Source organism: Saccostrea echinata, unplaced genomic scaffold, assembly GCF_033153115.1.
Source record: "Saccostrea echinata isolate AGI-Se365-2 ecotype Australia unplaced genomic scaffold, CSIRO_AGI_Sech_v1 ptg000033l, whole genome shotgun sequence".
NCBI lineage: Eukaryota > Metazoa > Mollusca > Bivalvia > Ostreida > Ostreidae > Saccostrea > Saccostrea echinata.
Window position 1 is genome coordinate 30,643,672 of NW_026889782.1, and position 139,500 is coordinate 30,783,171.

General features: G+C 33.3%; 3 protein-coding genes across 3 annotated transcripts; all 3 read left to right on the plus strand.

Annotated features, from left to right (window-relative positions):
• The first annotated feature begins 6,375 nt into the window (after positions 1 to 6,375).
• Positions 6,376 to 10,735, plus strand: LOC133198847 (riboflavin kinase-like). Its single transcript, XM_061334808.1, has 4 exons — positions 6,376 to 6,499; positions 7,248 to 7,399; positions 7,791 to 7,893; positions 9,317 to 10,735. Exons 1-4 carry the CDS (start codon positions 6,415 to 6,417, stop codon positions 9,502 to 9,504), a joined length of 528 nt encoding a protein of 175 aa, XP_061190792.1. The 5' UTR covers positions 6,376 to 6,414; the 3' UTR covers positions 9,505 to 10,735.
• Positions 10,736 to 19,923: 9,188 nt separating this feature from the next.
• LOC133198404 (uncharacterized) lies at positions 19,924 to 71,534 on the plus strand. The gene is given in 9 exon segments (XM_061334498.1): positions 19,924 to 20,548; positions 20,660 to 20,722; positions 21,978 to 22,025; positions 23,642 to 24,258; positions 24,260 to 27,929; positions 28,151 to 28,548; positions 66,492 to 67,134; positions 67,256 to 67,356; positions 71,439 to 71,534. Coding segments are annotated over 9 exon segments (6,252 nt in total). The 5' UTR covers positions 19,924 to 19,932.
• Positions 71,535 to 80,516: 8,982 nt separating this feature from the next.
• LOC133199120 (uncharacterized) lies at positions 80,517 to 83,440 on the plus strand. The gene is made up of 4 exons (XM_061334994.1): positions 80,517 to 81,006; positions 81,717 to 81,781; positions 82,392 to 82,481; positions 83,253 to 83,440. The coding sequence occupies exons 1-4, from the start codon at positions 80,604 to 80,606 to the stop codon at positions 83,409 to 83,411; spliced, it is 717 nt and encodes a 238-aa protein (XP_061190978.1). The 5' UTR covers positions 80,517 to 80,603; the 3' UTR covers positions 83,412 to 83,440.
• The last annotated feature ends 56,060 nt before the right edge of the window (positions 83,441 to 139,500 follow it).

Here is a 139,500-nt window from a genome sequence, read left to right on the forward strand (position 1 = left end):
TCTGTACTGGACTACCCAAAAGTAACATTCTCTAATCAAACATCAGTCTGTACTGGACTATCCAAAAGTAACATTCTTTAATCAAACATCAGTCTGTACTGGACTATCCAAAAGTATCATCCTCTAATCAAACATCAGTCTGTACTGGACTATCCAAAATTAACATCCTCTAATCAAACATCAATCTGTACTGGACTATCCAAAATTAACATCCTCTAATCAAACATCAGTCTGTACTGGACTATCCAAAATTAACATCCTCTAATCAAACATCAGTCTGTACTGGTCTGTCCAAAAGTAACATTCTCTAATCAAACATCAGTCTGTACTGGTCTGTCCAAAAGTATCATTCTCTAATCAAACATCAGTCTGTACTGGACTACCCAAAAGTAACATTCTCTAATCAAACATCAGTCTGTACTGGACTGTCCAAAAGTAACCTCCTTTAATCAAACATCAATCTGTACAGGTCTGTCCAAAAGCAACTTCCTCTAATCAAACACCAATCTATACTGGACTGTCTAAAAGTATCATCCTCTAATCAAACATCAGTCTGTACTGGAATATCTAAAAGTAGCATCCTCTAATCAAACATCAGTCTGTACTGGAATATCTAAAAGTAGCATCCTCTAATCAAACATCAATCTGTACTGGACTATCCAAAATTAACATCCTCTAATCAAACATCAATCTGTACTGGACTATCCAAAATTAACATCCTCTAATCAAACATCAATCTGTACTGGACTATCCAAAATTAACATCCTCTAATCAAACATCAGTCTGTACTGGTCTGTCCAAAAGTAACATTCTCTAATCAAACATCAGTCTGTACTGGTCTGTCCAAAAGTATCATTCTCTAATCAAACATCAGTCTGTACTGGACTGTCCAAAAGTAACATTCTCTAATCAAACATCAGTCTGTACTGGACTATCCAAAAGTAGCATCCTCTAATCAAACATCAGTCTGTACAGGTCTGTCCAAAAGTAACATTCTCTTATCAAACATCAATCTGTACTTGACTACCCAAAAGTAAAATCCTCTAATCAAACATCAGTCTGTACTGGACTATCCAAAAGTAATATTCAGGGCTCTACATTACTTATTTCCCTACTTGTCCATTCAGACAAGTGACCAAGACATTTACTTGTCCAGACTTCAACTTCACTTGTCCAAAAATTTTTCAATAAAGATTAATACTGTCAACTTGAAAACTAAAATAAAATCCATTACACATGACATGTGCTTAATTGATTCATGATGTTATTGATAAATACAAAAAACACATATTAAAACAAAATTTCATCTAGACTTTCTGTCCTGACAGCAACATACAGTGTTCCAATTTGTGACTAAAATGGTCGCATTTGCGACAATTAATTTTGCAACCAAAATTCAAACTAACTTGCATTTTCGCGACTGAGAAAATTTGGGCTGGCGGCGTCCATTTTTAAGATCGCCATCAAGATTTACTTTTATCAAGATTTTCTACTAAGAAAATGTTTGAAGACATATAATTTTATGAACTTTATATTAAAGCATCGCAAGGAGTTGGATCATGTAATGGTACGACAGCATGTTGTAATAGTGACTTCTTATACAAGTTTGACATATATACGTCCCTGATAGAAATGGCATCTAAACGTCGTTAACTTTCTAGAACCCGACCTTGTTATTGAAACATTTGGTCAATTGCTTGCATATCACAACTAATTAAGAGTGTTTTGGTGGCATAAATCAATGATGAAGTTCTAAGTCTGATAAAATGCAAGGGTCAAGATTAATACATGTCCAACTGAAGGGTACTAGTAATAGTTTGGTCCAGTCTATTTTTTGTGTGTGTGTCAAGGTAGCCCGACTGGCTGCAAACTGTATATTTTTTTTAATTTTTAGCTCACCTGAGCTGAAAGCTCAAGTGAGCTTTTCTGATCACCCATTGTCCGTCGTCCATCCGTCCGTCCGACCGTCTAACTGTCCGTCCGTCCATCTATAAACTTTTCACATTTTCAACTTCTCAGGAACCACTTGGCCAATTTTAACCAAACTTCGTACAAAGTATCCCTTGGCAAAGGGGAGTTTAAAATGTTAAAATAAAGGGCCAAGTGTCCTTACAAGGGGGATAATCAAGAAAAGACAAAAATAGGGTTGGGTCATTAAAACATCTTCTCAAGAATCACTGGGCCAAAAAAGCTGAAACTTATGTGGAAGCATCCTGGGATAGTGTAGATTCTAAATTGTTAAAATCATGACCCCTGGGGGTTGGGCAGGGCCACAATAGGGAATCCAAGTTTTACATTGAAATATATAAGAAAAATCTTTAAAAATCTTCTCAAGAACCACTGGGCCAGAAAAGCTAAAACTTATGTGGAAGCATCCTGGGATAGTGTAGATTGTAAATTGTTCAAATCAGGACCCGCAGGGGTAGGGCGGGGCCACAATAGGGAATCCCAAGTTTTACATTGAATTATATAGGAAAAATCTTTTTAAAAAACTTCTTCTCAAGAACCACTGGGCCAGAAAAGCTGAAACTTATGTGGAAGCATCCTCAAGAAGAGTAGATTGTAAATTGTTCAAATCAGGGCCCCCGGGGGTAGGGCGGGGCCACAATAGGGAATCCAAGTTTTACATTGAAATATGTAAGAAAAATCTTTAAAATCTTCTTCTCAAGAACAACTGGGCCAGAAAAAATGAAACTTATGTGGAAGCATCCTCAAGTAGTGTAGATTCAAATCAGAACCCCCGGGGGTAGGGTGGGGCCCCATTAGGGAATTCAAGTTTTATATTGAAATATTACTAGGAAAAAATCTTTAAAAATCTTCTTCTCAAGAACCACTGGACCAGAAAAGCTGAATCTTATGTATCATCCTGGGGTAGTGTAGATTGTAAATTGTTCAAATCATGATCCCCAGGGTAGGGCGGGGCCACAATAGCTATTACCAGGGGGAAATCTGGTAAAGAACAGCACGGCCAAAGTTACTTAGGTGAGCAATGTGGCCCATGGGCCTCTTGTTTTTTTTTTTTTTTAAAAATCCATTCCTTTATGTATATAAATTGTAACATCAATAACTTTTTTTTCTTTTTGGAGATTTTTTTTAACATCATAAACTGTAAAATGATGCAGAAAATACTTGCAGAAGCTATTGATGCAAAAAAAAATTATACAGCTTAGGCCATCTTTAAAAAATTGTTTGCTTGCTCTCTCCCGAACAACTGGCTAAAAATGGCTCAAAACTTTTATTTACATTCAAAGACACAATATATTTTTTTCTTTTTATTCCTCTTACCTCATCAGCAATGCTGCAATTTTCTGGTAAAAAGATTTTCCTACCTACCTACCAATCCAATTTTTTTGTCTGAGTCGGGAGAGGGCAAACAAACATTATTTAAAGATGGCCTTACACATGTTACATTCATTATAAGCATGTAAAATGCATGTGAATATAAATTGATGACAAAAATATTAAAATATTAAAAATATATGAACTTTCTATTATTTACATGAGATAAAACTTGGGATGGTATGACTGCTGAATTTTGAAATTTGTACTTCTAATAGATGCAAAATTTAAAGAGCTTTAACATGTTTATAAAATATGGAGAAAAAATGGTTGATTTTGCTGTTTAAAGCTTTTAAGGACCAGGTTTACGATATTGATGTTTGAAATCATGTAGTAAGCTAAATATTACGCAAGTATCCCTTGGCACTTACATTTTGCCTTCACTCTGACTTTTCCCGCGAGAAAAATTGCATGCTTTGGTCATTTCTGGATGACGATCCCGACAATCTAAAAATTATCTCAGAATTTTATGTGTATTAAGAACTCGGTTATCCAGACTTATATCATATATACAGAAATAATAAGTTCAGAGACAAAAGAAAAGAAACATTTATATATGTATTATGTAGGATTAAATTTGATTAATTAATTTTCTGTCCAAGTTGTTGATACCAGCAGGGACCTATATACTAGGTCCCCATTGGCGGATCCAAAGGGGGATGGGGATTTCGGGCGTTGGAACCCCTTTAATTTTTGCCGAGTGGAAAGAGAGAAAAAGAGAGAGGATAAAACGTTTGCTGGATTAGATATTTGTAGGTCTAACTCACGTTTTAAATATAAATGTTGTTCAAAACAATTCGAACGGTTGGTCATATTCCGACTTGCTATTAGATAGAGTCTCACAAATTTTCCTTTCCCCCATTTACCTTCTATTTACCTACTATTCCTCTCTTTCAGCTTTTTTATTTATGAGCGAATAGAGTGAAATAATCTACTTACTTCAATACATGTGTATGATAAGTAACATGCTAGGTTCATGCGCGGACCTAGAGGGAGGTCGGGACCCCCCCCCCCCCCGGAGTTTGCAAAGTTATTAAATGTATATACTACACCAACTAAATGTGACCATACACGGACCTCCCTCGAAAACGCGGATCTGTGCAAAGTTGGTATGAAAAGTTATAGGTGTGAAACTTCAGAAATCAACGACTCCTCCCCCCCCACCCCCCACCCCCCACCCGATATAGGTTAACTTTTTTTTTTTTTTTTTTTTTTTTGCTTGTCAAGAATTTTCTAGGTTGTGCTTGTCAAGAATTTTCTAGGTTATTGGAATTTTTTTGGGCTGGGTCGGACCCCCTCCTGGAAAATATTCCTGGATCCGCGCCTGAGGTTTAATTTGATATCGGATTCCGACGATCTTTGGGTATATACGTACCATTTTCGGATTATTTTTTGAAGGAACTAAATTCAGTCAATAAAGCGAATATGTATAAGGCCACAGTAAATTGCATGTAAGTCTTTGTTTTACATTGGTTTTCAAAAACCTACCAAAGAAAAAAAGTTTCTCAAATTGTAAAAAAAAATGCTATTTTTTCTTTGGAAATACTGCAAATCCATTCAATCCATTCAATTTTAAGACTTCAGTTGTTTTTGGAATGAGGTTGTTTTTTTTTATTCAGACCGGGGGGGTGTACTTTTTCACCCTAAAACAAAAAAAGATATTATTTACCACGACCTAAGAATTTTCCGTGTGTGTGAATCTAAGTTTGAGAGTGTGCTTGTGGGGGAGGGGGGCTAGAGGGTCACCACCCCCCTTTCAAGATCCGCCCCTGGGTCCTTGATACCAGGATAAGCCGCTTATCTCCAATGGGGTCCTATCTTAAATAAGATAACAATGCAATGTTTCATTATTAAAATACTATAAAAAATGTTTGGCTCTTTAATTTTAGCACTGCATTGCTTAAACATCAAATTAGATTTAAGTATGACAAGACTGATAGTATATATATATATATATATCCAAAAAATGAAAAGAAATATCACAGTGTCCGGTAATTAATATGAAAATTAAAAATAACAAGGCAACAATGTTAGTAAAACGTAAGCGCTTTCATTATACTTCTTCAGACGTTTTACGTCTGAAGAAGTATAATGAAAGCGCTTACGTTTTACTAACATTGTTGCCTTGTTATTTTTAATTTTCATATATATATATATATATATATATATATATATATATATATATATATATATATATATATATATATATATATATATATATATATATATATATATATATATATATATATATATATATAATAAAATATATTTTATAAATTAGTAGTGAAACATATCACTTTCATGTTCTAAAATGCCCTTTTGTAAGATAAAACTCTTAGCTTGTTTCTTAAAAGTACCCTTTCCTTTAATACATTTAATAGAAGCTAGTAAAAGATTTCATTTCTTAATGACATGATAATAAAAAGTGTCTGCTTGACATGCTTTCACATGAGGTATCAAAAAAAATCTTCATTTAGAGGATGTTCTGATGTTGCGTGAAGACACAGCTGATCTTAGAGTAAGATTTTCACCTAGATAAGATGGTGCACAGCCATGGTAGATGTTATGTGTACATGGTTTAATCTGAATTGTCATACCCGGTATTCCGTATTTAAAAAATTTAGTGAACTAAGCATTCTTGTAGTTTATGTAATTTTAATATACATGTATATCTTACCATTTTTGTTTTGACATATTTGTAAACTTGCTTTTTCAAACTGTTTGTCAAACCTTTATATCATACACAGCAGGTATAATCTAAATGACATTGTACAAGAGCAGAACACAATATAGCATTTTACTTCTTTTATCCAAAAACGAACTTGTATGTATAAAAAACGCAACCTGTTGTAAACTTTTTGTACAATGGACTCAATAATAAATTCTCCACTTAAGAATTGATCAATAAAAACTCCTAGATATTCACCTTGAATTGTTTGTACATGCTGGGTAGGTGTAGAAAGCTTATCCTGTGCTATTTATTTTTGCATCGAGCTCGGCATTCACTAAATACCGTTTGTCATTTATTCAATGAGGACATACACGAGATTTCTAGGAAGAGCAATACATTCCGTTATGTCAATGAAACTCCCCCATTTTGCGGAGGGAGAAGTCGTGAAAGGGTTTGGTAGGGGCAGCAAGGAGCTAGGGATACCGACAGGTTGGTTTAACAGGTGCTATAATCGGAAACATACATAAACATGTTTTTGTATTACGTAAACACAATTTTTTGTCTTATAAAATGAATACGTGTAACAATAAAATTGCATGCTTTGTTCTGTTTTGTTTGTTTGTTTTTTTTTAAATTTTTGTATTGAATAGTAACTGTATTTTAAGAATAGGTAAGGGACAAAGAGAGACAACTTTGTATCACATTTAATGACCTGTCTTTATCAGTTCCTGGTAATGGCAGTCCCTGGAATATTACCTGTGTTTTATATTTAAAAAAAAAAGTTAAGTAACGTAAAGGTAGAGGTGAAACGGACTGTTTGTTTGACGTTTGTAGGAGACAAAATGAAACAGTTGCCAATCTGAATTTTAACTCTATTTGAACTTCATGAAGAGATTAACATGTCCATGCAGACTCATGCATGACAATCACAGATCAATAATTTGTGATAATTAACAGTACTTAGTGTTTTGTTTTGTTTTTAATCAATATATAGGCTTGATTTCAAATATTTTTAGACGAAGAGTTTAGATATTGTATTTTAAATTGTTGAATGTAGAAGAGGAAGTTAAAGAGTTTAAACTATGACCCACCTCCCTCCCTCCCCCGAGCCCCCTTAAAGATTGTCCATTAGTAATTGACATGTCAGTGTTTGAGAAAATGAGGTGACCCATACATAAGAACTCTAATGCAAATGTTGTGGTAAATTCTATTTTTTTTTATTTTCCACTTTTTTCAGCAAACTTCCCAGAGAGTGTAGTAGAAGAACTGCCCCCGGGGATGCCCCTCGGTGTGTACTATGGTTGGGGTAATGTTGATGATGGTGAAGTCTACAAAATGGTGTTATCAGTAGGATGGAATCTATACTACAAAAACACCAAAAAATCAATGGTAAAAAAACACACTAAGAATCTATACTACATAAACACCAAAAAAATCAATGGTAAAAAAACACACTAAAAATCTATACTACATAAACACCAAAAATTCAATGCTAAGAAAACACACTAAGAATCTATACTACATAAACACCCAAAAAATCAATGGTGAGAAAAACACACTAAGAATCTATACTACATAAACACCAAAAATTCAGTGGTAGGAATCCTGCTGAGCTAGGGAAATGATAATCTATTGTTTGAATCATATAACAAAATATTTTAATTTTTATAATTATTTTTCTTCCATTGCCAATGTTAATGATGATCAACTGGTATTAAATAACAATTTACATGGCTTGTAAAACTAGTGTTTTCCAAGAAAAACAAAATTTCCATTTAAGGAGACTTACCTGATGCACACTTTTAATGAAGATTTCTATGGGTCAAAGTTGAAGGTCATCATGCTCGGATATATACGACCGATGAAGGACTTTTCATCACTAGGTGAGTAGTGTCCCTTTGTTTTCATGCTATTTAGTAAACGTCTCCTTTTCACTATGTTGGGTATTTTGAACAAAAAAAATGCTTTCTTTAGTTGTTAGTATTGGAATTAATGTTGCAGCTATTGCAGAAAAAAAAATACAAAACCTGCCGAAGGCAGTTATATAATTTTTTTTTTCTGTAATAGCTGCTACCATGATAACAAAGAAAAACATAAGGCCAAAAAAAAATATGTGTGTTTCCGGTAACCAGACCGACCCTAGTTTTTCACGCCGACCCTACCACTTTATATTGCAAATCCGGATTATGTACCAAAACTGCAGTCTTCAAAACACACACAGTTAAAAAGACGCTTGTAATAGTTGAATAAAAAAATGTCTTTTCAAGCGTCTAAAAGATTTCACATGTGTAGATATTTAACAACATGGCGGGCATCGCAAGTCATGTTGTCCTGGCCAGGGATTTAAACTAAAGAAATGTCCTCATTCACCTGAAGTGAATGCAATCAACAGCTCTCCTGGACACTGGATTGTGAGTAAAATACAGTTTACTTAATGAAACACTCAAATATTATGTGATGTTAAAAAAAAAAGTCAAGTAAAAAAAAAAGTCATTGCCTACCTACCTACCTACCCTAATTTTATGAGCATGTTACCAGAAACACACATTTTTTTTTTTGGCCTTATATTGTTCATATTTATATCAATAATCATATAAAGTAAAATTAAGTATTTTTTTTACATGTTATTTTGGATTATTTTTCCTATGATATATAGGTATTTTTTTTTACATGTTATTTTGGGTTATTTTTCCTATGATATATAGGTATTTTTTTTACATGTTATTTTGGATTATTTTTCTTATGATATATAGGTATTTTTTTTTACATTTTTTTTACAACTCCTCCTTGGGTTGTATGGACTTTAAAGGGGGGGGGGGGTGTACACAAGTACCTGTGATTTGTATGTGGAACATGTAAAACAAATTTCTCACAAATTTTTATTATTGTTTTAAAATACCCATTTTAAAACTATTTTATGCAAGAATAATTTTTTTTTAAGAGCTGGAAGACTTGTGTAATTATACAAAAATAAAGTTTTCTTGAGTAAAACAATGTCCACAACTACCCGTAATTTATATGTGAAACAAAATTCTCACCAATCTTGAGTATTAGTGTATATCATTCAATAATACAAATAAACACTGGAGTAATATTTTCATGTGCAAAGAGTCGTGTGTAATTACATGAAAATAAAGTTCTCATGATTAAATATGACTTAGAGTAGCACATCAATTTTTTTTTGGGGGGGGGGGGGGGTAGTGATTCAGACTTATTTAGAACAAAGAGATTTCAGTAACAAGATCTGTACCTTGGTGGTTATTTTAAAACATCTGTATTAATTAATACAATCTGTTATAATTCTAGATGAGTTGATACAGGCCATAGAAAATGACATCTACATCGCTAAAGAGAAACTAGACCAGCCTGACAACCTCATGTATAAAACAAACAATTTCTTCTCGCCATCTGGTGGCACAGAAAATGGAGGTGTGGGAACAAGTTTAACATGTGAACCAGTTAAAGATGATGGTCCTAGCCAATCAAATACTTGATGATGGATTTTAATTTAGGGAACAACATATATTTTTTTAAAAGGCTGAGAGAGGGATGAAGAAAGAGTGTATAAGAGTTGATTTTTTTATCATTAGTGCATGTAGATGTTAATGTATACATATTCAAATTAATTGTTTTGCCTGTAAAAAAGATTATATGATAATCTTATATATCTTTATAGACCTTATTTATTTACTGGTAAGTAATTGTCCATGAAAATGAAACCTAGGAATGAAGTTGTGACTGATACACACATTATTGATTCAGCTATCTGGTAAATACTGTAAACCAACTTTTATTCATGTGGGAATGTTACAGTTGAACCTGGGTATCTCAAACACTGATATCTCGAATAATACCATGGATATGGCTAAGAGATTTGGAAGTCCCAACATCTTTTTCCTGAAGTATTTTATCCTGAATATCTCGAATCTTGGAATATCTCAAATTATTTTCTTTGCCTCTTGAGACTGAGTTAACGAGGTTTGACTGTATATAGACATACATGACCTTGCCTTACTCACAAATGTTCTCGCTGCAACTGTTTTTTTTTTTTTGTTTTTGTTTTTGTTGTGTATTATGTTGAATATTTTTTTTACTGTTGTAAGAATTAGTCACTGAAATAAGAATCCAAACTGATAAATCGTGAATATAAAAGTTGTCACAAATGATAGCGGGTTTATAGTAGATCTTTTTTTTAATCTGCAGATCATTCCTTAGAAGGCAAGGAATTTGTATCTGTTATGTATATGTATTAAAGATCTATGTGCATGACCTAGATTAAGATAATATTTGAATGAAATTGTGTGTGGAATTCTCATGAAAATGTAGCATTTACTAAATCACTATTACTTTTGCTTGAAGATACGATATTAAGTATACAAGAGTGTTGAAGTTATTTTGTGAAATCTCCCATTTTTCAGGTATATTTTTTTAAATTATGTAGCTTTGTGATTATATTAATTGTTGGCAATATGCAGAGGAATTCATGGAAATATTTATAAATAATTGACAGGGACTAAGCCTTCATATATAATCTCAAATCAGGAATTTTTTTGGCAGAGATTCCAGGAATCTGTGTTACATATCATTTCTTTATGATTTGTGGTTTTCTAAGTTGTCAAACTTTTCATTGAGTCTTGTAAACAAAATGAACCCACAATCCAAAAGTCAATCATAGAACTTCATTATATATACATTATACTTGTGCATCAACTGCTGCATAATTTTTATGCCCCCGGATCGAAAGATCCCGGGGTATATTGTTTTTGTCCTGTCTGTCTGTTTGTCTGTATATCTGTTTGTCTGTTTGTCCGTTTGTCCGTTTGTCTGTCTGTCTGTTGTCAACTTTAACCTTGCCCATAACTTTTGATTGGTTGGAGCTATGACTTTCATATTTCACATGTGTATTCCTTGTGACAAGACCTTTCATTGGGTACCATCATATTTGACCTTTTGACCTTGACCTTGGAGTTTGACCCACTTTTGCAAAATTTTATGAGACTTTTACCTTGGCCATAACTTCTGAACAGTTGGTGCTTGGGGTTTCAAACTTCACATGTGTATTCTTTGTGACAAGGCCTTCCTCTGGATACCAACAACTTTGACCTTTTGACCCTGACCTTGGAGTTTGACCTACTTTTGAAAAACTTTAACCTTGGCCATAACTTTTGAACAGTCGGTGCTTAGGGTTTCAAACTTCACATGTGTATTCTTTGTGACAAGACCTTCCTCTGGATATCAACCACTTTGACCCTTTGACCTTGACCTAGGAGTTTGACCTACTTTTTAAAAAACTTTAACCTTGGCCATAACTTTTGAATGGTTGGAGCTAGGGCTTTCATACTTCACATATGTAATCCTTGTGACAAGACCTTCCCTTGGATACCAACCACCACTTTGACCTTTTGACCATGACCTAGGAGTCTGACCTACTTTTGAAAAACTTTAACCTTGGCCATAACTTTTGAATGGTTGATGCTAGGGCTTTCATACTTCACATATGTAATCCTTGTGACAAGACCTTCCTTTAGATACCAACCACGTTGACCCTTTGACCTTAACCTAGGAGTTTGACCTACTTTTGAAAAACTTTAACCTTGGCCATAACTTTTGAATGGTTGGTGCTAGGGCTTTCATACTTCACATATGTAATCCTTGTGACAAGATCTTCCTTTGGATACCAACCACTTTGACCTTGACCTTGACGTTTGACTTTTATTTAAAAAACTTTAAATTCGCCATAACTTTTGAACAGTTGTATCTAGGTCTTTCAAATTTCACAGGTGTATACCTCGAGACAAGACTTTCTTTGGGTATCAACATTTTTTATCTTTTGGCCTGGATTTTGACTTGCATTTGAAGAAACTTTAACCTTCGCCATAAGCTGCCATATGGGGACATCAGTGTTTCACAAACACATCTTGTTTTTTTTAAAATACAACAATACAGAACTCAGTTTTTATCTTAGGTTTTCCATTGACACTTGTTAAGATCACCCCATCCCATTATAATAAGGTACCACTCATTATAGGCTCTGCTATACATTTTTTCCCTACTATAGTGGAAATCAACAGAATATGTTCATTTCCACATTTATGTTGTGTTTTGCTTATTGATTCAAAGAGCATATACTGCAAAAATTTATTGATTTTACATGCATTTTATTACAACTTAAATTAATTTAATCATTGAAATTCTTTTTTTATTCTTTAAAAAAAAAAACACATAAAGGGAGCTCTTTGTGTTTTTGAAGTATTTTGTAGTAAATTTATTCCATTATCATGATTATAGTTGTAAATGACAGGGTATCAGCTTGTGACTATGATGATGCATTAGTAGAAATACATTATGTAGTCTCAGACAGGTTAATCATATATTCTAGCAGTCCACTTTATTGAACAATTAATTTCAAATGTTTGAAGGAAAATTTGCATGCATTTACCCGTATATTTTTCCTTCTTTAAAAATATTCAAGTAAAGCTTGAAGAATATTTATGTCTCTTGAAAGGAAACTGAAATGTATTTAATATAATGTTTGTTATTGTATTTTTCTCTGAGTTACTGTTTGATCTTATGAATTAATAACGAGGATATATAAACAGAAAAAAAAATACACTGGCTGAGAATTAAAGGTATGTGTTGTTGTCTCTTTGTCTACTGACTGTTTCAGCAAAGCAAACAAAGGACAATATGCTGAATCTTGATGCACTCTATTTGCAGTGTATAATAATTCATTTGCAGAGTGTTTGGGGTTGAAAATCAAAATGTAGTCTATGGTTTATTTGTGTCATTATTGGAAGACATTTTTGTTGAGGAGGCAGAGTGTAATTGTAATATTTTAATGTAATTATTTTATACAGAATGTAGTTTTATTCTTCAAACACCACACATAATTGAGGACATTTAAATGATCATAGGGGAGGATTGACTTTTTTACTGTATTACTCCCCTTTGCATAATTACTGGAAATGTTTTGTATTTAACGTGTACGATATTTGCGGAAATTGATTTTTGAACAAGTTAGCGTAGTTTTGATTTATTGCATGTCTTAATGTTCTTGTTTATGTGTATACATCCCTAAGAACAAGGTACAGTTTTAAAAACAAATGTGGCCCGTATTTTTTCTAAAATATGGAAGTGATGTAAGAAATCAAAACTCATCCTTTCGGAATTATTAAAATTCTAATCAGGAAGAACGTACAAATCGTTTGTACAAATCATATGACCTCTTAAATGCCAACTGTGTCGTCATGAACTTGTGCGTTTCCCGTTTTTTCTTAAAAAGTTGCAGAAGACACCAATTTTCAGTGGAATTTTTTTTTTTCAGATAAAATAGATCACATGCATCGCTCACAAAGAGTTTGAGAAATGTGATTTTCAAAGGATTTTACACAATATATCTTAAAGTAGGCGACGGCTGTGGACACTTTCTTAAGGGAAATGATCCTTAAATTAGTCATTTTGAGGATTTTCTGTTTAAAACATAGAAATGTACCAAATTAATTGCTTCACATTTCCAGAATGGTCCTCTTTAATGCCATATTCTTTCATGATTTATATTTCACATTCATATTCTCAATTCATATTTTATTAAGTGAATTTCATAACTCTTTGAAAACATTAAATTTTAAGAGCACAATAAAGCCCAAACGGTACCTTCTTCTAAAAATTTAATATAATATTGTCCTCGTTAGGGTGTTCCCAAGGAAATCTTTATTTCACCACATGATGAATGAAACATAGATATAACAATTAGTGATCATGCTCAAAATCCATTAAAACAATACAAACTGGGAGCAGAGCAATCACGGACCTCAAAAGAGAACAGAGGTGGGATCAGGTGTCATAGGGAAGTAAGCACCTTCTGCCGACTGGTCACAACCGGTGTGTGCTCTCCGTCATGATCCTGCAAACAAAAAATTCGTAGACAATTCAGTGTGTAAATAATGGCCTAACAATTAGTATGAAAAGCATCAGTCAGCAATCGTCTTAATGATAGATTGACAACATCATTGTATCGACCACAGAACTTGCGAAATGTTATCGAGACTATTGATATCCTTGTTCCATCAAGTTGTTTGTCAGTAGCTTGCCTCGTTTTAGAATTGTTCGTACGTCGAGCATGCTCTTACCTGTTGAATCAACTGTGAGACATACACGCAGTATGCAGGTGATAAGGTATATTGCTATAAATATATAAGGAAAGTTGACGATAGAAAAGTTGAAGTGTCATCACGTTTATCATAAAATTTTGTTGTAAGGTTACCATTAACGTCTTTTTATATTAAAATATCCAAATATGAAAAAGCTATGTCACACTCTGTGGCATCTTTCATTTCAAGTTCACTGGGATATAACAGTCCTCATATGAATGGAAGTAAGTATTGTTTATTGATAATATGTCGCCGATATATCTACATGTCGAGTTAAAGGACACAGCAAGTTTCTTCTTCTCATAAGTTTTTTTTTTTTTTTTTTTTTTTTTTTTTTTAAATTCTGCTCCATTTGAATATGAAAATAGGTCTGCTACTAAAGGGGCGCAATGGGTTTTCATGGCAGATTGTTGGAAGACCTGTTGGAAGATATCAAAAAACTACGTAGTTATTCTCAATCAGAAACTCCAGCATCTTTTTAATATCAACTTCGGAGTACTTGTGTGTACAAACAGAATGTTTTTTAACAAAATAATTTTGCAAATGGTCATGACAAGGTAAGTAGATTAACGAGACATTAAACAACAAACAAACAAAAAACAAAAATCTTTTAATATCAGCTTATTTGTCGGTAGCCTGAATTTGATCCTACGCAGAACATGCTCTTGCGTATGAAATCAACTGGGAGAAATAACCACCATGTGCAGATGATAATGGTTTATTGCTTGATAAATAAGGGAAATTATTGATAAAAAGTAGTCAGGTTTATGAAAAAGTTAAGTTGTTAGTTTGTTACCAATGTCTCTCTTAAGTAAAACATCAAATTATTTAGCAGATGTATCAAACTCTGGGGTGTCTTTTAGCTCAATTTGCAATTTTACTATGCCTGACAGTTAATTAGCCAATTTTTAATCCAACATCTCGGAGTTTACTTCCAAAAACCTTCCAAATTTCAGATGAGTTTTATCTTAAATGTAAAGTTTATACTTGTGAAAACAGAATTGTTTTGATTTTTGGTCTGGAGAAAGATCATTCCGAAGTTACTCAAGCCTCGAATCTTTTATACTCTAAATGATGCGTGTCATTTTTTTTGTGGGCAATAATGCGTGCTTGGTACTGTTTCAAGTTTTCCCTGTTTACAAGATCATCGTGTTTACACAAAAGGTTTTAAATATATATATATATATATATATATATATATATATATATATATATATATATATATATATATATATATATATATATATATATATATATATATATATATATATATATATATATATAATGCATCTCTTTACCACACACCTAGACATCTACATATATACACTATAATCATTTAACATACATGCATTATGTTGTTTTATCATGTACTGACCGAAATATGGAATTTTACTCTGCTCCCCGTTGTATTGTTTTAATATGGGTTTTTGTCTCCCAGTTGATTCGATAGGCAAGAGCAAGAGGTTTGTGTTTGCTCTGTTCCCGATTTGAATTGCTTTAATTGACTTCGGGCTGGAATACTGTTCGATATCTCCATATTTCATTCAATGGAGTCCCCCGCGTGGCGCAGTGGTTACAGCGTCTGCTTTAGAGTCGCCGAGTAATTAGGAGCTGATCCTGAGGTCGCGGGTTCGAATCAACTGCGGGACTTGGAGACCAGTCCTTCGGATGAGACTGTATAAACCGAGGTCCCGTGGCGCAGTAGCTGTTGGCACGAAAAAGATCCCCCACTTCTCAACGTTTTTCAGTGCCGAACATAGGTTAAAATTTGCAGCCCTCCACCGGCAAGTGGTGCCGTTTCCATATGAGTGAAAAATTCTCGAGATGGACGTTAAACAACATGAAAACAAACAAACAAACATTCAATGGACTTTTGAGATTGCTTACAGTTCGTTATCTCCATAATTCATATTTGTTACGGTTTACTTCACTGTTTATTTAAAAAATCGAAAACGACCAATACCCGACCTCACAGTTCGAAACTCACCGATCATAGAAGGCAAGAAACTGAAAAGAACTAGAGAAGCCAAGAATGAGAGGTTTAACATCACCTAAATGTGTTGATAACTATACGCTTATTGAAAAATTATGAGCGCTGTTGAACATATCAATTTTGTATGAAAGAGAGTGACAAAAAAGGTCAAATTTTATGAAAAGTTTATGATGATATGCCCTTTTGAGCTAAATATCAATTATGTAATGTTTTTGTTCCTTTGTGTAAATATTTAATTGTTATTTAAAAGATATACAGAATTTTAGTAATAATGAAAGGCCCTAAACCTGAAGCCTGACGAACTCCCTAAATGTATCAGGTGTCTTGACACCTATCGATGGTGAGGCAAGCCTTAATACTTGGAGCCTATTGCCCTAGCAGGTGCCCTAACTATGGAGCCTGATGCCCTAACAGGTGCACTAATTTTGGTGTCTAATGCCCTAACAGCTAGGTGTCCTGAATATGGAGCCTAATGTCCTAACAGCGACCCCAACTATGGAGCTTAAAGCCCTATTAGGTGCCCTAAATATGGCCAACAGATGCCCTGATTATGGAGCCTAATGCCCTAACAGGTGCCCCAACTATGAAGCCTAATGCCCTAACAGGTGCCCTGAATATGGAGTCATATGTCCTAATAAGGAGAGAAAGCTAATAAACAAATAAATATCTTGTACTTGATTTGTAAACTATGCAAGGAAACCGTTACGCACTTGTTGAAACAAATTCTGGTGTTGCGTTTGTATCAGATCTATAAAGATCTAGAGATCCGTATTTAAAATACAGAATTAACAATATTTTGTGACGCAGGGACATTGTGATTGATCACTTATTAGGGACCGATTCCAAGAAATATCGCTCGAATAAACCCGAAAAACGTCACATTTATATTAATGAGTAGGGATAAGTACTTGTACGCACAACCAGTGAGGCTCTTAGATAGAAAGTGAAAAGGCAAGACATTCAGAGACATCTATTATGGAAAAGAGGAATTAATCCCGATTGATCAAGTTATGAAAAAATAATTAAAAGCTCGTTATGTTTTAGAAGTTAGGTAGTTGGTGGTGGTTTTGGTGGTTATTCATGGTTCAATTGCCTCGAGTTTTACTCATGATTGTAAATTTGTCATAAGCCTACAAAAAAGCTAACTGAACGGACATGAACATGGGAGACAAAACCACACCTCTTCTATCTTTTTTCCTTTTCCTGGTAATAAGTTCAATACGAATAGACCCTTTATTGTTCAACAAATCAACTGCTACTAGTGGTAGGAACATTCCTACAGTTCCGAAGACTCTTAAAGTTCATGCTTGCAGTGCCTGAAACCTTAAAGGCTTTGGATTCAATGCGTACTTTCCGAACTTCTCCTGCTACCTATTTTTATGTTTAACGGTCTTTGCTCACTGCACTCTAAATTAACACGCCCGTCTTTCAGTATTTCAGTACTGTCATTTGTTATTGTGTATATTTAAGGAATAACTGTCTTATTTTTTGGATTCATGATGTGATCAATCGAGTGGCTTGCGTGATAATTTGCATAAACGCCGAAGGCATTTATGCATGAAATTATCACGCAAGCCAATCGATTGATCATCGTCATGAATCCAAAAAATCTGACAGTTATTCCTTATATTTACATGCTCCTGATTTGCAAATTCCCGTACTAATAGCCCAGCTTCTGTCTCTATGTGTCCCGCCCCGCACGTGATTTTTTTTAACCGCGCCTATCGATGAACCAGTAGATTTATGTAGAAATAAAGTATTTTTACAATTTGTAATTTTATCTCGGACAAAGACATTGGAAATGTAAATATATTAGTTTCAGCTAAGATATCGATCTAGCAGTGAATCATTTGAATTCATTGTCAACTTGAGATTTTATTGGCAGGCGTAGTGCTCTTTAAATCAATCTGTTACGCTTCAAGAATCAAGAGCACATAACCAGTGATATGTAATCCATAGGTAAATTTTCGAGAGATCTTTCAGTCATTGAGAAAAGTGCAGCTGTGACTAAATTCCAGATTAAAATGGAATGAAAACAAGGAAACATAGATTAGCAACCGATAAAGAAGCGTGATCTATTCAAAAACCGAAAGCAGGATATCAAATCGGACTGGTTTACTTTCGGTTTGATAAAAGAGACTGAAATAAGGTATGTGCTCTGATTAATTTTTTTATAGTGCTTAACAAAATGATGACACTCTAAATCTCAATTTCATTTTGAGGAGAGTGGGATGATATTTACTTGAATTCGGAAGGTGTAGAAAAAAATATCTGAGTGACCTAAAATCTGGGCGCAGCTGACCAGCAGTAGTTTTATAAACTTAAAACAATTGTCAGACAGGTTCTTTTATCGCTGCAGAACTGTGGCTCGCTTGTCTGAAAAAAAAAATGTAGAAAGCTTAAGACGACTAGAGAGTTGTTGTGCCTGCATGTGTTAAATGTAAAATATTGCGCAAAACAAGTGCTACCTTTCTCGATTTATTTCTCCGTATATTTAGACTGCCATCTGAAAATATTACTCTCCGTGTGTCCTTATAAATAGTTAGACTAATTCAACTGTATCTAGGGACAAGTCTAGCTTAACGATAGAAGGCATTCTAAGTATAATGTCTATAATCTATTTGTGACCGTGTTATTAGAAAATGAAAAAAACCCAGCTGTGTTAAGGTTTCGATTATTTATTAGATTCCACAAAAATCTAAGATAGTTTTATATAAATAAGTTATATCATACAAAATAATCAATTTTATATTATACATCTACTGTTCTTGTTCTTACTCCATATAAAATGAATACCTTAAACATGTTAAAAGTGTCCGTTTTCGTGAGAAGGCACTACTTCCACAATCTGAGGATTGCTCCCTATAAGCTACAGGGAGCTCCTCTGAGCTACTCCATGGGACTACTGCCTCATTAATATTCATTAACATATCTTAAATCAATTGAAATGCTCAGATAGCGGAGCATTAAAGGAATCTCGATTCTGTGACGTAATGTTATTAGCAAGATAACTTAGACGTCAAAAGATTTCAATATCCGGTGTCAAAATCATACTGGAATTTTAGCAAAATGACTAGCACGATAATTCTTTTAAATATTGTGGAATTATTTTCTTTTTTACACATATTATTTTCCTCGATATTGATCGATGCATTAATAAAACATCAAGCAAAATTTTACGTGTGTTTGTGTTTATTTGAATGCCTCTGTGTTGTCTACAGTATGTCTGAATATCTGGTTTAATAAATCTCCCTAGATTGTTTCGGTGTAATAAAACATTTATGGACTGGGTACTCTAGAAATAGCAAATTTATGGTTTATGGCAGAAAATAGTTTCTTCCTTGATCGGGGAACCTTAAATGTGCTATTTCCAGAGTACCCATTCCATAACTGTAAACTGTTTGCCCATCGAGTTAGGACAAAAAAAAACAAGCCAATTTTTTTTAATTAAACTATTATCCAGACTAGATATTCTAAATTAAATAGGAAAAAAAAACATGAAATATAAAAGCATTAGTGAATTATTGTCAATAGAAAACTTGTATGTAAGCTTTGACTTCCACGGGATAACAATGATGCATTTTAGAGACACAAAGCCTACAAATACCCTTTGGCAATTGAAAAAAAAAAAAAAAATTCTGTAACTCGGAAGATCTTGAGTGTAAACAAAAAGTTAACAAGATTTTACATGTAGTGGTTCTCATTGTATTCTTAATTATTTTTTGTAAAATATTAGATTTATAAGTAATTATTTTTCAGAGAATAACTACATTAATATCATGGCGACATTCTCTTACCCGTCTACAGAGGAGACAACAAATGCCTGTAGAGTGTGTCGACTTGTTCTGGGTCCATGTACAGATCAACTTCGTGATGTTTTACGTCATCATGTACCATCGTCAACATTCCCGCAAGTCATTTCACGAGAGATAAGCAATCTTCCCCGTCTGACAGCACCACAAATGAATCTTATTTTACCAAGAGGCAGTAGTTATATAGGAAACTATAGTGATATGGACATTCCTTTATTGTACACACTGCTTAGAAACATTTGTAGTATACCACAACATAAGAACGGTTGGGGAAATGATCCATGTCCTACCGATAGATCTCTCTCAGCCAACATTGAAAGGATTAGAATGGCAAGAAATCAGTGTGCTCATTCTTCTAGTCCTGTCCTTTCCAATGCTGGATTCAACACAGTCTGGTCAACTGTCAGATCAGCAGTAGTTGATCTTGATTCTTTCCTTAACAATGGAAACCAGTATGAAAGAGAGGTAGATGTTTTGAGGCATGAGACAATGGATCCTGGCCGTGATCGTCACTATATAGAGGAACTGAGAAAACAGGCTGAAGAAGATGTAGCCACTAGAGAAAGAGTTCATGGCCTTGAGTGTAAATTTTATAACTAAAATGGAAATAAAACAAGAAATTTTAACTCAGGATTTTTTTTCGTGTTATTGTTATAACTGCTTAGATTCTTAAAAGTTACTTTATTTTTTCTAGGTAAAGTCGAAGAGGTTGTTAAAGATCAAAATGTGAAAGAAAATAAGATGAAGCAAATTGCTGGCAAGTATTACTAGTACCTAAGGAATTATAATATTAAAGCACCGCCACCCCACCCCCACTCCCGCCGCTTAGTAAAAGCCCAAAAGAAACCTAAATTCAAATACTTAAAAAGGAAAGCTAGTTGTGAAATATAAAACCAAAAGAATGATAAGGGAGAAAAATACTTTACATGAGTAAAGAATCACAGAAATTAAGTCTTATTTTGTCTACAAAGAAAAGTGAACAGTTGAAGCTGTAATGATTTTAAAAATCTAATTTGCAGCGAAGCCGTGCGACAAGGAGAGTTTGCTTCTGTGTATAGCAAGCCACTGCTTTTGTAAGAACTTGACATATATTCACAAGGGTACTAGAAGTAGCAGTTCATGTAGTCAGTTTTTTTTTTCTAAATATGTTGTGCCACATTTTATCCATAGTCTACACTTACTTAGTAAATAGTAAATAGTTTTTAAAGCATAAATCGCAATCAATCCTCCCTAATTCCTTATATAACGTTTCAGTACGCTTATAAAACGTTGTAATAACAGATGTATGCATATAATATATTTATTATTATGCTATCCGTATATATGTAACATCATGTCTGAATAGATTGTCGGACGACTTCGCTGCAAATTAGAAGAAATTCTAGTTGTACGGGTCTGTATTTTTTTCAAAATCCAGTTCCATGCATTTTAAACGATCTTAAAGAATTACAAAAGCAAAACAAAATCCATTAAGTTTCTTTGGTTTTGAATAGAGACTACGTGATTCACTCACTGTGAAACATACTCTGTGGTATTCTTTATTTCAAGTTCACTAGCATATATTGATTCGATATATGACTGAACCTAACTATTGTTAATTGATTATACGTCGTCGATACATCTAAATTTCAAGCTGACGGCTACATCAAGTTTTTTCTTCTCATGAAGAAGTTTTTGAATAAATTCTACTTCACAGGAATATAAAATGATATTTATTAAATATTTATTAAATGTTGCTTACTCAAGTAGTTGTTGGCAAAGCTTAATAACCCCGCAACTTGTTGTATAATCATCTTTACTCAAACACAAACCATGGGGCATCATTTATTAATGGATATTAGTAAGCATCATAAGAGCTGTCGTTAACCACCCTTTCCAATTTACACATAAAAAGTTTCATAAATCAGAAGAATATAGCGAAGTTTCTTGTAAATTAACATTGTGATAGGCTTTTATGAAATTTCCGTGTAATTTTTAGGCATTATGAATGAAATATGTTCTTTCTTTTTTAGATGAAGTATTAAAGCTTAAAGATGTATCTATTCCTTCAAATGTGAAAGGTATGTTTGTTTGGAGGATTCATTTGTACCGGAAAATAGGAGAATGTTTAACTGGAAGAGATAGAAATGTGCTTAGAAAAATAATACTGTTACAATTTATAAAATTTATTAATGTAAATATTATGATTTTTTTAAAGGAAAACAAGAATCATTGGTAAACATGTACGAATCATTATATTCTTTCAGCGTATTTCAAATTATTTTGTGTAGGACTGTTAGATAGGATCATTTGAAAAAATAAGAGAAGATATATATATCCAAAAAATATACTCAAAGAAAATTATCAGATAGCTAAATTAGCTAAAAGATAGTTCCCTAATATATCATCAGCAGCAGATCTCATTTTAAAGTATAACTATAAGCCCTTTATTGATCAAACATGCATGGATGATCTAAGGACGCACACTACTGGACTTGCTTCGGATTCTGGATCTGGCCTTCATTTTCCAGATGAGTAACCAGGTTAAAGTTTTTGGAGCAGGTCTATAAGGCCTATCTGAATGGATGATGCATCAAGGGATGAACACTATAAAACTTGCTTCAGATGCTGAAATTGACTTATATTTTCTGGATGAGTGACTTGTTTCAAGTTGTTAGATAAGTCAATTCCCAAGTAACTGAAAGCCCTCCAAGACCAAAATTGCATAAATGTTGCATCTAGGGATGTACAGTACTAGATTATTAGTTTAGTGTGGGACTTTGCCTTACTTAAAGACAACATTTGTTGAGGTGAGCTCTGTAATCTCTGATTACCTATGTTTGATGTTAGGGTCTTTCTTTGTAATATGCAGAGAAACTCTTACTTCTAATAGGTATGTTCCCACCTTAAAACCATCAAACGTGTATTTTCTGTTTCTGTTCAAGGTCGTCTATTGTTTATTCTTAAAAAAATTAAGTTACCATATATTTATTACAGCCGTCCTATGTCATACAGTATTTTCAGAATGCTGTCTGTTTATTTGCCTGTCTAATTTAATTTTGGCCAATTGCCCGGGTGAAGCAGTTTTTATAGTCATGGACTAAGAAGGTCATCCTTTTGGACTTGATGTCCGTTTTTTTGCGGATGAGACCATATATCCTTTGTGGCTGTAGATGCTTGCATAATGCTCAATGCTCACAGATGTTGAGTTTAATTTGTATTCTTCTACCGGCAATTGGTGGCGTCCTAATATGAGTAGAAATTTCTCGGATACAAAGCAAAGAAAAAAAACACGAAACAAATAAACATACTGTCCAAACATACAGAACTTTCAAAAACTGGCACTTAATATTGACTATGTTTGCAAAAATGTATTCAAGCCTTGTTGTGAAATTTAAGTTATTATTTGTAGTATTTGCATTCAGTAAATGTGTTTTATTTTCAAAAAGCACATTCTCAAGGAAGTTTAGTTTTTTTACACAACGGATCACATTTCCTTATCACATTTAACTTTAAAAAATGCAAATTGCCGAAAAGCTTTGTTTAAAAAGTGGATTTACATGGAACAGGTTGCTGTTTTATGAAATGTAAGATTCATATTTGATTCAACACTGTCTTGATTTTCAACTTTCAAAATGAAGCACAAAAATTATAGGTAAATTATCACTGAAAAAATGCAGTGTCTCTTATTTTTTAGCTCTTCATGAGATTGATGTCATACACTGGAGAAAAGATGACACAGTTTTCCTTGAATCTCACAACTTCCCTTCTATGCTAGTAAAGGTGAAGAAAAATTCACATGTGACGTTTATTGGTGTCCCGGGGTCTGGAAAAACAGCCACAGCTCGTCATATCGCCCTGATGTTACAACTGGAAGGGTATGAGATTGTACCCATCAAAGACATCAGAAAGATAGAGGACTACTGTGATCCCAGGAATCCACAGGTTTTTGTCATTGATGATGTGGTAGGTGTATTTGGACTTCAAGAAACAAAACTAAACCTTTTGTCTGATTACCAGAAAAGAATCATCAAGCCTACTATGCCGAAATCAAAAACTCTCATGACATGTAGAGAGGCAGTGTATAGAAAAACAATTGAGTCAAGTTCATTTTTTACAAATGAAACCAACCTTGTTATGTTACATAGTGAAGCTAATGCTTTAACTGATACTGACAAAATTAATATACTTAATATGTACAAGATAGAAGTAGACCTGTTGTCTCCTGCGAATTTGACATCTGCATCAAAAATGTTTCCCTATCTTTGTAAACTATATTCAACAGAGAAGAAATTCCAGTTGTATGGGTCTGTATTTTTTTCAAAATCCAGTTCCATGCATTTTGAAAGAACTTGAAGAATTAAAAAAACAAAACAAAATCCATTATGTTTCTTTGGTTTTATGCATGATGAACGAGAACAAAATGTCGGAGAAAATCCTAGTAGAATCAGAAAACGAGGAAGTTAATAAAAAATTCAATGAAATGAAACATTGTGTTCTGCAGAAATGCAAAGTTTGCAGACAAACTGATAATTTTAAATTTGTCGATGCATTGTCAGAAATGGAGGGGACTTTCACAAAACTCTGTGAAGCTCAGTATAGATTTGCTCACGATTCTATGTTTGAAATCGTTGCATATCATTTTGGATGTCAGTTTCCAGAACTCATTTTACACTTTATGAGTAGTAGTTATATTGCAAATTCTGTAAAACTTCGTAAATCTCAAACGAAAAAATTAAGCAATATGCCTCAACAAGCGAGTGACAATATTGAATTCAATGGTAAATGTGTGGAAGTGGAAACGAATGTTGTACACGGTGGTGAAAGTATACTAAAGGAAGAGAGTGTCGTATTTAGTGGTGAAAATAGTCTCTACAGAGACATAGAAAATATGGAACTATATGATGTTTTTATGAATAATGTTTTAAAACAACCTAAGGTGTGTCAGGCTTTTATTGAGGTATTGATGTCAAAGTCTTACACAGAGTTAAAATCTCTATTTCTGTCAGAACAGAAAGACGTGTCTAAGGTAATGAGAAAAAGAGAACGTGTGATAAAGGAGAGTGAGAAGAGGGATAAGAGGAGCTGGGAAAGTGGTAGACAGGAGGTAGTGTTGAATGAGAGAGGAACAACGGACAGTGTCAGGGTTATCAGTTGGGTTGTTTATTATGGACATAATCAGATTCTTAAGTATATTTCAGAACAAATTCAATTACACGGAGAAACTCTCTGTGAACTATTTCCTAGGAATTGTTCTAACACTGATATGAAGTATACAAAAGGAATGGGGAATATCACTCAACAAACTTCTGAACAGTATCGCCTACTACTACTGGGTTGTTACAGTGGTGATCTAGAGACTGTTAGAATATTACTGAAAAATGTAAATGAAAATTTAATCGACATTCAACAAAATGTAGATGACCATTTCATGTGGTATGACACACCACTGACAGCTGCATGTGAGGGTGGACATAAGAGTGTTGTAAAGGAGCTGCTAAAAGCTGGTGCTGATGTTAATTTACAAAGTTGGGAAGATACGCCATTAACAGCAGCATGTATTGGTGGACATATAGGTGTAGTGAAAGAGCTGCTAGAGGCGGGGGCAAATATTAATGTACATGTCGATATTGATACACCATTGACAGAAGCATGCAGTTATGGACATATATGCATAGTGAAGGAGCTGCTCGAAGCAGGCGCTGTAGTCAACCTTCATGGTAGGGATAATTCACCACTGGTAGCAGCATGTGAGAGTGGATATAAGAGTGTAGTTAAGAAGCTTCTAGAGGCGGGGGCTAATGTAAATATACACGATAAGGATAATACTCCATTGACGGCTGCATGTGAAGGAGGACATATGAATATAGTGAAGGAACTGTTACAGGCGGGAGCCGCTGTTAATCTGCATGGTAATCATGATACACCACTGACAGCAGCAAGTAGGGTTGGATATATGGGTATAGTGAAAAAGCTGTTGGAGGCTGGGGCAGATGTCAATCTTCAAGGTTACTATCAAACACCATTGATAGCAGCATGCATGGAAGGACACATGAGTGTATTGAAGGAACTGCTAGATGCAGGATGTAATGTCAATCTACAAGGTGATGATTCTACACCACTGACTGCAGCATGTAAAAAAGGCCTTATAAAAGTAGTGAAGGCGCTGCTTGAAGCAGGGGCTGATGTCAATCTACAATGTCACCGTAAAACACCATTGACAGAAGCATGTGAGGGTGGATATCTCACTATAGTGATAGAGCTGCTAAAAGCAGGAGCTAATGTTAATCTACAAGATCAATACAATACACCATTGACAGCAGCAAGTGAGAAGGGGCATTTGAGTATTGTAAAGCAGCTGATAGAGTCGGGGGCTCATGTAAATCCAAAATATCATTGGAATACACCGCTGACTACAGCATGTGGTGGTGGGCATATGAGTGTAGTGAAGATGTTGCTCGACGCAGGAGCTGATGTCAATCCACAAGGAGTCTTTAATACACCAATGACAGCAGCATGTAGGGGTGGACATATGAGTATCGTGAAGACGTTGTTAATGGCGGGGGCTAATATCAATCAAGTTAAATGTAGAACACCACTGTCAGCAGCATGTGAGGGTGAGCGTAATGATTTAGAGAAAGGGTCACCAGAAGCAATGAAATATATCTATCCACAATGTGATAAGCCATTGACAGTGGCATGTAAGGGTGGACATCTAAGTATAGTGAAGGGGCTGCTTGAGGCAGGGGCTAATGTAAATCCACTAGATAAAAACACAACACCTCTGACAGCAGCATGTGAAGGTGGGCATAAGAGTGTAGTGAATGAGCTACTTAAGGCGGGAGCAGTTATCGATCCTCAAGACCAGAATAATAATACCCCACTAACTGCAGCATGTCAAGGTGGACACATAGATGTAATAAAGGACTTGCTAAAGGCAGGGGCTAAAATCAATGCATTAGGCAAATTCAATACACCACTGATAGAAGCCTGTCAAAATGGACATTTAAATGTTGTCAAGGAGCTTTTGGAAGCTGGAGCTGCTATGAATTTAAAATGTGAATATAATACACCACTGACAGCAGCATGTAAAAGTGGACATACGTTGATTGTTAAAGAGCTGTTAGAGGCAGGGACTTATGTCAATCAACGAGGTAAAGATGATACGCCGCTGACAACAGCATGTAAAGGTGGGCATCTGGGTGTAGTAAGGAAGTTGCTAGAGTCGGGAGCTGATGTAAATCTGCCAGTTTACTGTAATACACCATTGACTGCAGCTTGTGAGAAAGGACAGATGCTCGTAGTGAAGGAGCTACTTGAGGTAGGGGCTGATATCAATCAAAGAGATAAATGTAATACACCTCTTACGATAGCATGTAAAAGTGGACACCTGTGCGTAATATAGATGTTAATAGCGTCGGGGGCTGATGTAAATCTGCAAGGATACTGCAATACACCATTGACTGCAGCATGTGAGAGTGGGCATCTATGTGTAGCAAGAGAGCTGCTAGAGGCTGGAGCTAATGTCAATCTACAAGGACGTTTCGATACCCCTTTAATAGCTTCTTGTACTGCTGGACATTTAAGTATATTAATGGAAGTCCTTGATGCAGGGACTGATGTCAATCAACAAGATATATGTAAGACACCTCTTACAACAGCATGTAATAAGGGACATGTAATTATAGTGAGGAAGCTTCTTGAGGCGGGTGCTGATGTTAATCTAGGAGACGAATATAATACACCACTGACGGCAGCGTGTGAGGGTGGACATACAAGTGTAGTGAAAGAGTTGCTAAAGGCAGGGGCTGATGTTCACAAAAAAGATTGTGAAGGAAGAACTCCTCTTTATGTAGCAATTTTAAATCATACTAAGTCTGATGTAGCTGTAGTATTAATTCTCAAAGAGTACGGTGCAGACTCAACAATCTGTAATGATGAGGGTCTTTCATCACTTTATATTGCATTATTAAAAAACAAGGTCGGTGTTGTAAATCAATTATTACATTCTGAAAGAGAAAATAGGTTAAATAGATTAAAGTTACATTTTTTTAACTGTTTGGTTAACATAAAACAAGGCAATGTGATGACAAACAGTAAAGATGATGTGGTGTTGACAGAGAAACGAGTTTGGCGTATCGAGGAGTTTGAAGATTATATGAGACAATCCTACAAAATGATTGTAATGTTTTGAAACATTTATTAGGGTTGGGTCTGGATGTTAATCAGCGGATTCAGCTGTATAGTGGTTGTTATTGGGAGTCTGATGTGAGACCTTTGCTGTTTGTGCTGATCGATGAAGAAGATGTGAAGGACAGAGAAGAGAGGTTGAGGATCTTACTCGAGGCGGGAGTAGATGTCAACATCAGGGTGTTGTACAGAAAATATACTTCTGAGTTAGACAGTGAGAGTGTGTTTGATGAGTTTAGTGATGAGGATGACGGTGATGAACATTTAGATATAAGATACATGTTAGACAGCGAAGGCATAACTGCTCTAGAGAGGACACGAAGATTGGTGAGGAAGGTCAGAAACAGCAAATACAGAGGGAGAAGAATGAAAGTATCTGAGTACAAGAGAGTGTTGAGTGAATTAAAAAAGCATGTGAGACGATATTCTGTCTGAATAATATACTAGTATAGCGTTCAAAAATTATAGCAATAATAGACCTCCATATAATTGCATCATATTGTGTACTTTTAAATAACAAACTGGATGACATTTATTTCTCACTATATCATATTCTATAACATTATGTATGTCTTTATATATATATTGTTAATTTTTAAAAAATAATATATTGATTGTTTATAATAAAAATTATAGCTGATAATTTGACTTTACCGAATCGTCATAGTAAAATCAAATCATGAAGTCATATACGAGGGTTGTTCCATGATATATATGGAGATAACGAACAGTATTCAAGTTCACAAGCCCATTAAACAATACAAATTACATGTAGGAGCAGAGCAAACACGGACCTCCAAAATATCAGAGGTGGGATCAGGTGCCATGGAGGAGTGAACAAATTTTTTATATTTATCTTATAAATTTAAAAATTAACATGCACAAAAATTTACATTTTTTTTTAAAGAATTAAATTCTTTTAATAGACGATGAACCTCTTTGCACGCAGTGTTAAACGGCAGTCTCCTTATCTGACAAATACAAATACAAATATCTTATCTGACGTCCAGCTCCTAACATATCAATTTTGTTGGTCTGCTAAACGCCTTTTCTGTTGATTAACTAGTCCAGCCTCCTTTTCAGGTATAATTCAGTGTTTTAGACATGTGTTTGTGTAGTTCCATTTATTTCTAACTCTTTCCCAGTGTGGACAGGAGGCGTACCCCGCTCAATACAGTAGTACATGATGCATGTAATTTAGTGCACCCAACGTCGGCAATTTTGACAATATCTAACGTAAAGTGTTAATGCACTTAACGTCATATTTTGTCATTCATGATGTCAAATAGATGAATTTTTACAAATTAGTACTCCAGGTCATGATCATTTTATAGATGTAAATTTTGTCACATTATACTTCCGCATAACCTGCTATGTTTAAAAGTAAGTGTTTTGCTGCCAACCGATATTTACACCCTTTAAATGATTTTCCCACATGCAATTGACATAAAAACTTATAGTATTGTGTCAAAATAGCGAAAATTTCATTTCCTAGAATGTGTCAAAAATGAATAATTTGGTCTGGTAGTTTGTAAATTATTCAAAAAGATGGCATTTTTTTCTTGGACAATCTTCAAATATTATACTATTTTAATTATATAGACAGGTAGGAATGTTGTATTTTGGATGCCAGAGCGAGTATGCTATATGTCAATCTCAGATTACAATTTAGGCAAAGTACATGCAAAACACAACACTTTTCTCATTATTTTTCTGACTGTTGTATAAATAGAACATATTTTTTAATTAAATTCCTAGTCCCAAACACGTTTTCAGTTTTTGAATTCCATTTTTTAACATCCTTTAATTAAGTGGTATTTGAAAAAGCGTTCTCATGACTCCGTTTAATCAGTTTTTGTATCAATGTCTATTTGAATAGTGAGATACATGTAATAATGTAGGAATTTTTAAGCATAAATATGCTTGTTAATAATGTCACTGTTTTGGAAATTTTTCAATTATTTTATTATATGTGTACATTATATGATCCCTTGTTATAGCCTCAGTAGATTGTAAAAGTTAATATATTATACTAAATGTTTTAACTCTATAACTGTATGTATTAATATGTGTCAACTGGAACTGCACGATGTTGTTAATGTAATAATTTTTTTTTTTAAATATTATGTGCATGTAAATATATCATTATTTATATAGAGGAAAATAATAAAACATGATTTTAAACACGTTTATTATGATATTGGCGATTGTTGGTCGTGGCATTTTAAAAGCAGCAAGGGGTCGCCAAGCATAAAGGGCGACCCCAAATAACAACAAGCAGCAGCAGCAGCAGCAGCAAACAACATGAAAGCATATACATATACTATTAATAAGCATAAACATGGCCGTTCCGGTTATACCGCGAACGGTAATTAACTTTACAATTATATTTTATGTATTTTACATAAACTTTACATGTATGTAGAGTTATCGTTCCGGGTTAACCACGAACGTTACTCAACATATTTTAGCAAGCAAAGCAATGCATGAGTTTGTTGAAAGCAGTACACATTTTGCACAGTAACTGAGTTTGTTTTAAGCAAGCAAAGCAGACCAGTTCATGAATTTGTTGAAAGGAGCACACATTTTCAAAGTAAATAAGTTTGTTTTAAGCAGCAGCAGCACAATGAATTATAGCATCAGTTGAATGGCTCGGCGCAAACAAAAACATGAGATTACAACGGAAAAAACAAAACACCCATTTCAATGGAATGTCATGCTGGAATTCTTCACGGAATGATAACACAATTAAAAGTCACAGCATACAGTCAGGCCAATGGAATGCCATGCTGGAATTCTTCACGCAAGGCTGAATACAATTTAAAGTCACCGCATACAAAGTCAAGCCAATGGAATGCCACGACGGAAAACTTCAGGTGAAGTGAATCCTCTAGTCAAAACCTGAAATGATAGAGAAAACCCAACAGCAGACAAAACTTCTTAAATTTTTTGATTAACTCATGATACAAAATTTTACCTTTACTCTTACCTTTGGGAATGGGATGGGTTGGGATTTAAGAAAAACTGTGATTGAAAGTATATTTTTTTTAAAATTCTGTCTGCTACAAAATTCGTGTACCTTTCGTTTTTGGATCCAGGTCAAAGAGGAGGAATTTGAGATATTCCGATCCCGATCTAATTAATTCTAGCTAACCCAACACAAATAGCAGAAACTAAGTTTCCTCATAAAATAAGCGCATCTATTCTTTAAATTAATAGATGCTATTACTTGGTTCCTTTGTTGTGTTGTATGCTATAAAACATATCTACACGTTAATTTACGTATCTTTTCTTTAAGAATAAATTAATGAATAACATAAAGTCAGTAAAGGGAAAAACTCAATTTTGAGATACCGAATTTGATTACGGAATGTTCCGTCTTTTTTTATCAATACATAGGACTCACGGCGGGAGTGACCGGTAAACAAGGTATGCTTACCCCTCCTACACACCTGATATCAACTCTGAAACTGGAAATTCCAGGGGTCCGTGTTTTATACCCTCTTTACAGATTTGCATTACTTATATTTTTTTTTCAGATAAATCACTGTTCATTGTCATCACCTTTTTCAGTGTAAAATTCTTTTATCAAAATCATTTTAAGAGGGCTGGGGGGTTGTGGCCATTTTCAGACTATATTGATCTCCTTTAGAAGAAGAGCTCCATAAATGATCAAATTCTAAAACTAAAATGTATTAAAAAAAAAAAAACTACCAAATGATAGTTGACAGCTGAAGATATCATATCTAAAAAATTAAGTCATATGTGATGGTTAATTTGTTGACCCCCAGCCTCCTGAACACCGTATTCCTTTGTTTATCATCAGACATCTTCAAAACATTAACTACTGCCTTTTGAGTATATGATTTTGATGTATTCATCATTATCCTTAAAAATAGATTATTAGAATCAAAATAACTCAAAAATAATAGTAAATCGAAATTGTCTAAGTGAGTGTTAAATGTTGCTTTTCGGTGTTTCTTTCTCCCATTTAAACTTGTCCTAGCTCCATGTGGAGAACAATGTTACAAGTTGCCACTTACGAATGGTTTAGTGAGTCGTCAGCTCCTGCGACAGGATGTGCATTCTTTATTATTTGCTGTAAACAGTCATAAACCCACCACAAAATCTTTTTGATTCAAAATGCATTTTATATTCGATCCACAAACCCTTATTATCGAACATAGTGTGCCCTATTATATTTTTCAGTTATTGTTATACTTTTTGTTGACAATGGTGTTTTAAACTGGTTTTTATCTCAGATACCTTAATTGGAAGAATAACATTCCATCTCCATATATTTCATTCCGTGGGTCACTGTCTTTTGTAACGCTACACCTAATAATTATAGGCTTATACTTGGCCCGGCTTCTCGGTACTTCAAAATGCGTTGATGATATTTGGTAGTATCTCTATTTCTACATATAGGCATTTGTATTATCAACTCGATTGGAAACTTATAACTTCTTCGCAATTGTTGTTATGTACATATGTCTAAGGAATTGTGTTTTTGAGTTTCACATTCTCTGCTTAGTTACGGATCCACATATATTCTCAATATTTAATTCAAAGGAAATCGGTGTTGAGCAAGACAGCCCTGCAATTTGTTACAGAGATATCAGGGTTTCTATTCTACTACCTGTTCCCCGATAATTTTTCTCCCTGTACCTCACAACTATTAAAGACTTTTCACTGGTAATATCACTTTTTTTTTTTTACAAACCTTAACTTTTTTCTGACAGATACAAATTTCTCAGTAGTTTCCTATACTACGCGTTTTCTGACTTTTTAGTCCCTCCTTTTGAGAAAAAATATTCGTTCTCAAATCTGAAAAAAAGAGAACAAGGCATGGCACTTAATCGAATGACAGACGGATGGGATGTTCTGGATTTTGGTCGTAGTTGGTAGAGATAATTGAAATTCATTTAAAATACTGTTGCATAATTTGCAAAATTCGCTAGAATTCGGTTTAATATATTTATTTCTCTTTTTTGTATTTTACATTATCATGCCGGATGGAAAATATTTTAGGTACTCTTCTTAAACTCCTCATCAATTGTCCAATGGTGTTTCATATTTTCAATACCATCGTTTTCACTTTGCCTCAACAGCGTGGCATAACAAAAAAATGTAATATATGCTCCATGGAAATGATTCAACTAAAGAGAATTCAACTGCTATCTGTTCATGCTACAGTGTGATTAGGACATTGAACTAACTAACTATTGCGCTTTTAACAGTTATGGCTCCTTTTTTCTGTCAAAAAAATCCTCTGGTATCATTTGAAAAATGAAGTAGACTTATGTTGCCAGATGTAAAATGCAAGGCTACTGCTTTGAGTTAGAAAATACAGTAATAAAAACCCTTAAATAAAACAACAATGTATAAATATTCAGTATAAAAGCATTAGTTATTGGATAATACAATCTAAATAGCTATATAGTATCAACTTCCACTTCTTAAATCAATATTAATATTGCTATTAATAACAAAATATTCCTTACTAAAAAAGTTAACAGAACAACACTACCCCGGGTTTAATAATTTCTTTGAGTAAATAATATACTAGTTGAAAAGCATCTCTTATGCCTTAAACGTGCTGCTGGACAAACACCACCAAATGTTTTCCCATAGACTTCCATACAAATTCCAATCACTGTCACTTATTTATATATTCAATTTTCAAAAAATCAGTCACTGTGCAGCATAGTACAACACCTCTTCTTCAAACTTCCACCACGAAAAATATACCGTGCCGCGGCACTTTTCCTTTGAATTTTGGCCTGTTTACAACTGGTATAGATCCGCACTGAATGAAAGTGTCCAGCAAAATATCACCCCTCATCTCAAGTCTTCCTTTATAAGTCCTATATCTTTTTACACATTCTGTTATGTCACATATCATTTTTATCACTTATATTTCACTGTCAAATTCCACCACAAAGATTTTCTGTTAATGACCAATCAGGACTCCTGTCAGCTTTTCTTCTCCGCACAACTTTGGGTGTCCAAGATGGCGGCCCCCTGTACCTAGGCAATTCTGGTGTTTTTCCTGCTAGAATCCCACTGTCCGGTCGGGAAAATAATTATTCCACATATTCGCACGAAACCTTACCCGATGTTTTGCATTATATACATATAACCCGGGATATTTCTTTAAACCATGTTTTCCTCACGATTCTAGCAGCACTTTCCAAGTATTGTAGAACGCAATCTTTCGATATCTACAAATCTTATGTTTTAAGGTATCCAGCTTAGTGTTGTTCTTTTGCATTATTGTTGTCACGAATGACAGAGGATAGGCCGATCGGGATACGTAAGTAACTGACTGTCTTCAATAGAAGATTAAATCGATGAAAATAAATAAGCATACCTGTTTAACAAACTTTAACTTCACATGAATCACACACAATATTCACGGTATTTGCTTCTAAACCCCCCTTTACGTATCTTTTTACATGCCGTCTTAGCCAAATTCTCGTTACACAACATGATCAATTCTCAAGTTACTTGTTGAACAGTTATGACGTCATCCGTCGGAGATTTTAATTGAAGTGACAAATACAGCTTTACAAATGAAAAACATTTTATTTTTGTTAATATTTGCAAGCTTCTATTCATTTTCAAGAGTTAATTTATAACATTAATAACAATATTAAGAAATCTTGTGTTCTAAAATTGACGTCATCTCGCCTACTATGACGTCATATTGTATCACTGATTTAGTCAAGTCAAAATATCTTGGTGCTTCCTTAACACACCTGCGTATAAGAAAATATATTACAGATTTCACATCTAAAACAGTTAGATAATATATTAACCACTTGTGCTGTCACATTTCTTATTTTTGCTGTAGACGTTAAACAACAAAATATTTTTCATTCGATTATTTTTGCTTATTTATGTATCTTGTAATATATGTATTCATATATAGTTGTCTTTCTTTGTAAAAATCAAATGAGATTTAGTGGAAATATTTTGTGTGAGGAGTTACTTCCCTTATTCTTTCGTACAAATTAGAATGCTATCAAATGACGGGTATCAGTTTCTGAAATACCCCTCACATTTAAAAAAAAAAAAAAAAAAAAAAAAAAAACTTTAAGTTTATTGTCATTGTGTATAGGTCGTAAACAGGATATCAAATGAAAGGTATCAGTTTATCTGTCTTTTTTGTATTATAAAAAAATTACAAAGCATTAAAACTTTAGATGTCAACACAAAAATTTAGAAGATTTAGAAGAAAAACAAGTGGGACATATTAAAGAAAATCATTTACATACAAAACAACTGTTTTAATGTAGTACCTGAAAAATGATATTTATTTATCAGATGTAATTTGGTAACCATACTGACCGTTAAAATGGTTTGTTTTTTGTTTGTATGTTGTTTAACGTCCCTCTCGGGAATTTTTCTCTCATATGGAGACGCCACCAATTGCCGGTGGAGAGCTGCAAATTTTGTTCTATACTCGGCACTTACGGCCATTGAGCAGTGAGAGATCTTTTTTGTGCCAGTACCTACTGCAACACGGGACCTCGGTTAATACTGTCTCATCCGAATGACCGATATCCACATCCGACTGTTGGATTCGAACCCGCGACGTAAGGATCAACTCCTTACTTTGACTCTAGAGCAGATGCTCTAACCACTGCGCCATGTGGGCGACTAAAATGGTTTGTAATGTAATGTACTAGTTTTGATTATTGTTATTATTTGTAATATGGTAAGAGAAATATAAGAAAGAAGGGCATCGCAAAGCGGAGCACCCCTTCACGAAGAGCATACATGTACCTATAATAAAAAAGAATGCATTCGATATTGATTCCGATGCAAATTTCGTCAATTCTTTTCGTACAGGATATAACCCACAAACACACACACACACACATGATTACGTTACTATATTCCCTCTAACTCCATTTCCAGGGGATAATCAGGTAAAGCTTCATAACCATTTTCGTCAATGGTTACACTGTTCATTACAAAGATATCAAATGCATATACAGCTTCTTTTTTTTTTTTAAATCTAATTATTTTAGAATTATGTCTTTATAATTCCTAGTGACATTCAAGAAACACACACTAAAAGAAATACACCTTATTTCTAAAAGGAAAAAAATGCTTGCTTATTCAAACTGTAAAAAAGCTATCATATGACAAGGTGGCCCTTATTCTAAGAATGTTTCACATCCTTGATGAAAAAGAAAATGCTATAGACACGAAACGCTATAGAATAAAAAACTTCCACAGAATAAAAAAAAAGATGAATAGATTAACAATCTTTTTTATCTATCTCACGAGCTGCAGAATGTTTGTTGTGGACATTAAAAGAAACTAACATTCGATATCGAATACCAGTAGAAACTTTCAATATTTATACCATGTAACAATGACGGAATTCAAGCAAGAACTTAGGTCAAAATTATTTGTCAGTAGACTGTGGTCATTTTTGATTCAGTATAGATTTATTTCTCAAAACAGATTTTACAAAAATATATGTTATTGTAAAAAAAATTTTGAGGATAAATACTGACACTGAAACGACATTTTAACTTAGATTATCATTTGCTGATTTACTGACTACAATTGTTGAAAGATTGTTAATTTTAATGTAGTATCGGGGCAATTATGATAAAAATCTCAGATATGTTTTGCAAGCTTCATGTTTCGTGCTTGCAAGTGTAAATGATAGAATCCTCGCAATTTATCTAAGTATACAAAGGAGTTTAAGGAAATTTTTAAAAAACAAATCCAATAGGATATGCAAAGAAAGGACTAAGGTACACAGTTACGAAATATGATTCGAAATAAATCAATATCCAATTTCTACACATTATAATAATTTAGAAACACTTCTGAATTTTCTTACATTAGAGCGCTCGCTTGTTGACCGCGTGGTCGTAGGTTCGCGCCCAGGCGGAGAAAAATCTGAGCCGATTTAAATATGAGACATTGAAAGGTATAATGAAATTTTGGAGATAAAGAACAATATTCAAGCTCAGAAGTTCAAAAAAAATACATATCAGACAAAACAAACACGGACTTCTAAAACATCAGAGATGGAATCAGGTGCCATGGAGAAGTGATCATTCGCTGCCAACCGGTCACAGCCGCCGTGTGCTCCTCGACATGATTGAGGAGCACTAATTGCATTTTCTGGCAAGGTCATTGTATCGACCATTGGACTTCAAACAAGAATGAGGATATTATTGTTTCATCAACTTATTGTCAATAGATTGCATCGTTTTAGAAATTGTTGGTACGTAGATCATGCTCTTGCGGATAGAGTTACCTGCAGGGAGACGTAATCTCCATATGCAGGCGATAATGGTATATTGCTACATAAATGAGGGAAGATGACGATAGATACATGTAAGTTAAAGTCATAACCTTTATCATTAGGTCCTGTGATATCTTTTATCTTAAGTTCACTGGGATAGATCGAGTCGACATATGAATGGAAGTAACAATTGTTAATTGATAGTGCGTCTTTATAAATATAATTGTCGAGTTGAAGGCCACTGCAAGTATTATCTTCTCATGTAATTTTTTTTAAGGAAATATTGCTTCGTGTCAATGCAAAAATAGGTCTTCTAATCAGTACCATTGGAAATTTTGACAGATTGTTGGAAGCCTTGATCTCCAAAATCTACAAAGATATTGTCAATCAGAAACTCAAGCATCTTTCTAATATCAGTTTCCTAGTACTTGTGAGTACAATCAATGTTTTTTAAAGAAAAACTTTTTCCAAATGTTTAATGACAAGGGAAGTAAAGAACAAAGTTTACTAAGGGCCTTTTTGGCCCTTTGCATTTCTGAAAAATAGAAACTGTTCAGTTTTAGTTGAATTTTTTTTTCCTTTTTACCCTTAATGCCTTTATATCTATTAAAAATTGTGTAATTTTCTCGCTAGTCCGTGTATCATGACATCAAAAATAGTCTCATTTTCTTCAAATCCCAAAAAGATTTCTTTAAAAAATGGCCAAAATGTAAGATATTTGTCAATATTTAACATACAACTAACCTCCCATCCAAAATGTGAAATTTTATAATGAAAAAACTATTTCAGGAAATTGTAAGCCTTGTAAGCCGCGCAGCTAGGTTAAGGACTCCCATATATACGTCAGCCTATGCAGAGGTTCGGTAAAGCTATTATGACGTCACGTTAAAACAATACAAATGAATCTCGATGAATAAATACTATATGTTCTTCTTTAAAATACACTAAATACTTTCGTTTATCATAAATATTATAAAGATAAATGGATGTGCAACTTATCTTGCCATAATATCACTAAGCGTATGTAGAATGAAAGCCAGCTTGATCTCGCTGTACTTACTGAGATGACGTCATTTCTTAGTTTGACACGCAGTTTCTCTGTACTTGAGGCGTGGATCAAGCTTTTATCGTGGCTTGTAAAAATAAAAATAAATACGAAACACGCATAGTTGGACCAAAAGAGAGACATATTCTGAAATATATTAATCCACATTTTATTGTCAAACTAAATTGATAATGTGTAGCTTTTATATAAAGCCGTAGGGAGCACATTTGTACAGTAACGTGCTAGAATGAGAGATTCAGCCCCTCGAAAATATCAAAAGTTCAACGATATCCGCTTCACTATAAATTCTGAATCTTTAAATACGTGTAGCTATTATTCCAAGTATTCTGAAAAGTGCTGGGAGCTGGTTGTGCATTGTTGATTTATTCCGTAATGTAACATTATTCCAATGCGAATTACATTTTTGACTGGAGTTTCTAGAAAGACGGCTAAATTTTAAACAATTCCCGAGCATGAGGAAGTTGCTCCCAGCACTTTTCGTGTTAAGGAATTTGTCTCAAAGAAAACAGAATAAATTTTATAGCGGAAAAATGCCCGTATATCGTTGAACTTTTACGATCTTTGTAGTAGTGCATATATGTTCTAATTTTAAAACTGTCACGTGACAAACAGCTGATGTAAGCGATGTCGCTTTGGCCGAACTCAGCAGAGACCCGATATATACAAGTGCAAACACCACAAATCACATTTACCAAAACTAATGCTGTTAAAAAAAATATTAAAATTGTATTCCTTTTCTCTGAATATATTAAGGCGTATATTTCATGGGCGTCCTTAACCTAGCTGCGCGCTTTTTATTTTTTTTTTTTTAATTTTTTTTTTTTTTTTTTGATCGAGGAATAGCTCATATCTTAATTCTTTGCTACAGGTACTCAAAAACACCCATTTTCCTCAAATTTAAAAACATCTCTATTAAAAAAAAGTTTTTAAAATCTTTACATTCAGAGTAACTTTTTTAAGGAAGTGAAAGCACTAAGTCTCTACATAATATTGATGTTTGAAATGGGACATTGGAACATAGCCAGATAATTGGTATATGGGATAGGCCATTTTGTGAATCAAGTAAACCTAGCTCTTTACGAGATAATGGGTAGGCCATTTTGTGAATAAAGTAAACCTAACTGGCTCTTTACGAGTTTCATTTTTATTGAAAAAGCAGCTGTTCAAGATGTCAAAGAGTCTGGAAGGGAATTGTTGTATTATTTGAAATATTTGACAGAAAACATATTAGTTATTAAACCCTTTCAGCAGAATAGCCATTTCTTAATTAATTTCAGTGGCATTAATATACAGAACATGGCGTTTTACAGAAATCTATTCCTCTTGATTAAAAAGTTATTTTTATATTTTTACTTACACCCATCTTTTATTTAATTATGATAGAATTAATTAATACTAAATTGAGATATAATTGTTAATGCAATGATTGTATAACACTTTTAATACACGGCAACTCATTTGGTACAAAGTGATTAAAAAAATACAGTATCTTCTAAAAATTTCAGTAGGATGACAAGAGATATAAATCAGTAATGTGTCAAGTTTGACTCATCAAATATTGTTAGTATGTATATTTTAACTCAGTAGGATTAAGATTTATACATATTTTGATTGACTTTAAAAAATTCATAAAAAATTAAAATAAAGTAAAATATTCTTTGAATTGGCTATTAAATAATTTAATTCTGGTTGAAACTCTGTATTTGATTGGATAAAAAATTTACTTTATATCGTATAAATTTGGTTGCCTACGTCACAATGATTTGCGTCAAAAACGTATCGATCCGTCTGACGTTAAATTCAAATTTTGTACAAATTTAAGTTATTTTTTTATGGGTAATCATCTTTTTTCTTATACTAAATGTATGAAAATTAAATTATAAGGAATGAATTTAATAGCTACCCAATTTATACGGTATAAACTGGGTTGGAACAGTTTACGCTTTATTATAAACCGCTTCGCGGTTTATCAAGCGTAAACTGCCCCAATCCAGTTTATACCATATAAAATGGGTAGCTATTAAATTCATTCCACAAATATTTTTGTAACAAGTAATATCGTTTTTTAAAGGGGGAGTCCGACCAAAAATTTGAAAGTTTTCCTACCCAACCACCCTTGTCCGAAATCTGAAAAGAAAACTTCGACAAGGGAAAAAAAAAATCCAAACTCGAAAATCCTAATCCTAACATACAACTAACCTCCCATCCAAAATGTGAAATTTTATAATGAAAAAACTATTTCAGGAAATTGTAAGCCTTGTAAGCCGCGCAGCTAGGTTAAGGACTCCCATATATACGTCAGCCTATGCAGAGGTTCGGTAAAGCTATTATGACGTCACGTTAAAACAATACAAATGAATCTCGATGAATAAATACTATATGTTCTTCTTTAAAATACACTAAATACTTTCGTTTATCATAAATATTATAAAGATAAATGGATGTGCAACTTATCTTGCCATAATATCACTAAGCGTATGTAGAATGAAAGCCAGCTTGATCTCGCTGTACTTACTGAGATGACGTCATTTCTTAGTTTGACACGCAGTTTCTCTGTACTTGAGGCGTGGATCAAGCTTTTATCGTGGCTTGTAAAAATAAAAATAAATACGAAACACGCATAGTTGGACCAAAAGAGAGACATATTCTGAAATATATTAATCCACATTTTATTGTCAAACTAAATTGATAATGTGTAGCTTTTATATAAAGCCGTAGGGAGCACATTTGTACAGTAACGTGCTAGAATGAGAGATTCAGCCCCTCGAAAATATCAAAAGTTCAACGATATCCGCTTCACTATAAATTCTGAATCTTTAAATACGTGTAGCTATTATTCCAAGTATTCTGAAAAGTGCTGGGAGCTGGTTGTGCATTGTTGATTTATTCCGTAATGTAACATTATTCCAATGCGAATTACATTTTTGACTGGAGTTTCTAGAAAGACGGCTAAATTTTAAACAATTCCCGAGCATGAGGAAGTTGCTCCCAGCACTTTTCGTGTTAAGGAATTTGTCTCAAAGAAAACAGAATAAATTTTATAGCGGAAAAATGCCCGTATATCGTTGAACTTTTACGATCTTTGTAGTAGTGCATATATGTTCTAATTTTAAAACTGTCACGTGACAAACAGCTGATGTAAGCGATGTCGCTTTGGCCGAACTCAGCAGAGACCCGATATATACAAGTGCAAACACCACAAATCACATTTACCAAAACTAATGCTGTTAAAAAAAATATTAAAATTGTATTCCTTTTCTCTGAATATATTAAGGCGTATATTTCATGGGCGTCCTTAACCTAGCTGCGCGCTTTTTATTTTTTTTTTTTTTTAATTTTTTTTTTTTTTTTTTTTTTGATCGAGGAATAGCTCATATCTTAATTCTTTGCTACAGGTACTCAAAAACACCCATTTTCCTCAAATTTAAAAACATCTCTATTAAAAAAAAGTTTTTAAAATCTTTACATTCAGAGTAACTTTTTTAAGGAAGTGAAAGCACTAAGTCTCTACATAATATTGATGTTTGAAATGGGACATTGGAACATAGCCAGATAATTGGTATATGGGATAGGCCATTTTGTGAATCAAGTAAACCTAGCTCTTTACGAGATAATGGGTAGGCCATTTTGTGAATAAAGTAAACCTAACTGGCTCTTTACGAGTTTCATTTTTATTGAAAAAGCAGCTGTTCAAGATGTCAAAGAGTCTGGAAGGGAATTGTTGTATTATTTGAAATATTTGACAGAAAACATATTAGTTATTAAACCCTTTCAGCAGAATAGCCATTTCTTAATTAATTTCAGTGGCATTAATATACAGAACATGGCGTTTTACAGAAATCTATTCCTCTTGATTAAAAAGTTATTTTTATATTTTTACTTACACCCATCTTTTATTTAATTATGATAGAATTAATTAATACTAAATTGAGATATAATTGTTAATGCAATGATTGTATAACACTTTTAATACACGGCAACTCATTTGGTACAAAGTGATTAAAAAAATACAGTATCTTCTAAAAATTTCAGTAGGATGACAAGAGATATAAATCAGTAATGTGTCAAGTTTGACTCATCAAATATTGTTAGTATGTATATTTTAACTCAGTAGGATTAAGATTTATACATATTTTGATTGACTTTAAAAAATTCATAAAAAATTAAAATAAAGTAAAATATTCTTTGAATTGGCTATTAAATAATTTAATTCTGGTTGAAACTCTGTATTTGATTGGATAAAAAATTTACTTTATATCGTATAAATTTGGTTGCCTACGTCACAATGATTTGCGTCAAAAACGTATCGATCCGTCTGACGTTAAATTCAAATTTTGTACAAATTTAAGTTATTTTTTTATGGGTAATCATCTTTTTTCTTATACTAAATGTATGAAAATTAAATTATAAGGAATGAATTTAATAGCTACCCAATTTATACGGTATAAACTGGGTTGGAACAGTTTACGCTTTATTATAAACCGCTTCGCGGTTTATCAAGCGTAAACTGCCCCAATCCAGTTTATACCATATAAAATGGGTAGCTATTAAATTCATTCCACAAATATTTTTGTAACAAGTAATATCGTTTTTTAAAGGGGGAGTCCGACCAAAAATTTGAAAGTTTTCCTACCCAACCACCCTTGTCCGAAATCTGAAAAGAAAACTTCGACAAGGGAAAAAAAAAATCCAAACTCGAAAATCCTAATTTGACGGTGGGTGCATGTGAGGATTTCATTTACACATTGACTTATCTACAGATTTTCCCCTTTGTTTATCATGACAAGGAACACACAGGTTGGCAGGAGATGCTTACTCTTCCATAGCACCTGGTCGAATCTCTGATGTTTTTTAGAGGTCCGTGTTTTGTTTGCTCCCGATTTGTATTGTTTAAATGGACTTTGAGTTTGACTGCTGTTCGTAATCTCCATATATCAAAACGACATTTTATTAATGATTACCCCATTAGCTCGATTAGACTATAAGACTATACTACAACAAAAAGTTGGGTGTGCAACCTCTTTCAATGAGCACCTTCAACAGTAAAAAGTTATATCTGGTAAAAAAATGTCAGGAGGTCAGTTTCTCTCCTTGATACTTTGTGGTTACCAACTTAATTTTGAATATTTAGGGGAGTACAACACGTGCTATCATCGTCAAATATGTGTTATACTATTTTTCTGAGCTCTCATACTTGTAAAATTAAATATGTCGTGCTTATTGAGTACATCTGTGTAAAAGATTATCTTCATACCCTATATTGTATGAATTTCTGTAACTCTAGGTATTAAAAATTAATCTTTTATTCAATATGACTATTTGTAGTTTTAGTATCCCATTTTTAATTTATTGTAAAATTATAAGCATTTTTTTTTCATGTTAAATGAAGCTGAACGTACGTAAACAATTATATTTCACATTTCATGTTCTAGTAAGTAAAGCTTTATAACTATTTTAATAAATTGTCACAATCTATATTACCAGGGCATTAAATGCATAAAAAAAAAGCTTCTTTAAAAGAAAACTGAAATACTGGAAATTTATGTCTTTTTTATTTATAAATTAGATATCCCCTAATAACAATTAAGACAGATTGAATAAAAATGCACTGTATTTTATTATGAAAGAGTTCTATGTCAATGTTTGTTTGTTTATCGTTTATCGTCCCTCTCGAAAATTTTTCACTCATATGGAGACGCCACCAATTGCCGGTGGAGAGCTACAAATTTTGACCTATACTCGGCACTTAGGGCCATTGAGCAATAAGGGATCTTTTTTGTGCCAGCACCTACTGCGACACGGGACCTCGGTTTATACGGTTTGATCCGAAGGACCGATCTCCACGTCCCACAGTGGGATTCGAACCGCGATGTAAGGATCAACTCCTTACTCCGCGACTCTAGAGCAAACGCTCTAACCACTGCACCACGCGGGCGACCTATGTCTATTTTGTAAACAAGCTATCATGTGACAAGGTATCCTTCTACTTGGGGTGCGTTTCTTCCTTGATGAATAAGCGAATTTTGTATTTATACACATTGAAGGATATCAAATAAAAGGTTTATTTTAATATTATAAAATAAAAGTTTTTAAATAGTTTTACAATCTTTTTATCTATCTCACCAGGTTAAGACTATGTGTGGTGGGAAAACAGAAGATACTATCAAACGGTATCATAAACTAGAAGACATTTAAATGTCTATATCAAATGACAATGAAGGACTTCATGCATGAATTTTGTCAAATTTATTTAATTCAGTAGACATTGAAATAACTTCAGCTCCCAGTATCATTCTTATTTCCCAAGCCCTTACATTTTACAAAAAATACTTTCTGCATTAAGCACAAACAAATGACAAAATAAGACTGATATGAACTTGAACTTTTAACCTCTGAAGGACAGATGATACCAAAAAAAAAAAAAAAAAAAACGGACGCCGGATTGGAAAACATTTTTGAGTGTTTGTGGTTTAACGTTCCTTTCGAGAATTTTTCACTCGTTAGAGATTCCACTTGCCGGTGGAGGGCTGCAAATTTATACCTATGCTCGGCACTAAGGGACATTGGGCAGTGAGTGACGTTTTTCGTGCCAACACCTACTGGGAAACGGGACCTCGGTTTATACGGTCTCATCCGAAGGTCCGGTCTCCACGTCCCACGTGGGTTCGAACCCGCAACGTAAGGATCATCTCCTTATCTGGCGACTCAGCAGACATTCTAACCACTGCGCCATGCATTAAATAAATAAGTTGTTATTTAAGTTGGTTCTAGTGAAAATGGCTTTGTTAGGCTTGGTGCCAACATTTAATGGTGGTGAAAAATCGAGTCTCAACTGAACTCGAACTTATAATTAGGGCATCGGTGTTACCATGCTCGCGCTTTTATCACTGAGCTATTGAGCCCTATATATTGAAAAACTTTTACATACCTATTAACACGGTGAACAGAAAGTTCTGGGGGTAATTTATCGTTTAGAGGAACGGATTGTTTCCAATTCCATTATATCAAGCATTAGTAATGCATTGCAACTACATACCATTTGATTGTATTTTCATTATTCTGCCATACATATACATCAAAATGAGGCAATCAAAAAAGAATTCTAAGTTTCTTAGATATGCTACATGAAATAATTGGATATAACGAACAGTATTCAAGCTCAAAAGTCCATTCATACAATACAAATCAGGAGTAGAGCAAACACGGACCTCCAAACAACAGAGGTGGGATCAGGTGCCATGGAGTAGTGAGTTTCCCCTGCCGACTGGTCTCATCCGCCTCATGATCTGGAAATAAAGAAAAATACGTCGACAATTCATTAAGTAAAAAATGGTCTAAAATTAGTATGAAAAACGTCAGTCAGCATTTTATATAACGGTAAATTGTATTTGCTGACAAGTTCATTTATAACGAATAAAATGACCTGTGATTTATTATTAATATTCTATCGCTCTTGTTTTGGATTAAGCGAAAGTCTTTCGTCGTTTTACAGTCGCAGATTAAGTAAGGTTTAAAACTTAAATTGCTAATTTGAATAGGAATGTCCTTCAGAAATCGATGTCCAACGTTTAGGTTTGTTGGTTTGGAGAGTGTATTTGGTGATATAGCAGCCCTTTTTAATTGAGTATTCATCTTTTTTAAAGTTATACTGTTGGTCTTTGCTACCTTCGTGTTCAATATTTACTTCAGAAATGCACCGACCAAAATGTGACCTATTTACTAAAAGTTTTGGCTCAGAGAAGGGGGAACCTTTCCTGGCTGCCGCCCGTGTGGTAAAGTGCTTAGACTGTTTACTCTAGAATCGCAAACCAGAACCGGTTACGTTAGCCTTAATTAAAAAAGGTAAGGCGTTCGCTTCGTGATCGTGAGGACCGGATTCAATTCTCGTTCGCAGCGTCAACCTTTAGAGGTAAACATAGGTCGTTACTGTTCTTTCGACAAGCGCCCGGTATTAGATGTCGCAGAACCAAGGTTCCATGTCACGATAGGCCTTGACCCGATAAAGAATCCTCACTGCTGAGTGCTGAGATTTAAATTTGAAGCCCATCACCGGCATACGGTGACGTCTCATATGAGTGAAAAAACCTCGAATGGGACGTTAAACAACAATCAATCAATCTACAGTAAATAGCGAAATAAGGCGTTGATCCCAGTTCGGGACGTGGAGGCCCGTCCTTCGGATGAGACCGTATAAACCAAGTTCCCGTGTCGCAGCGGTTGTTGTCACGAAAAAAAAAATCCTCACTGCTCAAAGGCAAAAGTTCTGGGTACAGCTCTAATTTTGCGGCCTACAAATGGCAAGTGATAGTGTCAAAATATGAGTGAAAAAATCTTGAAGGGACGTTAAACAAAATACAAACATACAACACTCACTGCTCCACTGTACCCCAAAACATGGCTAGAGTCCTTGTTCTCGCATTATGAGCTCGAGCTAAAGTGTACCTCATTGCCAAAGGACCAAAAGTCCAAAAGGACCAAAACCACTACTGGCAATCAATGGCGGGTCAACAGTAGGAAATTTTCTCTAAAAAAGAAAATAATAAACCTTCTGCAAATTCGGCATGTTCGTCTAAGCACATTACAACGCATACCTATGTGGTTTTTCATTAAAAACAACGCTGTCCGTCGTTGATTGATTCCTGAACTCAATATATTTAAGTCCAATTTTAAAGAATTGTAAGGAAAATTCATTGCAAGAGTATTTTCAAAATCTTTTATAGAAAAACTTTAATTGTACTAAATGTATTTGGTTTTTTTTCTGTAAAGTGCTATGTAAAATGAATTTGAAACGAAAATATCACTAAAACTAAAGCACTGTGAAAGGACACCTTGAGAGTGATCATGCAATGTGCATTTGACCGACAGACCCACCTCAATTGTTGGAGCTTTATACAGAAATTTTCTTTGTTGTAATGTTACAACTAAAAAGAAAGGGGAAAATAAGTCATCGTCTTGAGTGATGAAGATTGGAATACATGTGATGTTATGGATGTAAAACATTGTAAATCCGTATAATCACTAGGGTTTGAATATTTTCTTAGCATAGAACGATCGAACAGATCAAATGAGCAAGTATCAGGATAATCAAACCGGTTGGTACATATCAAAACTAACATGAAAACAAAATAGCAATACTAGTTAATTCAATTCTAAGAAAGAAAAATTCCTATTTCGAGATAATTCACTTTCAAAACTAACAAGAAAACAAAATAGCAATACTAATTAACTCATTTCTGAGTAAAAAAAAATTGCTGTTTCAAGATATTTCACTTGTATATAGCCTATCTAAATGAACCGGGAAGGATTATTTCTTAAGTCTTTTAAAACTATCTCTATGAAGGACATAATAACTGGGGAGCTATGAGTCCCTTTGATTTCTACGATACATTTCATTATTTTTTATTATGTAACTAGTTACTAATTCTATACCCAATTCTTAATTATAAAGTGCATTAAAATCATGAATGCATATTCTGTATAATGTTAGTTCTGAGTCATTAAATTCTGATTGCTCCAGATTTCACTGATTCCTGTTGGACACCTTAATGTCTTTGTTGTACTGAATTTGTTTTTTTTTCCTTGGAAAAAGTATTAAATATAGAACAGGGAATTCCAATTCTTTAACCCCAAAAATATGCTTTATCAACTGGTTATTTCAGGTAAATATGTCCTTATTTTGTTATGACTCACTGATCGAGAACCGTCCGTGGTGAAGCTATACTTGTTCATTACAGACATCACATGAATGTGAGGTCAGCATAATCACAGAATCCTCATTGGATACCGTATTCTTTAGACTAATATAAGTATACTTTCATTCATATCATAAAATCAATAGTTTCCGTATATCAATTTTTTACAACTACACAGTTTTCCCGTTTATAAACTTGAATGAGGCCATCAATAAAAATGACAATCAAAATTGTATTCACTCAGTCATTATATCTGGTACATTGAATTCTATTAATTTTTTTTCTTGAAAATACAGATTATCGTAATTATTTTTAAGTTAAGGTCTATCATTTTTCTTAAATGCATTTTAGGTTTAAAGATTTATCTGCAAAAGATAATTTATCTGTTGAGCGGATGATTATGAATAAAATGTCCAAATCTGTTGTTTTTATGACAAATATTAAAGTGTTAAAAAATATTTCAAAAACTGCCTACATACCTATTTACACACCTTGAAAAATGTGGGTCAGTGTACATCAAAATAAAAAAATTATATTGGTCTGAAAATATTTAATAGAGGTTGATATGTGTGTTGTAAAAGTGAATTTAAAACGAAAAATATGTGGCTTCAATCAGAATATTATCAAAGAGATGATGCAATGTGATTGGATATCATACTTTTTAGAGCTTTAGTCAGACAATCTACTTGTTATAATGGAAGGAGGAAAATAATTGTAGTCATACCTTAAAAAATAAAAAAAAGACTTGAATGTCTAATGTGACGGATATGAAATGTAGAAATTCGATGCAATTGTACGCGCACGTTTATCTCTTAGCATAGAGCAAACAGATCAAATTAATAAGCGACAGGTTAATTAATGAAAAAGCTTTCTACAAATCAAATTTAACATGGAAATTGAAAAGGTTAGCTTATATTAATTCTGAGTGAGGAAAAGAATGATGTATATAAATAATTCACTTAAATATACCCCCACCCCATTTAATGAACTGAAAAAAAAAACATTTCTTATTTACAAGTTTTCAAAATCTGTAAAGACTATAATAATCTAAGGAGGACCGAATAGTCTTTAGAATTTCTACAATCCATTCTGTTTTCAAAATATTATTTAACCAGTATGTTTATTGAAGGCAAAGTGCATTAAATCATGAATAATCTTTTCTACAATGTTAAGTATGAGTCATTAAATACACTGAATGTCTTCGTAGTAGTTTTACAAATAGAACAGATAATCTCAATTATTTAACTCAAAAAATACGCTTGTTCAGCTTTCTATTTCAGGTGAATTCGTCCCTATTTTTTTTTATACCTCAGTGATCGAGGACCGTCCGAGGTGAATCTATACATGTCCATTACAAACTTTTTCAGGAATGTGAAGTATGAAAGCCTAACACCAACTGTTAAAAAGTTATAACCAAGGTTAAAGTTGGGTAAATTCTTGCAAAATGTGGTCAAACTTTTGTTTGTCATATTTGTCATACATTCAAGTTCAAGAGGTCAAATTTGTTGGTACCCAAAGAAAGGCCTTGTCACAAAAACACACATGTGAAATATGAGAGCTATGGCTCCAACCATTCAAAAGTTATAGACAATGTTAAAGTTTTTACGGACAAACAGATAAACACACAAACAGAGAGACAGGCAGACAGACAGACAGACGGACGGACAGGGCAAAAACAATATACCTCTGGGCATAAAAGTAAAAAAAAAAATAAAATATGACAACAAACACCACCGCTGGACTGACAGATAAATTTTCATTGTTCGATCTACTCACGTGCAACATCTGTAATATTGTTCACGTTTTAGTGTAATATCATGGCAACTATGATTTCAAGTCACAGACGTCTTTCTGTGGGCGTCACGTTCCTTTGCAGCATATATCGGAGAATCCTCTTTTTTTATGTCAGGGTACAACGGAGTTAAGGAATTTTACATATATATATATATATATATATAATCGAACCTGATATGTATATGGTCAAGCAAAAATAATACAGAATAAATGTCCCCCAAATTATATGAAGAAAAAGTATTTTATATATAATTCTTAAGTCCTTATACGTGTTATTCCCTTAGATTTTTCGAAAATATATAACTATTTACTCTACCATCTGTTTCAGTCCATATTTGTCATACATTCTCTCTCGGTAGATTTTACTTACTCAGTGTTTTCCCTGGTTCATGTTTGATTTAATATGACATATACATATAACACAAGAAGTACACACTTGTTAAAATGTCATGAAGGAAAAGCATACCGTTGTTTACTTCATTGTTTATATTGAAAATGCCTTTATAGACAAGAAATTTGACATGAATATATTTTACATACTGACGGATATGTTTAGATGAGTATCAATGAACAAAAGAGTTTTAAGAGTTATGATTTCTTTCAATTTCTAACAATAAATCGTTCTTATTTGCATGTATTTTAAATAGCCTATAAGATCCGTTTAATTATTTATAAAAATAATTACGTCTGACTATTTCACAGTTATTTCTCCAGTATCGATTTTTATGAGAAAAAAAATCGATACATTTATTTGACTCTGATGTACTTATCCATGTTGCATTAAACTCAGCATATTTTTTTCACCGCCAAAGCAAATCGAATCGGCAAATTTAGCCTTAATCAGAGATGAGTATACATAAATATTTTATTCCATTCTATTTATTCTCGTTCTAAAATGTTTTTTTTTTTCAAGTTTCTAAAAATATTATTTTAAAATTTAAAAATTCAAGTTTGTTAAATATTTGCGTAAAAATATACATTTGCCAAAACAAAACCAATATCAATCAAGATTTTATTCAGTTTGATAGTGATGATGCAACATTTCTGCACACACATAAATAGCTGATATGATATGATTATTTTTTTTCGATACAATTAAAATCCGATTGATCAAATTTGCAAGCAATATCAAAAACCTTTGTACTTGTACAAAGTAAAGTCAACATGGGGAAACAATTTAGCTTAGCTTATTATATCCATTTTTCTTAACAGGAAATATTACTATTTCTAGATAAATCATTTGAACACGATCCATCCTTAGAAATCAAACATAATATCTAGAAAGCTCCTTTGAAATTCTAAATGACTTTTATTTTCAAGTAATCATTTATACATATGTTCTTATGAAGTCAACGTATCTTAAAATCGTAAATACACAATTGTTTTAAGCTCTGTTCACAGATTTGTTTGTTTGTTTGTTTTGTTTTGTTTTGTTTTTTGTTTTTGTTTTTTGTTTTGTTTTTGTTTTGTTTTTGTTTTTTTTTTTTTTTTTTTGTTTTTTGTTTTTTTTTGTTCATTTTAAGAGATCGATCTCTGGTCGTTAACTTCAGCTTTATCATTTGCACAATGCTTAGTATAAAGATGTTAATTAATGCTTAAATCAACTGAAAGTGTTTGTTGCAATAAATTTGCTTTTTCTTTTGAAAAGTGTCAAATATAGGAAAGGGAATACCAGTTTTTCACCACCAAAACATTGGCTGTTACAGGTAAATACACCCCTTTTGTGTGTTTTGCGTCACTGACCAAGAACAACTTTCATACACAAAGAAGCTAAACCTGTCGATTGCAGACATTATCTGAAGTGATGTTTTATTCTTAGGATCTACATTTACATCTAAAATCTGAAGACGAATGTAAGTACACATATTTTTATTTTTGCTGTAATTAAAACCCAGACTTTTCTATGTCTGCACATTCCTTAGAGAAGGAAGGATGGTTGGGTAGGGGGAGGGACATAAAATTGTTGAAAAGGGTTGGTATTGCTTGAAGACCTTCGCTGTCATTTGGTATTAACGTCCTTACTAGTATACGATACTGATCATGACTTTTTGATCTTTTTATTTACCACGACAAATATGTTAAACCTGGCGTGGTAAAAAGATTGTTAAAGTATTTTTTTCCCATTCTTTCATCATGAAGAATTTTTTTCTTATATTTCGTATTGCCTCATGAATATGAACCAGTTAAAAAACAACAGAAACTATTATGAGCTTTTGACTGACATTAGTAACATATACATGTACTTAACAGTAAAATATATATAACAGTGAAATAGTAAAGATCAGCATTATATACAAAAAGTTACATCACTATACCGCACATCAAACGAAAAGTCAGATAACTTTTAATTTTAAAGATACGTACATTACACATACACGTTCAGTATAAATACACAAAGATTACTGGAGCAGGCCCGTGCAACAGTGATAGCGAACGTATGTTTTATGCTGATTTAATTATTAAACGTTTTAAACATATATTTTATTAGTTGTACATTTGTAAATTCAAGACATGCATTACTCTGTATGTCAATCAATATTGACAAAGACAGATAATTTATAAATAAAATAATGTTATTCAATAAGATAAATTATTAAGTAAAAAAAATAAAATAAACGAATTGAAATAAAATAAGCAATCAGTTATAACCCACCCTTGTACACCTGAAATGAGTAGCATGAATAGTATCCAAGTTCCCTTAATCCTGTTGGCCAAATCGTTACCTCCAAATTTCTGAAATAAAACACAGATATGATACAGCTTCATTTCATGCTGTGAAGACGTGCTTATTAAATATACTTTTTAATTTTCACTGTGAACTGCCTACTACCTTTTAATCGTTAAGTATCTTATTCTTTTTATCGACAAAATATATTTCAAAATGTTTGTGATTTATCTGATTTATCTGAAATTAATCATCTAATATTATTAATATTAGTATTTCACTATAGTATATACAATGATTTCGTACCAGGCACTCCATTTCATTAAGAGTTATACTTTTCATATTTTGTTAAATGTACTTATCATGTCTATATATTTTGAATTGATGAGTGGACTTCGTTGAACAGTTATTATTAATAATAAAAAACTATTCAATAGATGTTTTAAGAGGATATTTGATTAATAAATTATTTGTCTTAACTGGCACAAAGATTGAGTTTTAATTCAGTTGTGACATAGTCATAAAATTATGCATTTATACATGAAATATGGACATAACATACAGTATTCAAAATCACAGTCAATTTAAATAAAATATATCGGGAGCAAAGCAAACAAGGACCTCAAAAAACATAAAATGGGGGATAAGGTGCCATGAAGGAGTAAACATCCCCTGTCGACCTGTCACACCTGCCTTGTCCTTCTTGTCATGATCGGGTAAACGGAAAAATTCAACTGAAAATTCGTTGTGTAGAAAATGGCCTAAAAATTAATGCGACAAATTTCGGTCACATTTGATTATCATGATAATTAAAATAGCATCAAACTATCAATGTTACACAACCAAAATCAATGCTGCTCCAAGTGCTTATCATGAATTTAAACTGTTATAAGTTTGATTGACAATTAAAATTTCAAGTTTAAGAGTGGTGCTGCACATCTAAAACATTTTATCATATTAAAAGGTTCAAACTTTAGGGATTTCCAAAATATTTGAATATCTGAAGCAATTGAGTATTTTTTTTTCCTAACGAACTCAACCTGAAAAAGATCTAGGAGAGAGGACATGTATAATTCCATAGAAATAGGGAAATAACGGACAGTATTCAACCTCATAACTGTATTCTAACAATACAAATCAGGAGCAGAGCAAACACGAACCTCTAAAAAATCAGTTGAGATCAGATGCCATGAAAGAATGAGCATCCCCTGCCGACAGGTCACACCAGCCGTGTGCTCCTTGTCATTCGTAAGGAAAAATTCGAAAACATTTGGTTGTGTGTATATTAGTATGAAAAGCTTCATCTGCATTTGACTTAATGAAAGATTGTATATGCTGACAAGGTCAATGTACCGACCATAGAACTTGCGAAATGTTTACATAAGTGAAATATTTTCTATAAATGTAAAGCAAGCAAAATCTGTCCCATCACATACCTTTGAATCAAAAACAGTGCTGGGTTCTCTTTAATAAATTATTGCACTTAGTATATTTAGATAAGCATTAAGGATTTGTATCGAATATTGTTTTATGAATATTTCTTAACTTTTTTAAACTGTTAATCAGGCATTTAAAAAGAGCACAAGACAAACATAGACACCCTCGTCTCCTGCGTTTTCTTGTAAGGATTAAAGTGCAATTTTTCAAATTTCATGTGTGAAAGATTAAATCTGTTACCTTACAAAGTTACAGTAAACACTAAAGAGAATGCATTGTGCTATATCGTCTCAAACCTAGGTCCGAAATTTACACATATATTTAGTTTTCTCTTCCATGTCAGAATAGGCAAGGGTAATAATTTGGGGTGTAGTTTGCGGCGATGATTCATCTGCTAAACCAAGTCAAAATATGCACTTTTAATGACATTCCAAGAGGTGCTCAGAATATCGAGGTTAAATGAATGATTTCAAAATGATTAAAAATATCTTTTTTCAGAAAAGAAACAAAAGCACCTTTTTGGATTTATAAGAGTTTTCTATTTGTGTATTTAAACTAGATTTAAAACCAAATGTCACCAAAATCGGAACATTTTAAAAGGGCAACCTGTGAGTGATGATGCAATGTGCATTAGACCGATTAACCTGTTTCATTTGTTAAAGCTTTATCAGAGAGTGTATCTGTTATCATGTTACGACTAAAAGGCAAGAGGAAAATAAATTGTATGGATGAAGGTTTTATGTTTTCATACATTGAGAAAGAAAGCACGCCTGCATATCTGGTGTGGTGATAGGAAATATTATTAATTGATAAAATATGAAACTAAAACAGCAGTGTGGGACCTGGTGATATGGAGGAGTAAGCCTTGTGCTCATTGTCATCATCATCAATGAAAAAAAAATTCGTAGACAATTCAATGCGAAAATAATGGCTTAACAATTTGTATGAAAAACGTCAGTCAACATTCGACTTAATGATAGATTGTATTTGCTGACAATGTTGAATTAAACGAGACTCTATATTCTCGTTTCATCAACTTGTTTGTCAATAGCTTGCCTTGTTTTAGAAATTGTTCGTACGTAGAGCAGGCTCTTGCTTATCGAATCAACTGAGAGACATACATCCCATGTGCAGGTGATATGGGGTATATTGCTACATAAGGAAGGGGAGTTGACGAATGAAAAGTTGAAGTCATCACATTTATCATAAGGTTTAATTGTTAGGTTACCATTAATGTCATTTACTAGTAAACTATCCAGATATGAAATAGATGTGTCGAACTCTGTGGCATCTTTTATTTTAAAAAGACACCGTGACGGTAAAAGAGGAAAATTGAAAAAAGTCGATTTTTTACATGACATATTCAAATTTTGTGTCATTCTTGAAGATATCAGGTTTCAGAAAATTACAGGTTTCAAAACATAAAACAATCTACTTTTATGGTAAAAAATAAAAGTAATTTTTTTTTTGCCCCAGCACAAATATATTGCTTCACTTCATAAAAATCCTTACAAACAAAGATACATAGCGGGTTCCAGTAAATGATCAAACAAGCCTCTTCCTTTACTCCTCACTAAGATATTAACAGTGGTGAAGGAGAAACTTCAAGAGTACTGTGCAACAATATATTCGAGAAGTGGTGTAAATCAGATGTGGATACTTAAAAATTCCAAGGAACTTTTGGAAAATTTGAAATCACAAGATTTTACCAAAATCAACAGCTTAAAAACTCACGACTTTTCTACTTTATACACAACCATTCCCCAGTCCAGGCTTATTGATATAACTGACAGCTGCTTTTTCAATAAAAATGGAACTCGTAAATATACTTACCTTGTCATTGGTCATTTGCAAAATTATTTTGTTAAAAAACATTCTGATTGTACACACAAGTACTCTGAAGGTAACATTAAAAAGATGCTTGAGTTTCTGATTGACAATATCTATGTGGTTTTTGGAGACCAGGTCTTCCAACAATTTATTGGAATTCCCATGGGTACCAATTGTGCTCCGTTATTAGCAGACCTTTTTTTGTATTCATATGAAGCAGAATTTGTCCAAAATCTTGTACGTGAAAAGAATAAAACACTTGCTTTGGCCTTCAACTCGACATTTAGATATATCGACGATGTATTGTCAATTAACAATGGCTTTTTCCATTCTTATGTCGATACGATATATCCTGGTGAGCTTGAGATAAAAGATACCACAGAGTCGGACACATCTGTTTCATATTTGGATATTTTACTTGAAAAAGATGTTAATGATAATGTAACAACCAAGCTTTATGATAAACGTGATGACTTTAACTTTTCAATCGTCAACTTCCCTTACTTATGCAGCAATATACCTTCATCACCTGCATACGGGGTATATATCTCTCAGTTGATTCGATACGCAAGAGCATGCTCTACGTATGTACAATATCTAAAACGAGGTAAATTATTGACAAACAAGTTAATGAAACAAAAAAATCAGCTGTCTCATTTAAAGTCATCATTTCGTAAGTTCTATGGTCGATACAATGACCTTGTCAGCAAATACAATTTATCATTGAGTCAAATGCTGACTGACGTTTTTCATACTAATTGTTAGGCCATTATTTACACACTGAATTGTCGACGGATTTTCCGTTATTTCCCGCTCATGACAAGGAGCACACGGCGGGTGTGACCGGTCGGCATGGGATGCTCACTCCTCCATGGTACCTGATCCCACCTCTGATGTTTAGAAGTCCGTGTTTGCTCTGCTCCTATTTTGTATTGTTTAATGGACACTTGAGCTTGAATACTGTTCGTTATCTCCATATATTTCATTCTTCCTCTTTATTGTAAGCATGCCTAGAAAAACTGAAGAATTTATCATGGTGTCAATTCCATAGATATAAATGTCGGATGACCAAGAATTTTGATACAATCTGCAACAAAGATGATCAGAAGTTATTCCTTACTTTTGCTTGCCCCAATCAAGTTTCACGCTAAAAATAAAAGACGCGTGACCTAGACATTGTTGACACTGACGATAACAACTAAGCGATAGATAGAACCTTTTTTTCTGGCACTTACATTTTGCAGTTCTTTTTTGGCTTTATAATCCAGTTGAGTTGTCAAAATTTTGCTTTATTCATATTTCACATAAATCTTTTGTTTTATGACACAATTATCTTAAACGAAACGCATGAATTTGACTCATTATGGAACTTTAAGCTTGCTGGGATATATCAAGTAGACGTATGTTTGGAAGTAACTTTGTTGATTGATAATACGATGTCGATATATCTAAATATCGGGTTGAGGGCCAACTCAAGTGATTTCTTCTTCTCATGTACAAGTTTTCAAATAAATGCTGCTTCATATGAATACAAAACAGGTATGTTATTAACGGTGCAATTGGTACTCATAGGAAATCCTGAAGACCTGGTCTCCAAAATCCACAAATTCATTGTCAATCAGAAAGTCAATGAAATATATGCAGATACCGAACAATATTCAGTCTCGAAAGTCCATTCATACAATACAAATCAGGAGTAGACCAAAAACGAAACATCAAAAGTGAGATCAGGTGCCATGGAAAGAGTGAGCATCCCCTGCCGACCGGTCACACCCGCCGTGTGCTCCTTGTCATGATCGAAAAATAACGGGAAAATCTGTAGACAAATCGGCGTGTAAACAATGGCCTAACAATTAGTATGAAAAATGTCAGTCAGCATTTGATTTAATGCTAGATTGTATTTGCTGACAAGGTCATTGTATCGACCATAGAACTTAAAAAATGATTACTTTAAATAAGACTCTTGATATTCTTGTTTCATAAACTTTTTTTCAACAACTGACCTCGTTTAGAAATTGTTTTTACGTAGAACATGCTCTTGCGTATCGAATCAATTAAGAGATATAAACCCTGTATGCAGGTGATAAGGTATATTGCTGCATAAGTAAGGGAAGTTAAAGTCATCAAGTTTACCATAAAGCTTTGGTGCTAGGTTATGATTAATGTCTTTTTCTAGTAAAATTTTATGTTTATGCCTCACTGACGGAGAATCCATTGTGAATTCCTACCCGTTTATTTGAAACATTATACATGTATGAATATGATGTCGATATTGATTCACCGAATCCTCATTGAATACAGGGTAAATTCATGCATATTTTTTACAATGAATTACAATTTTTTTTCTTGTAGAATTAGTATATCTGGAACAAAGATAGCTAATTTTAACTATCCACTCCAAATATGCTAATTATCTTAGATATTATACGCAAATACGGACCCATATTGTTACGCTCCACTGATCTAGATTTATCAAAACTGAAGCTATACCTGTCCATTGCAGACATTATATGAGTGGGATGTCGTCATAAAGACAAAATCCTCATGCATTGCATACTTTATTAAAAAGACAAATGTAAGTACACTTTTCAATATACTATATAGTATGCAAATTAAATAATGAAAATTAAAGGCATTATTCAGTATAATATATAATTATGAAAGGAAGACAGGAATTAAAAAAAACCTATCTTTGCTTTCTACTCGATATTTACAATACAAATTGCCAAGTGATGATTTAAGATCAATATTTTGCCAGTTGTACGTGTCACAATATCCGAATACCGGTAGTTGATTACAGGAGAGCAATGCAGCAATGTGCCTTTTTTATTGAAATCGTTATATGTTGCTTACGAGTGACCGGACAGCTGGAAAAGAAAACAAGCAGTGGTAACATTTGTCTATAATTATGCAAGGGGAAGTTTGTAAAAAAAAAAAAAAAAAACAAAGTTGAGTGCAAAACCTCTGGTTTACTGAAATCTGAACTCGATATTTCAACATAAAATGCAATTTATACAAAGAAACACATTAACGTGAGGACTGTTCTGTCCCACTTAAAACCTGAACTCGATCATTAAGCTTTATAAGTCTTACAAAAATGACATTTAGGTAAGTGAACCTGATGGTTGTTATTCACATTGTTTAAAATATAATACTTGGTTATGACTGGTATATATATTATGAAAGTCTTAGACAATGGCCTTTTAAGTCTGTTTGTATTGAATTGAATCTTCATTAAGTTATGTTTCATCTGAAACTCTCTATTGGTATATGCTCTTTTACATTTTTATTCAAGTGAAATAAAGATTAAACTAGAGATAAAATTACTTCAATGTTTTGAAACACTGAAAATATTAAACGCACATATTGCATGCTTTCTCGATTTTCAACATGCATCGACGGACATGCATCCACATTCTAAATAATATTCCTGTGAATAGATTCAACTGGGGATTGAAATCGAATACAGAATTGCTAATCGGTTACCTTCAAGACGTTTCGACTAAATCACTTGTTAATTGTTTCAAAATAAATATTGTCCTGAAATGTTTTTGACATGTTAACTCCATTCATATAGACATAAAAGCAAATAAACAAGCAAACAAACATAAAACATCCAAACAATCAGATTTGATTTGAAATACATTTTCAGGTCGACGTTTGGCTTATGGCTAATCCAACACTCAAATCACAATTTGCATCTCATGATTACACTGCTGCAGTCAATATATCCTCAAAATCACATTTCCAGATTTGATTAGAATTTGATCTTCTATATTTTGTCAGAGAAAAAGTTCATTTTCTGGTCAAAGTTTGGCTAATATTGTCTTTAACTCTGACTATTCTCTATTTCCATGTCCAAATACATGTATCACTGATTTTGTGTATCTTTTGGTTCACTAGCTTTTGATTCTGTTATATTTTCTCTCTATCGGAGGAAAACGTGTATGCCTTTACACCGCAAACTATATACAGATTTGAAGCATCACATACTTGTATAAATACTTGATTCCCCAAAATCTAGCTGTAACTGTCCATTCTTTAGACAAGGGCCTTTCGTTATTTTGCATCTGGAAACACAATGGATATTCAACAGATTTATTTGCACCCCTAGCTTACCTATGACTGTTCCTTTTGTAAACAATGAACTTGTCATTGTATATGAATCATTTCCTAATATCTTGTACAAGGAAATCAGGAACAATATCTTGTACAAGGAAACTGTTCAAAAAAGGAAAGAGATATCAAATTGTCCATTCTGTTAGAGAAAGAACTAATCTAGGGCCTTCGATTAGTTCTTTCTCTCACAGAGTGGTCACTTTTCGACCTTTCTCCTTTACATTAACAAACTCCCAGGAGGCATAATAATAAAGAGTAATAAATTGTTTCTAAGCAGCTCTGGTTCGCCTGTTTTTAAGCTACTCAAAAAAAGTTTAAATGGCTCATTAAAATCTAGAGTGAAGACGTGTGCATAAGACCGAGGAATCTACTTCTATCATTGGAGATTTATTTTCAAAAAAATGCGTCTTTTTTATTTGAAATGTCATTTACTGGGACAAAAAGATTTTTTTTAAAAATGTAGTTTGGATCGCTTTATTTGCATAAAAGCAGAGAGAAGAAAATGCACCTGTATACATTTGAAACAGGCTTGGGGCGAATTACATTGTAAAGTAATGCATTACATTACCATAACTTCAAGAATTTGGGCATTAAATTACCATTAACATTACTCTAATTTCTTAAAGTAATACATTACTTTACCATTACTTTAGTAAAGTAATGCATTACCATTACCATTGCTTTTGGGGATTTTCCAAAAAATAAAAAGGAATACAAAACTTTGCAACTATTTTCCTAACCATCCACTCTACCCCTTCAAAACTAAACATGATGAATGATAATTCAAATAATTGTTTCAAGTACTTGTATTTTAATTACACTGTAAATAACATATATTGTTTAATTATTTATAGGACGTTTAAACTTTTCAATTGTCAATAAGATAAAAATGCATAATGTGTTCTTTCTGTGTAACTACCGATCGCAAGTGATTTAAGGCTAGGTATAGGCGTTTCTATGCAAATGAGCTAATAAGAATGCAAAAGAGGTATATTTATTATACAGAGAAAGCTTAAATTTATTTTCTTATACATACTTAGTTCCCAAGGCATGTTATAGCTAATGCACATTGTGACGTCATATTATGACGTCATTGTTCTTTAGTACTCAAAGTAATAAAACACATCAACAAACGGCTTTTGCGCAAGGGCATACCCTATTTATTTTTAAGTAAATAATGCATAATACAGCGAAGAATATTCTAAAGATTAATAATAATGCTGCACAAATCCTACGCACTTTCTCGTTTGATAAAAGTTTGAGTAAACTTACGCTGGACTGTGAATTTTCACCCCGTTTCAACTCAAAACTTTACATAAAGTAACTAAATAATTGATCTGTCGGCATTTGTGCAGCAATATCACAAATCCTTGGAATATTCTGCTTCTAATTAGACCCTGTTTCTATAAAAATAAATTGGGTATGCCCTTGCGCCGAAGCTTTTTTGTTGATGTTCTTTATTACTTTGTGTAGTAGAGAGCAATGACGTCATAATATGACGTCATAATGTGTACTGGCTATGACTTGTCGCGGGTACCAAGTTTGCATTAGAAAATAAGTTTTAACCTTTTCTGTATAATAAGTACAGCCCTTATGCGTTTTAATTAGTTCAGTTTTATAGAAAGGTCTATACTTAGCCTTAACTTACTTGCGATGCCATTAAGCAACATTTAGGGCACTTTTTTCCCTCCCCAAACTATGAAAATTAATAAGACAGATTGTTTGGATCGTAAAAAAAACATATGCATTGACAAACTGTAAGTCTTGGACAGTACTAGTATGTACATTTTGCTCTGCTTAAAGTAGAATGTCTGTCTTCTATTCCTTTTGAAACATGTACAATGGATTTGTAATGGTCAGCACAACTCAATTATTAGTTATAAACACAATCAGGAGAAAGGGACTAGCTTTTGGAGCACTAGTACTTCTCAAAACAATACATTCTTTTCATTGCTACATAATCCAACAGTGTTTTGATGACACTCTATTCAACAGGTGGCAATTTTCAGTTTGCACATTAATTAGTGAACTCCATACTGGGATTATTTTTAAAGGATTTGAAAAACACTTTTGAATATTCTTTGAAATTAGATTATTATCTAAAATAAGTTTCAATAATTCAGTGTATGGTAACTGTACTTTCAAAAGAATAAAAAGTGTATTTAAATAGATAAACTCAGAGAGTTTATTTAAATTGTTTATCTTCGTAAATTTATTTCTATCATTTCAAAGAGAATATATTTCAACTTAACAATAATTTCCATCTCCATTTTTAATTTTTTTAAAATAGGCGTTTACAAAATTATGTTTTGTAATGCTATGCCAGCATTACCCTGGATTTTAGAAAGTAATGCATTACATTACCATTACATGTAATGCAATTTTTTGGGCATTTCACATTACTAGCATTAATTCCAGTTCAAGTAATGCATTGCAATGAATTACCATTACATTTATCATAAACCCAAGCCTGATATGAAATGACTGGTGTGAAAGATTAGACCTGGTAGAATTAGCAAAAAATAAATTATTATTAGAATATATAGTAATAGAATTCTTACATTGGAAAAAAAGGTAAACATTTTAGGTAAAATCTCTTTTTAGTCCTATGCCAATTTTGATGTCATAAGAAAATAAGTGAACCTTAAAATAATTTACTTTACATTTTCAAGGAAACGTTGTACAATTAGCAATAAAACCATTCAATTAAGATACAAAGAGCAAGAGCCACTTAGGGCCTTTTTTGGCCCTGAGAAATTCTGAAAAATCGAAACTGCTCAGTATTGGTTGAAAATGCAGTATTTATAACTTGGAACCTTGGTGACCGTGTATCTATTGAACATGACGTAATTCTTTCTCTAGTCAATGCATTATGACGTCATAAAATGCGTCATTTTTCCCATATCCTGTAAATTCCTTTGAAAATGGCAAAAAGTTGAGGTATTTTTTCAATATTTCATATAGAGCTCAACCTTTGATCCAAAATATGCAATTACATAATGAAAGATCTGTTTCTGAAGATCACAAAATATGTTTTAATTTTTGGATCGTGGGTTGTGCTCATATTTTAATTCTTTGCTGAAGGTAGTCAAATAAGCATGTTTTCTGCAAAATTCAAGAACTTTGCATTTTCTCAAAGCCTGATTTCCAATACCTTGATTCTCAAAAAGAAATTTTGTAATAGGAAATGAAATCACTAAGTCTCTACTTTATTTTGATATATGAAATGGGACAGAGGGTGATAGTCAATTAATTGATATAAGGGCAGGGCCATTTTATGCATATAGTGAACCTAGCCCTTTAAAGATAAAAATTAAGAAAAAGAAGCAAAGTCCTAGCAAAGTGTGTTTTTTTTAAATTTCTTTCCAAAATAACTCACATTTTTTTACTGTTTATGCATAGAAATAAAGAATACATGGATATGCTTATTGCAGGGTTATATTTTTTCTAACTGAAATTTTAGACACATTTAAGCTATATTCCAGTACTTTTATAAAGCCAGTTGCACCTGCTTTGCAAACATGGTAGGAAAGTATCTTAGGTGATGCTTGAAATATGAATTTGGATTCTTATGAATATACGCAGCACCTTTTTAAATATTCGGTGAAAGGTTAATATCCCTTTTTATAAGCTGATCAAATTATATAACAATATCAAAGCATTCAAATTAGTTTCACCCCAATGTACATCCACCAAATTTTATGATAAACCATGCAAAAACAATTAAACAAATTGTGTGATCCGATAAAATCCGGCTATGCTATAATGCTTTCCACAGTTCTTGATCACTGGTACTGAAACTGTAATCTCTGAAATATTTTCTATACTTTATTGTTTAAATATATATGATTTCATTTTATTTAGATAATTCAACTTTGTTTTACGCTATTTTCTTTTTTACATATTCTTTGAAATTGAGACTTTCATAGAAAATGTACCTAAGTACCATCTAAAGTAAAACACGGTTACGATATCCATGCTTATTTTTAATTTAAGTTTATAGCAAGGTGATATTTTCATTCCCTGTAGTTTTAAAATAATTCATGAAGCCAATGGATCTAACACATAACTTTACTAAGGATTCAAAATTATTAGTTCCTGACACTTTGCTACAAGCGTATTCTCTGTAAATTTAACAGAGTGGATGTCATATTTTGAAATGTTTATCACCTGTGTAGCACATTTGCTTGCTGTTTTACTGCCAGTTAGAATGAATATTGTGTTTTGTATGTATTCATTTGAAGTTTCTCTTTGTTCAACCAACTGTTAATAATTAGGGGTGGCAATTTATAATCGATTAACCGATTACTCGCTCGGACCGGTGGTAATGTTTGAAGTGAAAATTAGTGTTTAAACACCATGTCGTTACCCAGACTGTCCTGTAATTCTTTAGTGATAATTTAAATCACCGTTAAGCACGTTTATCATTTGAAGTTCTCTGTCGAATAAATTACTAAACAAACATTGTAAATTAAGTTATGTAGTTTAAAATTATTTTTAGTTTTGATGACAATGCAGAATGAACTTATGTGACATTTGCCCTGGAAAATTATCAATGAATCTTCAGTCATATTTTGTGGTTTTCTTAATTCTTTGTAGGCAGTTGAAACTGAAATAGAATAAATATGGCTACATAAGGAAAAAACAATACATCAAGAAAACGCGTATTTTGATACGGTTAACTGGTTAATTGGTTGGAACGTGTTGTAGTTAACTTATTAGCATGTATTGGATTGCCATCCTAATTTATAATCAATTTGCAAACATCAAGCTCGCAAATGCAGTATAAAATCATCTACAAAGCCGAGTACTAAGAAGAACGAAAGAATGTCATAAAATAAATTCCCCGCTTCTGTAAAATAAAACCAGAGGCCTAGACATCACCCTTGTAAAACACTTCATTGCACATAACATACAGATGATTAGACAATTATGATTAGATGATTGTGGCGGCCCTGAGCTCTCAAAACTCAACGCTGAGGAAAAAAATACTATATTGTTTCTGAGCCACATCACTCGAGATATCCAAATCCACTTTTTCGAACCTTAGATTGATTGCAATTGAGGGTTCTAACTTTTTATTTCTTAAAAAACCTCACGCAGTCGTGACATGTGTAAGTATAATGAAATCAAAGCAGGAGTCCGTGATCGTGAGATCGTGAGTTCAAACAGTAGCGAAATATTAAAACTGCAAAGAGCAGAATGTCGATACGTTTTGAAAACAATAACAGGTTACTCACTGATGTAGTTTGCTAATTTTAGTTCCAAACTTACCTTATTTTTTTTAAAGAGGCATATTGATTTCCTGTGTCGTTTTTACATCAGATACCATTTTCAATGAAAAGGTAACATTTTTCATAATGTGTGGTAATAATTTGTGTGAAACGATTCCAAAGTATTGTTCGAAAGATGTTTAATTTCTATGGCTTAGATTTTGGTAGATAATTGATCAGGAGGGGTTTTTTTTTTATCTTGAGAGAAAAAATAAACTTAATTTTTTCCCATACTTTAAGGGTATATCTTAATTGTGTAGAAAATAAAGAATATTTATGACATTTAATATGAAATCTTGCGAAAAGTAATGTAGATGCCCATAGTCAGGTTTTTATAAATCGTCAAGGAAAGGTCAAGAACGTATAAATGACTGGTGTCTGAGAGATTAAAATACTTAAGATTTTTCAATGTGGTTCCCAATATTTGCTCGAATACACCTGTAACTACGGAACATTCCGTCTGCTTCATCAATACACAAAGCTCACGGCGGGTGTGACCGGTCAACAGGGGATGCTTACTCCTCTTAGACACTCGACCCCACCTTGTTTATGCCTTGTTCAAAGATTGGTATTGGTTTTAGTTTTTATGACATCGTTCGCTGTTCAGTATCTTCAGCTTTTACATTTTCATTTTTTTCCCAAGTAAACTTTATTTTAAGAATTCAATTCTCCGATTTTAGTACTAGATCTTTCCTTGCAAGCATATTTAAATGAAATAGATTCATTTTCATTGATTTATGAGTTGAACATTAACCCTGTGCTCACATTATAATACTTATTGTCTTCCTTTTATATTATCAAATATTGAAAAATATACATTACTTAAAAAGTCACAAATATCAAAACGATTCTCTTATAATTAAAGAGTTTACAGAAGCAAAAAATAAAAGATTATAATAAATAAGTCTTATAGTGCACAATAGAAAAACAATTAATCAAAGGTTTAATGTTGGTAAAGAGGTCAACAGTTTTGCACAAAAAATACACAAACAGTCTAGAATGCCTCAAAAACGGTTCTCCTTTTTAGAAATTTATACAAAGCCTCACCATTCTGTTGATGTGTCCATGGGCATTTAGTTTCGTAATTTTATGAATTAACACGTAACTTGGAATATCTTAAATTTGAATTTAAAAAAAAACAGGACTCTTGTGATAAATCCATTTCTTAAATGCTTAAACTCTCTCTGTAATTATATTTCAGAGAAGCAGTACTGAAAGACTGAAAGTTATGGCAACCTCCTCTTATTCATCTACAGAGGAAACGACAAATGCCTGTAGAGCTTATCGACCTCTCCTGGATCCATGTACTGATGAACTACGGGATGTTTTACGTCACCATGTACCACCGTCAATATTCCCACACGTCATTGTTCAAAAAAGAAGTAATCTACCCCGTCTGACAGCACCTCAAATAAATCTCATTTTACCCAGAGGTAACAGTTATACCGGAAACTATAGTGATATGGATATTTCTTTATTGTACATACTGCTTAGAAACATTTGTAGCATACCACCACGCAGTAACGGCTGGGGAAATGATCCAGATCCTACTGACAGATCTCTCTCTGCCAGCATTGAGAGGATTCGTATTGCCAGAAATCAGTGTGTTCATTCTTCTAGTCCCGCCCTCTCCAATGTTGATTTCAACAAAATCTGGTCCACTGTCAGATCAGCAGTTGTGGAGCTTGATTCTTTTCTCAACAACGGAAACCAGTATGAAAAAGAGGTGGATTTTTTAAGACATGAGACAATGGACCATGTCCGTGACCTTCATTTCATTGAAGAACTGAGAAAGCAGGCTGAAGAGGATGAAGCAACTAGAAAAATTGTTCATGGCCTGAAGCGTAAATTTGATTACTATACACTGTATTTGACAAAAAGATTTCAATTATTACTATTAAATACTTTTCTGTAATTATTGCTCAGAAAAACTGCTGTAGAAATTCATATTGTTATTTTTTCCAGGTAAAGTCGAAGAGATTGATTCAGACCAAATTGAGAATAAAAATAACATATTGAAAATTGATGGTAAGCATCACATTAAGATCCTAGCAGATAATAGTACAGTGAGAAATACAAAAAAAAAACACATATACAATCAGAAAAACAAAAGAGAAAAATAAGGAAGAGTCAAAGCAAGGATTATTTATATTGCACCACGGATATTGCTAAGAACAAAAAGATAAAGCGGTCTCTATTCTGTCTGCCGACATCAATAAATCATGAACGTCATCAAAAGATTTTTAGAACAGTGGCTAAGTGCTTCAGTAATAGCTTGAAAATATGAATATATATTTAATTGCTGTGGTAAAATTTAGAAATTTATTTCAAAATTAAAGATTATCTCCCTCGTGTATAGCTCTGATCCTTCGACGTATTTGGCTCCAGTCTCTTGCACCCCCTTTTTCAGCTCTTCAAAGTTTTTTTTAAATAAAATTTTCGGATTTCAAACGTTTTGGCATGAGCATCACTGAAGAAACATAATTTGTCGAAATGCGCATCTGGTGCATCAAAATTGGTACCGTATAAGATTTACATTTTGACCCCTGGGTCGAGGTTTCTGCTGGTAGACTGATAGTCCCTGAGGGTTTCTACAGCCCAGTAGCTAAGTACTTCGATACTAGCTTGAGAATGCGGATATATATATAAATCATTGCTGTGATAAAATTTAGAAACTGTTTCAAAATTAAGGATTATATCCATCATGCATAGCTCTGATCCTTCGACGTATTTGGCTCAAGTCTTATGCACCCCCTTTTTCAGCTCTTCAAAATATTTCGAATTTCCAACGTTTCGGCATGAGCATCACTGAAGAGACACAATTTGCGGAAATGCGCATCTGGTGCATCAAGCTGATACCGTATAAGATTTACATCAGAAAAAACAAATAAAACTTGTAAAGGAAAATTAAAAAATGTGCCTTAAGAATGTAAAATATACTTATATTATATCGTTGTCTCGTCTTCTACAATCTACATGATGTGTATTGCATAAAAGTCTATTTTTCTACAAAAGTCTGTTTTTATAGCTCTTGGGGCTGTTTTAAGGACACACCCATGATAATTGATTAATCATTAATCAATGAATGCTGCAAAATACTGACATTAAAGATCTTATTTTACAATTATGGACTCTTTCGGTGGTGAATATTGTTTGTTTTTCATCAGAAAAATATCAATGTTCACGAGGCGAATAACAAACCATATTCACCACCAAAAGTGTCATTAATTCTTTTCTTATATAGTCAGGGTTTGAATAAATAAGACTTTGAAGGCTGCATGACAATACCATTTTCATTAACGAAGTTCTGTAGCAGAAAAATTAAAAAACTCCAGATTACAACTACAATTCCTTTTTTTTCCTTTCCCTGTGTGTAAAACATCGAAATGTTGGGATAATAATCCTGCTATAGACTTGCCAAACATTTTTCCAGCTCTGATACACAACTGACTCCGGTCGTTGTTTCCAACGTTGTTTGAGGTATTGATTATGACGTTACAATGCCGCACCACGCACACTGACCCTCCGGTGAAAACGGCTTCAAATCCAGTGAATATGTAGTATTATTAACTGTTTGCGCTTTTATGTTTTATATAGGAACTATTTATAGTCTATAATTATTATCAAATATCTTGCTACATGTCAGTCCTGTCATTCAAAATAAATAAATAAATAAATAAATAAATAAATAAATAAAATCATACAAAATGTTATTCACAATCATGATCAGCTGGTCCAATTATCACTACCCCTAACCCACCCCCTCCCCGGTAATTAACAATTAAAATCATAGGAAAAATTGAGAGATGGTTGGTAAATATCTTGGAATAGAATATTATTATAGAAATCAAGAAAAAGCATTAAATATATATCTTTTGAAAGTCCTGTCACTGAATACTGTGCCTTTCTTTTTCTCCCAGATGAAGTGTCAAAGCTGAAATGTGGTGTTATTCCTTTAAATGTGAAAGATGAGCTTTTTAAAAGATCTGTTGGTTGCTACATCATGCAGAAATTACTTATCTTCAAATTTGTGTTATATTTGTCTATCAAAACAGCACAATTTTTAATGTGATTTAACAGTTTCGTCACATCAAATTGACAACCTTAATTTTAAAATTTCTATGGAATAAGGAAATGGTTAATGTTTTGGATGGCAGTCGAATACAAAATTGCTAATCGGTTAATCGCAACACGTTCTGGTTAATCGTATCAGAATACACATTTTGTTCATTTTTCCAAATAGCTCTATTCATATACTCCAGAATACTAAAAAACGTTAGAAGTTCGAAACATTCTTTTTATCTTGATCAGGAAACTACATGTACATATATTTTATTTCAATTTCAATAGACAAGAAAAAATTTAAGAAAAACATGAAACGTGCATGCCTGTAAAATCAGACATTGATAATTTATCAGAGCAGATGTCATACAAGTTCATTCTGTATTGTCACCATAATAAAAACGATGTCTGAACTTTCACTTAATTTACATTGTTTATCTAATTATATAATTTCATGGATAACGGCGAAAGATAAAGCTGCTAATTCACAGTACTCGACGGTGATTAATATCATTTAAGAAGTACAGGTCAAGCGGGTGTAACGACATGGTGTTTTCAAAAAGAGTAATTAATACCCCAGAAACTGACCAAATACCCTGCGATCTCAATCTGGAGAGCCATAATTACCTCCAAATTAGCTTAATTAGATATGTGAGAATGCTAAATTATCAAATTGTATGCAGAAGTTTCTTTTTTAGATATGAATTTAAAGAAAATGCTTTCAAATTTACCTATATTTTATTATATCCAACTAACCGATTACAGATTTTACAACCGATTACCATCGTTCCGACCGATTAATCGGTTAACCGGTTACAAATTGCCATCCCAAGTTTATGTATTTTCTAATCTAGTTAACTATAATTATGTTACCTTTAAAATGATTGTCTCTAAATATGTACCATGTTAAAGTTCAAGTTCAGAATTATGTCTCTGATCAAAATGAATGCCTCCTCTGCCTCTCCTACCAATTCACTTTTGCTGAGGTTAATGTAAACAATTTATATATCTATTTTAGATTTAAAATCTAGTTGTTTTTTTTTTTTAAAATACTCGTATTATACTGTATATTGAGTAAATTAAACTATCGGTAACAGATTGTCTTCTGCGGCTGCAAATACAGTGAATACCTAAAAGAAGATATTATGTAAATTAAAATTTTTATTTAGCATTCCTGTAAAATACAAGTCTTGCATAAAAAATGGAAATACCGAACAGTATTCAAGCTCAAAATTCTATTCAAAAATACAAATCAGGAGAAGAGCAAACACGGACCTCTAAAACATCAGAGGTGGGATCAGGTGCCATGGAGGAGTCACCATCCCCTGCCACCTGTCACAGTAGCCCTGTGCTCCTTGTAATGATCTGATAATATATATATATATATATATATATATATATATATATATATATATATATATATATATATATATATATATATATATATATATATATATATATATATATATATAAGCATTATATGCATTTGAATTCGTTCCTGTTCTACAATTCCATTGCCCAGCATAAGGATTTCGGTAATTGGTTGCTTTTTTTAATTACGTGAAATAACTGAAGCTGAAATGTTAAACACTTTAATCAACATTTAGGTTGCAGTAAAACTATATGCTCTCAGTTACCTCTCTCACTTTCCCTTAGATAAAACTTCCATGATGGACCTAGAGGGCATCAGTAATACATGTAATTATTTGTCCTGTCTGAACTTTTCTTATTACAAATACAATACTATAGTAAGTGAATTTAACTTTTTCGATAATCTTATAATATTCACCCATATCACAAATAAGCATGAATCTCAAAGGAAGCATTTCAATGTATGTGTATATATGTGACTGGTGTCGGGAGGGGGGTCTTTAGATTATTGAATGAAATTTCCATACCAAATAAACAGATAGACTGTTTTACAAAAATTCGGAGCAGGCACTTGCTGCTCTACTCTAGTACACAATATTAAATCAGTCAGGCCTGTCATGATATCATATAAAATTCCCTAAGGGTTTGGAAAATTGAAGTTAATTGAAAAACTATACGATGAGATGATTTACGAGTCTTGAAATTTCATCCTTAGGTGGACTTTGGATTGATTCAGAATATGGTTGCCAGATTTCCTTTGGAAAATGCACTCTGCAATCTGTGTATTGCATCAGCCAGGAGAAAAGCATAGAAATGGAAATTCGGTCAAAGATAGGACGTTATTTAAATAAAGAAAGAATAACGGGAGACAAAAGAAAATTTTATGCCTTTAACAGAGAAAGAAAGATGCGAGAAGCTTCACTCTTTTTTATATTTAGAAGATATAATGTTATGTTAACCTTAATATTAAGTTTTTCCAGCTTGCATGGTATTTAGATAGAAACACCGTTTGTAATGTAAAAATTATACATTCATAATTCTAAAATTTTATGTCATTAATTATTTTTCCTATGTTTCATTTTTAAATCAGGAAGAAGTAAAATTGTATTTCTTTTTCTTGATATTTTATTCTATTACAAGTAATTACCGTTTGAACGGATTTTGGAGGTTTTAACAAAAGTATTAAGATTAGCAAATCACCATTTTGAAAGTTTTTAGTGATACTAGCAAAAAAGTAAAATGCAAAGCGTCCGTGTAGTACATGTACGTTTCAAGTTATTCTTGGCTTGAAAGATAAGATACATGTATCAGAGACGTAAAATTTTGAGAAGAAAATTATCAAGTGGAAAATTGGTGGTAATAGAGTGTGTATAGGTTTGATTAAAATGCAGGGGGCCATCAAATCTGCAAAATAAATGAAAAGTAACCGTTAAACTTAACTCTAACTGTGAATAACATATTATATGCAATTTTAAAAAAATGTAGCAAAATGTGTAGATATTTACTTTGTAACATTGATTTCTGTTTGGTTTGAATAAAAAGTACCGAATTAAAAAAAAATATCTAAGATTTTGAGAGAAAATTAATACTTTATTTCTTAGTTTTGAAATTATGTCAACGGGATGAAAATATTGTAAATTAGTTTGAATGCTTAGCTCTGAATTTTAAATTGTAACTACATAATCTCGATATAATTGCATAGTTTGTCAGATACTGAGGAAATTAACTCCGAAAATTTTTAGTTAAGATTGGGAGCGGATTCTTGTAGATGTCCCTCTATCATCAAGATGTAATGTTTGTTGACTTTGCTTTTTATAAAACATACTGCGATATGGATATTCTTTGAGGGTAAATTAATCTCGTAGAGTGTTGCTAGCATCAAGATTTTAAGTCTGTATTTCCTTTTTTAAATATTTCTTTTTGTCTACCCAAAAGAATCTTCCTCAAGATCTTGTTTGTATTTCCAGTGAAAATGTATACTTTATCATTGATATTCTTGGGGGGGGGGGGGATTAACCCCATAGATCAAAACTTGCCATTATCAAGTTTTAATATTGTTCGTGCTTTGAATAATATACTTTATTATTGATATTCTTTGAGATGAAATTTACCCCAGAGAGTCTTTTTGTCATCAATTGTAATATATGCTTTTTCTGTAAAAAGTAAGTTCTGTATCAAATTATTTTAAGAGAGGAAATTTACCCTGTAAAGTTCTATTGTTTTAAATATGTACGTAATGTTTGTTGTTTTTTTCTTTGAATAATATAAACTGTATCAGTGATATTCTTTGGGAGGGGGGGGGATTTAACCCGTAAAGTCTTGCTATCATGAAGTTGCAATGTTTGTTCATGCTTTCGATATAATATATGGTGTATCTTTGATAGAAATTTACTCGGTAGATAATTGCTTCTTTTAAAGTGCAATGTTTGCTTTTTCTACGTATAATATAAACTGTATCAATAATATTTTTTTGAAAGGAAATTTACCCCATGTATTTTTGTTACCGCCAAGATATTGAAAAACATATATTCGTTATCAGTGATTTTTTTTAGAGGTATATATCCTGTAGATTTTTGATACCGCCAAGATATTGTGAAGCATAAATTCTGTATCAGTGGTATATATACTTTTGGGGGAAACTTACCCCGTAAAGTCTTGCTACCTAAAAGATAGGTGTTTTGCTTTTAATTACTGTATATAAACTATATCAATATCATCTTTGAGAGGAAATTTACCCTGTAGAGTTCTGCGATTTTCAAAGTGTAATGTTCCCTTTTTCTACGTATAAGAAATATTTTTTGAGAGGAAATTTCCCCTGTAGATTTTTGTTACCGCCTAGATATTGTGAAGCATGAATTCTGTATCAGTGATATCAATATTCTTTGAGGGGAAATTTACCCCGTAAAGTCTTGCTATTTAAAAGATGTGTGTTTTTGCTTTGAAATACTGTGTATAAAGTGCATCAATGTCATTTATGAGAGAAAAATTACCCTGTAGATTGTTGCCATCTTCACGACGGTTGCTAATCATAAATACTGTAATAGTAATTTTCTTTGGGGGTAAATTTACCCCGTAAGGTCTTGTATCATCAAGATGGTTGCTTTTGCTTTCAAACACTGTATATAAACTGAATCAATGTCATTTTTGAGAGGAAATTTACCCTGTAGAGTTCTGTGATTTTCAAATTGTAATGTTCCCTTTTCATAAGAGTAGTGAATACTTTATCAGTGATATTCTTTTGAGGGAAATTTTTCCCGTAAAGTCTTGCTATCTAAAAGATGGGTGTTTTTGCTTTGAAATACTGTGCATAAACTGTATCATTGTCATATACGAGAGAAAAATTACCCTGTAGATTGTTGCCATCTTCACGATGTTTGCATATTATAAATACTGTATTCGTGATTTTCTTTGGGGGGAAATTTACCCCGTAAAGTCTTGTATCATCAAGATGGTTCCTTTTGCTTTCAAACACTGTATGTAAACTGAATCAATGTCATTTTTGGGAGAAAATTTACCCTGTAGAGTTCTGCGATTTTCAAAGTGTAATGTTCGCTTTTTATAACAGTAGTGAATACTGTTTCAGTGATATTCCTTTGAGGGAAATTTACCCCGTAAAGTCTTGCTATCTAAAAGATGGGTGTTTTTGCTTTGAAATACTGTGTTTAAACTGTATCGTTATTTATGAAAGAGAAAAATTACCTTGTAGATTGTGCAATCTTCTCGATGTTTGCATATCATAAATATTGTATTAGTAATTTTCTTTGGGGGAAAATTTACCCCGTAAATTCTTGTAATCATCAAGATGGTTGCTTTTGCTTTCAAACACTGTATATAAACTGAATCAATGTCATTTCTGAGAGGAAATTTACCCTGCAGAGTTCTGCGATTTTCAAAGTGTAATGATCACTTTTTATAAGAGTAGTGAATACTGTATCAGTGATATTCTTTGGGGGAGATCTAACCCGTAAAGTCTTGCTATCTAAAAGATGGGTGTTTTGCTTTGAAATACTGTGTATAAACTGTATCAATGTCATTAATGAGAGAAAAATTACCCTGTAGATTGTTGCCATCTTCACGATGTTTGCATATTATAAATATTGTATTCGTGATTTTCTTTGGGGAGGGGGGGGGGGGGAATTTACCCCGTAAAGTCTTCTATCATCAAGATGGTTGCTTTTGCTTTCAAACACTGTATATAAGCTGAATCAATGTCATTTTTGAGAGGAAATTTACCCTGTAGGTTTTTGCCATCTTTAAGATGTGAATCAGTACTTTCCTTTCGGGGGAAATTTACCCCGTAAAGTCTTGCTAAATTGTGAGTGAAGTCTATGTAAAAATCTTCTTCAAATCAAGGATTTATAGGTTAGTTGAGAAAAAATACTAAACATACTGTCATCTTATAAAGAAATGTAATAATGGCATACGAAATTACGTGAGCATGAAGGATCTAAATAAATTTCAATTAGATTAGGCTCACACACACATTTTTTGCCACTTATTTATCCCACAATAGTTTGATTTTACCAAGTTCCCAAACTGGTGTCAAATATGTATAATTGAGAGGTTCCGATATAGACTTTCACGGAATGTTTTTAACTAACATGTATGGTTTTATAATGCATGGTTAAAATCGACAGACATTTTAAAATTAATCACAGTGGCTTCAACGTTATTGTTGAAAAACCAATCGCGTAGAATCGTTCGTGTAACGTGCGTGATCGTCCGTGTAACGTGCGAGATCGTGCATGTATCAGACTCAATCGTTTGCGGTTTTAATCGTGCGTGATCGTGCGTTATGAAACGTGAAAATTTCGTTTTGTAAGTTTTTATCGGAATGTTATTTGTTATACAAGCATTTCGCTTGTCTGTTTTTTTTTTCAATCCAAATAAAATAAATGAAGTGCAATTTACATAATTGAAAGCAGAACAAACTAAATATCGCTTGGAAATAAGAAATATAGTAAGTCATATAATATTGTGTTCTCGTCAAATAGCGTTATTTTTTGTGATAAACCGTACTTAGATGTTCAAGGATTTTTCCTGATGTTAATTATGTTTACTGCTAATTATGATCAAGATATTTTTAAAATCAATAGATCAAAAATAGATATTTTTACAAATAAATAAATAAAGAATTCTCAATGCTTATAAATAAATATATAAATAAACAATCCTCAATGCTTACATAAATATTTAGTCGGCGAATGTACATGTACACACATGATTGTCGGGGTTTCGTTTATCAGTGTTTATCTCTGGAGCTTACTCTTAATTAATTTTATAATTTCTGCAAACAAATAAATTGTAACATAATTCTTGATTTAAGAGATTCACAAATGGAAACATTGCATATTATGAAATCCAATTTAATCAAAACTCATGGTCCAACTGCATGTACTTCCTCTGATAAAACGAAAAAAAAAAATCAGTTTTCTTAAATCGGAGAATTACGTAAATAATTATTTGTAATCTAAAATAATTAGTAAGTCTTACATGTATTTAGTTCCAGAAATATACATTTCTATTTTTATTCATTTTTCAAAGTCGATGAAATAATATCAATAATTATTGAAAATCTAAAATAAGTATTAAGCCTCATTTCCTTTTGAAAATATCCTTTCCTAAAGAATTTGAACTATTTTGCGTGAAGAATCGTGCGTTTGCGTTAACAATCGTGTAAGATCGTGTAACGTGTAGAATCGTGTGCGTGAAGTATCGTTCGTGTAACAGATTTTATCGTGCGTTAATCGGCGCAATCGTTCGTGTAACGTGATCGTTCGTGTAAGTTGTCAACAATACCGTTGCAGCCACTGTACATTGTTTTTCTACATAACGTTCTGCTTTATTTTTTGCTTCACGTCCCTTCGAGAATAGTAAGTGGAAGTAGTTTAGACGAAAATTTAGCGATTTATCTTTAAATTATAGTATTTAATTTTTAGCGAGAATCAATTTTAACGATTTTAAAGTGCCTACTAAAGAAGCTATTACAAATAAAACACAAATTGTTTTTAGCGATCTCAACACCCTCGCTAATAATGCCAAAATTAAATCCTCGCTAAAAATTCTGCATATACGGTAGTTTATTCCTGTTGGATCGCCACGAAATGCCGGTTGAATGCTGTAATTGACACTTCTGGCCTTTAAGAAGGTTGTGCCAACAACTATACTGCGATCTTGATTTATATCGTCTCATTCGAAGTTACCGTTCACCACGTCCCGCAATTAATTGATTCGAGCCCAATCAGCTCTTTAATTAATCTGCCACTTTTACGACATTGACAAAAGTATGAACCATAACAATTAAAAGAATAAATAGAATAAAATTCACCAATTATTCTAATTTTATTATGAATTCTTAGCAGAATATAATTTTATCTTTAAAACTAACTGATTTTTACTCCAGTGAAAGATGAGTATATTCCATGAATGATGACGCTTGACCTTTCATCTGTTATGTAGACAACATCGCCTTTTTCAACATGAATTGTTGTGGAGTTGCCACAGATTACTAGTTTAAGTGGTTTCTTACCATCATGGCTACAAATCAAATGGAAGTTCTTCAATTTTCCATTTACAAATAAAAAGGGATGGCAGCGACCTTTGTTGAAGTTATACTGTGCTTCATAAGAGAAAATGTATATTCCTCCTGCGGGTGCTGTGAATTTTCCAGTTGCTGCATTGTAGCCATTCCTTACATTTGTTACAACCTTATCGTAGACCCAGACTACTCCTTTAGCATAAGTTTTTGTTGAACCCATATAAGCATGGAATGCGACAGGATCTTAAATGGAAAAAAACATAAGCTATAAACATTTTTTGATCGATTAGCTGCAATAATGCAGCCCTCTCCCCTTTTTTTAGGGGGGGGGGTTACAAATCCTTAGAATCGCCGTGATGATGCAAGTGCGGGAGTGATTCGCTCCCGCACTGATTTCTGCTCAAATTATCAGTAAATGACTATTTTATTTACATTTCTTACCTGAACTCCAAAACTGTAGATATGTAAGACATAAATCGATCCAAAAATAGAGAGAACAGTCCATGTATCGTTTATTTTATCACAACTGGAGTTTATTCGCCATGTTGATTTTATTTTAGAATTCGGGATCTAGGGAAGGGATCTATTTAGGATTTCCTTATTCTAAGCATAAATATCGCTATTTACGAAAAGAATATCACCTGCAATGGTTTCATTTATCAATGTTTAGTGATATTGTACAACATAATCATTCATCAACACCGACTTTTGCTTTATCAAGTTATTCTAAATTTTCCAGCGAAAGTCTCAGTACATCACAAGAGAACTGTCATGGCTAGCGAGGAGAATGACTGTTAAACATACAGATTTATTTTACCTAGTCTTCGCCTTTAAAGGGCTATGTTGTTGAGAGTGAATAAAAATTTCTTCTTACTAGAAGTAAGTTGAATGTAAAAAAAAATTATTTAGCCTGCAGTCGCCCTTACTTAAAAAAGATATTTGCACCATTGTGGAGATGCTGTGGAATTGTAGCCCCCAGAAAATATCAGATTTAAAAAAAAACATAACTACATTATAGCAGCTAGTGATCGATGTTTACTTCAAAATATACTTCAGAAGGTGTTATTTGGAAAGATATTGACAAATATTTTGAAGTGGTTTTTGTTTCTTAAACTGCACCAAAAGTTAATAAAATCGATGAATAGAGCTTCCAAAAAAATGCTCGTAGTAGAAATAAGTAATCGTTATTTTATCTTCGAGTTAAGAAAGACTGTTGCACAAATATTTATTTTCTTATTAGGCTAATACATGTATTTTGTTATAAATGAATTCATTGACAAAGTTCAACTCGAATAAATTTATTATTATATGAATGTAGGGTATCTCATGAAGTACGTATGGAAATACCATTATTTATAAAATTAAAGAAGGATAACAATTGGTATCAGTGTGCCGAGGAAAGCCATGCATGTCTAATGAATGAGGTAATTATTGTTTTAACACAACTTACTGTTATTGCTGCTGCATTGACCATCTACAATCAACCTCACAGACTTCTGCAAGCTTTCAATCTGGTCATCAAACAATTTCCTTGTCAGATTTCTACAATCTCCTTTTACAACAACCACTTGCAATATCAGCAATGAAGCAAAGGTGAACTCAGAATGCTTTATCTGCCAAATGATATGTCAAATATATAAACGCATTTTCTTGAAACTAAATTCTGATGAAATGATCGCAATAAATCTGTACGCAAAATTTGTACATCTTAAGTGGATCATCGTATTTTTGTAATGCATAAATATTTTCTTACCATTTTACTCCGTCCGGTTGTCCAACTGTAAAATTTTGTTGAAATCTGTGCGTGTTGTTTTTACAAATATATATATATATATATATATATATATATATATATATATATATATATATATATATATATATATATATATATATATATATATATATATATATATATATATATATATATATATATATATATGTATATATATATATATATATACACAGTTACAATATGTTACCAGCTTGATAAGATTAGATAACATGAAAAATATAGGTCTTCACGAGATTTTGAAATTTAAGTTAGAAGGACATTTATTTGAAACATACATATTCACACACTATGGTATTCTGAAATCTGTATGACACACCTGTTACCTAATGATCAGAGATATAACGCTACATATAAATACTGACAAAAATCAATTTTCTAGCATAAGTTTTTAGTTTTTAAATATTGAGTGTAAAGTTGTACTATCAATTTAGAAAACCTTTGATTCTCTAATACGAAATGTGAAGATGACGAACAGTGATCGATAAACAATACAAATATGTGAAGAGGGCATAAAACATGGACCACTGGATTTCCAGAGGTGAGATCAGGTGCCTACACAGGTAAAATTGCAACGTATGTTCAACATATGTTTCGAGTAATTAAAATATGTTGAACATATGAATTTTCGACAGTATGTTGAACATATATTTAAAACATATATTGAACATACATGTATGTTTGAAATATATGTTGAACATATAGCAGACTCAAAACATATATTGAACATATTTTTGTGGTAACTATATGTTTAACGTTTGTTGAACATATTTTAAACATATGGTTGTTTCAAACATATGTTCAACATATGTTTTGAGTTTCACATAAAATTCATACTGAACATTATGTAATAACCAATAGCCTTTTCACTTTTATTTCATTTAATATTAAATTAATGTTATCATTATTTGTATTAATTTTATTTTAATTTAACGAGATAAAACATGTATAAAAATATGTTAATTAATTTAATGTTAATCAGTGAACCAGCAATAATTTAAAAATAAGGTATTCAATGTATAACAGCCATTTTTTTTACCTAGTAAATGAATGGTCCGATTTTTAAATCATGGTAGCATTTTGAAGGTGTTATCAAACAAAAATACTTCACCAAATGAATTTAAGTACTGCTCAATATAAGAGTCAGGCAGGTCCCATGCAGGGATAACACACATTAATTTTTGAATCTGTTTATTTCTTCTCAGTTGTCATTCATATTAAAGCTCTTTAAATATTTGAATAAGAAAAAGTTCATTTCTTTTGTATATTTGTGTTATTTACATCCAAAGTACATTGATGGATTTGGTTGAATTCCTATATAATATCACTAAAATTCATCCTTTTTGTATCAATGAAATACAGAAAAACATTCTAAGATATAGTTTTCCATGATAAAAATATTTTCACCTTGGCATATGCTTTTATATAAAATTGTTGATTTTCTGTGTTTTCTTCATGTTAACAAATATACAACTTCCAAAGTTAAGCCCCTTCCTCCCATTTTAACCATAAGAGTTATCTCCCATTTCCCATAATGCAGCAGGGCATCAGTAATGGCAGCCTCCATTGGAAAATGTTCCATCAGTGTTTATACTTCAAGTTGTTTTTCTTTTTCACCTCTGCATCCATCAGAAATAAATTTGATAAGATTAAAAGACTGCAAGAGAGGCATCGTATCACATCTGTTGAAAAATGGGATTCGATCTGGCGTGAAAGGAGGGGCTGATGTGTTCAGTGAAGCAGACCTAATATGCAAGCGCGTGGGACTCTTCACTATTGAGGAAGCATTTACGGTATGTCCCTATCACAGAGACTTTCTTGGTGTACATTGGCGTCCCAAGACATCTTTTCAGTATCCTGACCACCAGGGAAATGCCAAGCCATATCGGAGTTTCAACTCTCTTATGTCTAAGCGGATGGTTTCCGAGTTTGGTACTTTAGTGCCTATAGGTTCTGGTAAGTTAATTTATTTTCCCTAAGAAAATTTGAATTGGAATTTAATCTGATTTAAAAAATGACACACGCTATAACAGTTTAATATCATGTGAAGGATGTTTCCATGAGACAAGGGGGGGGGGAGGGAGGGGGTATGTGTCATGCAGTGTTTTTTTCTATGAATTCCCATACTTTAGTTTCTGATTCAATGATGCAGTGGTCATAGAATTTTTCCTAAGGATGCTAAATGAAAAATTATTTATTGTTTGTTGAGGTATTTATCAAATGTGATTAATATATCAGGGTTGTAAAATTTCATGTTTAAAACATACACAACAAAGTGTATTGAATTAATGTTTACAAGTGTTACAAATACATTCTTTTAACTAAATGACTATATACATGTAGATATGAATGTAGACAAATTGGTTGTCATTGATTTGATCAGCTCAATTTGAGAATATTTACACGTCAAAAGCATTTTAGACCTAACTTAATACATGTAGTCCCATGTGCTACATGTTCAAAATGTATATAACAGTATATATAAACATTAAAATAATCATTGAAGTTGATTGCATGTTAAAAAAAAAAGTAGCAATGGTAGATCTTTTATACAAAAATGACTTCTAGACATAGATTTATTTATTATTTATTTAAAATTGAGTATATTGAGATACATGCACTTAAAAACTTCTGTAAATTTCAATAATTCTCTTTTTAATTTTTAGGAATATGCAGGAAATGTCACGGAGATTATTTGAATCTTCCTTCATCAATAGGCATGATAGGAGAGGTAATGAATGCAGTCTTATTTTTCAAGAGGTCTTTCACATCTAGGAATGATTTATCTGTGCCTACTTGTGTATTTTCATTCATATTAATGATTAAGCAAACCTCCTCCTTGTTGTATGAAATAAGTTGCTACATCCATAGTTGCATAGTTGTGATAGTAACCACACTACTAGAAATTATATTTAAAAATAACTAAATAGAACCAGTAAAAATTACTTGAAAATAATTTTTTTTTTGTAGAATTACTTATATCATGAGTAATATTCTTGGTGTTTAAAGCCCATGTTAGTAACATAACATAACATTGGGGTAAAAGATGCTTTTTATGATATGTTTGTGAAGCTTTAAGTTCCATGAGTGAAGTAAAAATTACATTAATTCAGTTTTTACATATCTAGAGTCTTCTTACTGATAAACTGTACAGTGGAAATTTTTATGATTAGAAGTACACAGAGTAATCTATGCTGAGTTTAAGTTTTAGATTCCAAAATTTAGATATCAATTCTATTCCTTTTTTTTATCTGATAAAAAGTGTTCAGATTTTATTTGTTGTTATAAAATATAATAAATAAGTAAATGAAATCAATCAATATTAATTATATCATGAATAGGTTGAAGTTCCCATGGAAGATAACCACAGAAATGAAGAGACATATGTTGCAACCTCTATCCAAAACCAGCAGTCTACATGTACTGATGGTGTATGTATAAAATCCATATGTTGAGTTATTGATAGTGTTTTGAATCATTGAAGTTTGTTGTGTATTATATGATTCATAACCTGTAATAAACATGATAAATGGATTTCTAAGCATATCAACAGATTGTGTGAAATTTACATGCACACTTTTTAGCTCACCTGAGCTGAAAGCTCAACCACAAAGCATCCTTGGGTGAAGGGAACCCAAGTTTGTTCAAAAGAAGGGCCATGCCCTCTTTCAAGAGGAGATAATTAAGAAATAGTGAAAATTTGGTGGCATGTATTAAAAATCTTCTTAAGAACCACTGGGTCAGGAAAGATTAAACTAATTTGGAAGCATCCTCAGGTAATGTAGATTTAAATTTGTTCAAATCATGACCCCCGGGGATAGGGTGGGGCCACAATGGACGATCAAAGTTTTACATAGGAATACAGGAAAAATCTTTAAAAATCTTCTTCTCAAGAACAACAAAGCCATGATTGGATATATTTATATGGAATCATCTTCAGGTAGTGTAGATTAAAGTTTGTTTAAATCTTGACCCCCGGGGGTAGGTCTCAAGGAGTTCAATATAAGAACATTTGACTGTACACATATAAAATTTATTTTGGGGTATAGATCTATCAATTGTTTGTCAGTTTGTTTGTCTGTTGTATTATGCACACTCCATGTGTATGGCATGTGAAAGTTTTGGTATTTAAAATTAGAAATAAAATAAAGTTGCTTTACAGTGTGTGAACATATGCCTCAAGCAATTGTACTCTTTTGTAGCACAAGACTTTTACTCACACAATGGGTTACGTGAAACAGGACTTCTTTGCTGTTCTTTCATTACTAGAACATACACTAGTAACTCTTAAACAACAGCTGCCACACAGTACAGAAGCTTACCTTAGATCAGAAAACGCGGGGTGCTACCATTGTGGGTAGATATGGCTCTCCATACCATCATTGTCAGAAAGAACAGGTAATCTTTGTCAATTATGCACAATGCATACCTTGTAAGCATCTGAAATTTTTGATGCTTTGGAATTTGTTTTCTCTTTAATAAATGGGTTTTCTTTGTCTAGAACATTGTGATTCTTTACATTATCATAAATTATCCTTCTTAAGGGATTGATTTGCTCATTCTCCTCATAAACATTTTGTTTTGTTTTTTTTTTTTTTTTGGTATTCATTATATATGCATAAAAACGTTTTTCTGAATTTTTTTTTCAATTGAAACAAAGTTTGAATTTCTATTAGGTAGCTATGTTGCGTCTGTATGAACATTATGCTAGCAAAAGTAAAAATGCTCTTGAAAAAAGCTTCCTTGAGAATATATGTATGCTGTAGTGAAAAATATGTTTTCATCAAATGAAAATGCTATTGTATGTATTCTCAATTTTTCAGGAATTACTGTGAAGCGTTTCGACTACAGTGAACTACAGAGTGGAAAAAGCCACTGTGTTGCAAAAATTGCTCACATGAGATCAAAGATGAGGACCTTTTCTTCAGAGGGTCATAATATATGTACAGCTATCAGATGAAGGAGGCAATTGAGAGTGGTGCAGGAGTCAAGGGAACGTGCATTGCTGTTGTTGATGTTGATGTCACTAAGCAAACACTCACAAAGCATTCTTGGAAGGGAGTAAGCTTCATATCAAACATAGAATTCACAACAGCAGAATTAAGAACATGGAAAGCGTACAGAATAGGAGAGGGGTGCTTCAAAGATACCGAAAGTCTTCAGAAACTAGGTCAAGCGCAATCTACTACCAGTTAAGATCATAAGTGAGTTCAACCACCCTGAAGAACATGGCCAAATTCATCTTAAGACACCAGAGAATCAACCAGGATCACATGATGATCAATCTGTTACCTTATCAAATGATGATGATGATGGTGTTGATGATGAAACTTCTGGAATGAACTCTACGTTATTCTCTTGTCCTGGATATGGATGTTTAAAGTCATATCAGACTTTTGAGAAGCTGAATGAGCATTTCTCACTGGAAATCATGTGTTTAAAACATTGTCAGAATCTTCAGGTGACAAAGCAAAGAAACTGTGGGCAGAAAATGTGACATTGTGTTGGCAGCTACCCGCCCCAGAGTTGAACATGAGTCAGAGGCTTCAGACAGTGTAGATTTGCCAGGTCTAGGATGGGCTTTGAAGGAAGAAAAAAGATACTGCAGATTCTCTCAAAAAGTGAAGAATTTCTTGACCGAGTTATTCAAGAAAGGAGAAGAAAGTGGTAGAAAGGAGAATCCCACAGCTGTAGCTCTGGAAATGCGAACTATGATGGAAGATGGAAGAAGGAAGTTTTCTCCTTGTGAATGGTTACAGCCAAGTCAGATTTCTTCATTTTTTTCTCGACTTGCAATAAATTCCAAGCAATCAAATGTACTTTGTATGGACACATGTGAGTTAGTTTCAAGTGACAGAGATTTGTTAGCTGTTTTAGGTGAACTTCAAAATGAGGAAGTTTTTCAAAGCATCAGTGATTGACATAAACAGATAACAGATAGTCCACTCCAGTATTTCTGCATTTTGAATACTACTTACTAAGACAGGCAGATAAGATCTTCTGGCAATCGTAGAAATGCAATGTATTTGATTTTATGTTTGCAGTGTTATTGTTATTGGAGCTTTTGCAATGATATTTTGATTACTATGACTATTGCCAATTTTTAAAGCATGAAGTGTTTCTCTTGTCCATATTCCATGTATTCTGCCTATCTGTCTTTCTGTCCATGAAATGCACATTTTGTTTAGCTCATTTTTTAAGGAAACTATTGAAAGTATTTTTATCAAACTTCATCTGCTGATACATGTTGGTGAGTCCTATCAACTGCATTAAAATTGTTTGACCTTAACATTCATATGACCTTGACATTGCCATCATTTTATTTTGTATTTATCTCATTTTCAAAGAAACTATTCAAGGTATTTTATATAGACATATATATATACAGATACATATTGGTGAAAAATATTCAACTTATAAAAACATATAATCCGATCTTATATTTTTTAATTTTGCATATAAATCAGTTTTAACAAAACTGTTGAAGGCATTTTTATCTAAACACATGCATTAATGCATATTTGTAATAACTTATATCAACTGTGTCGATCTTTTTTTATGTTGATCTTCCATATGACCTTTACTTTACTTACACTGTTTGAAACTCAGTTTTAAAGAAACCATCCAAGGTATTTTATTCAATTTAATTCACTAATACAAATCAGCTGTGTCATAATTTTCTAATATTAACCTTTCCTGTGACCTTGCTTATCAAAATATTTCCCCTTTTCGAGATATAAAGCTTCAAAGATTTAGCATTCTGGCCCCTTATGGCCCCTTATTACGTTACATATGATCAAAATTTTATAATATATAGTTGCAGAATGTTGAGATAAACATTTTTGCTTCAGTAATTTATAACTAAATATTGATCATTAAAGAGTTATTTGTGAAAGACTTTTGGCCCTTCTGAGCCCCTAATTTGAGGGGTCAGCCCCTTTATCTTGATATCAAATAAAAAGTCTTGTGATTTTGAAGACTTTTTGTCCAGCGATCTCCGAGAAATCTTCTGCACAAAAATCGGTACGGAAAAAAAAGAATAATTTAATAATAACTAGAGCAAGGCTCGTTGCAAAGCAACGAGTGGGTCTTCTTTCTTAGCGATTAGCTTGTAAATTGATGAAATAAATGATTTAATTTTAGTTTAATCTAGCTCTTAAGGTTAAATGTTTCTGTTTACATTGTCACCTTTTCTAACATTCTTTTCTCCTTTGACCTTTGAAACTTTTGACCCAAATATCAACCTCCTTTCAGGAACTCTGAATCTGAAGTGATCATGAGCCCACATAGTCCAACAATAGTCTCTGCAACAGCCATCTCTAAATTGTACACACAACACTTATAATCCCTCATATCTCAACCATTGGACTTCTGATTTTTAATCCCTAGACTTCTCTCTAAATTAATCTAGCATCTTTGAAGCATCTATGTTAGTAAAATGATGAATGACATACTATGGCATCATCAGTGCTTTGCTACATCATTGTCATAAAATTTGCTTTAAGAATATTTACTAGATAGTAATCCAAATGTGTTACTGATTGATGATTTCCAATGTTTGACAATCAGCAAGTGGAAAATACTCTTATAAGGAATCCACAGGGATGATTTGTAGTTTTACCAGAGGGGGAAATCAGTAAAGATTAAAAAGGCAGTCGCAAAACCAAAGTATCAGTATAAGGCAGTGTTACTTGTGGACATTTTAACATAACCTCTTTCTTAGCATTTTACATACAGTTGAACTTCATTATCTCGAATACCGATATCTCAATTCCAGGGATATGTCAAACTGAGTTGATTGTCCCAATCTCTTGTCATGTTTTTTACCCTTCCTGTTTATCTTGAATCAACACTCAACAGATTTCTTGAAGTTTAGTCTTGGTTCTGTTGAGGACGAGATAATGAGGTTTGACTGTACATCTTGGGTTCATTTATTCAAATGATTTACAAGGAAAAACACAAATACTTAAATTTTGCAACATGTTTAAATAATTTTTACATGCATATTACAAATATATTCAAGTAAATTTGTTATCAAAATTCACTTAAAATATCTCAATCCATTGAAGTTTATTGCAGTAGATACAGTACAGTATAACATGAAGGAACAAGTGAACCTAAGAAACAGTAAGAAAATTCAAAGAATTCTTATCTCATTCTTTTGGAGACTTAGTGGTTGACATACAACTATCTATGGCATATTTTACCTGTCTTGGTCATGTGTCCTGTCTTTTCTGTCTCTTGTACAAAAAATATATATATTAATAAAAGTTCTGACCAAGACTGAAGTTTCTGAAAACTGCATCAGACTTCAAGATCAAGGTCATGAAGTCAAATTTCATAATACAATCCAAAAGGCAAAAAAATAATGCACATGTGAAAAAAATATGAAAGCCCTGACTCTTCTGGAGAATTATAGCCAAAATTAAAATGTTTCTTAAGTAAGGTAAAAACTCTTGTTCAAGATCATGTAGTCAAACAAGAGGCCCAAGGGCCTTGGATCGCTCTTCTGATAAACTGTACAACCTATCACTTCTATTTGAAGCCTCTAAGTATCCTGTATACATGTATTTAGATAAAGCCTTTAAATTCCGAAGGTAGGTCATCATGACCTACATTTTAGATGAAACACTCCGAGAACCCAAGATGATTCTAAGCCAATTAGTTCCTGAGAGTAGATCATGGTGACCTACTTATCCCTTTTCATTCTCTGAGGACCCAAGATGCATCAACTAAGTTTGATGATTCTAAGCCAATTAATACCTAAAATATTTTGAAAATTATAACTATTAAAACTCAAAAGTATGTCACAGTGACCTACTTTTCAGATGACATACATTAAGGACCCAAGATGCATTAACTGACAAAGTTTGATGATTCTAAGCCAATAAGTACCTGATACATTTAAATATAGTCATAAAATTTCAAAAGTAGGTCACAGTGACCTACATTTCAGTCAACTTACTCCGAGGACCCAAGATGCATCAACTGACAAAGTTTGATGATTCTAAGCCAAATAGTACCCAAAAATATTAAATACAGCCATAAAAATTTCAAAAGTAGGTCATGGTGACCTACTTTTCAGTTGTCATACTCCAAGGACCAAAGATGCATCAACTGACAAAGTTTGATGATTCTAAGCTAATTACTACCTGAAATATTTAATTATAGTTATATAAATTGAAAAGTAGTGCCGAGCGCATGGTGAAGGAACAGTTGCTCCCCTATTTTTTATCGACTTAGGTCAGATTCGAACTCACGATCTTCCGATCACGAAGCGAAAGCTCTACCGACTGAGCTACCGTAAACGGTACTTATTTTGAAAGGTCATGAGCTGCCATACGCGGGAGGCATCATACCTTTCTTCACGCACCTTGTTTACACTGGATACGAAACTAGGCCAATTTACAAGCAAAGTTTATAACAAACCCAGAAATAAATAATATAACTTACCTAGTACTTTGTGAGATGGCTTTTAGTTAATTTATATTTATTAAAGCTGAATACAACTCGTAAATAGGCATACGCCTTATTAGTCTTCCTATCGTATTCGTTTCACCTGACTGCTTATGTGTAACAGGTACCTGAGTGAAATGGACGACACGTGGTCGTGTTTGATTTCTCATATTATATTCGTTTTAAATTTTAATGCATTTAGCGTGTATTTCTCTTTGTACTGCAGTGGCCTGAACAACTGATTTAAGTTTCATTAGTAATTTTTTTTTTCTACAGTGAAAGAAGTCACAGTTACTTTTTGTCTCAACAGAGTTTTACAATAGCTATTTTGAATACGTCCGTCCACACCAGAGAAAACTGAGAACACTGAACACTGAATACTGTGACTAAGTTAACGATTTATATAGGTGCCGTACAGGTAAAGAAAAACATAAGAGTAATATAGAGAAAGACACATGCATAGATCTCTGTCTTTAACGAATTCAGCTTTAATAAAAAAAATCTAGATACAAGGAATACACATGTGAAATATGAAAACCATTGCTCTAATTGTTTAAAAGTTATGGCTAAGGTAAAATTTCTGTTAAAGTTTTTCATAAGTAACATAATCAAGATCGAACCGATGCATAAACAAAGTACATTTCTTGAAGGTTATGGCCAATGTGAATTTTTTGTGGACAAAAACTAAAAGTACCAAAGAGTATATGCCCCGAATCTCCAATTAAGATTATTTAAAACTTTCACATGAATTTTAAGACATTTGAACATGTAGTTATTAAAAATCTAAGGAAAAATATTTCTTCGTATCTTTGTTTTCGGATAAATTCATCAAGTAAAACATTAGAAGTTTGTTAACATGAGTATATCTCTCGAAGACTGAATATTGCTGTTCATATATAAATATGTTCAGTACAAAACCAGCATCATTCATATCTTGAATGGCGGTAGCACGAAGACAATGTGCCGTGTAATATTTACCGCAATTTGCATTTTTGGAAATGTCGGACATGTCACGACTAAACTGGTATTTTTTGACGGGGACACTACTAAACCACAAGGACTCGTTTTCTGGAGAAGATAAGGCAGGTTTTAAACAATGGTTGAAGAGGCTGGTGGCATTTGGATCTGTTTTGGAAAGAAAAAGCTTGAGCGATTTAACAGGACATTTTTCATTCGTTTGTCTTTAAGGTTGTCAGCAGTGTTAATTCCACCTTGCCAATTTTTTGTTTGGTGTCATGTGACAGTGTTACGTATTCTTGACCGTTTTCATCAGAGGAAAAGACAAAAGAGTTTGTTTTCAGCTGGTCATGGAATTCAAGGCCCCTACTTAAAATCTAAATAGATAAGAGGAACCAGATGCGAAAGCGAAGAACGACGGGATTCATGTTTTCATAGAGGTATGTTGAAATCTTCATTAAATCGTAACTGTTAATGATTTCTTTGTGTTTTGTGGGTCTTGCAAGGCCCTCCTGTAGATTTTTTTTTCATTTTTCCGTCAAGTATACTGTTTGAGCTTTTGAATTCCCTCCCCCGAACAATATCGATATTCCTCCCTAAATCTTGCAGGTGTCTGTAGATTCCCGAGCGTATTGATTTATATGAATGTTTTTGGTATTCAGAAGCCTGTTGACTAGACATATGATTGGACCTTTTTTTCCTTGGCTATGGTGTTGCTTCTGCATTAAACTTTCCTAATTTTGTGTTTAATTGAGCATGTTCAATAGTTTCAAAATCCGTCAATTCTCAAAATGTTTCTACACTCCAGTCTACAAAAAGAGGAGGTACCAGAATTATTAACAATATGCACCAAAATTTCACTATAAACCTAGAGACCTTAAACAGTAAAGCTCCATTCTGGGTTGAAATGTTGTGTATTCTAAAGGGCTTTTTATCAGTTAAATTCTAGAATTACTTTTATTCACAAGTATTTTTTTAATCACTTAGTTTTCAAAGTATTAAAACACAATCATACCTTGAAAAAGTTTTACCCCCCATTTAGTGTTTCTTTTAGTAGATATAGATTGCTTCCTGTCCTGTAATTGTTTTGAGTTCCATGTCAGATACATCTTTAAATCTTTTTTTTTTTTTTTTTTTTTTTTTTTTTTTTTTGCACCTTGAAATTTTGGGGCTGTAAAATTGTCTTTCTCTTCTGATTGAAATGCTTGTTTCATTTCTTGCTCTGCTTCTTTTTGAGATGTGGAAGCCAGAACATCAGTAGAAACCTCACTGCAGGACAATTCTCCCTCAGTGATAAATATCACCTAATCTACAGTTTCTATCTCCCCTGTTTCCTCCATATGGTAATTAAAATTATAGTTTAGGTCAAAGTCCTCCATGCTGATTGCTTACAAATTTAGCAGACGCCACACATGACATATAACATCAATAAAAATGCGCCCCCCCCCCATGTAATAGTTCTTTGATTTTTTTGTGCCATTCATTGGAGACATATGTAAATTAAAAACAAAAGAAACAAAATAATTATATAAAGTTTTGATTATTTTAAGATTATTGTAAGATTTACCTTAGGTTATTTTTATGATACTGCTGATTACAGTCTACATGATTTCATACATGTTAAAAAAGTAATTCGGGCTGAGGGTTGTCAAGGGTGTGTGTCCCCATACCAAGTTATATTATACAAAATGATATATGTTCCTCTATGATTCAGCCAATAAAATTGCTTGATACAAGAACATTTAAATTATTGTCTAATATTTACAACGCATTCCAAAATCAAAACAGAAAATCTTTTTTTCTGTTTTAGGCACTTTGCACTTAGGTATTGACAAAATCTGAAAAAAACATAAGTTTTATATTTATTGGTAAGATTTTGAAAAATCAGCATTTTTCTAATGGAAACACGATCTAGTGTAAAAAATAAACTGAAATGTAAATATTTGGAGGAAATATTAACAATTTAGCAAGACTTTACGGGGTAAATTTCCCCCAAAAAGAAAATCACAGATTCACATCTTAAAGATAGCAAAATTACATCGATACAGTTTTCCTACAGTAATTCAAAGCAAAAGCAACCATCTTTTAGATAGCAAGACTTTACGGGGAAAATTTCCTCCCAAGGAATATCACTGATACAGTATTAACTACTCTTATAAAAAGACAAAAAAAAAACATTACACTTTGAAAATCGCAGAACTCTACAGGGTAAATTTCCTCTCAAAAATTACATTGATTCAGTTTATATACAGTGTTTGAAAGCAAAGGCAACCATCTTGATGATAGCAAGACTTTACGGGGTAAATTTCCCCCCAAAAGAAAATCACTAATACAGTATTTATGATTCGCAAACGTCGTGAAGATGGCAACAATCTACAGAGTAATTTTTCTCTCAAAAATGATATTGTTAAAGTTTATACACAGTATTTCAAAGCAAAAACACCAGTCTTGTAGATAGCAAGATTTTACGGGGTAAATTTCCCCCTAAAGAATATCACTGATACAGAATTTATGCTTCGCAATATCTTAGAGGTAGTAAAAATCTACGGGGTAAATATCCTCTCAAAAATATTATTGATACAGTTTACATCATACTTAGAAAAAGCAAACTTTACACTTTCAAAAAAGCAAATATGTACGGGGTAAATCCCCCCCAAAGAGTATCAAAAATACAATATATATTATTGAAAGCATGAACAAATGATAGCAAGACTTTACGAGGTAACCCCCCCCCCCACCCCCCCCAAAAAAAAAAAAAAATATCACTGATACAGTTAATATAATTCACAGAACAAAACAAATATTGCTTTTTGAAAAAAAAGCAGAACTTTTCAAGGTAAATTTCCTCTCATAAAATAAACTAATTCTGTATATATTGTTAACAGAAAAAGCATACATTACATCTTGATGACAAAGAGACTCGGGGTAAATTTCATATAAAAGAATATTAATAATATATTATTTTTATATTACAAACGATACTTTTATCTAAATATCATGCAAGTTGGAAGAGCTAAATATTAAAGGTAACATGATATTACACCTTCTAAACATAGAAAAACACAAAAACATTAAAAAAAAAAAAAACCTCTGATATCTTTCTTTCTCTGTTAAGGGAATAAGATTTCTTTGTCTCCCATTACACTTTCTTTATTTAAACAGCGTCCTCCTTTACTATCTTTGACCGAAGTTCCACTACTATGCTTTTCTCTTCGCTGATACAATAGACAGATTGTAGAGTGCATTTTCCAAAAGAAATCTGTCAACCATATTCTGAACCAATCCATAGTCGACCTATGGATGAAAATTTTAAGTCTCATAAACTTCAATTTTCCAAACCCTTAGGCTTTTATATATGATTTCATGACAGATATGACTGGTCTAATATTGCGCACTAGAGTAGAGCAGCAGGTGCCTGCTCCGAATTTTTGTAAAACAGTCTTTCTGTCTATATTGTATGGAAAGTGCATTCATCTAAACATCCCAACCACCACCACCAACACACACTCATATACACACATACATTTATAAATGTTTCTTTTGAGAATGATGCTCATTCGTGATATGGGTCTACATCGTAAGATAATCAATAAAGTTAAATGCACTTACCATAGTATTGTATTTGTAATAAGAAAAGTTCAGACAGGACATATAATTACATGTAATACTGATACCCTCTAGGTCCATCATGGACGTTTTTTAAGGGGAAGAAAGAGAGATAACTGATAGCATATGCAGATAGTTTTACTGCAACCTAAATATTTTGGTTAAAGTGTTTAACATTTCTGCTTCTGTTATTTCACTTAATGAAGAAAGCAATCAAGTTCCGAAATCCTTATGCTGGGCAATGGAATTGTAGATCAGGAACGAATTTAAATGCAGATACTGCCTAAAAAATACATATATCGTGACATATATAATATTGTATATTTACCTTGATTGTTCAAGATTTGGACTTGAATTTGTAGTTCAGTTCCAGCACAAAGCAGTCTCTTTTGTATCGAATCGTCCATAAAAGTACACCCTTGAAACACTCTTAAAGTACTTGCGTCAACAAAACTGAGAGGTCATCTAGCCTGGTTTCCTTTCCCTAATTTGCTTAGTGTCCTCCGTGACCTTTGGCGTGGATGAGCCAGGGAACAAGGCAAATGAACGCCGGCCATATCAATACGGCCGATAATAATTAAATTCCCAACTCACTATTCATCATATAGTGTATATTATAGGGAAAGGGAAAAAATCAACTATACACATTGCTTTCAAGGAAAATGAGTGAATTTATCAATGGGTGGTTGCGAGAAACTTTCATCACTTTACTGTTTACTCTTCCGCTGCCTGAATTCCAGATGTTAATCAACCCTTTTATTGGATAGCATTGCGGCCATGTCATAAATCTGACCTAAGTTAAAGAGAATTTCTACATTTTCTCAGCATCCATATCTTGATCTATAAAAAGCACTGGTTGCCCTCCTTAAAACGGTGACATTTAACATATACTCTACTGCAACTGCATATGCATCATCTATTCATGCCTCAGTTATTATTACTTTACTAAATATGTGGTTTCAAAGATGTGAAAAATCAGAGAAAATCTATTAGCCCGTTATCTGAAACAACCTGAAGCCCGTGAAGTCAAGTACACAAAAAATGCATACGTCATTTTTACTTTCGCTTTTAAATTGCAGCCGCGCTATCGACCATCATTCATTTGAAAGTGATCAGGCTATGTGTAAATATCTTCAATGGCAGAATCGGTAACAGGGTTTATATTAGAAAGTAGAGACGAAAAGTGTATACGTGGTTGGGTTTTGTTAGAGGAAATCCTTCAGCAATTCATTGAAGTACATTCAATCAGCACGGGATGTCAATTTGTATCGTGGTAAGCGAGATTTGTTTTAAAGTATTTTTTCGGACGGAAATGTTAATTTTATAAAATATGCCCATATCTTCGAAACATGTAATCTATTTAATAGACTAACTTATAGTTACATGTTATCAATAAATGACATTTTCATTAGATCTTCTATTTAAACTTTCTAAGCCCGTTGCAACAAATTATTTTCTTATAAGAAAATTAATTACGGAGAGGAAATATAGACATAAAAAAGTTCTATGGAAAGTTATTAACTTTAAAAACTAATTTATAATTCAGTTTTAAAAAGAGACCTTTATTTCAAAAATTAAACAGACATAAAAAATGCACATATTATTTTTTCAGAAATTCATATCCAAATAAGGGGGTGTATCATATTCTATCAGAAAGATAGATTCCTTATTTCCAAATCAGGGCCCGTTCAGGCATCACAAACAACAAGCATGATTTATACATGTACAATTACAAACAGCACAGACTAATTTTATGTATACTAAATAAAATAGACTCGGAGGAAAAAAGGGGGAGGGTTGAGAGTCACCCCAAAAATTCTCTCACCTACTGATTTCATAGAAAATAGTTCATATTACCCTATGTATCCATGGCATTGTTCAAACCAGAAATTTGACAATCTTTTTAAATCAAGATCGAGTACTGAATAAGAGGCCTGTGATTTCAATGACACCGTATATAGAACTGAGTCTGAGGCCCGTGACTTCACCAACTCCCTATACATGTATAGAACTGAGTCTGAGGCCTGTGACTTCATCGACACCCTACATAGAACTGAGTCTGAGGCCCGTGACTTCACCGACACCCTATATAGAACTGAGTCTGAGGCTCGTGACTTCACCGACACCCTCTATAGAACTGAGCCTGAGGTCCGTGACTTCAACGACCCTATATAGAACTGAGTGTGAGGCCCGTGACTTCACCGACACCCGATAAAGAACTGAGTCTGAGGCCCGTGACTTCATCGACACCCATATATTGAGTCTGAGGCCTGTGACTTCATCGACACTCCATATAGTATTGAGTCTGAGGCCCGTGACTTCACCGACACCCTATATAGAACTCAGTATGATGCCCTTGACTTCACCAACACCCTATATAGTACTGAGTATGAGGCCCATGATTTCACCGACACCCTATATAGAAGCATAATAGAACTGAGTCTGAGGCCCGTGACTTCACCGACACCTTGTAAAGAAATGAGTCTGAGTCCCGTGACTTCACCCACACCCTATATATTATTGAGTATGACTTCACCAACACCCTATATATTGAACTGAGTCTGAGACCCGTGACTTCACCGACACCTTGTAAAGAAATGAGTCTGAGGCCTGTGACTTCACCAACACCCTATATAGATCTGAGTCCGAGGCCCGTGACTTCACCGACACCCTATATAGAAGTATGATAGAACTGAGTCTGAGGTCTCTGACTTCACCTACACCCTATATAGAACTAAGTCTGATGCCCTTGACTTCACCAACACCCTATATAGAATACTACCCTATACAGTATTGAGTCTGAGGCCCATGACTTCATCAACACCCTACAAAGAACTGAGTCTGAGGCCCGTGACTTCACCGACACCCTATATAGAAGTATAATAGAACTGAGTCGGAGGTCTGTGACTTCACCAACTCCCTATACATGTATAGAACTGAGTCTAAGGCCTGTGACTTCATCGACACCCTACATAGAACTGAGTCTGAGGCCCGTGACTTCACCGACACCCTATATAGAACTGATTCTGAGGCCCGTGACTTCACCGACACCCTCTATAGAACTGAGCCTGAGGCCCGTGACTTCAACGACCCTATATAGAACTGAGTGTGAGGCTCGTGACTTCACCGACACCCGATATAGAACTGAGTCTGAGGCCCGTGACTTCATCGACACCCATATATTGAGTCTGAGGCCCATGAATTCACCGACACCCCATATAGAACTCAGTATGAGGCCCGTGACTTCATCTACACCCAATATAGTACTGAGTCTGAGGCCCAAGACTTCAATGACACCCTATACAGAACTCAGTATGAGGCCCTTGACTTCACTGACACCCTATAGAGTACTGAGTCTGAGGCCCGTGACTTCACCGACACCTTGTAAAGAAATGAGTCTGTGGCCTGTGACTTCACCAACACCCTATATAGAAGTATAATAGAACTGAGTCTGAGGTCTCTAACTTCACCTACACCCTATACAGAACTAAGTCTGAGGCCCTTGACTTCACCGACACCCTATATAGAACAACACCCTATACAGTATTGAGTCTGAGGCCTGTGACTTCACCAACACCCTACAAAGAACTGAGTCTGAGGCCCGTGACTTCACCGACACCCTATATAGAAGTACAATAGAACTGAGTCTGAGGTCTGTGATTTCACCGACACCCTTTATAGAACTGAGTGTGAAGCCCATGACTTCAACGACACCCGATATAGTACTGAGTATGAGGCCCTTAACTTCACCAACACTCTATATAGAAGTATAATAGAACTGAGTCTAAAGTCTGTAATTTCACCAACACCCTATATAGAACTGAGACTGAGGTCCGTGACTTCACCGACACCCTATCTAGTATTGAGTCTGAGGCCCGTGACTTCACCAACACCCCATACAGAACTGAATCTGAGGCCCATGACTTCACCGACACCCTATATAGAACTGAGTCTGAGGCCCGTGACTTCATCGACACCTTATATAGTATTGAGTATGAGGCCTGTGACTTCACCAACACCCTATATATTGAACTGAGTCTGAGGCCTGTGACTTCAACGATACCCTATATAGAAGTATAATTGAACTGAGTCTGAGGCCCGTGACTTCACCAACACCCTATATAGAACTGAGTCTGAGGCAACTTCACCAACACCCTATATAGTACTGAGTCTGAGGCCCGTGACTTCATCGACACCCCATATAGTATTGAGTTTGAGGACCGTCACTTCACCGATCTCCTATATAGAACTCAGTATGAGGCCCTTGACTTCACCGACACCCTATAGATTACTGAGTATGAGGCCCGTGACTTCACCAACACCCTATACAGTATTGAGTCTGAGGTCCGTGACTTCACCAACACCCTATATAGAACTGAGCCTGAGGCCCTGACTTCACCGACACCCTATATAGTACTGAGTATGAGGCCCTTAACTTCACCGACACCCTATATAGAAGTATAATAGAACTGAGTCTGAGGTCTGTGATTTCACCGACACCCTGTATAGAACTGAGTCTGAGGCTCGTGACTTAACCGACACCCTATAGAACCACTATGGACAGTCAAAGTTGTGCATAGGAATATTTAGGAAAATTCTTCTTCTCAAGAACAGCAAAGCCATTGGTTGGTCATATTTATATGGAAGCATCCTCATATAGTTTAGAGTCATGTTTGTTCAAAGTATGATCCCCGGGCGTAGGGTGTGGCCACAATGAAAGTTGTAATTTGTAGGCAAAAAGTCACAGTTAGTCAAAAAAATATGTATGCATCCTTAATGATTGTAGATTCAATTTTGTAAAAATCATTCCCCGGCCCGCCCTTATCCCTGGTAGGGGTAGGTCGAGGCCACTTATACATTTAAGCTTTTTAATACTAAACTGATGTTTGCTTTTTTCCTAGCCACAGTGTTCAGGTGAGCGATGTGGCCCCTGGGCCTCTTGTTATCATTTTTAGCTCACCTGAGCCAAATGCTCAAGTGAGCTTTTCTGATCACTTTTTGTCCTGCGTCTGTCTGCAAACTTTTAACATTTTCAGCTTCTTCTCAAGAACCACTGGGCCAACCAAACTTGATACAGATTATCCTTGGGTGAAGGGGATTCAAGTTTGTTCAAATGAGGGACCACGCCCTCCTTCAAGGGGAGATAATAAAGAATTAGTGAAAAATTAACAGCATCTTTTGAAAATCTTCTCATGAACCACAGGGCCAGGAAAGATGAAACTCATGTGGAAGCATCCTCAGGTAGTGTAGATTCAAGTTTTTTAAATCATGACCCCCGGGGTAGGGCAGGGCCACAACGGAGGATCAAAATTTTACTTAGAAATATAAAGGAAAAATCTTTAAAAAAATCTTCTTCTCAAGAACAGCAAAGCCATGATGAGTCATATTTACATGGGAAAATCCTCATATAGTGTAAATTCAAGTTTGTTCAAATCAGGACCCCCAGGGGTAGGGTGGGGCCACTATGGACTATCACAGTTTTACATAGAAATATATAGGAAACATCTTTAAAAATCTTCTTCTCAAGAACAGCAAAGCCCTGATTGATAATATTTATGTGGAAGCATCCTCAGGTAGTGTAGATTCTTTTTTGTTCAAATCATGACCACCGGGGGTAGGGTGGGGCCACAATGGAGGATAAAAGTGTTAAATAGAAATTTATAGAGGAAAATATCTACTTCTGAAGAACTGCAAAGTCATGATTAGTCATTTTGAAATGGAAGCATCCTCCGGTAGTGTAGATTCAAGTTTGTTAAAATGATGACCCCCGGGGATAGGGTCGGACCACAATGGGGGATCGAAAATTTTACATAGGAACATATAGGAAAATATGGTGACCCCCGGGGGTAGGGTGGGGCCCAATGGGGGGTCAAAAGTTTTACATAAGAACATATAGAAAAAATATTTCTTCTCAAGAACAGAAAAGCTATGTTTAGTGATATTGATATGGAAGCATCCTCAGGTAGTGTAGATTTAAGTTTGTTCAAATGATGACCCCTGGGATAGGGAGGAGCCACAATGGGGGATCAATATTTTACAAAGGAATATATGGGAAAAATATTTTAAAATCTTTTTAAGTACAACAAGCCATTTGTTATATTGACATGACATCAGGTAGTCTAAAATTCAAGCCCCCCGTAATCTTTTAAATACTGAACTGATTTGTGCTTTTGCCTAGCCAATGTGCTCAGGTGAGCAGTGTGGCCCATGGGCCTCTTGTTTTTTTTTTTTTTTTTTTTTTTTTTTTTTTTTTTTTTGGTCATGGGGACCTTGATTTTGCATTAGAAAGAAAGAGGAATCCTTCATTTAGGAGTATTAAATGAGTTTTCTAATACAGTATTTGAATACCTTTTCAGGTCAATATTTACCAAATACCACACTTTTACAGTTCTTGAGAAAAACATACTTGAGAAGCTGTTGAGAGTGTTTCTTTTTATTTATTTGTCTATCACCATCCCCCTGGGTAAAGAATATGGTAGTAATTGGGGTCTGTTTGTCTGTCCTATCATGAGCCTGAATGATGTAATCTCCAGCAGCTTGATTTTGTAATATTAGTTTAAAACTCAGTATTGGTATTTCTTATCCCTAGTAGATGACTTAAAGTTCTTTTTGTGCAAAAATGAAAGTTCATTCTCAAAGAATTAATATTGAAAGTAAGGTCATTAATGATTGTCATATTGGAAATATATGTTGGGTCCACAATTGGTGATCAAAGTCACATGGGAATAATGAAAAAAATCTGCTGATCAATTAAGAACAGCAATGCCATACTGACTCTGGTGAGAGTTAATTTGGCCCATGGGCCTCTAGTTATAATGTTAACAATGTAATTATTCATGTGTCAATTTGAAAAAAAAAATTGCAGACAAATTTATTTATACCAGATAATTAATTTAATTTAATATTTACATGTATTACACATTTTTATAAACATTTTCAGTTTAGGCATGCACATCTTAAATCAATGTCTTGATGAAGGAGGCCATATTCCTTGGTCTGTGTTTGGGAAATGGAATGCCAGTTAATAGAAGAGGCAGAGAAAAGATCAGTCAAGAAACAGAAATGTCTATGAAGAAAGCCAAAAGAAAACAAAACAATGGAATTGCATACATGTATTGCATGCTGGTATTACTGTATCAGTATTAATTATCTGCAATCTTAATGTCACATTTAATGCATTGCTGATGCATGTAGCTACAATAAACATAACTGGTGTTATATTTGAAATTTAAGAATTTGTTTAATTGTTACCGTATGTGCAAGTTAAAGTGAATTCTATTTAACTATAAATTTTAAAGAATTTAAATGATAATTAATCGGTAATCATTTCTTAATATATTTTTAGGTCACCTGAGTTACTCAGGTGACCTATTGCTATCTCTTTCCGTCCATCGTCGTGCGGCGTCCGTCAGTTGTAAACTTTTGAACATTTTCAGCTTCTTCTCTGGAACCAGTGAACCAATTTCAACCAATTTTGGCATATAGCATCTATGGGAGAAGGGGAACAAAAATTGTGAAATTCGTGGCCCCTGCCCCCCTGGGGCCTGAGGGGTGGGGCCAAAACCATCAAAATTAATGCAATCTTTAAAAATCTTCTTCTTTGCTCCTGGACATCAAGCAGTCAAACAGTTGGCATGATTGTAATAAGCATTGAGCCCTTTACCAAAATTGTGAAATTCATGGCCCCAGGGTCAGGGGTTCTGGTTCTAGGGCGGGGCTATATAGATCATATAGTGAAAGTGCATTATTTCTTTGAAAATCTTCTTCTCTACTTCTGGGTATTATTGAAACAAATTAAATACATAGTTATGATAAGCAAGGGTGACTCTACCAAAATTGTGGAAATTCATGGCCCCAGGGTCAGGGGTTCTGGTGCTAGGGAGGGGCTTTTTATAGATCATATAATGATCATATAATGAAAGTGCATTATTTATTTCTTTGAAAATCTTCTTCTCTACTCCTGGGTATTATTTAAGGACATACACAACGTACCTTACCTACTGATAATTTTTCTAGATATTCTTAATTTAAGATTATAGTGCCATCAGATGTTCATAGACAAAATATCAGCATGCATTACCAGGGGTTTTGAAAAGATATCAATTTGTATACTTCAAAGAAAAATATTCAAAAATTACTAAACATATATTCTAGATATTTTGTTTATCTAAGCTTGTTTTAGAAGAAGTGTACAACAACAACATATATAGGCATTAAAATGTAGCACACAGTTCCTTTAAGTATTGGAACTCTTAAACTCCAGGGAAAAAGACAATAATGTTCAAACTACGTTGCGTATGTCCTTAACAAATTAAATACATAGTAATGATTAGCAAGGGTGACTCTACCAAAATTGTGAAATTCATGGCCCCAGGGTCAGGGGTTCTGGTACTAGGGCGGGGCTATATAGATCATATAGTGAAAGTGCATTATTTCTTTGAAAATCTTCTCTACTCCTGGGTATTATTTAAACAAATTAAATACATAGTTATGATAAGCAAGGTTGCCTATTCCAAAATCGTGAAATTCATGGCCCCTGGATCAGGGGTTCTGGTGTTAGGGCGGGGCTCTATTGATTATAAAGTGAAAATTTTTTTAATTCTTTAAAGATCTTCTTCTCTGCACCTGGGTATTATTTAAACAAACTAAGTACATTGTTATGATAAGCAAGGATGCCTCTTCCAAAATTGTGAAATTCATGGCCCCGGGGACAGGGGTTCTGGTGCTTGGGCAGGGCTATATAGATCCTATAGTGGAGGTGAATTATTTCTTTGAAAATCTTCTTTTCTGCCTCTGTGTATTATTTAAACAAACTAAGTACATTGTTATGATACGCAAGGATGCCTCTTCCAAAATTGTGAATTTCATGACCCCAGGTTCAAGGGTTCTGGTGAGGAGGGGGGGGGGGCTTCTATTGATTATACCCTAACAAAAAAATACTATAGTAAACTATAGTTAACTATAGTTTACTATAGTACCAGAGTAAAAACTTTGGAACTTTGATTTACTATAGTGAAAACTTTGGAACTTTGATTTACTATAGTAAAAACTTTGAAACTTTGATTAAGTACGATAAATCCCGTGGAATTATGTTTTTGATTTCCATTCTTTACATTTTATGATGTTTCAAGTTTCTAAAAACCCGACCCCACCCCTAAAAGAATAATGATCAAGATATGAATTTTAATGTAAAGGTTGTCGCTTGCGCCGATAAATAAGCAATATTTATTTCAATGTATTTAATTTTAATGTTATGCAGATGTAACGTAAGTCTTATTTATGGAGAAAAAATAATATATTATAAAAAAAAATTGTGTCATTTAGAATCAAAATATCTGTTACATCACCTTCAGTCAACATTTATTTTTTTTAAAAATTTATAAATGTAAATATTGCATTTGAATTGACTACTTTGTATATTTAAATAAAGATGTACAACAAAAACCAGCCCCAACCAACCCCATTTTCACCTCCTCCCCTAAAATTGCTGAATAATAAAAAAAAATGAATAAAAATACATAAGCTGTTAAACTAATTAAAAAACTTTGAAACTTTGATTAAGTATAGGGAAAACTTTGAAACTTTAATTAACTATAGTAAAAACTTTGGAACTTTGATTTACTATAGTAAAAACTTTGGAACTTTGATTTACGATAGTGAAAACTTTGGAACTTTGGTTAACTATAGTAAAAACTTTGGAACTTTGATTTACTATAGTGAAAACTTTGGAACTTTGATTTACTATAGTGAAAATTTTGGAACTTTGATTTACTATAGTTAACTATAGTAAACTATTGTTTACTATAGTATTTTTTGTTAGGGTAAAGTGAAATAGCAAAATTTCTTTGAAAATATTCTTTTCTGCTTCTGCTTAAAAAGCAAAGAAGCTAAGTGTATAGTTATGATGAGCAAGAGTGCTTCTTCCAGAGTAGTGAATTTCATGACTCCAGTGGGTCAGATGTGCTGGTGTAAGGGTGGGGCTCTTGATAATATAGTGATAAATGCATTAATTCTATTAAATAATCCTGTTTGCTCCTTAATGTCAAGCAGATAGGGTATGCTGAGCAAACTTATGGTCCCAGGGTCAGAGGCTCTGGTGTTACTCGGGGGGGGGGGGGGGGCTCTATTGGTAATTTTGTGAATCTGTAGTAAAAATGCATTATTCTTCTCTGCACCTCTGCATATCTGTATATCTGAGGCAAAAAGAGTAAAGTTTTTATAAAGGAGGGTATTTTTACCAGTTTTTTTTAACATCTGGACCATTTGGTCAAATGTTCTGGTCCTTGCCAGGGCTTTATTAATTTGTATTCTACTGAGAGGAGTTATTCCCTTTTGCCATTTACTTTTGATAATTAATCACTGTAAATAATGTACTTGAAAGGTAAATAGAATAAGAGAATTATGCAAGAATTTTTATTGTATAATACAAAAAGTACTTTCATAGTTTTAATGATCAGGTAGACTTGTAAGTAGTAGATAAATAACAATGAGGCAAAAATAACTTGTCTTATTAAATGTTCATCAAAGACCAAGAGAGGCCAATGTAAGAGATATTAACAAGGGATTAAAATAGTTCAGAAGCATTGATAATTTGTGAATATACTGTATCGTGATAGTGATAAATGGGGAACAGATTAGGACCTATTTTATGAACTGTTAATGAAAAGTAAGACTAATTATTTTGTTCATCCAGATTACCCTATTTTTCTTGCTTTTGGGCAACAAAGCTTTACCTTTCAGTTCATTTTATACTCGATGCATCCTTTAAATTGTTGTATTACACTCAGGTGACCGTTAAGGCCCTTGGGCCTCTTGTTTTTAAATAATGGCTAATTTTATTATACATAGATGAACATGATGAAATTGCATTGCTGTACGTTAAAAACAAAGTAAATGACTACAAACTGACAAAAAAGTGTGAATTTGTGTGTACATTTGTTCACTATTGTAATGAATATTTCTGCTGTTATAATGTGGATTGTTATGTTTATTTCATGGAATACAGTGTAAATGAAGTCACAGGCATATTTCTTAGTACTAGTACTATATATATAGGGATGTCAATGAAGTCATGGGCCTCAAACGTAGTGGTAAATAGGGTATCAGTGAAGTCACAGGCCTCAGACTCAGTTCTATATAGGATGTTGGTGAAGTCACGGGCCTCATACTCAGTACTCTGTACGGTGTCGGTTAAGTCACGGGCCTCATACTCAGTAATCTATAGGGTGTCGGTGAAGTCAAGGGCCTCATACTGAGTTCTATATAGGATGTCGGTGAAGTGACGGGCCTCAGACTCAATACTATATGGGGTGTCGATGAAGTCACGGGCCTCATAATCAGTACTATATGGGGTGTTGGTGAAGTGTCGGGCCTCATACTCAGTTCTATATAATAGGGTGTTGGTGAAATCACGGGCCTCAGACTCAGTTCTATATAGGGTGTCGGTGAAGTCACGGGCCTCAGACTTAGTTCTATTATACTTCTATATAGGGTGTCGGTGAAGTCACGGGCCTCAGACTCAATACTGTATAGGGTGTCGGTGAAGTCACGAGCCTCAGACTCAGTTCTATATAGAGTGTTGGTGAAGTCACGGGCCTCAGACTCAATACTGTATAGGGTGTCGGTGAAGTCACAGGCCTCAGACTTAGTTCTATATAGGGTGTGGTGAAGTCACGGGCCTCAAACTCAATACTGTATAGGGTGTCGGTGAAGTCACGGGCCTCAGACTCAGTTCTATATAGGGTGTTGGTGAAGTCACGGGCCTCAGACTCAGTTCTATATAGGGTGTCGGTGAAGTCACGGACCTCAGACTTAGTTCTATATAGGGTGTAGGTGAAGTCACGGGCCTCAGACTCAGTTCTATGTAGGGTGTTGGTGAAGTCACGGGCCTCAGACTCAATACTGTATAGGGAGTTGGTGAAGTCACGGACCTCAGACTCAGTTCTATATAGGGTGTCAGTGAAGTCACGGGCCTCAGACTCAATACTGTATAGGGTGTCGGTGAAGTCACGAGCCTCAGACTCAGTTCTATATAGAGTGTTGGTGAAGTCACGGGCCTCAGACTCAATACTGTATAGGGTGTCGGTGAAGTCACAGGCCTCAGACTTAGTTCTATATAGGGTGTGGTGAAGTCACGGGCCTCAAACTCAATACTGTATAGGGTGTCGGTGAAGTCACGGGCCTCAGACTCAGTTCTATATAGGGTGTTGGTGAAGTCACGGGCCTCAGACTCAGTTCTATATAGGGTGTCGGTGAAGTCACGGACCTCAGACTCAATTCTATATAGGGCGTTGGTGAAGTCACGGGCCTCAGACTCAGTTCTAAATAGACTTAGTTCTATATGGGGTGTCGATGAAGTAACGGGCCTCACACTCAGTTCTATATAGGTTGTTGGTGAAGTTACTGGCCTCAGACTCAGTTCTATATAGACTCAGTTCTATATAGGGTGTCGGTGAAGTCACAGGCCTCAGACTCAGTTCTTTATAGAGTGTTGGTGAAGTCACGGGCCTCACACTTAGTTCTATATAGGTTGTTGGTGAAGTCACGGGCCTCAGACTTAGTTCTATTATACTTCTATATAGAGTGTCGGTGAAGTCACGGGCCTCAGACTCAGTTCTATATAGGGTGTTGGTGAAGTCACGGGCCTCAGACTCTGTTCTGTATAGGGTGTTGGTGAAGTCACCGGCCTCATACTTAGTTCTATATAGGGTGTCAGTGAACTCACTGGCTTAGACTCAGTTCTATATAGGGTGTTGGTGAAGTCACTGGCCTCATATATATACTTAGTTCTTTATAGGTTGTCGATGAATTCCCGGGCTGTATATCCATAATTACGTTAGCTCTAGACCTTACAAAATTGAGTTTACTATAAATATATACGTTCATTATTTTTGGAAATGTCAAAATTCATTAAATTCATAAAAAGACAGTAAGTTAGGCTTATGTTTTGACTGTTTATCAATACGTCAAGAAAAGTACACGTAAACGGCTTACGTATCAAAATGTGTGTTTACAATCGAAATCACGTGCTTCCCCACATTGAGTTCACGGGCTTATAGACTCTTCCGAAAAATTATGAACAACTCTCCTTTTTTTTCTGGTGATCTTTCTACACTGACACAACCTTAGATTGAGAAAGAGAAGAATAAACTAAAAAAAAAAATATATAGGTAATGAAAAGCAATATTGATAGAACGTATTCTTGACTTTAAAACTCGATGTATTGTACATCATTTTAAAAATTCAAGCAAAAAAATATCCACCTTCTAATTGCTTTCTATATGCCGGAGTCTACCTTTCCTAGCTGTATTCTTTGCAGAGTATCAGATGTCAAGTGCAAAAATTAATGAAAGAATGATAGATAAAAAATTTAAACATAAGATTTTTTTCATGTACCATAGTTACAGTGACGAAATCTATCTACTTTTGTTGTTTATATTTTTATCTTTACATGTCTTTTTTTCCAAAATTATAATAAGTTATATTTTGTATACATGTACATGTGTATATGTACAGATTAAGAGAAATGTACATCTATAAAAAAAAAAAAAATAAATAAACTACAGGTATACATAGTAGAGGCCGTGTACCACTATTTTAAACAGGCTCATATCAGCAATCGTACATTTGATAAGTAGAAAGAAGAAAAAAGGAATTCCCGAGTGTTTTTCGAGTATTAATCTCATCTAACTTCTTATTATAACATTTTTTGTGATTAGTTTTAATAATTGAATTTTTAAACACTGCACATATAGGCAGAATTATTTATGAAAATTTTCAAATTTACTTAGCAGACATTTTCAACAATCGATTATGCAGGAAAGGTCCGAGATGATCGCGATTGTCATAGTCAAGGTCATTCTATTTTAGTTCAAAAACGTATCGTTTACAATGACTTTCTCTATTCCACGTTATACGAAACAACCCCGCGCAGCCAAGTATAGATGGCTATCAGATTTTCAACCCATTAGTTCACGATTAGTAGCAATGTGTGGTCAGCATGTATGCTTTAGGTAATCAAAGGCAATGATATCGCATTGCCCATCCTGCAGAAGTCGCCATGCAATTCAGTTAATTAATTAGAAGAAAAAAATTCTTTTACACTTTATTGCTTACCATTGTATTACAAGATACAAAGAAATGCACAAAGAATGCATAGTTTTTTTTTAATGTTAAGAATGATGTACTCATAAATTAAATTTCTTTGTAAAGTTCGGAATACATTGCTTTTTTAATAGCTTTTTTTAAATTTCATTTTTTTTTTAACTTAAAGGGGTAGCAGTATAGATAGATGAACTTTCTTAGGAAAGGAATAACTGCTCATGATTTTGTTACATCTTGAAAAAAAACATTTTCAACAGTACAATAATTACTGTCACATGAATGAATTATGCATATGCGATTGCAGTAGAGTACATGTAAAATAGAAAATTAGTATAATGGAATGAAGTTCAATGACCTTAAAAAATAAACAAAATTCAAAGAGGGCAGATTGTGCATCCCAAGAAATGCCGTCCTATTTAGCTGTGAGCTGAACTCAATACAAGTGCTACTAACGCTAATCACTGATATTCCCCTAAGAGTGATTCGAGACAATTGATGGCAGAATCTTGGAGAGGTGCATGGATCTAAGGAAAAAAATTACTTTTACAAATAATTTCTCCGGAAGTCATTGATAATTTTAGCATTCATTTCCTTTGATATGATTAATTATTTTGCTACCACGCATTCTTCTACATTTTTGCATGTGGAATTTATTTCAATTTTATCTAGAATTAATTTTTTCTTCTTAGAATTTAGCGGTTTTTTTTTATTATAGCCTTAAAATATTTCTCAATCTAAGGAGAATCCATAGTGTGCAAGTCCCTCTAAGACAAGCGAGTTACGTGTACCAATACGATGCATATTTCACTTACCCCTTGAGAAGAAGGTAAACATGACTTATTTAACCCCTTCCTACTAAGCATTCAAAGGCAACATTTCTCAATATTTTAAATTTTAATTCTCCCCCCCCACACACACACTTTCCTTCCGTTCTATGCCCTAAAAGCAGCCCAATCCACCCCGTATACATCATTAGACATATTTAAGGGGAAAAAACTGTGTTTTTAATTGGCAATACTAATGGGGTAAAATTAGTAACCTATGACATATACTTATACCTTCTACCATCAAATTAAGGGTTACAGATTCGAACATTTATTTTAATTTCCTTTTTGTTTTACTTTGTTTATTGTTAACTCATTTATTTCCTATAATTATATGTTTCATGTTAAATTCATTATTATTATTGAGCGCGTAGGATATTGAAATTATGCCCCTCCCCCTCCAACCCCATCCACCCCCCCCCCCCCAAAAAAAATAGGGCCTCAAATTGCTCTTTTGAAAATTAAGTTTTAAAGCTTTAATTTCAAAATCTGTAAAAGTTTTGGATCCATCCCTCAACACTGCTGACATCATTTGTCTCGCAACACTCTCATGGGTAATATAAAAATTAGCGTTAATTGCACTTTGACTAAATTCAGTCTAAAGCTACACCGGAGAAAATCCACAGAATTTCCTCCAATGCTCTTGGGTTTGATAGGTAACAGATTTAGCTGCTGAGAAAATTTAGAAATAACAGCCTAACTAAGGTCAGATTTATGACACGGCCGCAATGCTATCCAATACAAGGGGTTGAATAAACAGGACTTCACGCAGCGGGAAAGTAAACAGTAAAATGATGAGGGACAGATCACCTCAATTCAATATGTTCAATAATTTTCTTGAAAACAATGTGTTTATTTTTATTTTTGAGTGAAAACAGCTGATTTTGTTCGTTTCCCTGTAATATACCCAACATTCATACTTGATGGATTGTGCGTTGGAAATATTATTGGAGGTATTGATATGCGCGACGTCCGTTTTCCTTGTTCCTTGGCTCATCCACGCCAAGGTCACAGAGAACACTAAGCAAATTAAGGAAAGGAAACCAGGCAAGATTACCTCTCAGTTGTCTGAACACAGTTGCAGTAGGGATGTTTCAGAAGTGTATTTTCACGACGATTCGATACAAAAGTGACTGTTTTGTGCTGAATGGAACAATTACAAATTCAAGACCAAATCTTGAACAATAAAGGTAAATATGCAATTATATATATGTCACTATATATATATATATATATATATATATATATATATATATATATATATATATATATATATATATATATATATATATATATATATATATATATATTTGATGATTTGAACACACAAAAGTAGGCCTAGTGAAATTTAATAATATATGATCACTTTAATTTTATTCCCAAATTATTATTTTCAAATTAAAAAAGTTTTATATAGTTCAATGTTAAAAATCTTTTTAAACAAATAAAAATCCAGAATAAAAAGAAATATATATGTGAATTAACTCGCAGATCTCTAGTATGAACATTTCAAGACAAAACTTATTCAGTAAATTTATTAAAATGTTCATTCCAAAATAATGTTTTATTTGTATAGAATGTATTAATTAATGAAGTATCCATTCTAGATTTAAAGTATACTTTAAGAATTTTTTGAATTTAAACATTAAAACATGTGTTTCTTGTAAAATATCTTAGAAACAGTTTACCTGAAATAATTAAATAACTTTTTACAGAAGCAGACGTGGACTAATTGCGAAAAGATTTCATAACAACATTTCAAATTTCATAACTTAACGCGCGAATAAAGATTGAAGGGAGTATTATTTTGTACCTCCAGTAGCTCTAGTTTATCAAAAGCTTCTGGTATGTAATAGATGTTTTATCTACTTAATGCATAAATTCAATGAAATAATGATTTTGAACATTTTCATATGCAGGTATCCAAGAGAATCCATGATTTCTGTGATAGAGTTGTAAAATTTAAATATCTTCATCACTATATATGCAAAATCAACAATCACTGCTGGAGAAATAACTGCAATGTTTTAGTCAAGAGTCACATACCTCATATTTCTAAAATGAAATTAGTAGGTAACTGATGTAGGACAAAGTTATAAAGGTTAACAGAGTGTCTAATGAAGAACGTGAAAATAATGGAGTGATTGATCTCAAAAATAACTAATTTTTTGCCCCACTCCCCATTTCGATTTTAGAATTTTTTTTAGAATAGAATTCAAACGTTGTAATTGTTGGTTTATTATCAAATCAGAAAATACTAAGTTTTTTATGTAATACACATACACACAGAGGTACTCCCACAGCTTAATTGGTAAATAAAAATATAGTATTCAAGATATACAATATTATTTATATACCGTAATTTAGGATTTAATGAAGAAACTTTAAAAAATTTCACAAATAAATATTCCCTCTTCAATTTTTTTTCCTTATGAAATGAATGTACTAAACATTCAGACGTATTGTTTAAACGTGCAAAACCCAACTTGCTTGTCAAATGTTACATACATTATGATTATGCTATACATGCATATTCATCATTGTCCATAACAAAGACCACAATGACGTCAGAGGATAGAAAGACTTTATTGCAACATGTGATAAAATACCATTCTCACTTCCCATGTTATAGAACTATACCAAAGGTAGGTAACTTAAATCAAAAATTGCAGAAAACTTTGTATTTAAACTTGCTGACAAGTTCATTGAATCCATCATAGAATTTGCGAAATTTTGACTTAAAAGAGAAAATCAATGTAGGAATACAAAAGTATACTGTTTTCTAGGATCAAAGTCATGCTTAAAATTCACAGAAATTTGTTTATAATATCAAGCTATCATTTATCTGCAGAATAATTTAGTCATGGTATAGTTCAGTTTATTATCTTCTTCTGGTAGCTAATCACGAGATTGAGGTTTTCCAATGTAAAGAAGAAGATAATCTTTTTCATGAATCTCACAACTTCCGAGCCATGCTGGATAAGGTAAAGGGACAATCTCATGTGACCTTTGTTGGAGTCCCAGGATCTGGGAAAACATCAACAGCTCGACATATCGCCCTGAAGTTACAACAGGAAGGTTATCAGATTGTACCCATCAAAGACATCAGAAAGATAGAGGACTACTGTGATCCTAATAATCCACAGGTTTTTGTTATTGATGATGTGGTAGGTGTATATGGACTTCAAGAAATAAAATTGAACAGTTTGTCTGATTACAAAGAAAAAGTTATGACACCTATCATGCCAAACTCAAAAACTCTGATGACGTGTAGAGAAGCAGTGTATAGAAAGGCAGCGGAGTCAGGTTCATTTTTTACAGATGAAAACAATGTTGTTCTGTTACATAGCGACGCTTATGCATTAACTAATATTGATAAACGAAATATTCTTAAAATGTACAACATAGATGCCAATCTGTTGACCCCTGTAAGTTTGACCTCAGCATCAAAAATGTTTCCCTATCTGTGCAAACTGTTTTCAACGGATGAGAAATTTCAGTTGTATGGATCTCTATTTTTTGAAAATCCAGTTCCATGCATTTTGAAGGAACTTGATAAAATGAAAAAACAAAATGAAATCCATTATGTTTCTTTGGTTTTATGCATGCTGAATAAAAACCAAATACCAAAGAAAATCCAAGAAGAAGGAAAAAACGAAAATATAATTAAAAACTTCAATGAAATGAAAGAGAGTGTTTTATGGAAACTCAAAGTCAGTAGTCACACTGATAATTTTAAATTTGTTGATGCGTTGTCAGAAATGGAAGGCACATACACAAAACTTTGTGGTTCTGATTATAGCTTTGTTCATGATTCCATGTTTGAAATTGTTGCCTATCATTTTGGTAGACAGTTTCCAGAACTCATTTTACATTTTATGAGTAGTAGTTTTATTGCTAACTCTGTGAAACCTCATAAATGTCAAAAGCAAAAAATAGGCAATGAAAATAGACAAAGTAGTGAGAATTTTGCAATCAGTAGTGAAAGCAAACAAGAGGAAGGTAATGTTACAGTCAATGGTGAAAGTAAACTAGTTAGTGGTGAAAACAGTCATAGCATGGAGTCATTTGATCTCTGTATAAGGTTAGAGGAGGATCAGTATTCCATGTTTGCAGAACGTTTGTACAGAGATATAGAAAGTATGCAACTCTATGATGTCTTCATGAATGATAGTCTAAAACATCCAAAAGTGTGTCAGGCCTTTATTGAGGTACTTATGACAAAGTCTTACAAAGAGTTGAAGTCTTTATTATAGCAGAAAAACGTGACTGAGATAGTGAGTAAAGGAGAACGTTTGGTCAAGGAAAGGAAAGATATTAGTGAGATTGATATCAGGGTCAGGGAGTAATTGAAACAGGATGTGCTGGTGAATGACAGAAGGCTACCAGAACAAACATACAGTGTAAGGGTTATCAGTTGGGTCGTTTTCTACGGACACAATCAGATACTACAGTATATTCTTGAACAAACTGAGCTATACAAAGAAACACAGTCAGAATTATTTAAAACATGTTTAAAAAATGAAGTGAGCTGTCCTTCGAAGCAGAGGGGAAAGAAAGTTGCTGCAAATAAGGAAATAGACCAATATAGAATAGATTGGAGAAAAACTGAAACTTCTGAAGAACACCGTTTTCTTTTACTTAGTTGTTACAGCGGTGATTTAGAGACTGTCAGAAAAATGCTCACTAGAAATGCAATCAAGGAGGCATTACCAAAGGTAGATAATTATGATGATGATGATGATGATGATGATTTTGATGAAAACAATTATAATTATTTGTGATTTGATACACCACTGAGAGCAGCGTGTGAAGGTGGACATCTGAATATAGTAAAAGAACTGAAAAAGGTGGGGGCTGATGTCGATCTATTTGGTAACGTAGATACACCACTTATAGCAGCATGTTCAAATGGACATATGAGTGTAGTGAATGAGTTGCTAGAGGCGGGGGCAAATGTTAACCGACGTGTTGTATGTGATGGTGAATTGTTTTACACACCCCTGATGTCAGCATGTTCGTTTGGACATATTAATGTAGTAAAAAAGCTAATAGAAAGGGGGGCTAAAGTTAATCAAGAAGTTGCACATACTTTGCCACTGACACAAGCTAGTAAATATGGGTATATGAGTATAGTGAAAGAGCTGATAAGAAAGGGAGCTGACGTTAATTTACTTGATGAATTCGGAAATCCACTTTTTGTTGCATGTAAGAACGGACATAGAAAAATAGTGAAACTACTATTAAGGGTTGGGGCTATTATCAATTTACAAGGACAATATATGACTTCATTGACAGCAGCATGTGAGGGTGGACATATTGAAGCAAGGGCTGATGTTAATATGCAGAGTAAATCTAATACACCACTGACAGCAGCATGTGAGGGTGGACATATGGGTATTGTGAAGGAGCTAATTGAAGCAGGGGCTGATGTTAATATACAGAGTGAATCTGATACACCACTGACAGCAGCATGTAAGGGTGGACATATGAGTATTGTGAAGGAGCTAATTGAAGCAGGGGCTAATGTAAATCTACAAGGTAAATTTGATACACCATTGACAGTAGCATGCTATAAGGGATACATGCAGATAGTGAAGGAGCTGTTGAAGGCATGTGCTCTTGTCAATCTACAAGGAAAATGTGAAACACCGCTAACAAAAGCTTGTGAGGGTGGGCATATGAATGTTGTAAAGGAGCTGCTAGAGGCAGGTGGTAATGTCAATTTACAAGGAGTGTATAAGACACCATTGACAGCGGCATGTTTTGATGGAAAAATGAGTATAGTGAAAGCCCTGCTAGAGGCAGGCGCTGATGTCAATCGTAAAAATATAAAAAGTACACCACTGATAGAAGCATGTATTCATAAGCATATTGATGTAGTAAAGGCGCTGATAAAAGCAGGGGCTGATGTCAATTTACAAGGTAATTCTTTAACATCACTTACAGCAGCAAGTGAATTTAGATGTGAGAGAATAGTGAAGGAATTGGTGGAGGCTGGGGCTGATGTCAATCTACAAGATAAAGAAAATAGTCCACTGACAGCAGCATGTAATTGTTTTGATTTGAGGTATTTAGAGGGGAAGGATGGTGTCGATGTACTTAATGAAAGTAATACACCTTTGGCGGAAAAATATTATGATGAACATGTCATTATGCAAAAGGAGCTGCTAGAGGCAGGAGCTGATGTTAATATGCAGGATTGGAAAGGAAGAACTCCTCTGTATATAGTGGTTTCACAATATAATAAGACTCATACCTGTTTTAAAAATGCTGAAAAATTATGGTGCAGACGCAACTATCTGTAATGATGAGGGTCTGTCATCAATACATATTGCATTACTAAGAAATAAATGTTATATTTCAAAACAACTACGATTATTTCAAACTGGACGTGAAGGTCAGTTGAATAGTCTCAATATACATTTGTTTAACTGTCTGGTAAACATAAGGCATAGCGACGCAATAACAGATACAAAGGATGATGTGGTGGTGACACGGAACCGATTGTGGTGTATAGAGAAATCGGGCGATTTGTATGATATACTCTTCTTTAGGAAATGCGGCGTACTTAAACATCTGGTAAGTGTAGGTCTGGATGTCAATCAGTGGATACTGCTTGATGGTAATTATGAGTATGAAGAGAGGCCTTTGTTGTTTTTACTGATTGATAGATATGTTGAGGATAGAGTGGAGAAGGTGGGAATCCTCTTGGAGGCAGGAGTAGATGTCAATGTCAGAGTAGAGTACACTGATGATGATGATGATGATGATAGTTTAGATTTGAAATTTGTGTTAGAGAGAGATTGTGTGTCTGCTTTAGAAAGGACACGCCAATTGCTGAGAAAGTTCAGAAAAAGTAAGGATTGGAAAAAAAGATATCAAGTGTCGAAGTACAAGAAATTGCTGAGTAAATTAAAGAAACACGTTCGACGATACTCTGTTTAAAGAAATATTTAAAAAACTAGAAACTCGTTGCGAGCAACGAGAGGTCTTCCGTCCTATTCTCCATCCTTGTATTATTGTGTGCAATTTAACATATTTATAGATGCTTGTAATAATGTAACACACAGGAAATGCGCACTTAAAAAGAAATAATTATCAAGGAAAATATCACTATGAAATAGGTGAATAGAATTCAGCTCAGACGTTTGAGAAAACACTGGATCAACATTATTGCTCAAAGTTCATTTTATGCCATTGCAGGCAATATATTTTTTCCTGAGATGACCAGGAACATATTCTATCGTTTAAACAAAACAAGGAGGAGGGATACTCATGAACTCGATTTTTCATTTTTTCTAGCAAAGAAATGGAATTTATTACAGGTACTCACAGATTAGATGACTGAAGGCCCTTAATTCAATGTCAGGTTACTTATTTTATTGCCTTTGCAGGACAGAGTATTCATATTTTCGAAAATGGATTGTTCATTTCCAAAAATGTCATCTCCCCTGTCCTTAATTGTCAAATTACTCCTAAGAAAGTCAAAAATTTCTTTTTAGAAATTGAATAGAAAAGTCTTATTTGTATTAATTTTATATCAAAATAAAATTAAAATAATATCATTTGTCCATTAGATGAATCATTAACACTTTTCCTGAGAGAATGACAAAGGTGGATTGAAATTCACCTACAAAGAAAAATTTCAATCCAATGTTTTCTCCGACGTCCGCAATTAACTCAATGCGGACGTCTGAGAAAACATTCAATTCAATTTAATGTTTTCTTGGACGTCCACGGTTTAATTCGACGCGGACGTCTGCGAAAACATTGGATTGAAATTCTACTTTTAAAAAGCATTTCAATCCAGTTTTGAAAACAGATGAATATCTCAAGTTTGGATTTATCAATTTTCAAACAAATTATATTTTAAGCATGTTGAAAAGAATCTCTGTAATTCCCATAAATTTAATAACAAAATATTGAGAAACATAAAAGTTGAAAAATTGGACTATTTTAAATTCGCTTCCGGTAGCAACCGGAAGTATTGACGACGAAGAAAAAGTCACGTCCTGGCTAGTATTTATCACGATCTATAATTCCTGAAAGTTTCACATTGATATCTTTTACCGTTCTTGAGATTATCCGCGGACAAAATGTCATTTCTTAATTCAGAAAATGGTCCGTAACTTGGCACCGGAAGTAAAGTTCAAAATTTTCTCTCGGATAAAATAACTTCAGTGTACAACACATTGTTCCTGCAAATTTCATGTAAATCCATCAAGTAGTCTTCGAGAAATCGCGTGCACAAAATTAGATGGGCGGAAAAATAATAATAAGAAGAAGAAGAAACAGTAGAATCAGTATAAGGTCTTCCGTGAAGACGAAAGACCTTAAAAATGTTTGTTATGTGGATTAGAATGTCATAGTGAAATAAATGTATATCTGACAGTTTTGTTACAGTTCACAGTTTTCTTTTTTATATAATTATTACAAGTATTCTCCTCCTTTCTTTTTAATAAAGACGGAGATTTAAATGATTCATCTCCGAATACCATCAGTTCATATAGTATGAATTGTAATCATCTATGCAGATCGCATTTCCTTCTACAAAAACAAAATCATATATATCATCAAGATTTTGATTTTCTTGATACCTTTTTTTGCACAATGTTTAAGTTTTACTGTCTTAATGAATTCTAGGTATGGTCCTTTATCAATGTATTTTACTTTTATCTATCCAATATCTTCAGTAATACACAATTAAGTACATTCTGGTGGAGTGGGATCAGTCTATTTGAGTAACTTGGCAGAAAGGTACATCTTAACCTACAAACGTAAAGAAAATTTCTGATCTGTCCTCTGTTATCTCTCACTTTCAGATAGATTAGTATCTTTGTAAATTTATACATAACGTTTTGCTATTCTGGATGTCATAGAAATTAGTATTGACTTCATAATATGTTATCCAAAAATATTTAAGAAAATACTTTGATATTTTACATAATGATATTGACTGACTGTTGTACAATTTATCATTTTCTGTATTATTATCTGTGCGATGCTATGAAAGACACGACTGTATGAGAAGATGAAACAGATTTATATATTTGCGAATGTGTATTATTCGCTTTTCATGAGAGTATTTCTAATTTATTGAAATTTTCAAATTTTTGTTCTATTTAATTTTATTAATTATGTCTTGAGAATGAAAATACCAACAGACTTCAATTGTAAACTTTCGAAATCATGCATTTTCTTCGCTTTGTTACAAGAATCACATTACAACTTCGTTTATACGACTATCTAATAAAGTATCCTTTTTAAGCCATTTGAGTCCAACAGATTGCTTACTGATATCCGTACATGTTCATTGTTTTCAGTTATATGTAATGTATGAGAAACAAAGACAATATGCTGTAAAAGATAATTTTTAGAAGCTACATATTGACATTTTCATCCTGAAATTTTGCTTTCAAACGATAATTTGTCTCTTTTGTCATATATGATAAACTTAATTTCTATGAATTAATGAATTTTGATCTCCGTTACATCTTATAAAATTGCTGCAATTAAAGAAAAATATTCATATCAGCCTCCTCCTCTCTTACGGTCAAGACCGGTCCCAAATTTTAACAAAAATGAATAAATCATTGTTTGTTTTGTTAGATATTGTTTGTTTTTTTTTTTTAAATTGTCACCTACAATAACTCACAAAATCTATCTAAACAGACCTAAGACCTTTGAGCTTAAGGGTGCCCTCCCCTTCTCTCGTGCCTCGCCTTACCTATGCCTTTGACTCACTGGGAATCTTCAGGTGGTCCCTAGACCCCAGGTCTGTTGGGTCACGTTTACAGAAACCCTGGATCAGTCACTGCCACTTTATATTAGTTTTTTCCAGGAAAAAAGACTACATGTACAATTCGAATTGAAAATACCCAATTCCAGGACATTATGCTAGTGAGCAAGTGTTTAATCCCTGTGGATGGGATTATTCTGACGGTCTCTCATTTAAGTTATCTGTTCAGTCATGAGCAATATTACAGATAAAATGAGCGAAATCTACAAACCTCGCCAACAACAGAACAACAGTGAGGGTTCGTTATCGTGTCAACGCCTACCGTGACATGGAGCCTCTGTTTTTAAGGTCTCATTCGAAGGACCAACAACTTTCATTTAAAAGTGCTGAGCTCTTGGCGAAGGAACAGTTGCTAACTATTATGTTTATCGACTTAGGTCAGTAGCGGCCATGATTCAAACATACGACCTTCCGATCACGGAGCGAGCGCTCTAGGGACTGAGCTTCCGTGACGGCCCATGTAATAATTGAAGGTAGCTCATTATTTAATTATTATAGCTACAATGATTAAAGCTGAAACTCATCTTAAATTATGTACATATAATTGAAGGTAGCTCATTATTTAATTATTATAGCTACAATGATTAAAGCTGAAACTCATCTTAAATTATGTACATATAATTGAAGGTAGCTCATTATTTAAGTATTATAGCTACAATAATTAAAGCTGAAACTCATCTTTAATTATGTACATGGAATGTGGGAGGTAAGATCACTGAAGGCATAAATAAAAGTACAGACAACAAATTTATAGATCAGATTAAAAATTTTGATATTGTATTGCTCACCAAAACACACATAGGTCATAGTACTACTATCGAAATGGATAGCATTTCTTATTTCCCACTTTGTAGGGACACGTCAAATAACATTTTAATAAAGGAAAGCATATTAAGAAAAGGCATTTTTGTACTACAAAATACTAAACACAATTTCAATGGTTAAAGCTTGAAAGAACAGTCTTCCATTTTAAGACAGACATATACTTTATGTGGAGTATACATCCCTATTCGTCAGGTTATTTAAAAAATAATGTAGATATACTAGAACTATTGGAAAGAGATATTGTTAAGTATATAGATTTGGGTGATATATATTTCCTTGAGATTTTAATGCCAGAATATATATAGAATGACAAGTACAACCCAATGAAAATATTTTTAAAAAAGTCAACGATATCCGCTTTCCAATAAATTATGATTTCTAAACATGTGAATCTATTGTTTTGAAAAGTGCTAGAGAGATGGTTGTACACTGTTGCCTTATTTCGTAAATATCCCCTCGCAACGGAGTTGGTGAGGATATAGGAACGCAATCAGTTGTGTTCGTTTGTGAGTGAGTGAGCGCTGTACGAAACGTAATTTGTATCAGGATCGGAATGCCGCCTTGATTAATAGATATGCGAGGGAATGTTCCGCTTTGCGATGCCCTTGTTTAGGATTTTTTAAAATGTGTATTAGATATGTACTGAAAGTTTATAGAAAGACGGCTATATTTTACATAGTTCCCGAACATGAAGTTGCTCCTTGCACTTTTAGTGTGAAGGAATTTGTCTCAAAGAAAACAATAAATTTTATAGCCAAAAGATACCTGCATATCGTTGAACTTTTACGATGTTTGTAGCAGTACATTATTTTCTAATTTGAAACATGTAATGTGACAAACAGCTGATGTAATTGATGTCATTTTGGCCAAACTCAGCAGATAACCGATATATACAAATTTAAAAAATCCCATTCATCAAAAGTCAGGTTGTTAAAAAATATACTGACATTGTATTCATTTCTAAAAACATTTTAAAGCGTGTTTTCCGTGGGCGTCTTTAACCTAGCTTCGTGGTTCCTTGAACATCTCCTACATATTAAACATAAGCAAAATCATCTTTGGAAAGGTAATTGCTGGTGTCTTGCAAATGTGCAATAAGGTTTTGGAATTTTCAATTTTACACGTAGGCCCAAATCTATACTTATAAATTAATAAATTTTGAAAATAAACTCCGAAACGGGTGCACCAGAGTTCTTACTTAATTCTCTAAGAATACACTAAATACAAGATGATGTCCGTAAACAATATTTAGATTTCACTCGCATAGTAAGTACCGTACATAAAATTAAAAGTCTTCTTTCATTTTCTATAAACAGCCATGAAATAGCAAAAACGTGAGTACGGTGGCGGTTCCGGTTGGCGGATCTAACTTAGTTGCAGTTTTTAATGAACCTGACAACAACAATCGTTTATTTATTTCATAAAACGTCATCACTGAATTATTCAATCAAAACTTGATTTAAATGATATAAAAGAAATAAGTTGTGATAACCGATTAAAAAGGGAAATGTGCAAATTATTTTCATCATTCACCAATCTTAATATTGACGGAAGCTTCTAGAACATCATTTAGCATCGAGCCCGATGTTAAAAAAGAAAATCGAGGCTGCATGAACATAAAAAAAGCTTTTGTGAGACTGGTCATTGAAATAATGGTAAATTAAGTTGTGAATATATTTAAATATCGAAAGAATATCACATATACAGTATGTAGTAGGTTTTCCTAATAAATTTATCGGTAAAAGTTCTATATATTCCTCACTGAAGCATCGTGGCAACGAACCCGAAGTACAATTTGTACTTCGTATTAAACTTGCTTACACGAAAAGAGAAAATAATGAATAAGGTATTGTTCAAGCTGTAAAATTGTGTGCTTGAATAATACACGTCAGTTTTATTTTTTCTGAACACAGTCTTTTGTACCAAATACTCGGCCTATTCATAGGGCGTTAAAAGCTTTTTTATTTTACAGGTACTTGGGTCTTGGTTTATAAATATGTATGTATCTTACTGTTAGGTAAAAAAAAAAGTAAAAAAAAAAAATACATACCAATAAGGTACATTCTATCTAATTAACCAAGACCCAAGTACCTGTGAATTTTAAAAAAATTATCAGTAAAATTTGCATATTCGCTGCTTTTATCCTTGACGGAAGTGAAATAAGAGCATCTGGCTCCAAGACCATAAACTGAGAACAGACTTAAGTCAGAATTTTGATTTTTAATTTCTTAATTTTATTGAATGATTTTGCTTAGAGATTTGCAGTTTTGAATAGAATTTAAATTCAAACATATGATGAAAATTTTGCTTCATTATCAAAATTATTTCAAAAGTTATATTGGTTTGAAAATTTGACTTAAGTCTGTTTTCAGTTTATGGTCTTAGAGCCAGAAGTACAATATTCAACATAGTCTAACAGGTTTCAAAATAAACGTCAATTAATGAAATTGTTTGTTTTTTTTTAGTTTTTACAAAAGCAGGGGGGGGGGAGGCGTACATCTACTTCATGACGGATTTTGGTATTTCTTCCTGATATAAGCCTGTAGGCTGTCAGTAGAAAATACAATATACATTTTATTAAAATTTTTCTCTAGGTAGTGGTATAAATTCATTTCCCCGCGCTTGCGCGGGATTTCATCTAGTGTGAGTAAAAAAAATGGCATATAAATGCCGGGACAGAATTAGTTTGAATTTGAAAAATAGAAGTGTTGTAGTTGTGCACTTTGGGTTTTTTTTTATGCGTTTAAAATGGCGCTAGATTGGGGTCAAAGATTATGAGGCTTAAAACAGCGAAAATTTAGACAGTTTTTTTTCTATTTTATTTTTTTAAACTTACAAGGGTTGTCCATAAAGTTCGAGGACAATTGCTAAAATTTTCTTAATAAAGTCTGTACGTGTACGATAATATATTAATATAGACCATTAAATAGTAAATTTATAAAAACAAAACCACTACACTCTATTTTATGAGTGTTATAAATGTAAATACTTTTTATATGCAAGCTGCACGACCCAGTCTTGAGTTATTTGAGTTTTTGCTTGAAAAAACATACTTCATATTTTTAGGGGGATCTGTTGGTTATATCAGGGTTCTCCATGGACCGTTTAACGTTGCGGCCCCACCACAGTTAAATTCCTTAGCGCCACAGTAAAAATATTAGCGTTGTAGTTCCACCACAGTAAAACATAAGCGCTACAATAGAATATAAGCGTCACAGTAAAATCGTTTACTTTTTGTAAACAAAACTATTTTTAATTAGGGTTGAACTCTTAAAACTTGTAATTACTGGTACTATTATTTTCAGAGCTAACACTTGTTTATTTATAAGTACGTATGCAGGTTGGTGTATGTGTAAGGGGTGTCCTTTTTTACAGTACACATGTATGTTGGAAACATTCTAATTCTTGTTTTATATTATGTTATGTTTTCTATTAATTGTTTTTATTATCATTAAATTTATATTTAGATTTGGCAAAAAATTAACACCATTTGTAATTGATAGATTGTATCCTGTTTTACGTCCCGTTCGAGATTTTTTCACTCATAGGGACGTCAACATATATCGGTAAAGGACTTCAAATTTAGTCCCTTACTCGGAATTCAGGCCCATTGAGCAGTGACTGATCTTTATCGTGCTAAAGCCTGCATTGACTTTGGGGCTCGAATTTTAAGGTCTCATCCGAGAGACCCACACCTTTCAGTTCAATGTGCCGAGCGCCTGGCGAGGGAACAATTGCAAACTTTTTTTTAAGACTTCGGTCGGTCATGGCCAGGGTTTGAACCCACGACCTTCCGATCACGGAGCGAGCGCTCTACCGACTGAGCTACTGTGACGGCCAATACCATTTGTGTATTAAACTAGTGATTCAGAAGAGCAGTGTGTGTTTTTAATTTATTCATAGGTTTCTTTGCAAAGTCGGTCGTGAAATGCCCACCAACATTAGCACTTCGCGTAAGTTTTGCGCCACAGTAAAATTTGAAATGATGGAGAACCCTGGTTATATATTGACCATCTAACCTACTTAAATGAACTGATAGATATAAATGCAAGGTCTGTATGTCCATGTAGAAATATTTTTATTTGTATTTCAGCAAAGATGTATGAACAGATTTGATATAAAATTTGTACAAGTAATCTTTTGGATTAGGTTATCCCGCTAGATTTTCCGTTTTTTTTTTTAATTACATAAATTCAGCTGCATAATAACTTTTCCTACTAAATCCATAATCAGTTTTCCAGTAATAGTACGTCTAGACTTTGTTAGAATCTAGAGACACGTTCTTTATTTAAAAAAAATCATTTGTAATAAACAAAACATTCAATTTATAAGTTTACCCTATGATGGTGAGGCGGTCTCCTTTGTAATTACTTGACTCTTCTTATATATACATGTAGAACAAAAACTATACACTTCCTCTTTTGCATCATATCATTTTTGAAAAGCGTAGATTCATCGTTACTCTACCACCCATTCTGTGATTTTTTTTATCTATCCCTTGCACCGAATTCCGTGCATTTAAAAGGTAAGTACTGTACTTCAACTGTTAAAAGTATGAAATAAAAATGCTTTTTATGAAATTCAGATTCAAAGAAACTGTTTCCAGTTTTAGTTTCCAGTTATAAAGTTGATCGTGAGAAAGGAAAGTACGAAACAAAAGGGTGAAAATATAGGTAATGTAATACCAGCGTATCAGGAAGTTTTTGGACTTCCTGTTTTCATTTTATGTATTGGAATTTCCTTATATCCCCATACAATTAGATTTCTTCGTTATATTCAGGGTTTCTGAAGAGGAAGTTTACTGTAAATGTTATGAACAGAGTTTCCTAGCTTGTGTTCTATTCCCATATCAGGTATAGAAAAAATACAACTAATTGTATGAATCCAATTAGAAAACTAGTGGAAAATTGCTAAAATGTTAACAATTAATTTCTGATATGATGCATATATAAAAGAAAAATCCAGTAATTCAACTACAAATGTTCCCCTAAAACAAATCTGTTTTAAGGACCTTCTCTACACCCCACCCTAATTTCAGGGTACTTTTGTATAGTTAGACTGACCCATCATTTGATATAGAAATAGAATAAATTGTAATCTGCACTGTATGACACAATTAAAAATAAATCCAAGTATTCTGAACATTATATTAGACCAAGATAGAGTAGTTGAAAACTTTATTTGCATGTATTTTCTCCATTTGAGTAAGCAAAAGCGAATTTTATCTAAAATTACTTCATTATCTTTGAAGATTTTTACTGGATAAAAAAAGCAGACTCCCTATCTTAAAAATGAATTAGTTAATTTCAAAATATCCTCCTTTACGCTATATAATTTTCTCAAAGTCCCAAAAACATTTTTCATCAGTGTACAGAGGGTCCTTAAGATTATTTATCTACTCTGAAGAAGAAAGATGAATCTTGTAAGGGACTAATCAGTTTGTAAGGCAAATTTCTTATAACACATTAATTACAAAAAAAAATAACGTTAAAAAATATGAGGCGTATACCCTTTTTATGTAAAAAAAAAAAAAATGAAGCATTCTTCAAATGTTAAAATGCTGTCGTCTTAAATCTCCTGTGCCTAAGACAGATTTTGAAAATCAATATGTCAATTGTTTACATAAACATGAATTATTACTCGTAAAAGTCCAGTCTTTTAACTACATTGTAGCTGTCATATATAAACATTTCAAACAGGTAGCAACCATAAAAAACTTCAACATTTGATAGAGGACACTATACTCGCACTAGAAAAGGTAAGTGGAAACATTGAAATTTAAAATTATTTATGAAAATAAAATGTCATTTTACAATTATTTTTTTTTTTTTACAATTTTCATTCAATCTCTTTCGTCAATCTTTTTTTTTATTACATTTCACTTTTGAAATTCAACATTTAAAATGTTCCAGTAAATTGAAAAAATAATCATTAATTCATTTATAAATTCAGATCACATTACGACATGTGTTACGATTTTATTTTATCAGTGTTTCATGTAGGTTCCATGACCGGTTCAAGTTAGTAGCCGGTTCTTCTCAAACTCAAATTCTTAATTTTTTGTAATTCTTCAAGATTTACGAGGCTTGGCGAGTAACAAAAGTTTGAGAAAAACTCTTTACTAACAAACACTGGTGAAACGACCCACTTCTCCCATTATATGGATTTGCGTGCAGTTTTAATCAAACAAATTTGGCACTGAAGAATTTACATATTCCGTTGGAATATATGTCCCTTGTAATGATAAAAAGTGCCTTGACGAACAACGCAAACTTAATTATACAAGGAAAAAGTTCAAGAAATAAAACAAATCAAAATGTACATTAGAGATAAACTTGGAGATGGTAGTTTCTGAAAAAGCAGTCATTCAGAATCGAGCTAAGTGTGCTTCATAACATGTTATGAATATGAAAAAGAACAACTGCTCGGGATGGGTGAAACACAGTTGATAATGGGAGAAACATTTTTGTTTTGGAAAAAAAAATGACGCAGCTTCATTCCAAACATAACTGAAGTAACTATTATGCCCCCGTAATTGAAGATTCTGGGATATATAGTTTTTGCCCTGTCCGTCCGTTTCTCTGCCCGCAAAAACTGTAACCTTGCCCATAATGTTTGATTGGTTAGATCTATGACTTTCATATTTCACAGATGTATTTCTTTGTGACAAGACCCTTCTTTGAGTAATAAAATATTGCCCTCTTGACCCTGGAATTTGACCTACTTTTGCAAAAATTTACCATAATTTAAAAAAAAACTTGCCATAACTTATAACAGTTGACGTTAGGCCTTTCATACTTTACATATGTCTATGTGTATATAAATATTTTTTTTTACATTTTGACTTTGACTTTAGAGTTTGACCCACTTTAAAAAAAACTTTAACATTCGCCAATACTTTTGAACAGTTATTACTAGTACTAGGGTTTTTATATTCCAGAAGTGTTTTTCTTTTTACAAGACCTTCCAAAGAATACCAACATTTATGACCTTTTGACCTTGCAGTTCAACCCAATTATGAAAATCTTTAATCTTGGCCATAACTTTTGAAACAGTTAGAACTAGGTATTTCATATTTTTCAGGTCTATTTCTTGTAACAAAACCTTCTATGGGATACCATTCATTTTGTCCTTGACATTTCCCACCACTTTTAAAAATACTTTAACCTTGGTTTTAACTTTTGAATGGTTGCCGCTTGGGCTCTCAAATGGTTTATTCGGCGAGACAAGTCCTATCTTATGGTTAATTATATTTTGATTTCCTGACGTTGACCTTGGAGTATGACTTGCATTTGAAAAACTTCAACCTTTGCCATAAGCTGCTATATGGGGACATAAGTGTTTTCTTTAGTATAAATAGCTAAACAGAATATTAATTTTTCTTATTTGCACGATACGTAACATTATATTGTTAATCTGTTGAGTTTACAACAATATGTTTGTCTAAAATTTGGGGTTTCTTGCTTTATTTGGATATACAGGTATGCGATGTTATTACCACTTTCTGTTTTTGTTACATTACTTTCACTGGGCCGGGGTTCTGGTATTAACTTCCTCAAGGCTCTATGTTTTTTTTTTCAAATTCTTTGTTCATTTTTGTATTGCTGTCCTCAGCTCTCTTCCATAGTTAAATTTTATCTGTTTGACATTATCAAAAAGTATAAAAGAGAGCGCTAAAACATAGAGACTTAAGCAAGTCTTTTCTGGTATATATAGAGAACTTATTAATCAAATCAACATTTCGTCAATCTCTATTGCTGTCTTTATCTTCTTGATCTCTTCCCCATTGATTATACTTTTTTACTTTTTAGCATTTTGGCGAGTTATCATTTTAACTTTCTTTTAATATTAGGGTTCTAACGGTTCTGCAATTTTTTTTAATTTTCATTTCGGTTCAGTAAACTGTTTGTGTTATGGACACTTATTATTTCACGTGTTATTGTAACCAACAGTTGAGATTTTCACACTTTCAAAATATCATGGAGCGTTCTAAAAGTAAGAGAGTTTAGTTATTTCTTAATTACAAAACCTTTAAGGGTCTGACGTTAGAAAAGGTCTCTGTCGTTGATATGATTTTTAAGAAATGAATAGTGTGTCTTCCATCCTCAGTCTTGGTGAGTAGATAGAAAACAAAAAACAAGTTGGATGAAAATCATAATGAATCACAATCTGTGGGGGGTTCTTGTTATGTTTTTCACATAACCAACACATGTTTTATACTATTTTTATATATATCCACTTATGTGACTCTACTTTCTCTCAAAATCCATAGTAAGGTCACTTGGAAACAATTTCAATATTCATTTTATGAATGTGAAAATATTTCACCGGAAATTCTCTTCATCACTTAATTTTTTTCTCACGTAAATTTCTTCAGGACAGATTTTCTTTAGACCTATATCTAGACTTTCTTTTAAATAATTGTTTATCTCGTGAAATCTTTATTAGAAAAGGAAAACGTATAAAGTATTGTAAAGGGAAATGGTACATATTAAGATTTAAAAGAGTTAGGTAAAATACACAACAGTAAACTGAATTCAACAATATGTCTTCAGTTTCAGTCAATAAGATAAAAAGACTAAAAAAAATGTTACAAATAAGCTTATTGTTTAAAAATAACTTAAAATATAATATGTGTAAAAGGAGTGTCATTGCCAATTCAACTGTATGAGACGAAGACATGCACATTTGAACAGTACAAACAGAAAAAGGATAAAAATTATCTAAGAAACTTAGTCGAACTCGAAAGCCAAGGTCTAGAAATAAAAAAAAAATAATGGTACCAAAAGAAAGGTCTTGACACTTGGAATAAACCTGTAAAAAAGGACAGTTATAGTACCAACAGTTGAAAGTTATAACGAAGATTATTGTTTTCCAAAAGTCAGTCAAATTCCAAGGACTAAGTCAAAAGATCAAAATTGTTCGTACCCGAGGAAGGTCTTTTCACAAGAAATAACATGTGAAGTATGAAGGCCCTCTCATCAATTGTTTAAAACCATTTGAAAGTTAAAGTTTGGTAAAATTTTACAAAAGTGGATGAAGCCTTAAGTCAAGATCAAGAGGTCAAATTTGTCGGTACCCAAAGAAATGTCTTGTCACAAGAAATGCACATATGAAATATGAAACCTTAGCTCTTACCCAAAGAAAGGTATGGCCAAGGTTCAAATTTTTGTGGACAAATAGACTAATAGACAAATAGGCAGACATACGGACAGAGCAAAAATTACAAATCCAGGCATAAAAATGTTGGTCAACATTTTTTTTAGCGGCGCTTCAATGCATTTAATATGTCATTGACCAATTTGCACTGTAGCTGCAACTTACACAAAAATAACATTATGAGTTTTTCATCTGATATCTTTTTATATGACTAAATCATGTTAAATTTTAAAATTTTAAAAATTTAAATACCAATGTCAATTAATTCTCTTGATTACATTTTTAAACGGGCTATAAATTTATAGTAGTACAAAATAGATAGGCAAAATTTTCCCTCAAATTTAATTTTCTTGAAACTTTGATATTATGCTCTAGGATAAAAAATATCTTTTTATATCTGATATGAAACAAATTAAACCACACATTTTTTGCCCACATAGTTTGAAATACGGCCTATCAGACCCCTGGAAGAAGGTTGTGAAATTAGACATTCGACCAGAGAATGTGCTTTATATAAAAATTACCAAATGAATTGATCTATTGCAAACTTGTGTGATGCTTTTCATAAAGGCAACTTTTTGTTACAAAAATTTAGTAAAATGTTTTGATACTGATATATTTTGAGTAAAAGGTAATGTAAAAGGAGAACATACATAGCCCGTGAATTGAAAAATCTTGTGTAAATATGGTACACTCTATACCCTGTGAAGAGAAATTGTATAATACAATTTTTACAAAAAAATCAACAGAATAATTGAAATGGAACCCAAATTAAAATACACATGTATGTCAAAATGAGGAAAATTAAACCGGCGGTTTCATATATGTCACAGGGTGAATAAATTATTATTCTAATAAATATTATATATGATTGAATATTTAATGACCTAATCACTAATCATCATTTCATTATCTTCATCATCATTTTCATCTATAAAGCATAGTAAACTATAGTCCTCTGGAATTTACTATGTGTTCATTCATGAAATATCTCATTTATACTCATGGGGTTGAATGCTCATTGGTGGATTTAAGAGTGTGAAAGGTCAAAGGTGTTTGTGTCAGAATGGGTGAGGCTTGGAGTTGTATGATTTGGTGATATTTTAGAGTGAGGAGTGTGTGTGTGGTTTTACTAGTTTGGTATTAGGTGCACATGCTTGGCGCCAAATACCCTAACTAATTCACTCCACCCTAGGACAGCCAGGAGCAAGGCAGAATTCCTCTCCTTCTCCATAAGGTCTATCATTTAATAATGTGGACAATTTAACTGCCTATTCGGTAAGAACTTTTACCACCGTTGCTTTGAATAAATTAAATACCTTATTAATTAATTATCCACTTCAAGATAATTTAGAGCAGGAAAGCTAAAATATATTTAATTTAATGTGTGAGTGTATAGGTATGAGAGAGTTTTCATTTATTTTCATTACTGTTATTGCAACATGTCACCTTTTTAGTCTTACCATGAAATTGAAAAATATATAAATCGAACCCAACAGCTGTTTGCCTTGTTTATTATTAAAAGGAGTAGCAAATAAATACGACTGTGACAAATATTTTGGAGATATTAAATAAATCCAGTGCAAAAAAATATTGAAAGAATCAGTAGGTAACGACATTGTATTTGACCTTTGTCCTCTTAATATGACCTTGACCTTTATTGTACACAAAAAGGACGACTCCTTATAAATATATGTAAAAATCAGGTTTCTACCGTAAATTGGTCAAACGTTACTTTGCATAGGATAACAGACTTTTATATTGCAAGTAAGTGATTTCTAAATGATGTAATAGGCAAACAATATATGTACACAGTCCAGCCTCGGTGATTCAGATACCAAAGATCAGATTTCTTGACCCTCAGGACAAAATTTTTAAGGAAATAAACATGCATATCTACCAATAATGAAAGGTACATTTTAGAAATTCAGATTTGTTATTTATCCGGACAGTTTGATTCGAAACACAATCACTTTGGGTTAACAAGGATTGAATTTTTTTTATATTCTGAGATCGAAACAAAATGATTAGAAGTGATTATTGCTGTAAACATGAATTATAGATGGTGGTTATATATATTTACTATTTGATAGGGTTTCTGCATCGAGATGAAAAATATCAGGGATAGTGTATGTTGTATGCATTATATATTTTAATAGCAATTGACATATATCATGACATGTTAATTCAATCAAATATCTGTATACAAAGGTTCTTAAAATGCTCAAATTACCTTTTATTTTTTTTTCAGCCTAGTGGACCCATTACTTCGTTTGCAATTTGAGTTATCATAAAAGGATTTTCTTCAGAAGTATTTCAAGAATGCCATGGCAAACTCGCCATACTCGTCTACAGAGGAGATGACAAATGCCTGTAGAGCCTGTCGCCTTCTATTGGGTCCGTGTACAGATCAACTGAGGGATGTTTTACTTCATCATGTACCGCTGTCAACATTCCCACAAGTCATTAAACAAGAGATAAGTAATCTTACTCGTCTGACAGCACCACAACTAAACTTAATATTACCTATGGGCAGTGCATATACTGGAAACTACAATGATATGGATATTTCTTTACTGTACACACTACTTAGAAACATTTGCAGCATAATACCACACACCAATGGCTGGGGAAATGATCCTGATTCCACCGACAGATCTCTCTCTGCCAACATTGAGAGAATTCGTATTGCCAGAAATCAGTGTGTTCATTCTTCTAGTCCTTTCATTTCCAATGCTGAATTCAACATAATCTGGTCTACTCTCAGATCAGCAGTTGTGGATCTTGATTATTTCCTTAACAACGGAAACAAGTATGAAAAAGAGGTGGACTTTCTGAGACATGAGACAATGGACCCTGCTCGTGACCGCCATTACATAGAAGAACTGTGAAAACAGGCTGAAGAAGATGCAGCAACTAGAGAAATAGTTCAGGCCCTTAAACGTAAATTTGAAAACTAAATTATTAAACAATGCACTTGGTTTTTAGCTAAATACTATTAAAACGTAGGTTATTGTATATTTTGCTATTGCTAACTTTCTAAACAAATGCATTTTCATTTTAGGTAAATTAGACGAGAGTGATATGGATAGAACAGAAAATCAAAATAAAGTGCTGAAAATTATTGGTATGTAATTAAGAAAAGAAATTTTTAAAACATATTTTTTTGCCACATGAATTTTGTGACGATTTAGCTTGTCACCATATACAGTGAAACTGACACACTTTGAGCTATTGAGGACGACCTAATATAACGTCAGCTTGTACATTATTGTTATTTAAGACAGATTAAAATGCAAGCTAAACTCTAACTATTATATTACAAGTGTATTTATTATAAGTGAAATTAAAAAAGCAAAATATAATAATCCATTTTTTTCGGATTGGGTACAGAGATCATTAATCGGTTGAGTAAATAATATTTTCTTGACAATTCAACAGGTCATAGTCATTACTATATGATTTTAAAAGCGATTATTACATTTTGTGCCATTACATTCTTGTTGGTTTTACCCGAAGCAAAATTTGAGAACATATGTAATAATGAATTTTTATCTCCACATACTAGATTTGTCGTGATTTTAAACTGGAATATTTTGAATACAAATATACAAATTTTCTTAATTAGTGATCACCCTTTTCAAATGTATCATTACATGTTCCATTTATTCGTTTTAGTAATTCCGTTTCAACATTTCTAAAAAATGCAAAATTTCTTAGTTTTGTGTTTGTAACCACGATTAAATGATTAAGATACATTCCAGAATTTTTAAAATCATCAGATATTTCTTACTATTGTACAGTCAAGCCTCGTTAACCCGGACGCTTGAGTTTCCGAGCAAATTGTCCAGATTAGTGAAGCGTCCAGATTACTAAAACGTACCGTTTATAACTGGTAGATATATATATGCATTTTACGTTTTCGACGAATTTGAAATAAAAAATAAATCGACCCTTTTTTTTCTTTCGAGGGATCAGGTAAAAATTCTTCTCCAATTGTAAAAATTGAAATTTGTGTTCATACATTTTGCCTGTATCATAGCATAGAATTTCAAAACACAAAATGAGAATCATTTAAGATATCAATAACTTGCTGTTTATATTTGTACAAAAAGTAAGTTATCATATTTCAAATTAATTTTGACAAAAATTGTATTTAACACAGTATAATTCATTTTGGATCATTATTATTTTTTTGCGTTATAACATTACAAGCTACAGTTTAAACAACTATTTTATATATATATATTGAGGACATCTAAAGTCAAAATTTAACAAAATACACCATCTCAATGAATAACACCACCTAGGAATCACTCTGATATCAGAACCTCTAGGTTACTAAAATAATAAAAATAAAATAATAATCAATTTGTTTATTTATTTTTTTTTTTTAGATGAAAAATCAAACGCAGTAATTCCTCAAAATGTTAAAGGTATGTTTTTTTTGTTTTTTTTTTTTTTACAAAAATATTCTAATAAATGTTTACCGTTCACGGTAGCTCAGTCGGTAGAGCGCTCGCTCCGTGATCGGGAGGTCGTGAGTTCGAATCTCGGCCGGGACAGACCTAAGTCGATAAAAAATAGGTAGCAACTGTTCCTTCGCCATGCGCTCGGCACTTTGAAGTGAAAGTTGCGGGTCTTTCGGATGAGACCTTAAAAACCGAGGCCCCGTGTCACGTCAGGCGTTGGCACGATAAAGATCCCTCACTGCTCAATGGCCCTGAGTGCCGAGTAAAGGTCAAAAATTTGAAGCCCTTCACCGGTATATGGTGACGTCTCTATATGAGTGAAAAATTCTCGAATGGGACGTAAAACAATATATCAATCAATCTAATAAATGTTCTATCAAGCATCTTTCTAAAGGGATTGCATGCAAGTTGTTTCAACTTAAAAGATACAATGTATTTCAATACTACACATAAACAATGAACACAATGATTGTCAAAGAAATAAATAAAAATAAATTACATATTTAAAAAAAAGTTAGATATGTTATAAATAAATGATACAGGTTGAAGACACATACTCTAAGGATAAAGTCTACCAAAGCTCTAATGTTACAAATATAAGATTACAGTGTTTGTCGAGCAAAAGAAATTACATGTTCAATGAGGATTTAAATTTTAGTATTCTATATATGAATGATAAATTCATAGACAAGTCTCTTGATTAGAATCTATCTGATCCTCGAATAAATTTTTCCACACTTCAGAAAATTTGGTTATTTGTATCGGTAGGTAAAGATTCTTTACCAAATAATGAATGATTATAATAATTTGCTGATTAAGTTGAAGAATAGTGTATACTGAGTCATTTCGAAATGTTCCGTCTACTTGATCAATACATAGGGCTCAAAGCGGATGTGACTTGTCAACAGGGAATGCTTACTCCTCCTAGGCACCTGATCCTACCTTTGGAATTTCCAGGAGTCTGTGTTTTATGCCCTCTTCCCATATTTGTATTGTTTATAGATTTTTTGTAGATCGATCACTGTTCGTTATCTTCACATTTTGCATACTAGAGCTTCCTATATCTTGCATATGTCTTCATTTTGACCACATGCACATTTCGGAGTAGACGTATTTCTCCGAAATGTGTCATTTTTAAAATACAATTATGCCTTAATTAAATGTGTATTATATTCCAACCCTCTCCATATGAACAATAAGAAGGCAGTTTAGAGGAAGGCGTCCAAACCTTTTTAAACTTTGAAAATATTCCTAACTTCTACTGGTTCATGAATTCTACCTGGTTTTTCAATGTGTTCCGTTATTAAAAAACATCGGAATGTCCATTGAATTACATTTGTGATGAGATGTGTATCTAAAAATTCTTGTGTCTGCAGGTAACGTATTACTGCTAAAAGTTTAAATCTCAAACGACAGAAAAACTGAGGTACTTGGATGTTAGAGTGTGTAAGAATGGCGGGGTATTTTATTTTTTATGCACTGAATTTTGCAGTCTTTTGGTTACAGGCGTTGAATATAAAAGGAAGTTTAATTACTGTAAGCAAAGAGTGATGGGTAAGATGCTTGTCAATTTTTGGAACAAATCTCGGGACTATGCCACAGGCTGAAACACAAAATTTTCAATAAAATAAACCAATGTTTACATTTATACAAAGATTGTTAAATAAAACGCTTTGAAAACGACATGTTTTTACAGATTTGTTACATTCGATGATAAAACAAACTTGGATATAGAAATGATTAAACGCCTAGAATAAGTGATAATAATAATATAGCCTCAACTTTGATGTTTATATGGTTATTTTTTGTTTTTAAAGAAGAAAATGTAATGAAAGTGGCCGTTATATAACCTTATCGTGAAACCATTTACCCGATATATCATTGTGTTTTAGACATTAGCATTTACATTAATGATTCTCTTGTGAATTTAATTTCTTTTTATATAAAGAGACCCACAAATGATTCATTTATTTATTTATCATTTATTATAAATCAAGGATCGAGTTTCAACACATGTTTAGGACAAATCATGTTTTTTTTTTAAATTTCCAGAAGAAATAAGCTGGCTCATATAAGAATTTTAGAAGGGGACCTTTAGCTTAATCTGTATTGCTAAATGTTTAGGTTTTAAATTAGATTGTCAAAATTCTTTATACAGATTGTTTTAAGATATCATTTAATTTACTCCTCTTTAACCCTAGTTCTCAACATTAGAAACTGAAAATATATCACACGTTGTAAAACCTATCTGAAAAGATACGTTATTTTCTTTTTGTAGCTATTCAAGAGATTGATGTCGCACAATGGAAGGAAGATGACAATGTTTTCCATGAATCTCACAACTTCCAAGCTATGCTAGATAAGGTAAAGGGACAGCCTCGTGTTACATTTGTTGGTGTCCCAGGATCTGGAAGAACAGCAACAGCTTGACACATCGCCCTGATGTTACAACAGGAAGGGTATGAGATTGTACACATCAAAGACATCAGAAAGATAGAGGACTACTGTGATCCTAAGAACCCACAGGTTTTTGTTATTGATGATGTGGTAGGGGTACACGGACTTCAAGAAACAAAATTGAACCTTTTGTCTATTTACCAAGATAGAATCATAAAGCCTACTATGCCGAAATCAAAAACTCTCATGTCATGTAGAGAAGCAGTATACAGAAAAGCTATCGAGTTAAGCTCATTTTTTATAGATGAAAAAAATATTGTTCTGTTACATAGTGAAGCTTATGCTTTAACTTATACTGACAAAAGAAGTATACTGAAAATGTACAACATCGATGCCAATCTGTTGTCTCCTGCTAATTTGTCATCAGCATCAAAAATGTTCCCTTATCTTTGCAAATTATATTCAATAGACAAAAAGATCCAACTGTATGGGTCTGTATTTTTTAACAAACCAGTTCCATGCATTTTGAAGGAACTAGAGGAAATGAAAAAACAAAACAAAATTCATTATGTTTCTTTGGTTTTGTGCATGATGAATGAAAACAAAATACCGAAAACGTTACTAGAGGAAACAGAAAAGGAAACAGTTATTCAAAACTTCAACAAAATCAAACATAGTGTTCTACAAAAATGCAGGGTCAGTAATCACACTGATGACTTTAAATTCATTGATGCATTGTCAGAAATGGAGGGGACATACACAACTCTCTGGGGTACTGATTATAGCTTTGTTCATGACTCCATGTTTGAAATTGTAGCTTATCATTGTGATTTGCAGTTTCCTGAATTGATTTTACAATTCATGAATAATAGTTATATTGCTAATTTTGTGAAACTTCATGAATTTCAAAGTGAAAATGAACAGGCATGCAAAAGCGTTGCATCTAGCGGTGAAAGTAAACAAGAAGAAGAAAACGCTAAATACAATGATAAAAGTAGAGATAATTTGGAGTCCTTCGATCTCTGTATAAAATTGCGAGAGGATCTCTATTCCATGTTTGCAGGACGTTTATACAGCGATGTAGAAAACATGGAGCTATATAATGTTTTTATGAATGATACTTTAAAACAGCCTATGATATCACAGGCTTTTATTGAGGTTTTAATAGCAAAGTTTTACGCAGAGTTGAAGTCTTTATTTCTTTCCTTGCAGAAAGATATATCTAAGATAGTAAGTAAAGGAGAACGTGTGAGGGGAGAGAGTGAGGAGAAGAAAAGGAATAGAGAATGGGACAGACAGAGGGTTCTTGTGAACGAGATATGTATACCAAAACCTACATATAGTGTGCGGGTAATCAGTTGGGTGATATATAATGGACACAGTCGTATTCTTCGATATATTGTAGAGCAAACTGAACTACATATGGAAACACAGTCAGAACTATTTAGAAACTGTTTAGATCCCAATTTACAAAATATGAAAGAAAAGAGAAAAATCAGTCAGCATAACCCTGAACAATTCCGCTTACTAATTCTGAGTTGTTACATTGGAGATTTAGAGACTGTTTAGGGGATTGTTGTATGTGGTATGACACCCTACTGACAGCTGCATGTCAGGATGGATATATAAATATTGTGAAGGAGTTAATAGAGGCAGGGGCTGATATTAATCTAAAAGATAAATATGATGCTCCACTGACAGCAGCATGTGAGGGTGGTCATATAAGTGTTGTGAAGGAGCTGCTAAAATCGGGGGCTCTGGTTAATACCCAGGGTTATGATACTCCTCTGACAGCAGCATGTACCGGTGGGCATATGTGTATAATAAAGGAGCTGTTAAAAGCAGGGCTGATGTCAATCTACAAGGTAAATTCAATACACCACTGACAGAAGCATGCGAAGATGGCCATATGACCGTAGTAAAAGAACTTCTAAAGGCGGGGGCTATTGTCAATCTACAAGATAAATACCATACACCACTAACAGCAGCCTGTGAGAATGGATATATTAATATTATAAATGATCTGCTAATGGCAGGGTCTGATGTCAATCAACAAGATGTATACAATACACCTCTGATAGCCGTATGCAAGGGTGGACATGTATCTTTAGTAAAAGGACTAGTAGAAGATGATGTCAATTTACAAGGTACGTTTAATACGCCACTAACAGCAGCGTGTGAAAGTGGACATGTAAGTTTTATAAATGAGCTGCTAGGGGAAGGGGCGGATGTCAATTTACAGGGTGAATACAATACGCCACTAATAACAGCATGTGAGGATGGACATTTAAGGGTAGCAAAGGGGCTATTAGAGGCAGGGGCTGATATCAATCTACAAGGTGATTATAATACTCCACTGATAGCAGCATGTGAAGGTGAATATTTAAGTGTGGTGAAGGAGTTGCTGGAGGCAGGAGCTGATGTGAATCTACCAGGTGAATTCAATACACCACTTATAGTAGCATGTAAATGTGGACATTTGAGCGTACTGAGAGAGTTACTAAAGGCGGGCGCTTATGTCAATCTACAAGGTAATCTTTAACACACCACTGACAGGAGCATGTGAGGATGGACAAATGAGTGTAGTAAATGAACTGCTAGAAGCAGGGGCTGATGTTAATTTACAGGGTGAGTACCATACCCCACTGACAGCAGCATGTGCAAATGGGCATATGAATGTAGCAAATGAACTGCTAAAGGCAGGTGCTAACTCAAATATACAAGATAGGGTAGGGCGGACCCCTCTTTATGTTACACTCTTAATTTACACCGAGGCTCTTCTACCTGCTGTTTTGATGCTCAAAATGTATGGTGCGGACTCATCAATCTGTAATGAAGAGGGTTTATCGCCACTGTATATTGCATTATTTAGAAACAATGCCGATGTTATAAAAGGATTGTTGCAAAAAGAAAATGGAATTCAATTGGATAATTTGAGGTTACATTTGTTTAACAGTTTGGTAAACATAAGGCAGAGTGATGTGGGGACTGATTGTAAGGATGATGTGGTGGTTACACAGAGACGAGTTTGGCGTATGAAGGAATCGGGAGATTTGCATAGTACAGTTAAAGGTTGTAAATGTGACGTACTAAAACATTTGGTACTTTTGGGTCTGGATGTCAATCAGTGGATACAGCTGCAGAGGCGTTATGAATCCGATGTGAAAACACTGCTTTTTGTACTGATTGATGTGGGAAATGTTGAAGAAAGAGAAGAAAAAGTAAAGGTGCTCCTAGAGGCGGGGGCGGATGTTTATGTCAGAGTGAGGGACAGTGAGTATGATTTTGTGTTGGACAGAGAAGGTTTGTCTTTACTAGAGAGAATACGACTGGTGAGTAAGTATAGAAAGAGAAAGGATTTAGGGGAAAGAAAACACAGAAGTGTGATGACTGAGGCTAAGAAACACGTTAGACGATACTCCGTGTGAAAGTGAAAGATCCAGATACATAAATATAGCAAATAACGTACTATAAAATGTCAAACTAAAATTGTGTTCACTTGATCTCACCTTTGAAATTTTTTAAGGTCATGTTTGCTCTGCTCCCGATTTGTATTGTTTATATAAATGGACTTTGAATACTGTTCATTATCTCCATATTTCACACAATTAATGATTTTTGTGCTCTTTTCTAACAAATATGCTATAAGATAATGTGAATTTCTGAAACTTGAATTGTAAATTTTGACACATGCTTAATATAAGATGAGATAAAACAACTTAATTTGTGTTCAATTTTTACTTTTGATTGCTTTCAAGAATTCTAGATCTGGCCATTGTTTTCCTGCTATATTTATGTCAGTGCTTGTTGCACATTTAGAAGAAATGCCTAATGTAAATGATTTTGTAAAACAGGGGCATAAAAACCTTTGAAGAGGGACATGTTGAGATTTTGTCCTACAATTAAATAAATGATATTTTGTCATTGACTTTCAAAATTAGTATGCAATGGTACTGGGTCTTGATTTCCATTTCAGGATAAACCTAGAAGCGTTATTAGATTTTCAAAAACCTGTGTAAATTTATCTCTTTCGACATTAATTTGATCCATTATTACTGTGAAATCATTTCACAATTTTTATTGTCATTCTAGAGGTCAATTAGGGGTGGTAAAACGACCTTTTTTCTACAACAAAAACAAAACAAAAACAAAAAAACAGTGGTTCCCAGAAGTACTCTTAAATTTTACATACGAAATAGACAAATTATCTTTTGAAAGATGATTTTTGGTGTTCTGTATATATGCATTAAGGTTTGGAATTTGCATTTCACCCTTTGGGCCAATTTGGGGTTGAAAATGACTAACAAAAATCTAGTGCTCAGTGCATTGTGTCATATGCAACACTTCCTACATATTTGCTTTAAAGGTTCGTTATCTCCAAATATTTCATAGTCTACTTGTGCTGATAATAATGAAATTCGGTCAAGCTGTAGGGGGAGTAGAGTTTGAGAAAACAAATTTCCACACTACTAGTATGTTATGAAGCTTTCACCTAAGTTTCATTTTTTTTCTAGCCCAGTGATTCTTCATCAGATATTTTCCTATACATTCCCATGTAGAACTTGGATCCTCTATTGTGGCCCCACCCTACCCCTGGAGGTCATGATTTTGACAAACTTGAAACTACATTTACACTATGCGATTAAGCTTCTCATAAGTTAAAACTTTTCTGCCCCAGTGATTCTTGAGAAGACTTCTGTATTATACCATTCAATTTTCACTCATTCTTAATCCCCTTGAAAGAGGGTGTGACCCTTCACTTGAACACACTTAAATCTTTCATCCAATGATACTTCGAGATAATTTTGTTTAAAATGTTACAGATGTTCTTGAAAAGGAGATTAAATTG

Coding starts and splice junctions, on each gene's coding strand:
- LOC133198847 (XM_061334808.1), top strand. CDS start 6,415: ATGTCAATGAAACTCCCCCATTTTGCGGAGGGAGAAGTCGTGAAAGGG. Junction 7,400..7,790: donor AAAACACCAAAAAATCAATG/GTAAAAAAACAC, acceptor TTTCCATTTAAG/GAGACTTACCTGATGCACAC. Junction 7,894..9,316: donor GAAGGACTTTTCATCACTAG/GTGAGTAGTGTC, acceptor TTATAATTCTAG/ATGAGTTGATACAGGCCATA.
- LOC133199120 (XM_061334994.1), top strand. CDS start 80,604: ATGGCAGCCTCCATTGGAAAATGTTCCATCAGTGTTTATACTTCAAGT. Junction 81,782..82,391: donor CAATAGGCATGATAGGAGAG/GTAATGAATGCA, acceptor TATCATGAATAG/GTTGAAGTTCCCATGGAAGA. Junction 82,482..83,252: donor AGTCTACATGTACTGATGGT/GTATGTATAAAA, acceptor ACTCTTTTGTAG/CACAAGACTTTTACTCACAC.